Genomic DNA, 142,008 nt, shown 5'->3' on the forward strand with positions numbered 1-142,008 from the left:
TCTGGAGCCCCATCTGACAAGGGAGGTCGCTGAGCTGAGAATGAAGGCCCTCTCCCCTCTCCCCAGACCACCCAGCCAGTGGGCACCTGGTACACAGCCCGAGACCCCAGGTCTGCGCCCCTGGCTGCACGCAGTGGCAGGATCGTGCAGGGCAGGGGGAGAAACTCTAGTAGGAGGCAGCAGGCAGCCCTCTCTGGGGCTGACAAGTGGTCTGGCCTTCCCTCCTGGCAGGCAGGGTTTAGGGGGTAGATGACTCATCCAGATCCAGCCTCCATTTTTCATTCTGGAGGAAACCCTTGATGGGCCCTGGAGGCTAATTGCACGGCACTGGGAGTAATGCAGCTGCTGTCATCCTTGTCACCTCCAACAACGCAGTGGGAGCTTCTGCTGGATCACACGGGGCGTCTGGGGGCTCTGTACATCTGTGGCGGGTGTCACTGTCAGAGGTCGGGCAGGGCACCGGGGCAGCCAGGGAAGCAGCGCCACCTCACATGTCTTTAATTAAAGGAGGCCCTCCGTGACCACTGCCCAGCCTAATAAGTCATTTCCAGTCGCGGAGAAAGTTGCTGTTAAAGACCTTGATGAGAAGTGGCAACTCAGAACAGCCCAGCTGATCTCAGGAGGAGACCGCCTTTCCTTACAGTTTCTGGGGAAGAAATCGCTACCTGGCCTGGATATTCCAGCTTTGGGGGTCTCCCTGCGGCCCCCTCTTGGGAATCTGGGGGCAGGTCTGCATTCACCCCTTACTTGGGAAGTGTAACCCTTAGAGATCAGAAGGAACCTGAGAATAAGACAATTCAATAAAGTCACAATAAAACATCCAAAGCCTTTCATACTTTTTCACTTTCTTTAACTCAATTTATTTTTCATTTTGTGGACAGAGATTTAGTCTGGGTATTAGTTTATGATTTTTTTGCTGAAGGAATTACTCAACACACACACATATAAAAAGGAAATATTATTTTTATCATTTATTTTGTGCCATGTATACCATAGGAGAAAAAAAAAAAAACTGAGTGAAATCACTTCAGTACCGCTGTGTTTTTCATTACAAAGTTATTACATATAGAAATTACTCCAAATTATCTGAAATGAATGGAAATTATGAGGTTTAAATTCCCCAGGTTACTGCAGGCACAGCTCTGGAAATTTATTTTGTCATCTTGCTGAACATAATTGCTACAACAAAATTTCTTCCATTTTACAACTGCAGCATAACTTATTTATACCGGTGTAGCTGTAATTTTACATCAATAAGTTGCATGGGAAGGAATACACAGGTGGTAATTGAAAACAATAATTTGTGCTGAGGTCCATGTGGAATGGTTGGCTGAAGGAAAAGACTTCAGTTACCATCGGCAACGGCTTCGTGTCACTGTGGCCTCTTCCCATCCCGTTAGCTGACACCCGTCAAACCATCCAAAGATCCTCCATCTTGTCTTCCATGGCCACCGCGGTGAGAGTCAGGGTTGTTGCAACTTCGCACCATGGCCCGTGCATCCTGGTCCTGAAACTGAGGCCAGAGGACCCTGGGGGGAACTCAGGGAGGCCCCGGCCACCCTCGTGCAGCTCCTGCCCTTGTCTTCTCCTGCTTTCCAACTTGCCTCTGGGTTGGGTGCCTTTAGGTACCCAGAGCTAATTAAGGTGTTTGATAGATTTCAATTGGAGTATGAGTTCTTGCCAGAAACATCAACAATTCAATTCCCCAAACACGATGCAGAGCGTTAAATCCACTAATGCTTACATTACTGTGTTCCTTCCCAGCTGGAATGTGTGGTCTGGGTACAATACCGAGACGGTCCCCAAACAGGCGTCCTCACTCTTCAGTTCTCTAATTGTTCCTGTTAATCAGATACAAACAATGAAACTGCAGATGCCTGTGCTAAATCTCAACAGTTGATGAATCTATGGGTTGGAATCTGGAAGTCCAAATTCAAATGTGAAAAAATCGACCATAGATCTGCCCTGTGGAGATGGTGGACCATCAGAGACAGGTCAAAGATGGGTGTCTTTGCTCCTGTGCAGTGTTCCATTGCAGGACACATATGGGAGAGAAAGAGAGAGAGAGAGAGAGAGAGAGAGAGAGGGGCAGAGAGAGAAGCAGAGTGGCTTTGTTGCAAGTTCAAATTGGAAACATTATTGCCACATCCATATTTTAGAAGCCATTGTTGTTTTGATTCCAAAGGCTTAAAATCACACTGAAATCATTTTTTTTAAAGGACCCAGCTTAAACTAATACCAGAATGCACAGCAATCCAGCGTCTCAGTTTTCCCTCTACAGCATTAATTATCTTTTGTTGTAGCAAATTGTCTGCCTTGTAAGTTGAGCCTTGTAAATTGTGTCTTCAAGCAGATGCAACGTGTTAGAATGCGCACAATGGAAGAACTTTGATAACTTCCACGTACTGTAGATATATTATTCCACCTCCAATAATGCACCTGCAGTTCAAACTTTGTGTTGTAGAGGCTTGTTTATTTGTCAGCTTGCAACCTTAACCCTCCGCTATTGAACAGAGGGAATGGCCCTTAAGTGTTTTCTAGGATACAAAATACCTTTGTTGAATTCACTTGAAAGCATACTGTGGGTCTTTCTAAAACTATGAAACAGCCGATGAGCTCTCCCAGATTCCCTTGTCTTTTCCAGCTCTGGAAGACATATCTGAAAACAAGGTGTTGGCCGGTTTTTAGGTTTATTTTTTTGGTAAGTGCCCCCTTGCAGCATCCTCATTAACGGTGCCTTTGCCTTTCAGAGGGATGCTCGCCTGACTCACGCCTCTCTCTCCTGTGCTCCTTCCTAACTGAGTGCTTCCCCCTCACTTCCCTTTTTCACCACTTCCTTTGTAGAGCATCACAGCACAGACAGGAGCATTCAGAGCCTACGATTGTTGGGGGGGGGGGCGGGGGGGAGGGGCGCAGAGCTCACAACTGAGTCAGAGGTGTCTACAACTCCAGCTTAGCATTTACTGAAACTTCCTCTTTCTCAAACTGCTTAAGGATACAAACTAATTAATCCTCACAGCCTCATAAAACCCTTGTTAAGAAGGTGATCATTATTGCCTCCCTCCTCGGCGCCTCCCCGTTTCCTATCACCAAGACACCTCATTGTAGCACCAGGTCTGACGACAGCCGCTGACAGCCAGAGTTGGAACTGAAAATTCCCTTCTGAATCCCAGTTCTTTCCCCAAATGAACCATTTTAACTCTCTTTCTCTTCCCTGTCTGTGCTCTAAATAGGGTAGACTGATGGTCACTAGCCCACTGAATTCAAACTGGTGTCTGTGTGTGCGTTTTGCATTTTCAGATATACAATTTGGAGACTTGGTGACAAGACGGAAAGCAGCAGAGAGACCTTTTTTGGACAGCACACACACACACACACACACTCACACACCACACTCCCCACAACCACTCTGATCTCTGTGTATGTGGGGGGGGGGTGGGATTTGGTGGAGTCTGAACATCTTCGTGAACAATATTTCTACCAAGTCGACCAACTGGGTGATGCCAATCCCTACCAAATTTGAATTGATGACTCAACTAAAGAATTAAAATTAGCAAGGCAAGAAAATTCCAAATGAGGTGAGAAAGCTGTAGAAATAGTTCCAGATCCCCTAGTACTGAGCCATTCAATATCATTTCTGATGACAGGGACAGAGCTAGGAACATTCAATGTGGGCGTAAGTCTTTTTCATATACGGAGAGCTGGGTAAGTATTTTTTAAGGAAAATAATACATGAATCAGGAACAGTGACTTTGGTTTAACCCCTTGCAGGCTGCAGCTATAAAGCCAGCAGGCAGGGATGTCTCAATTTCCTAGAGCTTCCATGCTTCTGGTAGTCAGAAATCTACCACTGTATCAAGCCCAGGTATTACCGCAGAAACAAATAAGGTGCAAATGAAGCCATGTTTTAACAAAAGCAATGTTGCTAAATTCAGTGCATGGAAAGGATCAACCTAACACTTGTTGGAAGGCAAGTTTTGTGGTCCTGTCTCTGCTATAAGGTGACAATGCAAAAAACTTCTCCAAATCTAGCAAAGCCTTAATTGAGAGCTATGGCTCTTAGAAATTTGCTGTAATTTTCAGAAATGACATAAAATAATTCTACAAGATATGCCAGGAAGCTTAAAATGCCTCTTTTGTCTTTTTAGGCTTCTGGATTTGATAGCTCCTAGAGATTCTGGAACAGTAAAGAAGGAGATAAAGGCCATCTTGGGAACCTTATTAATATGTACATAAATATGATTTGCTTAGGACTTCCATTGCAGTTTCTTCGAAAGTTAAAACAAGTCAATCCACTGATCAGATCGATGTGTTTTACTTATCCTCATCTTCGCAGTCAATAGCGTTTATAGACTCCAAGGAATAGAAATCAGCAGACACAGTTTGCCTCTGAGTTTGCCCTACACCTGTGAATACGAAAAGATTTGCCTTCTCTTTGACTGGATTTTTTTTTTTTTTAAAGCATCAGAAATGAAGCCCAAGGTAATTTGATAAGATGTGTTGTTGAGTTTTTATATTGCTACAAAGTTATCTGACTACATTTTAGAGGGTGGATCCGTGTTTAAAAACCAAACAAACAAATGAAACGACGATTTTCTTTCTGCAGAAATATTGAGTTCCCATTTTTACTGACACTACACATCTCGATTCGTTCCAATTTTTTGTAAAGACATAATATAAAATATAACAGCTCAGAAGGCAACGATAACATTGCAGAATCTCGAATAGAGCCCCACCTTAGCTAAGAGTTACGCACTGAGAATTGTTCAAAGAATTTTAGACAAGAAGCTTGGCTAGGGGGTCACGTGACTGTTTAATCTGCCCCCATTGCATGGCGTGGTCCGCGCAGCACACACTGGGACTCAGAGCTCCACACAAGGTTAACAAAAAGACACTCTGATTTGATAATTGATTTATGATTTCCGAACTAGTCCCCAATAAAGAAATTTAAAGAAACTAAAAAATTTTAAGGATTATCTGCTGGAACGCACTGTGAAGCTAGAAATATTTGTGAGTTCAAAAAGCTTTCTGACCTCTCCTTTTTTTTGAAAGATGGTGCAGAAAATGTGGCATTTCTTTCTGTCTGATTGCAGTCTGCACAAAGCCCCAGCTCTGGGCGGAGCACACAGTAGGTCTACAGCAGGTTCTGAAGAAAAGAGTCGGAAGTATTGTGGTATTACTTTAGGACCACATTTGTACTTGCACTTTTCCCATTTATATTTTCATATGTTAAGCCCCTGCCCCCCGCCCCCCACCCTATTTTGGGGATGGGAGTGACTTTTATTCTAAACAAAGGCTTGATAGGTCAGGGAGTGGTGTGTGTGTGTCTGTGTGTGTGTGCAGTAACCTTCTCAGAAGGGTCTTGGATCCCCTGCCTGCCAGGGGTCCTGAGGAGGGGGTAGGGACGGGGCTGTGACCCGAGCTACGCCACCCCACTCCCGCTCCGCCTGCCTGTTGTCTGGGCATCGGGAGAGTGGGGAAACTGGGGGCCAGATGCCCAAGCCGGGCGGGGTCGAGGGAGAGGTCAAGGTCGGCGGAGAGGCAGCTATTGATCCGACTTGGAACGCGAGACAGGGAGCATAGCAAGACTAAAGGGGGAGCTGTGAGACCAGACATTAACAGCTTTCAGCGCTAATGATGCCCGTGCCAGACGGGCAGAGGGAAAAAAAGGAGACTGGAGCGGCAGCTGGGATCGCTCGCTGCCTGCACCCGGCCGCCTCTCCCGAGAGGAGGAGGAGGAGGAGGAGGGGGAGGAGGGCGAAGGGGCCAGCACAGGGCTGGGCAGGGGCAGGGCAGCCTCTCCCTGGCCGCCGCGAGGTGGAGCGCGCCGGCGGGCGGCGGCGTGTCCAGCCCTGCGCCGGCCCGCCCCGCGCGTCCCTCTTCCCGCCGTCGGGGCAGCGTGGGGCCAATGAGGAAGTGCTCCCCGGGTCAGTCGCGGCCCGCGCCGCCCCCTGCCCGCTACTTCCTGCTGGGGGTGGGGCGGGGGTGGGGCGGGGGTGCCCCCTCCCCGGACCCAGGCGCCCGAGCGCGCGCGACTAGGCAGCTGCAGCCGGGGCCCCAGGCATCCTGCACAGGCCGCGGAGGGGCCCCCTTCCTAGGAGGGGGCTGCCCCATTCCCCCAGGCCACAGACCGGGTGCCCCCATCCTTGTAATCGGCCCCGGAAGGGTGAGGGTCGCGTGCTGAGATTTCGGGCGCCGGAGCGCCGGCGGCGCGGGGAGGCAGGCCAGCCGCGGCGATTTGAGTCCAGACCTGCCCCCGTGCGCTGTGTGACCTTGGGCAAAGCGCTATCCCTCTCTGGACTTCGCACCACCAGTGCTCAGAAAGAGAGCTCTCCCAAATTTAAGAATGTGGGCAAGTTGGGATGGCCGGTTTATGGCTTTCTTAAGAAGTTTATTTAAGGTGCGTGTGGGCATTTTTTCTTACTTAGGCCACTTTCCTGGAAAGATTTTCGTGGTAGAGCTGCATGGGAGGAGGTGCTTCCAGACTTTGGACCACGTGGAGGTGGGGTGTAGGTGGTGGGTGATGGGCTGCAGCGTGCAGCCCCGGGTGGGTAGCTAGTGCGGACTGGCTCGCCACCCGCGCCCCTTCGCCCCCCATGCCGCCCCCTCCGCCCAGTCTCCACCCGCTCGTCCGCCGACCCTGCCGCCCGGTCCGCAGAGCTGCATGCTAGGGCACATTTTATTGTTATTATTTTTTAGGGGGGGTGGCTTGGGCTGGGAGGTCTCTCTGTCCTCGCTAATGGGCGCTGCGCTCTGTGAAGTTGTCGGTGCAGTCGCCCGACCCACGACCTTGGGGGCGAACGCCCCCACCCCCGTATCCTCCCCCGAGGAAAAGGCCCTGAGGGAGGCGGCGCGCCCGGAGGCGTCACGGCCCAGCCTTTCGCTCCGGTGAGGCCGCCAGGGCCCGGCCTGGGGGCGGGGTGGGGTGGGTGCAGCTGGGCTCGCCCGCGAAGCCCAGTCCCGAGCCAGGCCCGGACCCGCCCTCGCCGCCTCCCGGCCCAGACCCGAGAAGCCCTGGGAAGGGTGAGGGGGCCGGCCGCGTGGCGCGCCCAGCCGGGAGGGCAAGTCGCGAAATAGATGAAGTTGGCTGCGGCCTGGGGAGGGACGAGGAGGTTGGAGGTGGGGGGGGGGGGGGTGGAGGTCCACGCGGGCTGTGGCCTGGCCTTGTCCCCCGGCCACGGACAGGCGCCCACAACTCCTCTTGTCCTCGCCGGCTGCAGATCAAACGGCTGACAAGGCAGCTGTGTCCTTCCCAGTCTGACGGGCGATTTCCAGTCCTGCCCTGGGCGGAGGAGCCCTGGGGGAGGGGGGCGTTACTTCCAGGCTGCAGTAATTGTCAGGGGGTGGGAGGGAACTGGGGGACCTGAGGGGGTCACCCACACGAGTGGGTCCAGAGATCCGGCCACACCTACTTCTGGGTCAGCAGGTACGAGAACCTCTCCCACGTGGAGCAGCCCTGCCCCTCACCCCCACACTTCCCACAGATCTCGACGTTGGGGCCGGGGTGTCCGTGTACACCCCAAGGAGTTAATGGGATGAGGCGGAGGGAGCGCACAGATTCGGGTGAACATTCCTTCCGGAATGCGACTTAGGCAAGGTCTCACGTTTCCCCTCCCCCAAATGTGCTCTTCATTCTCTCCTCTTAGCATCTTTTATTTTGTCCGCTTCGCTCTCGCCGAGTTTGGAATATCAGGATTTATATGGAGACACTTTTTGGAAGTTTAACCCCGACCCCTCAATAAAACAAAAGTGAAAACAACCAAGCTACTTTTCGAGGGAGATGAAACAATTGACCATCTGCCCCCAGTCCCCGTGTCGACCCGAACCCTCTTTCACAGCCATCCCCACGCCCCCCCCACCCCCAAAGAGCTTTCGGATGAGTGGGTGGGGACTTGCGTTGATTCAACTTACTTCCACGCACAGCGCACTCCGCCCCTCTTCTCTCGGGGTCCAGCTCCCTGGAGGGGAGGAGGGATGGAGGATTTTCTTTTATTTAAAAATATCCTGCCCAGCGTCCTCCCTCCCCCCACCCCCACCGGGCGTTTTGCGCTGGCAGTGTACGGGGAGGAGAGGAGCGCACTAAAACGCTGCACGTGTGGCCGGCCTGGACTGCGGGTGTGCGCACGGGTGAATGTGTGTGTGAGTGTGTGTGTGTGTCCGCGCGCGCGCGCGCGAGTGTGTGTATGTGTGTGCTTTCTTGTTCTCTTACAGGGTACAATGTTAAAAAGCCACCGCTAGTCGCCCCCACTGCTCCGACTCTCTGGGTCTTTTTGTCTCTAGTGCAGATTAAACGTCACGTCCGCACTTGAACTTGAATTTTATCCCATTGTACAGAGGCAGCCCCAGCCATAGAGAGACCGAGAGCTCCCAGAGAACCCGGACTCCGCCATCTTCACGTTGCAATCTATAGCTCCCAGTCCGCGCCCGCACCGACCCAGGCGCACTGGGCGAGCCGCCCCTCAGCCCAGCTCCCCTCGGGCCCGCGGCGCCAGGGGAGCGCTGGGGAGCGCTCGCGGGGACCCGGCAGCCTCTCCGGCCGGCGCCAGCCTGCCAGGGGAACTGGGAAGGAGCCGCTCCTGGAGTCCCCCCAGAGCCTCGGAAGGGTCAGTCTCCGAGAAAAAAACAGGCAGCCCGCAGAAAACCCAGAAACAACCGAACCGGGGCAGTTTTACATTGCTTTGGGTTTTTGGAGGGGGCGGGGTGAGGGGGTACGAGACAAGTCCCCAAGTTTTCTTTGCTTTTTTTTCTTTTCTTTTTCTTCTATTTTTTATTTGCATTTTTTTTTTTCCTTTTCCCCCTCCTGGTAGAAGTGCGCTTTCCACCTACCAGACCCTGAAAGAAAGTGTCAGGAGCCGGTGCAAAATCCGGTTTAAGTTCAAGAAGACATTTGCAAGTCCAGGAGGCCAAGCAGTTTGAAGAAGTGTAAGCAATTTTTTTTTCCTTGAAAAGAATATATTATTGAAGAAACCAGCCAGTCCGCGGCAAGCAAGAGCAGATTTTTTTTTTTTTTGCCTTTCTCCTATTTTAGATCGAGAGGTTTTTCTTTTTCCTTCTCTTTTTCTTTTTTTGCAAACAAAACAAAAAACAGCATAGAAGAAAGCGCAAAATAAAGAAGAAGAAGAGGAGGAAGAGAGGGCAAGAGGGGAAGGAAAAAAAAAAAAAACCAAAACACCAACCCGGGCAGAGGAGGAGGCGCGGCGGCGGCGGCAGCGGCGGCAGCGGCGCGGCGCGGCGGCAGCGGCGGCGGCTCGGACCCCTCCCCCGGCTCCCCCCATCGGTGCAGCTCTCCGGGCGATGCCAGAATAGATGCCGGGGCAATGTCCCGCCGCAAACAGGGCAACCCGCAGCACTTGTCCCAGAGGGAGCTCATCACCCGTAAGTGCCTGCGGAGTGCGCGCGAGGGGCCGGAGGATGGGGCTCCGGGCGCCCGGGGCTGGGGACACCGAGCCAGGCGCAGCCGGGCCGGGCGCCGGGGAGGCCCGCGGGCTCGCAGAGGCAGCGGCGTCGGCCCAGAGCATGGTAGGGGGCGGGGGGCCTTGGGAAAGTTTCTTTGCAGCCCGGAGAGTCCGGGCTCTGCGCAGTCAGACGCGCCTCGGGCTCGGGGGCCTGCGGAGCGGGCTCCGGGCCGGGGAGGGGGCGCGCGGGCTGGAGGAGGTGTGTGTGTGCGCGCGGATCCCGGCTGGACGCTCGCCCCTCCGAGCGGCGTGTGTGGTGGCGGCGGCGCTGGTGGCGGGGTTTGGAGAGGAGGGGGAGGGGGCTGGGGGAGCGGAGGGGGAGGGGGGAGCCGGGAAGTGGGGAAAAGTTGGCTAGCGCGTGGGTCCGCGCTGACGGCGCGGGCGGAGGAGAGCGGGGTGCGCTCGGGCCTGGGGGAGATGCGAGGCGAGGGGCGGCCGCCGGCTCCGAGTCCCCCAGGCGCTGCACCCGGCCGGGCAGGGCGCCGGCCACGCCGGTCCTAGGATTCCGCAGCCGCCTTTCTCTCCCCTCCTCTTGCTATTTGCAAAAGAATCCAGCTGCGTGGCTGTTTGCCGGGCTCCTGCACCCCAACCCCCATTTCCCCACCTCCGTCTGTCTCCTGGGATGATCTTGTCTTCTTTCCCCCACTCCAAAAAAAGGTGGGGGCGTCGGGGGCTGGTGAAAAATCCCCGCCACGGGGGAAAAAAAAAGCGTTGTTAGCTAGGAGTGGGAAGAGAGGGATGTGCCTGTAAAATAGTGGGGGGGGGGGGGAGGGAAGAAAGAAAAAAAGAAAAAAGGAAAGAGATCTATCAATCTCTCACCCATCTTCCTATCTCGGATCTTTCATCTCCCCTATCTAAATAAACAAGGCAGGTCGCAGTGGAAATCCTCCGGCTGAAATCGTGTGGATTTCAAGCAAGTGGCGGGGCGGGCAAAGTCAGGCAGCGGGGCAGAGACGCAGCAGCTTCCAGCGCCCCAGTCGGGTTTGTTTAGCAAAGGGAAGAAGCGTGCGGGAGCGGGCCAGGTACGGGGTTTGCAGGGGAGCTCGCCCGGCTGCCTGCACGCTTGCACCCGGAAGGTCGGCTCGCAGCACTCCCCGCCCGCCGCAGCCCGCGGGGCCGCTGCTCCGCCGCGCGCAAACCTTTCCCCGCGGTCCTTTCTCTCGCGGTGCCTGGGTCGCCTTTGCTTTTTTTTTTTTTTGAAAACTGCAATAGAAATAAAACGTCCTCTGGGTGCCATCGAAACAGCGGGCAGGTTGTGTTCCTGCAATCCTTGGAGCACCTCGTCAGGCTGGGGCCGGGCTGCCGGCGCGGAGCTGGAGAGGGCTGCGCGCCCAGCCGCCGCCGAGGACTGGCTGCGGGGCGGCCGAGAGCCGAATATTTATGTTATATTTTTAAAAATTTAAATAAGTAAATAAATATATAAAGGGGTTCTCCCCTCCCCTGAAAACCCAGCATAGGCGCCATCAGCTTGGAGCATTTGCTGCTGCCATCTCTCCTTTGTTACAGCAGATACATTAGTAAGAATTTGTGGATTTATTATTATTTTGGGGGGAAGGGAATAGATATTAAAGTGGGCTTGCTTTGGGAGAGGGATACCTTTCTGGAGGGAGGGAAGGGGACTTCTATTTTTCATCATTGTAACATCAAAGAAGACTCGCTGGTTGCATTTAAAACAAAATGTTTTGCAACCATATTTGAGCCTGGTTTGATCAAGGTCCTCATCGCCAGTTGACATTTCGTCCTTTACCAATCCTTTAGCAATCGCTTATTCTACCCCCCTCCCCCGTTTAGATGGTGGAGTGGCTGTTAGAATGTCTGTACTTGCAGACGCCTAATTTCTCCAGGAGGCAATTTGCCCCACAGAGCCTCTGTATAATTGCAAGGGTTGTTTTTGAGGAGGGGGAAGTTTGGGGAGGGGGGTCCGGGAAGGGGGAGTTGTCTGGGGTGCATTGCCAAGCTGGCAGCAGCGAAGGAGCCAGGAGTGTTTGCAGTTGTGTGTAAAGGGGGAAAGAAGCAGGTAGGTTCGCTTTGCTTTTGCTCTCTCCTCTCTGGTGTTCCTGGGACCTCAGGAGAAAGCCCTGGCCAGGAGGACTGGCGGCAGCTGGGCATGGGGGGCGAGGGGTGCCTAGTGCAACATCCTTCCATCCTTCATTTGTTTCACGGCTGTATCAGTCTTGCTCAGAGCAGTGCTGGGGGAAGCCGGCTGACACTGAAGCAGTGGCAGGGAAGGAGAGGTGGGGAGAAGGAGACCAGGGGCCAAAGGATATCCCACCTGCCTTTCTGGGGCGCACAGAGCCCAGGGCATATGCAGGGGTTTAAGCAGGGAGAGTGGTCCAACCAGTTTTCAGACAAGGCTATTTATTATCCAAAAGCAGCTGGCTTTTCTGTCTGTCCTATGTCACCCGGGAGGTGGGAGTGCAGGCAGGGGAAAGGCAAGAATTGGATGCAGTTTAGGCTGTAGGGCCTGTGCAAGTGTGCCTCTCCACAGTGACGCAGGAGTCGTGGGTCTCGGGTGCTCTGGAGCCCTGGCCAGCAAAATGGGTGCTGTCACAGCCCCGATCCGGGGTCCACATTTTAGATTTTAAATGTGAAAGAAAACAGCCTAAAACGTGGTGCATTTTCAGTTGGGTGGCAGCCCGCCGGCCTCAGGTTCTTTAGAGATGATGCAACTTAGGATAACTGATGGTTTGAGAAACAGAAGAGCACACAAACAGCATCGATCATCTTGCAGGGGGGCTGGCAAGTGGGAGAAGGGCTCCATAATGAGCTAGTTAAATTTACAGACAGGGCCAGTGAGAAGAGGGGTGAGGTAGAAAAGAGAGAGTGGGAGACAGCTGGGGATGAAGACTTAGGCTTCTGGTTTGTTTCAAAATGTTTGACCCAGATGGATATGGCTTTTAAAACTGGAGGACAGACAGAGCTTTTAATAAAAACAAACACAAAACAACACAGTGACAGGAGAAAGGGACAGTGGAAAGGAGAGGATGAGAAGCAGTGACTGACCAGGCAGAGGGAAGGGCCGTGAGCCCGCTGGGCCAGGACGGGTGAGTGGGGAGGCAAATGAACCCCAGGCCGTGCAGGAGCTCTGAGGCTTCCCGAAGGAAATAAGAAGGCCAGGGTAGATCACACAGCCCCAGCGAAGGTGATTTTTTTCAACAACCCACCAACAGGTTTCCTTGGAGGATTAGTAATTTTCCGTATGAATTCACGATTTTGCAGAACAACTAGAGACCCAAGATTTGACGCGGAAGTTAGGCTGTGTTAATTCCATGCTTGCCTTTTAAATTAGGTTTTGCTGTGGCTGTGTGTTTTGAAGGCCGCTGTGCTTACAATTATCTTAACTCCCCAGGGTAGAGTATATCTCCAGGTGTCCACATATCTTTCAAAATTGGGCCTCTGATAAATTTCATAAGACCTGGGTCCCTCTTTTTATTTGGTAGTTGGTGGGGGGAGTGAAGTTTGTCTCCCTTCTGCACAGAAGGGAACCCCATATCATTAGAAGTGTGATACAAGTCAGCTGCTCTGATTCTAAGGGAGAATAGAAATGTGTTCATCCAAGGTGTTATGCCAGGCGGATTTTATTCATTTGTAATTCACACCTGAGAGAAAATAGCCATGAGCATATTTTAACAACCCATAATATTTTTAAAGGGTAGTCTTTCCCTCCCTGCAAATTATGTACGGGGGCATATTTCCTTTTTTTTTGAGGGTGGGAGGTGGCTCTCTGTCTGTGCTTTGGCCTTGGCGATTTTTGTCTGGCCTTCAAAATATTTCGTAACAGAAAAAAGAGTCATTTCTCAAGTGCTGGAGTGAATGCAGTTGCTTTGGTGAAGGCGGCCTTAGGAACATGGAGGGAGGCTGAGTCAGATGGCGGGGTGTGATGCTTTGCTGGCCACTGTGCAGGGCTAGATGGGTCTTATTGACCAAAGGGAAGGCCGATTTTGGGTGCACTGGACAGTAATTAGCATCTGTCTCAGGTGAGATGGAAGCACGCAAAGCAATCGATCAGTTTCCCACTGTAGAGGGCACCGGTTTCTAGCGCCTTATCAGAATCGAGCTCTTGGCACTGTCTTTGGGCTTAGAACACGGCTTGCACCCGCCTTCTCTTTTTCCTTTTCATCTCCTTTCTCCGATCGCTTTGCATTCTCTGTTGCTTGTTGTGATAAAATACTTTCCAAAATAAACTTTCAGTTGAATTGGCTTTTAGTTGATGGCAAGGCTGCAACGCCCAGCGGCGTCTGGCGCTTCTTGGCAGCTAGGGGGAGCTCGGTGCCCGTGTCATGCGTGGAGCCGTCGCTGCGAGGGGCCGGGACCCGGCTTCCATCAGCCGCGAAAGCAGTTTACGTTGCTGCAAAATGTCCTAAGTGTGAAGTTGTAATATTGATTTTCCTGCAGAGAGTCGAGCAGGACAAAATGAGAATATAAGTTTGAGAAATCTATTTTCAAGCCATCGGCATTGATTTACAAGCCCTCACTAGGCAGATGGGGGCAATTTTCTTTTCTTTTTAATTTAAAAAAAAAAAAAAAACCAGTTACAATTGTTAGCTTTGAACGGGCGTGTTTCCTCCGGTTAGTCTGTGGTCTTGACTTTCTGAATTGCATTAGGTCGTTGAGGCATGCCTGATGGGGTGAGGGGGTCTGGGAAGAGTGAACCTCGTTTTGTCCATTCCTGTGTTGCATGTCACAGACCTGGGGATCTGCCACTGCTCTGGGGAGTCATGCGTCTAAAACAGCTTGATGAGTGGAAATCCTTTCAGCTCAGATTTTATAACACTTGGATTCTCAATTCCATTTATTAGGTAATGTTCCCACTGTACTAAAGGAAATAGCACCATTCCCCAAAGAGATAAAATGCCAACTCAAATAATGTGTAAAACTTTGTTTGGAAGCAGTATGTGCTTGCTAGACCCAGCGTTGCTAATACCTTTCACCCCAAACGGTGCCCTTAATGGATGGCTTTTAATGAGACGATTTCTCCCCTAACCGTGTAATTTCGTGCTGGGGAGGGAATATGTGTGCTTTTGATCACGGAATTTGTGAATCTATAATGTCTTCTTCTCCAAGTTCAAGAAATCTGCAGACAGCACAGTTAACCCAGAGTCTTCTGCTTGAGTTCAGTATATGGGCAGAAGAGGTTACGTGGCGACAGGAAAGGAGTGCTTTATTCTAACCTGAAAGAGAAATAAATTAGGTCAGACAAAAGCCTAGCGCTGTCATCAGCCAGAGCAAGAGCCTTCACTCTCCAGTACAGAGGGCCAGCAATTTATCTGATGATTTCTCTACTTCATTTAATGTTTGAATCAAGCCTGCTGTAAGCATATTGTGGCAGCGAGCTCGTTTGACAACTCAGAGATGAGGCTTCACTTGTCACCTCGAAGCCTTGGGCTGGGGCAGTTGCCTCTGGCCTGCAGAAAACCGTTCAAAAAATTCATTTCAGAAATCCCCAATCCTTTGCCTTGGAACTTGGGGGAGTTTCACAAGCTGTAACTAAACATAGACTACAGATACCACAATGTGTGAAGAGAAATATTATATGGGGGAGGGTAAAGATGGGGTCCTTGACCTTTGGGGACTATCTCCTGCATCTCTTATGGCTTAAGGAAGGACCTTCTGGCTGTCCAGTTAGGTCCTACCTTTAGCTGAAACTCTCCAGGGACTTTGGACTAAGTTTAATGCTGTTGTCACATCTGGGAGGACAGGGGAAAGTAAATGCTCCTTGGGGACCATGCCCACGGTCAAGTTGTTGATGCCGGCCAAGCTTCTGCAGGTGGTGTTAGCTGTGGGCCCACTGGTGTATTTTTTTCATGAGGAGAGGGCACATCAGAAGACCAGGGATGAATGTCTGTGTCACCCGGCTGCTCTGAGCGTGGCTTTGTCACTTCCCAGCTCTCTTTATTTACTCACACGATTGGGCCTGGGGGCCTGTGTGTTCTGTTCCCCACCGCCTGCTCCCCATCCCACAAATCTTCCTTCCTTCCCAGAGAGCCAAACCTCAGTGAGATCTACCCGAGCTCTCGTCCCCTCCCCAAGAAAAGCCGTTTGTTGACTGCCTCCCTGGAGCAGTAGTTTTCCCCAGGCGTGTATAAAAAGTGCCGAGAGCAGGCTATTTGGAGACACATGAAAGCAGAGGGACGCACTTCGTGTGTCTTCTGCACGAGCCTACGAGCGGGGTGAGGGGAACGGCATCGTTTTTACTGGCAAAAGTGACACCAGATCGCGCTTTGATTAATGGTGCTACATTCACGGGGACTCTCGTCCGGCATTTTGACATATGCAAGTCTTTTGTGTAGTTGCTGAAATTCAAGAAATTCATTCTTTATTTCTTTTTCCGAGGCAGCTGATAATCTGCTTGGGTGTTGAATCAGCCAGCCTGAGCTCTGGTACTATAATGAAATCCCAGACCACACAAAATTAGGTAACTTCAAAGTAAAAAAAAAAAAAAAAAATCCTCTGTTTTACACAACTTTTTTATGACCCCCTTCAACTGAACTGCTGAAATGCAAATACACTTGAGAATGTTCTAACAACTTCTGCGCTAAAACAACACACAAAAATGACTCAAGAAAGGTGAATGCCAATGCTACTGTGATGAACGTGTACCTCAGAAATGGATGCCCTGCTAAGAATTAAAGAAGGGTTGGAGGATCATGTTTAAATTTCTACCTTGGAAACGAGATGCTGAAAGCAGCTTCCACTCTTGCTATTTTGCTGTCAGCCTCAGAGAATCTCCTCCAGTTAAGGGCTTGTAGTTCAGCGTCCTGTATGGACGGGCCTTCTTTTCTTCTGTTTAGCACCTTTGAAAAAGCACAGCGTTAAATAAAACAAATCTCTTCGTTGGGCCCCCAAGAATGCTTTTATATCGCATCGTTATGAGCTCTGTTGTGTCTCTGAAGATTTAAGGCGTTTGCAATGTTATGGAATCTTCTGAATGTGTTTAGAAGTATTTCTGTACCTTTCCTTTTTTTTTTTTTTTCTTTAAAGAACTATTTTATTTCTTAAAACATAGGTCACTCCATTCTTTGGTATCATGGACTTGACTTTTTGCTTAGTAACCTTTTAGTAGTGGACGGGCTCTGTGAATACACCTGAACGCTGCTTTCCTTAATGGGCTCTTTTTCCTGCTTTTGACTATGTGAGACCCGGCCTCTGGAGCTCAGTTTTGGGGGATCTGGAGAGGTGGATGCAGTGGGGGAGGGGGGAGAGGTTGGACTGAGCCCATGGAGGCAAGTTAGGGTGTGTTTCAGCGAGCTGATTTTAACATGCTCAAGTATTCTGAGACCAGGCAGGGGGCATGGAGGACAATGTGTGTATGTATATGGGGGTGCTCCTTATACCCTCAGAACCGCCCACCTGGAGTCTACTTCCTGCACCCCAAACCTCTCCTGGGATCAGGAATCCCCGCCTTCCTGAAATGCAGGCCAAGCCCCGGCCTTCCCCATGATGGGCCCAGTCAGCCAGACCCTGGGTCATTTTCACGGGAAGGGAAATCCACGTTACAGATAAGGTTGTGCCCTGGCATCCTTCTCTCTGCCCAGATGTCAGAAATCTTGAACATTTCATTCTGAGGCGTGTGCTGTGTCTGGCATGGAGCAGACGGGGCCTTGTGGGGTGGTGGCCGGCCCTGGTGTGTGCCCGTCCCTGCAGCTGATTTGAGGGCGCTGGGGAGGCGGCCTTTGAGGGTCTCAAGGAGGCTCGGGGTCTGGGTGACACCTGGAACAGGCTGGAGTCCTCAGCCCTTCTCCCTGGAGGGCAGGTGGTCCGGGAAGAGAGAGCTCATCTCTCGGTGGAACCTGTCTCCGACCAGCCTGGCTGCACCCTCCCCGGTCCTTGCTTGGAGGCAGGAGTTTGGTGGGCAGATGGGGGGCAGGGACCCGGCTGCGTCCTGACCGTCCGTGGCCCCTCGAGGAACGTCCTTGGAACACGTGCCTGGCTCGGCTGAGGCTCCCCGCTTATCTGTGACTCCTCTGCCGGGCACTGCGCGATTCCCTCTGTGCGGAGAACTTCATAAATGTCTTGTCGAGCCTTTAAGCGTCATCTAGTCATAGATTATTTTCTCCACCAAGAATTGATTCCTTCTCTCTCCCATCCACCCCTCCCCCCACCACACACGGTTGTTATTTTCTCTTGGAGCCAATAAATTAAACATTGATGGAAGCTCAGAAAGTGTCGCGCTCCGTCGAGTGCGCATTTTAGTGGCGGTTAGGTGTCGCCTGGGGTCTCGGCCCCTCCCTGAATGTTCGTGGGGAGGAGAGTGAAAAGATCCTTTTGCAGATTACTGGTGAGCACGGGCTGGCTGGCAAAGGCTCCGTCTTCGTAGGAAGCAGGTGTAACGTCTCCAGTCAGAGGCAGGGCTCTGGCGGGCGGATGGATGCTCAACATTTCTTGTAAACACTCGTGCAAATAGGATGGCGGCTGTGACGTTGGTGGCACAAGATTTTGAGAGCCTGGCACCCCTCCTCCCCACATCCTTCCCCTATCCACCCACCACCCCCCCCCATCACTGAATCGATAATTCTATGTAGGCTTCTCCTGGTCTGTGGCTTAGCCATTAAAGATAGCGATTTGGATTTGAATCAGTGCAGGGGTAAGGGGACACGGGCCTGTGCGCTCTGTGTGCAGCAGGGCACACACGCTGTGCTCTGGGGACAGCAGGAGGCCGGCCCCTTGGCTGGAATTCCCCGAAGGGCAGGTGCAGGGGCAGTTGTTAGAGGAGACCCAGGGTGGGCGGGGCCCTTGGAGCCCAGCGTGTGTGTAGGGCAGTCCCTGACCAGGTAAGGCCCGCTAAGCCTTTGCAGCTGCCGGGGGCCTGTGGGCTGCTTGGCCGGGCCGGTGTTAATGATGTCTTTCCATCTGTCCTCTGCCCAAATTCCTTTCCAGCCAAGCATGGGGGAGCGAGTCTTAGGACCAAGTGCTTCCCCATCCACTTAACAACAACGTCCATTATTATCTGGGAACCCTGATTTCATTGCTTCTGAATGCATTTATCAGCTGGGAGGAGGCCTCGCCTTGTGAATTAAATGTGGTTTTGTTGTAAAGGAAAATTACAACAAATGTGTAAGTGTGTGTGTGTAAATACACGTTTGTCCATGTGCTTTCGGACGTCACATTTCAGAACCCACCCCAGTCTGATACCTGACGTTTAAACGGGTTGTCTGCTGCATTCATTCATTTTTCCTCCTAATGAGTCAAACATTTTAGCGATCCCTCTACTTTATTCAGCTCGTACTAGTGAGGGCAGCAGTGTTTTCCAGGGCTGCCTGACACTCGGGGAGCTTTGCATGAAAGCAGAAATCCTCTCAGGGGAAAAGACCTCATCTTTGCCTTCTTTTTTTGAAGAAGTTTGCCGGACCAGGGCAGCCTGAGGGGCTGGTTTTGTAGGGTCTGGGAATTTGAAAGGCTGTTTCGTTTGTATGTGGCTTTTCACTTTCCTGGTGCTTTCTCATCTCAGGGTGCCTGTCCCAGCAGAGGCCTGGTTCTCTGAGGCTGTGTGGGCTCCATCCAGGTGCCCACAGGTCAGAGGAAGGAAGGTTCTGGGGTGGGGGCCAGGCCCGTCTCACTTTGCCCTCCTCTGAGCTTGGGCAAGTGGTTCTTTCTCCTTTTATTTCTTCTGTGAGGGACAGGGTTCTAAGAAGGGACACACACACAGACACACACACGCACACACATGCACCCCACACGCCCAGCTCGGTATCCGCCTGCCAGCGGAAGTGAAACCACAGCCCGTCTTTGGGGGTGTCTCCGAAGGCCTTGAACATGAGATTCAGCAAGCTGTCTTGGTCCACCTGCTCTGGCCTAGAAATTTGACAGTTTTGGGGTTCGGGGTGACGTCGCTGCCTTCCTGGGAAGTGCCTCCTGCAGAGTCAAAGCCCAGAGCTCCACGTGCCAGGGGCTGGGCAGAGGGAACCCCATTCTTGGAGTTGGGTGAAAACCCCTGTCATCCTAAGGAGTTTTACTTTCAGCACTGCAAGTGGGGCGGGGGGAAGGGGATTTTTTTTGTGTTTCTTTTTCTCCTGCACGCCCTTGGAGGAGGCAGTGAGCTGGACCCGGGGTCTGGAGACCCGAGTTCAGAGCCGTCTGCGGGATGGGACGCCAGCAGCGCCTGGCTGCTCAGGCTGGTTGGCTGGAGGGAGAAATTAGACCTGCAGCCCAGTGAACGGCTTCGGATATTTTCAAACTCAATTACTGGGGCTCACAAGGGCTTGCTGCATGAGGAAAGTGAAAAGGCAGAGGCCGCCAAATAAAGGAAAGAATACCAGATGTTACCAAAACAACAAAACCAAAAAAAAAGGAGAAAAAGGAAAAAGTACTGGTACAGAGTCCTTAGCAAAAGATGGAGGGGTGAGGGAGGGATACTTATGAACAGGTGACCTTTGCTTATTTTAAAATTAGTCTGTGTTTCTTTTAAAGGAGAAAAGAAATTTGAAATTATGTAGCTTAAAACCTCCCAACAGAGAGGAGATATTCATGCTTCTTCCCAAAACTCCCACCGGGAGTACGGATGGACGGACTCGGCTGAAAAAGTTAAAGAAAAGCAAAACCAAGCAAAACCAAAACAAGGAAACCAAAGATGAAATTAGACGGCAGAAAACACCTCCCTGTCCTCAGAAAGGATGATCAAGCTGGGATTTGGATGGATGAGCTCTGGTCTTTGTTTATTTTTTATCAAATGCCCTTATGGATGCAGCCGGCTGCCAGGCCTGCTCAGGAGGGCCCGGGTACCTCCGCAGAACTCACCCCTGTTTCATTTGAATTCTCAATTTCATTTTGTCCTTTTTTTTTTTTTTTTTTTTTGCATTTTAGCGCATTTCCTTTGTGCCTCTCTCTCTCTTTTTAACAAAACAATATTTTGACATCCTCCCCCCCATTTATTAGAGTTCCTTCTCTAGAAATGGCCTACAATACATCCTTATATTTCTAAAGAACTGTTTTCACAGCCCTCTCCTTTGGCTCTGAAATTATGTATATGTAATTGGTAATTAAAGGTGCGAGCTTTTCAATATAAACAGTATTGCTCAATGTTAGATCATTAAAGGGAAAAGAGGCACCGATAATTACCTTTTACATTCTGGCAAACCGTTCACAGGAACCTGGAACCCAGCCCCCCCCTAGAACCACTGTTCGGCGTGAGGGTTGTGATTACATTTTAACCATAGCAAAGCGTCTTTTCATAAAATAAATTGGTAAATTAATTATGTAGCATTGTCTTCCAACTCTTTTTAAAATAAACTCCGATTTCTTTTTGAAGTGTAATTAATGGTTTCTGGGGCTGCCTTTGTGCACGCTGTTTCTCTTACCTTATAGGTTCTTTTTGTTAGAGGTATGCAGACGAGAGATTTCGGATTTCCTCATCTGCGGGGTGTTTTTGTGCGGTCACATTTCCAGTGCGTTTCTACGTGTAATTCATCGAGGGTTCTGTCTGCTTTTCTATAAGCACAGGCGGGATCTCACATTGTCACTTCCCTTCTCAGCAATACCTGTGCACTGACCCGTGCATGCCTAGTTCATACATGTTACATGTGCCGTCTATTCGGTCTTACACATGGACTCTCACAGGCCCTGAAGTAGCTTGTGTTCAGAAAATACAGAACAGTGATTTATATGTAGGATGGAAGATGCCACAGAATTTTTTCCTTAAATTATCTGTTCTTTGGCTCTGGCCCGTCAATAACTTCACTGCCACGGAATGTGTTTTCCCCCATTCCATTTCTTCCCTCTGTTCTTCTGTGGTTTTCATTATCCTTTCCTAAATACCATACAACTTAAAATGTACCTGCCTCCTCGGGTTTCAGACCTCTGGCTGCCCTCTTGCTTCTCTGAAGACCCTGCCGCTTGTGCTATCTACATGACGACTGACATTTGCTCTCGAAAAATTCCACCCCGAATTTGCTCAGACCCCGAGGAAGGATGCAACCTCACCGTCCGCTTCCCTTATTTATGACAGTTTCGGCTGCCGTGTCTCCCAGTTTTCCCTGAGGGGGTTGCTGCTTTTTGAGGCATTTATTAGCTTCAAAATATTTGGGTCCCGTGCCCCCTACAAAAAAGAATGAAAGGAGATATATCGGCTGCTAAAGAAATATGAAAATGTACAGCCCGTTGAAAGTGTGGTTTGTCATCTGCCAAGAAATGCTTTTGTAGTCTGAAGAGTTATTTTTTTTTTTTCTTTTCTTTTTTCTGGGAGTGACAATAAAACCAACAAACAAAAAAGGACAGTGGGGAGTTGGTGAGTGTCGGGAAATCTGCAAAGCGATGGAAGGCTGACCAGGAGCAGAGAGTTTGGCAGGAAAGCCGGCTCCCTCTTTCAGCCAGCCAACTCGCAGCGTCTCTTCCCTGCATTTTTTTTTTTTTTTCTTTCAATATTTCTTTTTGAACCAACGCTCACTTGTTGCTTTCTGAGCCCGTGGGTTCCTTTCTCTCGTAAGGACTGGCCCTGGGACGCCCGTCTGGGTTTCTGTTTTCTTGTCTGGTGTGCAGCCAGGTCTCAGGTAGAGGAATGCAAGCAGGACTCTTATGAATGGGGAGGACGTGAATGAAAGGTGGGAGGGAAGGGAGGGGGCAGCTTGAGCCTAAGCAGGGAGAGACAGCTCTGGTTCACGGTTCTCAGCCTTGGCCGCCCATCGGACTCACCTGGGAATCTTACAAAATAAAAAAACAACAACACAGCCTGATGTTTGGCTCTCAGTGTAATTGGTCTGGGGTGCAGCCTGGGTGTCGGGGGTTTTCAAAGCTCCCAGGTGATTCTTAGATGTTGCAAAGCTTGAGAGACGCCTCTCTAGACGGCCCAGTCTCTGGTGAAACCACGATGTGTGTGGATGTGCGGGTGGTCATGTGTGTGTCCCTATGCTGAGTTGGGGGTGGGGGGGAAACTGGCAGGAAATAAACTAGAAAGCAGTAAGATCAGTACCACTTAAGCAACAACCTCTGGGAGCTGCAGTGCTGCTCCCGGAGCCTCAGTTTGCCCATCTGTTGCACGCAGGATGGTGAACCCCCTGCCTCCAGGAGTTGTAGGGAGGACGTGGTGACGTCTAGCATCCTGCAGCGGAGGGGCCTGCCTCTTGGTGGGGAAGGGTTGGAATGAGCGATGGGTGCCTGTGATTGCCTAAGCCCATCTTGTCTTCTCTGCCCCCCCCCCCCCTTCTCCTTTCTCTCTCCAGCAGAGCCTGAGCATGTGGAGGCCACCATCCTCGAGGAAGATGAGGGTCTGGAGATAGAGGAGCCCAGCAGCCTGGGGCTGATGGTGGGTGGCCCCGACCCTGACCTGCTCACCTGTGGACAGTGTCAGATGAACTTCCCCCTGGGGGACATCCTGGTTTTTATAGAGCACAAGAAGAAGCAGTGTGGCGGCAGCCTGGGTGGCTGCTATGACAAAGGCCTGGACAAGGGCAGCCCGCCGCCCTCCTCACGCTCTGAGCTCAGGAAAGTGTCCGAGCCGGTGGAGATCGGGATCCAGGTCACCCCCGACGAAGATGACCACCTGCTCTCACCCACGAAAGGCATCTGCCCCAAGCAGGAGAACATTGCAGGTATGGAACGTTGCACTTGTCTGGCCGCTGCCGAAGCCACCTCTCGGGTCCCAGGCCTGCCCTCGCCCCTCGCTCTGCGGGAGGCTCGCCCCCGGTCTGAGGGTGCTGGTGCTGGGAGGGCCCGGGGGCTACCAGGATGGGGCCACAGGTGGGCTCGCCCTTGCCGAGGGGCCACTGTCCAGTCACCCTCAGGAGGAGACGGGCCTGGAGCTCCGAGAGGCCCAGTGGGCTGATGATGGCTGCTTTGCTTTTGGCAACAGGCTCCATTGTGGGGCCTGATCCGTGGGTGGCCAGGAGGACAAGACGGAAGGCTAGCTGGCCCTCCCTTTGCAGGCGTTCTTGGCTTAGTCTCTGGTTTTGGAACCAGATAGTCTTGGGTGGAATTCGTTCTTCACAACTTGGACAAGTCAGTTTCCCCATCTGTGCAGTGGAGCGAATGAGACCCATCTCGTCGGGGTGGTCGTGAGGCTTAATGAGATGTTGCATGTGGGCAGGGCCCTCATTTCTCCTCTGCTCTCTGGCCTCAGTTTCCCATCTGTCAAAAGAGGCCCCTTCTGATGTTGCCTGATCCTAGGCGTAGGTCTGGGGAGGGGCCTGTGAGAAGTTGCTGGAGCATGTGCCCCTTGGGGGAGGTTGGCCGTACCTTCTGGCATGCCCACTTGGCCGGTCACCTGGACGGCTGGCTTTTAGCACCTGAAGAACAGGTGTAGAGGCTTGCGTCCTCTGGCAGGTCTGCTTACCACAGGGAGTTTGCATCAGGTCCTCTCCAGGTCAAGGTCACGGCGCACCAGAGCCTCTTCCAGGGAGCCCGTGCTCCGTGCAGCCCAGAGTGTTTGCTTCCGGTTCGTACTTCTGAGCTCAGGGCCCTGGTTGGCCTGTGTTTCCTAGAAACAGCAGTCTGTCCTGCAGCAAGACGCTATCAGAGTTCGTGCAGGTGAGGGTTTAGACCCTGCCGATAGACTTTGGACTACCTTCAGGGTCAGAGCCTCAGTTTCTCCACGTGTCACCAGGAGGGACAATCCCGGCAGGCCTGGTGTGCGGGTTAAAGGAGCAGAGGCTCCACAAATGCTTTGCTAGTGGAACTTTTCTCCTGGGGGTCCCTTCTGGTGTGGCAGCGCACAAGCAGGTGCCTGGCTGGGAAGTTTGTGTATCCATCTCCACCGTGTCTTGGTCCAAAACGGACTGGAGGGACTGAGGCTTTGGGTGGTCCTTGCGGGGTGAGCCTGATGGAAGTGGGACACTCTGCTCCCACGGGCGAGATGGAGGGGCATGCCCAGGAACCCCCCATCACCCAGCAGGCAGTCAGGGTGACGCAGCAAGCCCAGCTGCTCTGTGGCAGCCATCTGGCAGCTCTGTGACCTTGGGCCTCCCTTTGCCCATCTGTACAGTGGGATTAATGAACTCTCTCTCCTGTGAAGAGACTGCGGTGATGTGCAGATTCCTGCAGGCACCGGCTGGGCCCTGGGGAGACCCCGTCTAACCAGACTGGCCTGTGCGGCTGGCCTTCTTGTGGGTGTCCTAGCACGAAGTCTCCCACACTCTTAAGTTGCCAAGGGCATTGAGAAAAGTGTCTGACATGTTCAGGCCAAAGTCCTGTTCTCAGAGCACCGTGTAGATCTGAGTGATCCTTCCTTCCTTAGGGCCGGAGCCATGATCCACAAAGGTGTTGGGCCCGTTTTCTCTGTGTTTCTTTTCTTTGTCTGACGCTAGAGGGATAGTTTTCACCAGTGGTATAAACACCTGGCATCAGTGCACACAGACCTTTCAGGGTGGCTTCTGCCGATGAGACGGTCCCCTATTCATGTTTCAATGGAAGGGCTTTCTTCCTGCTTTCGCCAGAACCCATCCGAATCCTTATTTCACATTGAAAGTATTTTCCAATGAGAGGCGGCAGATCCTTGTGGGTAGGTTTGTTTAAGAAAGCGGCTAAATATGATTTCATAAAAGGCAAAGTTAATCTCCGAGGCAGCTTTGTCCTCACCCCACTGTCTCCCCTGTCCCCCGCCATCCCCCCCTTTTTTGGGTTGTAATACTGCAGTGGCCTACAGTATTTTTCTTCTGTGTGTGACGAAAGATATTCTTGGCCCTTTCTGTTCAGCAACAGGACGAATGGATTTCTTCATTCTTGAAGAAATATGTAAAATAATCCCTTAGAAGTCTAAAGAGATATGTTTGTTCAAAGCATTTAAAATGTTATTTTAATCGAAAGCACAAGACAGTCTCCATGCTGTGTCAGCTGAAGACGACCATTCCATTTTAACAGCCCGTCATGCTCTTTCCTTCCCAGTTTCCCTTTTTGCTTTTTCCCCTCCCACTTTGGCACCAACTTTTCTTTTCTTTTTTTTAATAAAAAGGAAAGATTAAAGAACAAAACTGCAGTAGCTCAAATGTATAGTCATTTAATATGGTGGGAGTATTAATTATTTTAACTTAATTGAATTCTGAGGACTGCAGTAGTTGCATTTTTGTGGACAAGCCCTGTTTATTATTTCTCTGTGTAGATTAACAGTAAAGGAAACACAGATAACTTTCAGTTATTTATTGTAAAATAAATGTGTCAATTCATGTGTAAAGCAAGCTGCTCAAAGATAATTGAGTCTTTATATTTTAAGAGGGGGACTAGGAATCACAGGCGCTTCTCCACCCGGGCTTCCGGAAATCCACACAGCTGCTGCCCCAGCCGCGGGCACCGCTGGCCTCGCCCAGGCCTCTCCTGTGCCTGCTCCCCGGCCGTGGCAGGGGGATGCTCTGGCCAGTCCGTGCTCCGCTGTTGTCCCCTGAGCTGGCCCCGGTCGGTAGCTGGTCGGGGCGGGGAGTGCTGATCCTTGGGACGCCGCCTCTGGCTTGGCTGTCTGAGGCGAGGTGCCCAGGTGGTCGTGAGGGTCCCGCTTTTCCTGGAGCCCACAGTCTGAGTGTGGTCCAGACGGGCCGGTCCCAACTCTCCTCCTGCCATGTGCTTCTAGAGGCAGGGCTCCAGAGGTGGATGGGCAGGCCTGGCCTGTAAATACGTGGGATCCCTTCCACCGTTAAGGGCATCCCTAGGGCGAGAACTGTGTTGGGATTCTGTAGGTCATTACACCAGGGTTGGACCCTTTCTTTGAGATGGTATTCTGGAGACGGGTATAAAAGAAATAGTTAACTCTTCCTTTTTTATTTATTTTTGAATGATAGAGAAGTAGGAGAGTAGAAGGAGGACGTTTCTGAAGCCTTGTCTCCTGGAGGATATTCATTCATTCATTCATTCATTCATTCAACCAACAACTGAGCACCTACTGCCATTCCCCTGCCCCGGCCATCCCCACCTGAGAGAACATCCAGGGGGTGGGAGCATGTGGGAGGATGGCCATCTGGGCCGCTGCTCTGTCCTGCTTCGGGGACACGGCCTGGGAGCAGCCCTGCCCTTGATGTGTGCGGTCGAGGTCCGGGGCGCTGCTCCTTGACCATGAGCTGTGGGTGGAGGAGGTCCCTGGAGCTTGTGTCCAAGGCGCATCTGCAGACAGAGGGCTGGCATTGGTCAGAAGTAAGGCCTTTGGCTGGAGATCTGACTCAGGGGCAGGCATCTGATACATGTCTGCCTGTATAGGAGTTCTTTACGTTTCTCAAGATCCCTTCATGCTGCATTCTCCCTGCCTCTGTGGAGGGTTCTGATGGAGCTGGGGGACCCATCCATCAAGGGGAGCACGGGTAGTAAAGCCTGGGAGGGGAGATGAGTGGGGTGTAGGCTTTGCAAAGTGCATGAGTCTCTGAGCTGTTATCTGGGATGGGCATCCTGAGAAGGGGTGAGGAGAAGCCGGGGGGGATAGGGGTGTCTGGGTTTGCGGCCTACACTGGAGAGCCCAAGTCGGCGCCCCACCCTGCTGCTTGCCGGCCCCTCGCATTGTGACTTGACCTTCTGAGCTGCAGCTTCCTCATCTGGGAACCTACCTAACAATACTCATGACGTTTAAATGACATGTGCCTGGTGCACGGTGCACGTACTACAAATATGAGCACCCTCCGCCTTCCCTTACGGATGCTCTGCTCTCTCCCTGGCTCCGTCATCTCCTGGTGTCAGTGACTGTAGGTCTCCTTGGGATCGGGGAGAAATTTCCATGGGGTTCTGAGGATGCCATCGTCAGAAACAACCTCAGGACAACCCTCACATGTCCCGTCCGGTGTGTCACCCCTCCTTCCCCTGTCTTCAGTCACATTACTGTCATATGGTGACAGCTCTGAGGGCAGGTCGCCCTGGGGGTGGGGTCCGGGGGGTTGACGGAGCACAGGCTCTGCTGCCAGTCGGCCAGGGTGGGATTTACGCACCCACCCAGGCAAGTCGCTTTACTTTTCTGGGCCTCAGTTTCCTTGTCTGCACTTACTTTTTTGGCTTCATGCTCAGAATTCAATGAGGTGAGGGTGTTAAGTGCCCACCTAGCACAGGGTCTGGCCTTGGGTAGACCACTGAGAAGTGGAAGCATCTAGAAATCTTTTAAAAGAGCGTGGACCCTGCCTGGTGGCATGAGGTGCTTGCTTTTCTAAGTCAGAATCTTGAAAACTTACTTTGGAGATCTCTCTCAGCCATTCTCTCTAGATTCCTCCTTAGAATTCCTATTTTATAGCCCCTGATCACAGGTATTTCATTTTTGCGTGTTATCACCCCTTCCGTAACCAGAAGAAGCTATCACGGAAGGAATGAGCTATCAGCTGTCAGAAATAGGTTTGCCTTTTGCCTTTTTTTTTTTTTTTTTTTTTTTTTGCTCCTCCTCCCAAACCCCAAATGTCAGATTTCTGGAGAAATGCAGGAGACAGGCAGTGGGTGACAGGAGGTGGCAGGTCCCCCTGGGCTGGAGTTGGCGGGCAGGTCCTTGCTGTGATGGCTCCACCCGCTCTGTATGTCTCTGTTGGGAACCCGGGAAGGGCCAGGGGTGTGTCTGCGGGTAGGGGGTGGGGTTCACGTAGCAGGCAGGGCACAGACCAGGGCTTTGGTTTGGGGTCCCAGTGACAAAATGCGTTGCAGAAAAGGGCTTCTGCTCAGCTGGAGGATTTACATGCTGCTCTGAGAATGTTCGTATCAGACTGTAAAAAATAAATAAGTGTGAAAAAAAGAATATTAGCTTGGCCAGTGGGAGAAACTAAATAACTTGCTTGTGCTGGAAACTGGAGATAAACCCCACTTGCAGGTTGTCTTAAAAAACTTGCATTTGATATATTTAGAGTTGTTATTTTCCCTTCAAATTAAGATTAGTTAAATCCATGTGTGTTGTGGCATGGATTATCTTTTTTTATTATTAAATCGTGACAGCTAATTACTAGTTCTGTCTGCACCAAGGAGTCATGGAGTGTTCTGTCTGAGGGACAGGGCCCTGGGCTCTGGCTGGGGTGCTGGGCATTGCAGGGCTGACCTCAGAGCTTGGGCAGGGCCTGTGGGTGGTGGGGAAGAGGGGGCCAACTTGGTCACCCACACCGTGCCAGGTGCTTTTTTCTGGGTTTTCTCACCTTGAAATAGATGTCAGTCTTGAAACAGATACCATTAACCCCACTCTGAAATATAGATATTTCTAATCCCACTTTGAGCTGGGGCTCAGAGAGGTTAAGGGACTTTCCCGAGGTCACACAGCAAAGTGGAATCAGATTCGGGTCTGCCTGGCTTCCTCGGATAGCACAGGGTGTGGAGGCCTTTAGGGAGAAGAGGTATTCTAATTCTGCCTGGCTGGTGGAGACATTGGTGGCAGGCACTATCTCTAGACCCCATTCAAGGTGGTCTTTGAAGACTGTCCCGGGTATGACACTTGGAGATACTGCCAGGAGGCCTCAGGCCCCCAAAACCCTTGATGCACAGTCCCAGGCATCCTCATACAGTTGCCCATACTTCCTGGTGAAGGTGGCAGAAAAGCAAGCAATAAAATGTGAATTCAGATGGACCAGGGCTGGAATTTGGGTTTTGCCAGTGGCTTGTATGACCTACAGCCATATGTTCACTTCTCCAAATCTCTGTTTGCTGTACAATGGAGATAATCTTTCTTACCATTCAGGCTTGTTATAAGGTTTGGTTTAGACAGTGTATGCATATAGTAGGTCCCTGTGGATTCTTAACTGTTAATAATAGAGCCGCCAGTGGGGTGCATGGGGCTTCTGGCCTCCTGGCCTGAGCTGGAAGGATCTCTTTGCTGATTCCCCATTCTTGCCTACTACGAGACTTGTCTGAGCTTGTGTAACTGGTTGCCGGCAGGGCTGAGTCCAGACCCCGTTTATCTTGAATAGGGACAGGTGACCTTTGGCCACACCAGGCTGCCCAGCCCTGCGGCTTGAGGCAAGCCATTTCCCGTCACGAGTCCTGGTTTCCTCACCTGTAAACGGGGGTGAGTGGTCCCTGTCCTGCTGGCCTCCCAGGGAGGCAGGACATGGCAGGTACCTTGGTAAACTGTCCAAACCATGGCAAAGAGTGTCAGCAGCTACGCAACGTGACTGTAGCACTGAGTCGTAGTTGGAAGTTGTATTGAATTAAGAAGACACGAAATACCAGTCAGCTAAAGGGTCATTTTTTTCTCCCCTTTTTAGGTCTTGGACCTTATTATCTGTGATTTATATAGGTGGATCCCTGCTTCCGGCAGTAGGGCAGGAAGGGGGAAGGAAAGTAAAGGAAGAGAGTGAGAGAAAAAGGCACTGGGCTCCCAAGCGGAGAACCTAACCAGCATTCAGCCTCAATTATTATTATTATTATTAGGGTTTTTATTTGACAGTAAATAGTAGTTGACTTAAGTTTTTTATTAGGCATTTGACAGCTTTCCCCCCCCCCCCTAATTTTCCTGCCTGACTAATGCATAACCAGCAGCTGTAGAATCTCTTCGGAGTGGGCTCTACGTCAGTAAGTTATATAAATAAGGCAGCCGGGCTGTCACCCCCTGTGCCCTTGGATTCCTCTTTTCACCGAGGAGACAAAAAGACTGAGTTTTTCATATTTGGATTTTTACTTTAACACATCCTTATTAGAACTTACAACGTGCCAGTCACTGTTTGAAGGGTTTTACACATATTAACTGATTTAATTCTCCTAGCAACCTCACTTTACAGAAGAGGAAACTGAAGCACAGAGACATTAAGTCAGTTGCCCAAGGTCACACAGCCAGTGAACAGGGGCCCATGGTGTAAACTCCGGCAGTCATGCTCTTTCCTGTGGTGAGGCATGGGCTGCCGGTGGTCATATTTCATCCCACGTTCCCATCCGCTGTCTCTGCCCCACCAAGGCGGTAAATCAGATATTACTTTCATTTTGTAGACGAGGAAACTGAGTCCTAGAGACTTTAGGCGCCTTGCACAGCCACCCTGTGAGTCAGTGGCACGGTTGTGCCTAGAAACTAGGCTCCTGACTTCCAGCCAGTGGCCTTCGCAGGGTGGCATGGGGTCCTCACCGGGTCATCTCCAGGGAGCCCAGGCCGCCCGGGGTTCATGTGGGTCTTTGTGGCTGGCACAGACCCCTTCTGCTCCCGATTTCCACCCTAAGGGTGAAGCTCTGTGATGGCACTTGGGGTCTAGTGTGGGGTGAAGGAATCAGGACAGTGGACCCCCCAGCCCTGTCTTAGGCATGTCTGTGGATTTTGTGCCTACTGCCGTCTGTGCAAAACTGTCTTGTTAGGAGCTGACCCCCACCCAGGGTAGGGTTAGTAACAGGCAGGTGAGCTTATTGGATGCAGTGTGGGGAGGGGCAGGTCCCAAACCTGTGGCCCGCATGCTGTGTGACCTTGAGCAGACCCTACCCCTCTCTGGGCCTGAACTTCCTTAGCCAAAATATGAGAAGGAGCCACCAGTGGTTTCTAACAGCTGCCGGAGCCTGGCAGCAGGGTAGGGGGTAGACTCCAACTTTCCACCTAAATTCCCTTCCTTTTTTTTAAGAAGCCAGAAAGTTTAATTTTATTGAATAAAGCAAGTTCATTCAGGGACTTTCCTCATTTGTTACATATTGGGCTTAGGAAGTAGGTTTTCTTTGAAGAAATTGGTGGCTGAAAATGAAAACTATTACACTAAAGGATAAACAGGGTTTCTTTCCGCTCCAAGCTGTGAAGATTCTTCTGGGAGGATTTGGTGCATGCCCTGTGAGACTGATGGAATTTAGGCTAGGGGTCCCTTGAGTGCCCAGGCCCCTTCTGGGCACTGTCCCCAGTGTTGTAGATATGGCTTGGTATTTTGTTTTCTTGTTAAGAGGACCGCCCCGCATTGTATAAAGCTCAGGTCCCACAGAATCTGGACCCATCCTGGCCCAGGCACTGCTAGGTGGCAGCCAGTGACCTAAGGGGGCAGGAATGTCAGCTTTGCTGGAATTGAGCCCAGGGAGGAGCTCCAGGTGGCAGGGTGGGGGTGGATCAGGACTTGGAGGCCCTTAGCTGGACTCAGGGGTAGGGAGGCCTTTCTGGAGAAGGCAGGGCTTCGTTTTATTTTGTTTTTAAGTGGGTGTCCTTAGGGCTGTCTTCCTGGTCTGCTGGTTTTGCTCTGGAGGCCCCCTGCGTGGGGGGCGCTCAGGAAGGAGAAGTCTCTGCTGAGGCTAGGTGGGTGTGGGAGGGGAGGCCTGGGAGGGAGAGGTGGGACCACTTGAATGAGAGACAGGTCTGGGAGAAGGGCTGCCTGCCGCTGCTCAGACAGCATGGAAACTGGGACCCCAGGCTCCTTTGGGTGGCAGAATAGCAACAAAAGGGCATTTCGTTGGACGTGAGAAGTCAGAATCCCCCCGTCCTGGTGTGGAGAGGAGAAGGCAGTTATTTGGATGTACCACCAAGGGCGGGGTGCATCCCCCAGCCTGAGACAGAAAGCTGGTTCTCTAAGCCAAGGCAGTATTTGATCAGGGCTGCTGACCCTGGCTGAATACCCTGGGCAGCTTCCACCGCCTTCACGTTCCAAGTGTGGACACAGCCTTAGGTGTAGGCAGATGAATCCAGACTCAAAGGTGCCAACAGGTGTGTGGGTCCTCGCCCACCCAAGAAGAACCCGCATGTGCAGAGCCCCGCGGCCTGACAGCCTCGGTGCCTGGGCTGTGATGGAGCACGAGGGAGGATGCCTGTCTAACCCAGCAGTGTCCAGAAAACACGCTTGTTCTCCTGACATCAGGTACCAAGGGGATCCTTGAAAGTAGTGGAGGAAACGCTGGCTTTATTTCAAAGGCTTTTCTGGGCCAGAGCATGGCATCTGGAGAGCATGGCCCCCAGCTGGGTTCTAGGGGTCCTCCCCTGGGGCTGGGGGCCAGGGACTGCCCGTCCTGGGCTCAGTGTGACCACAGTCGTCTAGGGTTTTTCCTCTCCCTTAAGGAGAAACAGGACAGACCTTTGATGACCCCCTCCCACCCCAGCAACTGGCTAAAACGTTTGAGGTTGGTAGACCCCACAAAACTAAGTTCTCCAAGGGAGCCAGAGTGGATTCTTTCCCCCTCCCACCCCGAGTTCAAAGCCAGACAATTAAGAAATCTAAGCAGTGTGGTCTTCTCCCTGCATCACTGACATCACTGGCTTGTAAAACTTTCCCTGCGAAGGAGGCGAGGCGACTTTATTGGCTGGGAAAAAGAAGTATGTAATTTTCCTGACCTGGCCTTTGCTTCGGAGGGAAGGGGAGAGGAAACAAATGGGGCCTAAGACAGCAAACAAGGTCCACACTCTGGCGTCGGGGTCGTGCTGCCCGCCCGGAGCACAGCGGTTCCAGACACCGAAAGCAGCCAGCTGTGGGGAATGCCTGACTCCCAGGGGTTACGAGGCTGCCCTGCGCTTTGGGGCCTGGGTCGTTGGCGCGTTACGGGGGAGGGTGGGAAGATGGACACCTAAATCCTCCCAACTCTGAGACTGAACCCCTTTCTCCCGCTCCCATGAAACCAGCCGCCACCTGCCTCACCACGAACGCAATTTCCCGTGTGTCCTGACGGTTACAAAGTGTAAGACTCCTCTGGCCGCCTCTCCGGATCTCCTGCGACTCCCACACCCCCAGCCTAGTCCCCTCCCCTACCCCCCACGGTGCCCACCACCTGCAAGTCATCCCCTCCCCCGTGGGAGGGGGCGGGGACGGAGCGCCTCCTGCCACACCGGCGGGGGACTTTAGGCCCCGCCCCCCGGGGCGGCCTCCAAGGTTGGGGTCCATTAGTCTCCCTTCCCTGCCAAGACCGGGCACACAATGGCCTTTTGCGCGGCGGGTGGTGCCGAGCTCAGGCAGGGGCGAGGGGGCGGCCGGAACCCTCCCCTCCCCCCCCCCCACCTCGTACGGGAAATGGGCGGACACTCTGGCAACTTCGTGACCGCTCCGGGGGCCTCCCCTGCGGTCGGTGCCCCTCTCCCGGCCGGTCCTGGTCCCGCCGGGGGTGCAGAGGCTCTGCTCGAGGGCTTCTGGGCGCGTCTGGCCCCCGCGGGGCAGCCGGGCTCGCCGACTCTCCAGCGGCCTCTCCGGTCTGCGCCCGGGGCGCGCGGCTGTGCGACCATCAGCCACTCCTTCCTGCCCACCCGGCCCCCGGCCGCCGCCCACGTAGATTGCGTCTTCCAGGGGCGGGAGGGCCGAGGGGGCTTCAGGCCCATGCATAATTCGGGGGCTTAATGGGCCAGCTGCCCGAGCTGGGCGGCGAGGGGCGGGCGGAGGCGCAGCTGACCCTGCCCGCGTCTGGCCTGGCCGGGAAGGCGCGCTCCTTTCTTCCTCCCGTGACAGCTCCCCTCCCCCTCTCGGCCCGGGTCCGTGGAAGGCGGGGGGCGGGCGAGTCGTAGGGTTAGCCCAGGGGAGGGGGCTTCCTTCGCGCATCCGTGCAACTTTTCCTTGGGGGTGGAGGCGTGCTGTGAATCGGAGACGCCCCAAGACCCGGCACGGCTCCCGAAGGAGCCGGGGGAGTTGGAATGCAGGTTTCTTCGGAGCACTTCGCTGCCCTTGAGTCTTTCTTTCCGATATCCTCCCCCCTGGTCCCCGGCTCCGAAGCCGCCCGGCGAGCTCGCCCCTGGCCCCGGGCCAGCCCTCTTCCCTGGCAGCGCGCGGAGATGGATGGAGGCGGAGACCCAAGGTCAAGGGCGGGGAGGCCGCGGGCCCGGGGCCCCTTTGTGCGCGCAGGGCCGCCTCTCCTCCACCCGCCGCCGCCGCCGCCGCCCCCTCCCCAGACCCCCGGCGTGCGCCCGCGCTGGCGACCTTTCCGTGAGTGGGGAATTGCATTTCAGGACTCCTGAAAACTCCTGCCAGTGGACCCCCCCTTTCCCACCCGCCGCGCGCGAGGGGCGGGCCTCCTAGGCTGGGGTGGCACTCCTTCCCTGGCGTTGGTCCCAGGTCTTGGGGGCGCCTGGGGATCCCCTCTCCTCCTGCCGCCTATGCTCTAGAGGGTCCTGCCGCCCTCATCAACCCGCCTTGGCCCGGCCCGGCAGAGTCCCACAGTTCCCTAGATCCAGGTGAGGCCCGGTTGGAAGGTGCCTCAAAGAGTTCCCCTGTGCCTTTTATGTCCATCCCGGGCCAAAAGCCCTGTCCCAAAGTGGTTTTCTTTGGAGTTTTGTTTTGTTTTTGCGGGGGAGGAGAGGGAGTCTGCTTTTCTAGAGGGAATTCCTGGGGCTGGGATTTTAAAGCACCCAGGAACAAAAGTGTTTTCCCAATTGTGTGGGAATGGAACCCTTCACTAGAATGGGGCACAAAGCCTCCTGGAATTACAGGGAATTAATGTCAGTCCTTCTTCCAGCCTGACCTCTTACAATAACCCCCCCAAAGAGAATTCGAATGCACATGGTCACCGTACTAGGAGTCGCTCTTTATTTTTGCTTCCTAAAAATTGGCCTCCAATTGTTTAAAGCACTCCAACAGGCCCTTAAAGACCCAGAAAAGCATTGGTTGGACGCCCAATGTATTTACCACAAAGCTCTTAAGAGAATGTTCAAACATTTCTCCAAAAGCTGTTGCTCTGGAAATAAAAATGTATGCTGTTTGCCTATAGAAGATTAAAAGTTTACCTTCACCAGGACAGCTTTTCTAGCTAGAATTGGAACCATGTCTCTATTTTCCATTATTCAGAAGTAGGTCTGAACCAAGCAGAATATATTTGCTGTAACAAGAGTCAAGGTAATTAAAAAAAAAAGTATATACATATATATTTATGATGTGGGCTGACCCCAATCATAACAGAATATTAATATGGCACTTTCTGTGCTCTCAAAGGCTAAAGTATTTTGTAAACAATGCTTTCATGGCATTTTGAGTAAGAGTTGATCTTAAAAAAATCTCAGATTTAGCTTACCCGAACTTTGAGCAGCTAGCTTTTCTGCTGAAGGCATTTGTCAATGTTTTTTTTTTTTTTTGAAAGGCCTACGGAAAAGGTAACAAATTCAACACTTGGGAACTCAAAGCTGCTGCCAGTCCGGGACAGGAAGGTTTTCATATCTGCCTGAACTTGCTCGTTGATTTCTCAGACGTCCATTTATAACAGTTCTAACAAGATAGAATCTGCCTTTGAATATCTGTAAATACGGGTAAAGATCACAATCCGACACTCATAATGGTCCAAGACTGAAGAGGCAGATTCTCATGTTTGATTAATATTTATGTTACCGGATTCCTTTACAGAAAGAAACATGAAACACTAATTATGGGTGTGTATTCGAGGGGCCTCCTCCTGGGTCTCTGCAGTTCCTTTAGAGGGATGTCCATTTCAGGATTTTTGGAGACCAGGTGTGTGTGTGTGTGCGCGGGTGTGATCATGTTTGGCTTGCAAGACAGGTAAACGTGTGATTGGCTGATTTAATGGCTATCGCGGGGAGGAGGAGGCCACCTTATTTCTGTTTTCTTTATTTTGACGGTTCAACAATGATAAAACTTATGAGTGATTTCTCCCGCTAGTTTTTGGTTAAGGCTTGGGGCAGAGTGGTGGAAGGTTCTTGTTCAGAATCCTCGAAGAGAGCTCGCAGCCCCTCTGGGTCCTCTCCCTCCTCTGGAGGACACACACCTTTCAGTGTCCGAGTGGCAGGTGGGCTGCTTTTGCGGCATGTTGTTTTGAGCCGTGGGACAGGTCTGCAGGGCACAGGTGACTAGCCTTGCTTTGATCGGGAGCCATGTTTTGGAGATTTGCTTGAGAACGGGGGATTTTGTCGGCTGGATCGTGTAGAAATACCCATGGAACTGGTAGCCACAGGGATCCCGGGGAGGCCTCCTCCAGAGGTGCAGTTAAGCATCTTCAATGTTATTGCTGTGAGCAATCTCGATTTTCTTAGAGGATTTTCTATGAGCATGGCCTCCAGGCAGCACCTGAGTCTGGGTTAGACTTGTGATCGGTATCAGCTGTTGCTCTTGTGCTGGGGGCCGTGTTGAAGTATCCTAGATGTAAGCAAGGACCTGCAAGCCTGAAATGGGTTTGCTCCTAAAAAGCGTAGGGCAAACCAGTTCATCTCTTCCTTTCTTCATCTGTAAAATGGGGCTATCCAAGTGTTTATGCTCCTGCTGCCATCCAGATCTGAAAACAAATCATTCTGGAGGAGTGAAGTAATTGCTGATTGCAAAGACATCATAAAAGTGTAAACTGTTCTTGTTTATTAGTCCATGGGGGCAGGGTGACTAATTTGCAAAGGAAAGGAATCAAACAGCTACTTGTGTAGCTTGTCATTTTCAACGGCAGGGGGAAGAATTGGGAGATTTAGGAGGGGTGTGAGGGGCAGGACTTGAATTTCCAATTTAGGAACCTAATACCAATAGGAAACACCTCTCCCCATCCCCATTCATTTTAGGGAGCTGCCCCCTCTCCCTCAGCTCCTTGTTATTGTTGGGGACTGTCATGTGATTCAGAATCCTAATATAGAGTTGTTGTCCTTGACCTGAGTGCTCCAGAAAAGGTATCTTTCCTGACATTTGGTGTCTGGCCCCAGGAGAGGAGTGGAGCAAAGGGAGTGTAGATTTGTGTTGGGGAGGAGTGCATACAGCAGGCAGCCTTTAAGTGCACAGTCTTGCTAAGTGCAGGTGAGGAAGGAACTCAGTGCAGACTGGTGAGGAAATTCTCGGTTTGCTATACCACCGCGTCACAAAGCTAACAAAAATTGGCATTTATGCCCACTGAACACACAGCTGGCTGCACTGAAATGGTACCTTCACGAGGGAAATGGGAGGCCCCAAGTGTCCTGTTGGGGCTTCGTCTTACATTTTTGTTGCCGTTTTTCTTTTGAAGAGGCTTGGATTCTTTTTCCAGCAAATGCTGAATGACTTGAATTCGACTTTTAATAGGAATCACTTCTGGCAAGGCCCCAAACCTCTGGCTTAGTTTTGCTAGTTGGAAAATACGGATGCTTTCTTTACGTATGCGGTCGGTTCACCCCAGGAGGGCCGAGACCCCAGGCTTGAGGGTTGGGGTCGGGGTGGGGGAGTGTGGCACTCCGCCTTCTCCACGGGGGGCGCGATGGAGCCCTGGTTCCCTGGCATCGGCGTGGGAGCTGGAGGGGGTGGAGGAGGCACGGCAGATCCCGTAGCCTGCGTTGGTGCAGGCTTGGAGCCAGAAGCTGTCTGGTGCTCCTTAATTGAATACAGATCTCAGTCAATTCCACGTGGGCATGCAAGGGTGGGCAGGGAAGGCAGTGAGATTTCCCCCTGGACTTGGAACCTCGGAACCCCCCCAACCCGGAGGGCCTCCTCGCCGTTCCCTGCACCCAGCCCACGTGGTTTGCAAAAGAGGAAGGCAACTGTGGGGGGCTGGGGACAGGATCTCGCAGCTCCCATGTAAATATTGTTTGTATGAACTGGGTTTTCCATCTTTTGTTAGTGGCAGCTCGTTAATTAACCAGCAGATTACTGCTGCCTTCTTTTGACACATGCATGTATTTTGGGGCTAAAGATTCTTGTTCTCCTAAAACTCTGAACGGAGCCGTTCAGAAAGTCCTCATCCAGGGCCGCCCCCCACTCCACGGTCTCCTGCTGTCCCCCCAGCTCCACCGCCCCCCCCCCACTCTGTCCCCTCCTCCCCACCCTTCCTTCAACCCAAGTGGTCTCGTAGCTGTGTGGAGGACAGACGTTAAACACAGCTAAATAAATCATGTTTACGCTTGGCGCTCTTGGTAGTGAAAAATCTGTTGGCTGTTTTTACTTCCTTATTTCTCAGCATTTGCTTCCTACCTGTTTTTGAGCACATGCCCAGAAATAGTAGTTTTGTCAAATGAGGGGATAATGCCAGCCAGCCTCTCTTGCTGCCAAGGAAGCTGCTGGATTTTGCAAAACAGAGTGACGTTTTTTAAGTGACACTAATTTTTTTTTTTCTTTCTCCCCAAAGAAATTAGGACGTATTGTAGAATAAGGGTATTAAAATGCACTTAGGGAAGGGGAAAAAAAACCCACTCAGTCACCTGCACAGCACAGGGACCTGCAGCAAGCAGGCTTAGAAACCGTCTCACTTTTGTTTGCTCGGCCCGGAGAGCTGAGTCGGGTTCATTTCTGCCCCAAGACTTAATTTTCTCTGCCATTTTGGATGATGTAGTACAAAGATTTTTTTTTCCTGTTTTCAGGTTGGTGTTGTGTCTGTTTAGTTTCGGAGGCCTCCTGAGCAAGTGCTTTTGCTGTGATCATCCTCTGAGGTGATAGCTCAATTCTTGTCCAGGTTCGGGGTTTGGAGCTTGTTGGGATTCTAGCTACACTATCGTTGTTTATATATAAGAACAGCTAGGGAGGCCTCCCTTCCTTTGGGTTCTTATCCATAATCTTGCTTGGGGGTATCTGAAAAGTCATTTTCACGACGTGATGCTGTTTGCTGGGCAGAGAATTACAGCCAAATATAGACTAGAGATTAAAAAAAATTTTTTTTAACAGTTTCAAAATCAAAACAATGGCACATAAATGTTGGGTGCTGCTTCCAGGAGGCTAGGCGGGTCTTATCAGGGAATCTTTGCAGTGCATTCAGTCTGAGGTCCAGGACATCAGCTCTGTTTCAGAGAGAGCCAAGGGAAAAGAAAATTACAACAAAATCAAAGTTAGCGTGCTCTGATTTCCCCCAATTTCTAATGGGAATACTCCGCAATAGAAATGATATTTCCATTGAGGACTGCACTTTCGGTTTCTTTAATTACATTAAATGGCGGTGTAAACCTCAGCTGAACGTAAACCCCTGTTACAGCGACACCGGGAACGCGGCTAGATTGAATCGCAAGGAGCAATGTTATTGGTGTTAATGTGCTAACAATCTTTATTAAATTAATCCGGCGAAGTGTTAATTTTTACAAATTTTGTTGTGCACACACTGTACGTCACTGTTGGTGTGTTAGGAAAGGAAAATGATTTCACGTCGAAGAAGAAGTAAGAAGGTGGCTGTCAGACGGCCCCCTGAGAAGAAACATTGGTGATTTTCGCCATCAAGTGCTACCTGCGCTGAAAGGAAGGCTCACAATATGTATGTGAAATGCCATCTACCTACAGAAAACTCAGTTAAAGGAACTATTTTGTTGAAAGTAATTATAGGCCTGTTCAGTGTGTTTTAGTCAGTGACATTTCAGACTTGGCTTAGAAACATAAAGAGGCCATAGAAAGATTTTGTTCTTACGTGATGCAAAGCATTGAACCTCAGTGTTTTATATGTCCATTAGCAAAAGGTAAAAAGAAATGAAAGGAGAAGAAGACTCAATCAACAACAAAATGCAGGGGAGAGCTGGGTTTTTTATTACAATAGTAGAGATCAATTGCATGTAACTCTAATAAATGCAACTAAAACCAAAAAATGCATTTACACTGTAGCAGGGTTTTATTTTTTTTTTAATACAATTGGATTTTTTTCTTCTTTTTCTTTGTCTTTCTCCCTCCCTCCCTCCCTCCCTCTCTACCTCCCTCCCTCTCTCTCTCCCTTCCTTCCTGTCTTCCTTTATTATTTATGATTTTTTAAAACATCCTTGTAATCGAGTTAAATTTCTAGTCCATCTAAAACAAGGAACTCCACTGGCCCTTGTGGTTGCATGTTCCCTGATTGCCCAGGTAGAATTTTATGGCCTGATCTTAAAAAAGGTCGATGGTGCCTGCATTGCTCAAATCCACAACTCCATCAACACCTGGAATTGTAATCCCTTTTCCTGCCTGCTCCTCTCAGACTGAGTCATCAGAGTAACCTCCTTGCTGGGCACCTTGCTGGGCATTCCAATGGCTTGATGTTCTTTTCATTGCCTGTGCTGCCTTATTTTCGTTCTTAATTCTCTGGGATTCTCATAGTTCAGACTTTGTCCTGTGGTTCCATTGTGCGCTCTGCACGTGGCAAAGCCAGTGTTGGAGTTGGTGGGACCTGCAAACCACGACAACTTGTGAACTCACCGGTTTGTAAACAAATGTCAGGATTCGGTGTTCCCAGGCATCCCTCGGATACCAGGCCCAGTGGATGCTGACGCGAAACAAAAATACGCCCTTAGTTTAAAACTCACTGTAGGCACCAAATCTGAAGAATCACCTCCTGGCTTATTTCCCTTCATGTGACACGTGCCTTCTGTCTTGACTGTGGATTTCCCCCTCCCCCCTCCCCCCAGGCTGAAATGAATGGGGACATGTCTAAGGCCTGCCTGGCCAAGCTGGTCATTGGAGCTTGGCCATCTGGGAAAGGGCCGCAGGGTCCTGACCCCAAGTCCCAAAGTCTTCCTGCTTGAAATCCAAACGATTTAACCAGCTTCTGACTTCCACGTATAGACTGAGCTTTTTGCCCAGGGATGCTTCGTGAGGGTACGTGCTTATACTGTTTGTGGCTCCTGATGCAGCCCAAGAGAAGATTCCTTGAGGATCTTGCATACATTGTGTTTTAGGGCAGAAACTGCTGAAGATTGAAGCCGCTACCCAGCTTCTGACCAGAAGGCCCAAATCAGGGGAAAAGGGGAAATTCCTCTGCTAGGTATTGGTCGGCTGTTTTTGCTGGTGAGATTCACAGAATCTGTCAACTCTGGTTTGTCCTTGACCTCTATAGATTGCGTGGAATGCATGCAGACATTTTAACATGCCCACATTGCTGATGGATGCGTGAGTGTGTGTGTATGCATATATGTACAATCTCTCTATAATAGATGTTCATGCATACATTTTTCTAGCTAGTGAGACACATGGTTTCACCTTCTGTTGTCCCCAGGCCTGCCCATTCCAGGATCGTGGGCCCCAATTTGGCCGACCCTTCCTGCTGAGGTCATCCCAGAGGACTCATACCTGTTTATCTGTGTGTGTCTCGAAGCCACGGTGCCTAGGCCTCACCTCCCGGCTGGAGAACAAGTGATTGTGTTTACTGGCATCCCAGCAGTTCAGAGAGCTCCAGGGATTTCCCCGAAAGACAGCAAAAGGAGAGTTGAAGCTGTGTACTTCCTCCTGCAGGTGCCCACTAGGGGTTGGCATGGTCAGCCCGAGTACTTGCTCAGCTGCCTCCATCTTACCCCGAAATGGTTCACAGAATATGGTTCAGCCACACCCTGCCTCCCCAGCAGTGCCTGAAATTTCCTCTGCTCCCTTATTGGACCTTTTGGAAGGGCCAGGGAAGGTTTTGGAATCTGTGATGTAGTCTCACTGATCCTTGGCTCAGGGCGCAGGAAAGGGGATCTGCTGCCCTGGAGGATTTCAGCTGCTTGCATCTTGAGGAAGTTGTGGTTGGTAGTCATTGGAACAGGTGCTTTTGGACCTGGCCAGGGGGTGTGCGTGTGTGCCTGCTTCTAATTGCAAGATGCAGCTGCCCGGGAGGGTGTTCCCTTTTCGAGCCCTGGTGGAAGGAGGAAAGCGGGTGTGGTGGTGTTTTTGGGGGGCAAGGTTGTTCCTGTGCCTCGCCTCTCCCTTTTCTGGGATGCATTAAATGTGCCGCGTACTGCAGAGCAAAAATAGTTGAAGCGGTGATTCACCGTGACAGATCTCAGGAGCACAGGAGGTGGGAGGCAGACAAGGGGGAGGTGGCCTGGCTCGGGGTGTCGGGAGGGCTGTGCTTCTGGCCTCCTCTCGGTGGCCAAGCCTTCTTGAGAATGTGGGTGCAGGAAGATGCCCTGGTGTTAACCCAGGGCTCTGGGCGGTCTCTGGATGGGCACTGGGGGAGTGGCAGTGGACCTGGCCTTAAGCCCAGAGATGTTCTCGCAGGCCTCCCTCCTGCCGCCCGGCACTGGGTACCCACGGTGTTCTTAAGCCCGGCCAGGCCCAGGCTGCAGTGAGGGAAGCCAAGCAGCCCCTTCCACCTGCATCGGAATCTCCACCCTCCCAGGCAGGCGAGAGGGCTGCTGTTTGCAGCGTGCAGCCTCAGGAAAGGCACGGATTGGAGCTGTGTTTTGTCTCTCCTGTAATGACCGTAAACGAAGGCTTGAAACGCAGCTGTGCAAACCCCGTGAGACCTCATTTCTCCTTTTCCTTGCTTCTCTTCTAAAGGACCTTACACAGGCACCCCCAAACCCAAACCTGCTGCAGCCAGGGACACCTTGGTGGGTGCTCAGACTTGCCTGACTAAATGTGAATCCAGTAGTGGGAAGTGGGACTTGGGGAGCCGCAGCGCCCCATAGGGGATTTTTAGGTCCCCCAAACGCTCTGGTGCAGTGACCAAGCCATGTCCCCACACCCACGCATCCTCGGGGCCTGCCTTGGGGACCTGACCTTGGGCTTGCAGGTTCTCACGGCGACTCACTGCGTTCACTTAAAGCCTTGGATTCCCCTTCTGCTTTGTCTTATATATATATATATATATATATATATATATATATATATATATATATATATATAGTGAAATGAAAAACAAGTTCAAGTCTTCGCTGGTTCCCAGAGCTTGGTTATGAAAAACTAAGAAAAAGACATGAAATAATACCTGTGGAGTGAAGGAGTTTGTTTTTTGAGTACCCCTCCCCCAGGACCCTTGTAGCTCGGAAATTGAGTAACAAAGAAGACTCCTTAGAATCTTTCTTTATTCCCACTGTCTCAGCCACTCCCCACTCTCTACCCACCCCTCCCCAGTCCCCCCAAAAAAGGGAGAGAGAGAAAGAGACAGATGATGGAAAGGCCTGGGTTTATTGGGTAAGTATCCACTGCCTGTCTCTAAGGTAGCGCTCTGCTTCTTTCAAATAGGAAATTGCCAAAATGGATGTCACCGGCTGCTAATTAGATGTATTTTAACCGCAGGATCGTTTTACTAGCTAATACTGTTATTATGTGCTTCACCGTGAACCCGTGGTGGAGCTGTTAAAATAGGAGGCCTAGCAGACAGCTCATGGAGGCTGTTGGATTGATGGAGCCCTTTCCCTCGATGGCCCTGCAGAGGCCCAGGCCAGACCGCGTGCTAGAGTCTGAGTCTGCTCACCTTCTCGAGATGGACCTGTTATTCCCTATGACTACTTTCCTTAGGTGTTTTGACCAGGGTCTGAGTCCAGAGGAGGCCCTGAGCTCTCCAGGTTGGAGACCCCAAGAATCACACCCCCTCCGCCTCTAGATGTCATGGTCCCCTGCCTTTGGGCCTCTGGACCAGCCTCGAAGCAACAAATGACCACTTGCTGCGGACATGCCAACCCCAGGCCATATCCCCACTACGCAGTGCCCCAAACAGGCAGGCCAGAACCTCCATCACTGGGTTTTCAGGTCTAAGCTGGCTTCCCTCCATCTTCTCTCTCTAGCAAACCAGAAAGAGTCCCAATTTCCCATCGGGGTGCGGGGAGGTGGGCTAGGGTCAGGATCAGGATTCTTCAGTGTGAGCAGAGCATTTGACTTCATGCGATTTCTCTCTCTTTCTCCCTCCCTGCTACCCCCTCCCGCTTAATACATAATATTTTTATCATCCTTAAGACAAAGTAGCTGGCAAAATATTTAAGCGATCGAAAGAAATGTTTTTATTTGCCCGCGTGCGAACTGGGTTATCTGCCTATCTTGTTTATGAAATTTGGGGCTGCCTTTCCTGCAGTCTGTTCGCCTCTCAAATCTTTCCCGGCTCCCATTTCCATATTTCTGCGTGCATGTTCTTTGTTAATCACTTGGCAAGTGCTTATTTGAATATTAAAAATTTCTTTAATCATCAAAGGCAGGAGCACAGTCTCATGAATATTCATATTTCCCCCCTCCTCAGACTGGAGTCTAGTTCATTACCCTGCAGTAAAAGCCAAACAGCCATCAATCGCCCTCATTACAGGCTCTGGCGTTTTGATTGGCTGCCTGCTGCCCAGAGCTTTTTTCTAATTTTTTTACTTTTTCCTCTTCTCCTATGAGCTGTCTTGTACCTGCCAGCAGCACTCCCCCGCAAAAAAAAAATCAACAATGCAAGAATAAATTTCTCTGGTTGAAAAACAACTCTGCAGACTTGTCAAACAGACCTCGTGGTTTGCTGCCACCGAAGTGGCCACCAGCACTACCTGCCCCCAACCTGCAAAAAAAAAAAAAAAAAAAAAAAAAATCGAAAAACCAAATCAAACCACCAGGAAAAAAAAGGTGGGGGAGGGGGAGAGAAATTAAATAAATAAATAAAAAGGAAGAAACTTGAGCCTCAGAGATGAATATTTGTCAAGAGAGTTGATGTAAGTCTCATTTGCATAATGACTTTGTACTTCTGCATTAATAAAATTTGCATATGAAGCCATGTTAATTACTCCTGATCATGCTTTTTGCATTCATGCATAGTAATTTTCTCCGACTTGTGAGAATTAATGTCTTGGCATGGGGGGAGGGGGCGCGGGGACTGTCAGGTTTCCTTGCCAGTGGCCCTCACTCACAGGCACTCGCTCCCTGTCTGTCTCCCTCCTTGATCTATGACTCATTTTTGCACCATCAGTAGGAGTTCTTGGCTTAAAAAATGTATCCATTGAAAGGCAGCAGTAGGGAGAAAAATATACATCTCCTGCACAGTGTATTCTAGAACTCCTCTTGCTAGCTGGGAATCTGTAACCCTCCCATGTGGGAGGGGACACCGAGGATGCAGCGTTGGGAAAGGCTCGCCTTCCCCTCGAAACCAGGCTGGGGCTTTTCCAGGGAGTTTTTTGTGTCTGCATCAGTCCGTGTGGGCGTGTTTGCTGGGTAGTGCGCATGTGTGCAGAGTGAGACAGGACCATCTGCAGGGCCCCTCTAGAAGGGAGATGGCTGGTTACAGACTCCCGCAGAATGGAGGCATTCAAAATCACCCGGATTTGGAGATTAGGAAGCATTTTAGGGGTCTTAATTTTGGTCATTTTGTACCTTTCTGTACGGATTGCATAGAGCGAGAGTCTCAGGCCTCTGAGCCTTGTGGTGTTGGACACCCAGCCTCAGTTTCCTTGTTTGTGAGAGGAGGGTCCTAATAGCTATCTGATAGGAAGGCTGCTGGGCTTAAATGAGATGACATATGTAGCCATTGTTTATTTCTTTTTTCCTTTAACCAAAGTGAACTTCCATGATAAGGAATCGAGCCAGCCGGGATTTTATCTTTAAGCCACCTGGATCCCACGTAAAGCTGAGGTGGCGTCTTGGCGTCCCTCTGCCACATACCTCGGTGCACGTGTGTCTGTTCCAGTTCCAGAGGGGAGCCGGCCTAGATCTCAAAAGAAAGTGCCTTTTTAAAGGAGTGCCTTTCAGGGCTTTGTGGGGACGGGTGGTGGTGGCCTTTGCTGCCGTGCTGTGGGGAGGAACCATAGGGAGTTAGGGAAAGTTCCAGAATGGAAAATAAATGAAGGATAGTGACGGTTATTGGGTGTTTACTAGAAGCCTGGCTCTGGCCAGGCGTGTCCTGACCTTCCTTTAAAGGCGAGGCTCTGAGACAGTGACTCAGCCCGGGTCACGCGGCCAGGAGATGGCAGAGGAGGAGACGGACGTGGGCCTCTCTCCGAGGCAGCGTGGCCTCTGTGCTCTGGGCTTCCTCCGCCTGTGTTTAGGTGCACAGTCTCGTCACAGGGTCTCAAGTCCTCTGTCAAGTGTGTTCTGGATTCCCTGGCTGCGCTTTTCAAGGCAGCCACACCCAGGGCTGGGAGGTGGCCTGGGACAGGTGCTGCAGCCAGAGACAGTCTTCACGTTGGGCTTTAAAAAAAATTGAGATAAGAGTCACATAATGTAAAATTCACCAGTTTAAGGTGTGCAGTCAGTGGTTTTGAGTATGTTCACAATGTTGTGCAGCCGTCACACTGTCTGACGCCAGAGCATTTCCATCGTCCCCCAAAAGAAACCCTCTACCCTTTAGCCCTTACTCCCCCGGCCCCCCTCCCCGGCCCCTGGCGGCCACTTCTCTGCTTTCCGTCTCAGTCTCTGTGGATTTGCTCTTCTGGACACTTCCTGTCATCATACAATAGGTGGCTCCTGGCATCACCTTGGGCTTTTGCAGCTTCAGAAGAGTGTTTTTGGAGTTCCACCTTTGGGCAGGGCTCTGGTTTAAGCTGCTCCGGCTGGGATGAGGGGACCTCCCCCAGGGCAGAGGGTCCTCTGAGAGCACCCTGAGGGTCCTCTGGGGGCAGCTTAGGATTGGAAGCCCCTGACCCTTGCTGCCCTCTCCCCTGCGTCCACTGAGCCAGTCCCTGGAGCAGGTGGGCTTCATGGAGGCCGGAAGTCTAATGAGGCCACTCAGAAGCCCCTCCAGGGGGCGGCCCAGCCCCCCACCCCTACCTGAGTTGGAGGATGACTTTTTGCCTTTACAGACTCTGGCCTAACTCAGCCCGACCCTTCCAGAAGGAGAGGGGTGCGGCCAGACACGCCCTTTGGTCCTTCCTCCCAACCATGGACACACAGGTTCTGCACCCTTCCGGCCGGGGATGGCAGTTACCTGGGCATCCTGCTGGTTTTCTCAGCCATGGTAAATGGTGGTGGTTGTGCTGTGGCCTCACCCAGAACCTGGGGGCCCGGAGTTGTTTTTTGTAACCTCCAGCGGCCCGACTCAGCCCAAGGACCCTCAGGCTCCCTCCCACTCTTCCTCTCAAGATTCTGGGGGGCCCTGGTTACTCCACCCCAGCTGCAGCCCCAGGCGGAGGCAGGGCACATCCAGGCTTTGGAGACACACTGGGTTCGAGTCCAGACCTCCCCGAGCCTCAGTTTCCCCCCTGTGGAATGGGGGGTGGTCTTCCCTGCCGAGTGGGGTGTTTGTGGTGAGGTGAGCCCAGCTCCTTGTGGTAGGGGCCCAGCACAAAGCCGCTGTCACAGTTACGATGACCCGGAGCCTTCCATGGTGTGAAGCGGGGCTGACGTGGTTGACAGGACGAACATGCTGTGTCCACTGCTGGGGAGTTTCAGGCAAGGACCAGCCAGGGCAGGCTTCCGGGAGGAGGTGGCCGACATTGGTCTCAGGTGCTGACCTTTCCTGAGGGCCTGCACCAAATCTGGGGCACGGCCTTGCGCTCAGTGTCTGTGGCTGGAACAGCGCATGAGGTCTTGGCCACACCTTCCAGGGCTGTGTCATGGGCTCAGAAATGGCCTGAGCCCCGAGCCTAGCCTAGCACGAGGTCTTCATTGGCCCAGAGGGGCCAGGTGCTGGTGGTGGTGTTGGCGTTGGCCTCTTGGCAGGACATGTGCAAGTGGTCCTCAAATGCTCTAATGCCCCCGGTCCTGGATAATACCCATTTTGGAGAGACAGGGGTCACAGAGAAAGAGCCCTGGTTCTGGAGCCAGTCAGCCAGCCGGGATTTTGGTGGGGCTGGCTGCTGGTGTCTGCAGTTTTCTGCAGTCATGTGGTCAGTTTCCTGGTCTGTGCAGTGGGTCTCTGAGCCCTGCCCCCAGGGGCATGCTGGGAAGCTCACTCACGATCAAGATTGGTAGGCTGCTGGCTCAACGGTGGGCTTGCAGGGCCCTGTGGCTCTTCCGGAGGGGGTACTCCCTCATGGGGGCCGTAGAGTGGGCAGATCCCCACCCCTGTAGACCTGTGCGGGGCACTGACAGCATGGGGGTGCGGGGTGGCATCCCTGGCAGAGCCGGCCCGGGGCCCAGCTGCCCGTCATCTTGTTGATGTTTTCCTTTTGTCTGATGCTTCTCCGCTCAATTATTTACCCAGGGAATTTGGGCTTCTTCACTTGTGGTTTTGGCAAGGGCTTCACACAAATGTTTTGCCCTGGTGGTCTCTTAGCCATTTAAGATAAACGGCCAAATCAAACGCAGGCCTTGCCGGGGAGCCCGGGCGAGCTGTAGGGCTGGTGGAGACAGGCAGGCCCCTGGCCCTGCGCTGTGGCTGTCAGACCCGGGAGGTGTGAAGAGGGGTGCTGGGCGGTGCCAGGGCTTTCTCGGTAGGGGGGGGGGTTCAGAGCCGTCCCACAGGCCTTGGGGCTTGGGTGCTGCGTGTAGGTGTCGGTTGCTGAGGACTGTGGGCCGGAGGGGGCACCGGCTGGCGGTCCTCCGGACTGGAGGCTCAGCAGTGCCCAGGCGCTGGGAGGTGGCCTGGAGGTGTCCGAGGCCTGCACCAGCAGCCCATCCTGATAGAGCGAACAGTGGTGGCCTGGAACTTCCTGGGTCTTCCAGAGGGGGGTGGCCCAGATTTGGGGAAACAAATCCCCAAATGGAGTCTGCTCCAGAACACTCCAGAAGTCCCCACCTGGGGAGACCTTCCTGGGATCAGGGGCCCCCAACAGCTCCTATCTGTCCCAGCCCCGGCATTAGGCCTCCTGGGATGGAAGTCTGGTCCCAAGACAGCCCAACCTGGCAGCTGAGGACGTAGGAGCCCCTCAGGCCCCACCCGCTTCCCTGACCCCTGCCCCTGCCCGAGTCCCGGCTGCATCCCCCCTCCCCGCCCCCGCCAAGACCCCGACAGGGGCTGGCACCCTGAGCCTCCCACCCTGGAAGGGCAGCCTGCAGCCCTCTGCCCCGGGCCCCATTCCACACCCTGAAGCCCTTGCCCAGTCCAGGGTCCGACTGACCAGCCTTTTCTATTGTTTTTTCTCCAGGGCCGTGCAGGCCTGCCCAGCTGCCAGCGATGGCCCCCATAGCTGCTTCCTCCTCCCACCCTCACACATCTGTGATTACTTCACCTCTGCGTGCCCTGGGCGCTCTACCGCCCTGCTTCCCCCTGCCGTGCTGCAGCGCGCGCCCTGTCTCGGGTGACGGGACTCAGGGTGAGGGTCAGACGGAGGCTCCCTTTGGATGCCAGTGTCAGTTGTCAGGTAACCGACGGCCGCGGTGGGGGCGGGCTCCCGGGGATGGCGGGTGTGCCCTGGGCAGGGCTGGCGGCTGCCTCTCCCAGGTGGGCTGGGGCAAGGTGGGGACCCAGGGGAGACGTGCAACCTGCACCCCGAAAGGCACTTTTGGGGAGGCGCCGGGGAAGTGGCGAAGGATGTGGACAGAACTGTACCCGGGTGCCCTGGTCCCCATTGGTCAGGAGGTCCCCCCGTGCCCCCACCCATTCTGAGGTCTCACTCCCAGAACGCCTTCCCCCAGCCTCCAAATTTCATCTCTTTGGGCTGTTTAGCTAAAGTTTAATTGGATAACGTTTAACATCTGAGGTTTTCTTCTGCCCTCGCCACTGCCGCCCCCTCTCCCCAACCCCAGCCAGTACCCTCACCCCCAGCTCACGGCTAGGAGAAGATTCTTTGGTTGTCTGTGTACATCCCTGGAGCCGTCCAAAATGCTGAGTTTCTCTTTGCGAGAATGTGTTGCCCATTAACTTTTAGAAAAAAGTTTTCTCTGAAGGGGCCTGTTAGCTTCGGCTCTGGGAGGGAGTGAAACATTGTGGGGTGTGTGTGGGGAGTAGGGGTAGGGGGCGGGGCTGAGCGCCCAGCTCCGGGTCGGCGTGGCTGCCCATTATACAGATGGGCAGACAGGGCAGTGCGGCGACCCGACCTGCTCTCTGTTACATCCCTTCTCCCTCCCCAGACAAAACGCAAACTCCTGCTCTGGCCTGGGGTCCCTGGAATTTGCAGGCAGGGACCTCTCATTGCAGCCTCTCCTGCCCAGTATCTTCGCGGAGCCTGATGTGAAAAGCACTGAGGCCAGGGGAGCCGGGACGCCGACACAGACACTGGTGGTGGCACGTGTCCTGCAGGGGCCAGGACAGGAGAGGGATGGTGCCGAGCCGGGGCAGATTCCGTGTCCCTGCTTTCTCACCGGGCACGTGGCAGGCTTTCTCTTGACTCGGGTGGTAAAAGGAAAGCTATGTTTATTGGGCAGGTTTTGCTTTTAATTGAAGCCGTCCCAAGGGATGGTCCCTGTCAGAGCCACAGATCTGCAGAGGGCCACAGGCGGCCCAGCTCCAGGGTCAAGAGCTCCCTGGGCCTTCCTGCTGGTGGGGTTGGCCTACAGCCTTCAGCACCCCTTGCTGTGCCAGATCGTGACGTCATAGGTACTGGGCTTGTGTCTTGAAAGCACAAAGCAAAGACTGAATCACCTGGGAAGGAGTCTGCACAGCTTACAAAGAAGCCGGCTCCCTGCCCCGGGCTGCCCGGGTGCCCACGGTGACTGGGGCTCCGGTCCCAGCCCCGTAGGTCTGTGCTGTGATCCCTGCTTGCTGGGTGTGGGATGCCGGCTCCGTCTGCATGGCTGCCCCGCCCTAACGGCTTCCTGTAGTTAGTGCTGCAGCCCTGCAACCACTCGGGGGGCCGTACTGTCACAGATCAGCCTGAGTGTTCGTGACTGGACTCGGTTAAGTGCTGTGGTGCGGGAACGCGCTTTCCCTGGCAGTGGAGTGCCTGGGGCTTTGCTTAACTTTCCGCTTTGCTTAACCTCTGGCTCTGCTTAGAAGCTGTGGTCCCGAGCGGGAGCTGTTACACCCCTGTTTTACAGATGGGGAAGCAGAGGCTCGGGGAGAGTGAGTGGCTGGGCCCAGGTTGCAGAACTGGGATTTGTTGTCAGGATGCCTCCCGACAAGGCCACGCCTCTTCCCGCTGAGCCACCTGCCTCTGCCTACATCCTGGGGACATTCTCACCCAGTCACTCTCTCAGCCACAGTGCCACCCGCTTCCTTGTGGGGACCGTGAATCGAGGGCCTGCTGTGTGCTGCCTTGTGCTAGGCATTTTGTGTGCGTTCTTGAATTTATTCCTCACGGTCACCTTAGGAGGTGGGTTTACTGTCCCCACTTTACAGATGAGAAAATGAAGCTCGCCTTCATTCGTTCACTCACTCATTCATTCATTCATCCATTCATTTTTTTTTTTTTGGCCGTGCTGCGCGTCTTGTGGGATCTTAGTTTCCCGACCAGGGATCGGACCTTGGCCCCCAGCACTGGAAGTGCGGAGTCCTAACCACTGGACCGCCGGGGAATTCCCCATTCATTCATTCTTGTGCAAACCACAGTGCGGTCCATCATGGCAGGTCCCAGACCTCCTGCAGCTTGCAGTCTGGTGGGCCGGGTGGTGGAGTGGGAATGGGGACCTGTAGGGAGGGGGTGCAAGAGCAGAAGTGGGGTTTGATCCTGGGTCGCTCATCCTGCACCTGCTTCACCTTTGGTGTTGACTCACCTGGCTTAGAGGCCTTCCTTGATTTTAGAATTTGATGCCGTGAGGGCTCAGAGCCCGTGAGCAGCCGCTATGCTTGCTGGCAGTGCTGGGGAGGGGAGTGAGGTGGGGCTGTGTCTATTCCTGGGGTCCCTGGGACCTCTCCTCCTGACCTGCTAAGGGGCAGACTCTCAGCTTCCGACGCTCTACCCTGATCGCCGGCACTGATCTTTCATCGATGGGTCTGCGGTAATTAGCCTGCACCAGGTTGTGCCATCGTATTTTCAGATCAGTTTCGGTACCTGAAAATATCCTATTCCAGTGGTTTTGGTCCCTTTGTGGCTTCTGTCCCTGGCACTGGGCTGTTTGCTAAAGTGTTTTTAGTGCCTGTTTAATTAGTAGTTTGAATGGAGTCATTAAATTCCCAGTAACCTGTTAGGAAGAAGCGGTCCTCTGTCAAGATGGGAAGGGGCCGCCGTCCTTACTTTGTTCTGTCCCTTTTCGGATCAGGACGCACTGAACCTATCTCTTCAAATTAATACGGAAAACCCTGGTGTAACCGTGTTTCACACAGGTTAATTGCATGCCCGTGAATGCATTTGAGGTTATTTATAGAAGGATGTGATTTTATGGGGGAGAAAACCACACAGGTATGTGTGTTTGTGTACCTTTCCGGCTGGCGGCATCCCAAACAGCCCCGCCTCCCAGGACCCCAACCCCAGATCTCCTTCTGATGGTCACAGTGGGAAGGCGGGGTCCCCTTTGCTTTTTGACTCTGTTGAGTTGGGGTGTTCCTGGAAACTGAAACTTCTTCCCTGAGAAATTCCACGTAGGAACTTCTCCAAGGTGCCCGGGGAATCAAAAGTCTAAGGCTGTGGTCTTGGCCTTTACTCCACCTGCCCGGTGACCTTGAATAAGTCATTTCCCCTCTCTGGGCCTCAGTTTCCCCTTGTGTAAATATATATATATATATATATATATATATATATATATATACACACACACACACACACGTACACACGTGTGTGTGGTACATATGTAGCATTTAAAAACGAGGCTCCTCATGTTGATCTCTGAAGCAGAACATATTGATCAGTTTCAATTACTGAGATGCTAGGGATGCCTGGGTATGGGACTCGGCTGGGGTTCCCAAGGCAGGGGTGGGGTGTTCAGAGAACCACTCGGCTTTGGACCCCTGAACCCTTCCCTATTCTGAGGTTTCTACCATTGGGTGGCAGTCGTCAGAGTATCAGACTGCAGGGTGAAGGCTGCTCAGTCCTGTATGGCTCTGTGACCTCGGACAAGTCATTTCCACCCTCTGCCTCAGTTTCCCCACCTGTAAAATGGGGGTCATTGAAGACTTGTTCTGAGGACTGGCTGAGGTCATACACGCCAGGTGCTGAGAACAATGCCTCTTGCTGAGCGAGCCCTCCAGACATTCTGACTCATGCATGAGCAGGATGGGTTGCACATCATTATATCATTACCTGCTTGGCTCTGTTTGGAATCAAGCTGGATCCCTAGTTTCCATTCTTAAAGGCATTTAGCCTCTTGGCTGGCTCAGGTCATGTACCAGCATTGGGAAGTGGAAAAGGAACCGAGAAGCTTCATTGCATATTTAAAAGCCACAAATGGTCATCAGCCATAATGATTAATACATGCGCTTGGTGAAGTTCAAGGTCTTCAGCAAGAACGCACAGGATCCCGGCTCGGGGAAGTGAAGTGTTTGGATTTAATAGAAGGAGTCAGTTGCAGTCATTAGTATATGCTGAAATCACAGGGCAATCTTGTAAAGTTAAATTCAATTTACTTTTCTACTGAAATTGTGCTTGCTGTGTTATTTAACTAGTCTGGGGTTTCTTGGCATGGGTTAAAGGGACAATAAAGATAAAAGAATACCTGTAAGTAAATAGTAGGGTTTCACAGTAGAATCTGTCGTCTTCTCCTCTTTCAATTATATCCCAGTGTTCATTTTGCGTTGGTTTTTATAACCGAATCCTTCCAATGGGATGCCGTAGCTTAGACCACCCTAGCTGTGGAAGCTTGATGCAATTAATACAGTCTGTCTGGAAAGTGGTCTTATTTCTGGAAGTTTTATGTTAATGATATGGTCTGTGCTTTGCACATTTCATACCAGAACAAGAAGCAAGCCGTAGTTTCATTTCGGTCTGGGTTTGATTGACACTGGAGGATCAGTGGGCAGCCGCAGGGCGGTGTGGACCAAGATGGCAACGCTCTCCAGACCCCTGCTGGTGCATGCCTCCAGTCTGGGGCAGGGGGTGCAGAGGCGCTCCGGTGGGGCGTGGGCGCCTCCATGGAGACCTTGGAGGGAGGGGTGAGTATGGGGTGAAGAAGAGAAGTGAGTGTGGGTGAGTGTGGGTGGACAGAAGCACTCTCTTGGGGAAGGTTCCAGACACGCCCTTGCCTTTCTCCTGATTCTGCAAAGTCGCATTCCTTGTGGGGTCTTTCTGGGCTCACCAGGTCCCAGGGGCCATGGTGGTTGGATCGCTGTGGAGGAAAGGCTTTCAGCGGAGTTATTACAAATTTAAAGAGTCATCTGTACGCCCTGCGCCGGTGTCTACATCGTGCAAGGGGCTGGTGGTCCAGCTTATCAGTGGTTCCTGGAGTCTGCTCTGGTGTCTGCTGGCTTCTTGGGATCACGCTGCTGCAGAGGCTGCCCTTGACCACCTGCCTTTAGAACCCAGGCACCTCCTTCAGTAATTGGAGGAAGTGCCGGGAGAGGCCATGGAGAGCTGCAGGGCTCCCGGGACGGAGGGTGGCAGGGCTCGGGTGGACTCCAGGAAAGTCCCCTGTCCGCCAGAACTGCAGACTCACATCTCCTCCAGCACCACCGGGCGCCAGACGGGGATTGGGGGCCAGAAGGAGTACGAGGCTGCCTAGTTGGGGGAGCAGGGACACCTACCCGCGTGACTGTCCTTAGATAAAAGGGGGGTCCCAGCAACATCCCGGAGTGGAGACCGGTGCAGCCTCACTAGATTTCGTTTCCCTCTCCAAGCCGGCCCTTCAGACGTTCTGAAGGCAGAGCTAAATCAAAGAGTTCTGTTCAAATCCGCACAAGATGTTGCTGTTTTTCTGCTCTGACAGGAGAGGCATTTGGAAGTGCAGTTTCTTTCTTTCTTTCTTTTTTTTTATAGCTGTCTTAAAAAGGAGTTTGGCTGTTTAGCACAGCTGGTGCTCATTACATTATGCACTGGCAATAAAATAGCATGTGTAATTAATTTTTAATGCAGCGCTGGGTGCAGCGCTTTAAAGCAGTTAGTGGATGTGAAGAACCAGCACTGACCACCGACATCAGAGATCTCAGAGCAAGGCGGCCACGTTCTGCAGCTTGAAAGGGAATCCGAAAGGGGCAGAGGAGGCTGTGCGCCCTCTGCTTGGATGGAATGCTCCAGAAATGGGTCCGCCTCTTGAGTTAATTTTAAACGATCTAGGCTCATGGGTCCCGAGAGATCATCTCACCCAACCCCTTCATTGTCTAGATGGGGACACCGAGGCAGAGAGTGGGGAAGAGACCACAAGATGTGTGTGGCAGAGCCGGCTTGGACCGAGTCCCCCAGGCTCTGCCCACTAGGCTATTCTGCCCCTCTTGAGTTCATATTGAAAACTGGAGAAGGAAATTCATTGTCTAGCTGAAGCCACGTGAAACGTGCAGTTAGATTTGGCAACGGATAGAAATTTTGCTTTGGGGAGCCCTGTACCTAGCCTCTCGGACCCCCAGTTTTGCCATCTGCAGTGGGGACCTGCCTCTGTGCGTCCCAGGTTTGAGACGTTCCGTGGTTGTGCTTTGATCGCTGGCAGCTCCATCTGTTCTTGGGCATCTCTTCTGTGGCATGGATTTATGCTTGAACTTAAATGCCACAGTGGTCACATATTGGCGGAAGAGCTGCAGGCATTGTGGGAAGCTCCAGAGATGGGACCGTGCTTAGTCCTTGTTCTCAAGGTGCACGGGTGTGAATATGTGACCCTGGGCCAGCCACTTCCTTTCTCCAAGCCTCAGTTTCCCCATCTGGGAAATGGGGACACTAGAAGTATCTGCTCTTGATCCCTGCCTTGGAGGGTCCCCTGATGGGCCTCCACTCTGGGGTGGCCACTGCTGATCGCCAGCACGTGGGGAAGCAGAGGCAAAGGAAAGTGTGGGGGGCAGGAAGGAGAAGACTGGGCTGTTGAAAAGCCTTGGGTACCCCGTACCTCGATGATGACTTGGTTGCCATCTCTTTGAAAGTCCTGCCTGGGAGGTTTTCTTAGCATGAATGAAAGAGGAGGAAGGCCCACCGCCATCACTGCTGCTAAGACTTGCCGCTGTGTCTGAAGGGCCTGCTAGTTCCCAGCACTGTCCTGGGCACTTTGCATACCTCACTCAGTCACCCGTCGTCATAACACCTGTAAGGAAAGGCAGCTCCATCCTTTTGCTCATGAGGATACTGGGGCTCAGAGAGGCCAAGCAATGCCCCGGGGGTCACACAGCACACAAACAGCAGAACTGAGATCGGAACTCAGGTCTGGCCAGCTGTGAAGTCGTGTTCTCGGCTCTCCCTTCCGGCTTCACGTTGGGCTGCTTGGTGGCTCAGACGTGGGCAACAGGAAAGCAGCTCACCCGTGAGGGACCAGACCACACTCGGACACGATCCTGGGAGAGTCCCCTGCGTCTTCCGTCCTTCACCGATCATGCTGGTGCCTGATCTGGGCTGGACGCAGGGATCCAGGAACGAGCTCCCTGGCGTCTCTGCCCTCGAGGAGCTCACGGCAGTGGGGGAGCACAGAGTGCGAGGTACACGCTCCGTGATGCCTTTCTCTGCTTAAAGGAAGTTAAACAACTGGGCTTGTGGGAGCTGGGAGGGCCCCCGAGGACCACTGGGGTTTTCCTGTTGGAGAAGGTGAGGCTGGCGGAGGGGACAGGCTTCTTCCAAGGCGTGGGTCAGTGACAGATGTGGGTGTGGGTACCTGCCAAGAGGGGTCCTGCTGACCCAGTGAGCCTTCTGTAGCCCCGGCTGGCCCCTATGGGGTCTGAGTTGTTAGTGACTTGCGGGGACACAGAGTTTTTCTGGACCCTCAGACCACCAGAGGGAGGTTTTGACATTGAAGAAGAGGCCTGGAGCATGGGAAAAGCTTTTCTCATCAAATCAACCTCAAATTCCTTCACATACCAGGTTGACTTATATCCCTATCTTGGTCTTCCCAGTGCTTGGGCTGGCCGAGCCCTCTGGGTGCTGGTGAATGATGAAGACCCAGAAAAGGTGTGTTCATGTTTGTGAGAGCAAGCCGAAGAAATACAGGGAATGCTGTTCCCACCTCATTTTCATACACAGTTCCCTAGAAGCAATTTCTCCTCCTTCAGGAGAAACCAACTTTTCATCGTCCTTACAGCTGGAGGTGTTTTGTTGCTTTTTTGGTGGGAGGAACAAGATGTACTTGACTTTTCAAACCCCAGGGCCGGTCAGGGCAGAGGGGCTGTGTACTGTACATATTTCACAATCAAACCCAAATAGTCTAAACCATGAAATAAAGTTTATCCAAACATAATCAAGGCTGGCCAAGTTAATCCAAAAAGCGATGGGAAGACACCCTTGGCGGGCAAGGGTCCCTCTGTGTGGGGTTTAGCTGCCCGGAGCTGCCCGGCGTTATACCTGCGGGGAATCACAGCCTGCCCGTCACTCCCACCCCCTCTTTGGGTGTTATTTAATGATAACTGAGAGCCCGGGGTGGGGGTGGGGTGTGACCACGGTGTGTGGTCAGGGTGGGTGATGCATCCACCGTGATTTCCTCTCCTCTCCCATCAGCGTCTTTACACTCAGCAGGGGGCCACCGGGTCATGGCCTGGTCATCATTTTTGTGTCCCCACTGTGCATCAGGCTCTCTGCAGGGGCCTTCCCACACGTGTAAGCTTCTCCCTTAGGAAGGCAACCTATTCTGTAGTTCACAGGTGACGAGACTGACCAGAGAGGTGATGCGACTTGCCCGGAATTGCACACCTGGTAGACGGCAGAGGTGGGATTTGAACCCAGGTCTCCTTGGGTCTGGGAACCACAGCCTGCTCCTTTTCTTGCTTTCTGGCTCCCAGACTGCCCACCTGCTGGCCTTCTACCTGGCAGGTGTGAGGGAGAGGAGCAAGTTATGAATCACAGAGCAGCTCGGGGAGATAAGAATGCCTGTGTTTTATGATTTCAGCGGAAGGGATCAGAGAGCTCGGAACTTCTCCAGGGAGGTTAATGCAAAAACGGAGTCACTGCCTGCAGAGACGGGGCAGTTGGAGTCTCTTCATAAGCCCAGACATTTTTAATGATTGCCTTTGTTCATAAGAGGTGAGGAGTGGCTGGTGGGACCAGGCCCCCGGGTGCCTGAGTCGCCCTTGGAGCTGTATGTAAGCAGTGCTTTCTGACGCAGGTGCCTTCGTCTTGAATTTCCTTGTGCTTTATTAACCAGCGCCTTGTTTTATTCTTGCTTTACTAGTAAAGGGAACCACTGCTTGAGGGCCCACTGTGTGCACGGGCTGCATACGATCATCTGCACCGATTCTTTCTTGCAACGGTTTGAGCCTATGTGTGCTGGAATTTTTTTTTTTTTTTTAATCATGGTAAACTATGCAAAACATGAAATGTACCATTTTAACCCTTTTTAGTCAAGTTGCATTAAGTACAGTCACATTGTTCTGCTACCATCACCACCATCCATCGCCAGCACTTTTTCGTCATCCCAAATGGAAGCTCTGTCCCCATTAAACACTCATCCCCCCCCGGCCCCCCACCGCTCCAGCCCACAACCATCATTCCGCTTCCTGTCTCTATGAGTCTGACCCCTCGGGTGCTCTCCTATGAGTGGAATCACGGTCTTTTTGGTGTCTGGCTTGTGTCACTCAGTACTAGGTCCTCAAGGTTACAGCATGTGTCGGAATCACCTTCCTTTTTATTTCTTTCTTTCTTTAAATATAATTTTTATTTTTTGTTGGAGTAGAGTTGATTTACAATGTTGTGCTAGTTTCAGGTATACAGCTAAGTGATGCAGTTCATATACATATATTCATTCTTTTTCAGATTCTTTTCCCATAGAGGTTACACCTTCCTTTTGAAGGTTGAGTAATATTCGTTGTGTGGCTGGACCAGAGTTGATCCATTTGTCCTGTGATGGACACTGGTTATTTCCACCTTCTGGCTACTGTTAATAGTGCTGCTGGGAGTGTGGGTGTACGCATAATAGTGGGAGACCCTGCCTTCAGTTCTTTGGGTGGATACCCAGAGTGGAATTGCTGGATCATATGGTAATTCAAGTTTAACTCAATGAGGAACCGCCCACATGTGTCCCACAGTGTCTGCACCGTTTCACATTCCTTGCCAGCAGGGCTCAAGGGGCCCAGTCTCCTCACCTGACGGTTGGAGTTTATACTTGAGGACCCCGAGTCTCAGGGATGTGGACGCCAGCTGGCCCAGGTTATGTGGTTAATAGGCCTGAGCGTCCGGGATGGAACCGGCCCCCCCTGACTCAGGCTTGGTGCTTGTGGCCCTGGTCACGGGCCAGTGTCTTCAGTTCCTTTCAGGGTCTCTAACATCAATCTCTCTTGTAAACGCTTCCCCACCATGGCCCCGTCTCCCAGATGCTGGTTTTTGGCTGTCAGCTAAACATTTCACTAGCTTGAGAGTTGAGGGGAAGAAAGTTTTGCAGATGGACAGTTTTCACTTTCCTTCCTGCTGTGTCCTCAGGGCGTTGATTTGGGTTCAGTTCAGCAGAAAGTGTATTTAGAGTGGGGACACCTATGGGCAAGGCTAGAGCTGGCTGGTGTCCCGGGGCCTGTGCTGCCCCTCTCTGAGCCTCTCCTATCTGCCTCTGCTTGGGGGTCATCATGCCAACCTTGCTAAGATGTCAGTGGGGCTGTGCGCCCTCTGAAGGGGAGAATCTGCTCTTGGCCTCTTCCAACTTCTGGTGGCTCCGGGCATTCCTTGGCTTGTGGCCGCATCCTTCCCGTCCCTGCCTCCCTGGTCACGTGGCCTCCTCCTTGGGGGTCTGTCTTCTCTCCTGGATAATTAAAAGGACAATTGTCATTGGATTTAGAGCCCACCCGGGTAATCTAGGGCGACATCTCAGATTGTGAACTTAATTATGTCTGCAATGACCCTTTTTCCAAATAAGGTCATAGTCACGATTCTAAGGATTTGGTTATGGGTGTTTCATTTCGGGGGGCCGCCATTCAACCCACGACATACCCCTTCCGGGATTGTGAGCCCCTCCAGGCCAGGAACCCCAGTTCGGTGCCCTCTGTGAACTCCTGAGTTCTGGGACAGATTCAGGCGCATGCAGGGAGTCCCCCAAATGTGTGGTGGGTTGAACTTGGAGCTGGTCTCCGGTGGAATGGCCACATGTTCCTTTCCCCAGGAATTCGGTGATTCTCAGACGCTGTCACCTCTGGGCAGCACTCAGACCTGCATGGTTTACGGAAGGCTGTGTGCCCCCCTCCCAGTCCCCTGTGCCAAGTCAGAACACAATTATTAACAGAGAGGCGGGTGGCTTAAAAAAAAAAAAGTCTGCAATGATTATTATGAGAAAAAATTAGTAGAGTTGAATAGAAGCTAAAAATAGCCGGACACATACTTGCCTATAATCTGCTTTTTTTAAAGAAAATATAATTATTTTTGTAAACCGGCTCTGAGAAGCCAGGGGTATTTTTAGTCTGCATTTTCTAAGACGTCGAGCATCTTTTCAGGAAGATGCACATGTGTGATGTCACCACGTCAGGGTGCGGCAGCCTGTGGAGCAGGGTGGGGACGGGGGTGGGTCAGAGGGTCAGGAACCCCCATTTGGCCGTGCATATCTTTGCTGGGAGGATAGTCCCTGAGCGGCCTGACTGTGGCCACACCTGGTCCACTGGGAGGACTGAAGCTGGTTTAACTCCGGGACCAGGAGGGTCAGGGCTTCCCTCTGGGTGAGGCTGTGATGAGCCGGGTCTGAGTGGACCTGCAAGAAATAACCAAGACTTGAGGGAAAACATTCCATGGCTTTTTCGTTTGGAGCAAAACATCGCCTCATGTAATATTCTCCCTGGTTTTTCCCATTGCCTCTGCCAGGTCCTTGGGCCTGGCACAGACCCCATAATAGGAGGCCCTGTGTGTTTGTGTGTTAATATCTGAGTGTATATTTGTGTGTATGTGTATATGAATGTGTGTATTTGTGCATGCATGTGTATGTATACGCATGTGCATGTATTTTGTATGTATATGTGAGTGTGAATGTGAGTGCATGTGTTTATATGTCTGTACATGCATACGTGTGTATGTATATGTGAGTGTGTATGTATGCATGTGCGTGTATGTGTATATGAATGTGTGTATTTGTGCATGCATGTGTATGTACACGCATGTGTGTGTATTTTGTACGTATATGTGAGTGTGAGTGTATATGTGAGTGCATGTGTTTATATGTCTGTACATGCATACGTGTGTGTGTATATGTGAGTGTGTGTATGTATGCATGTGCGTGTGTGTGTATGTATACGCATGTGCGTGTATTTTGTACGTATATGTGAGTGTGAGTATCTATGTGAGTGCATGTGTTTATATGTCTGTACATGCATACGTGTGTGTATATGTGAGCGTGTGTATGTATGCATGTGCGTGTGTGTATGTATACGCATGTGTGTGTATTTTGTATGTATATGTGAGTGTGAGTGTATATGTGAGTGCATGTGTTTATATGTCTGTGCATGCATACATGTGTGTATATGTGAGTGTGTGTATATATGCGTGTGTGTGTGTGTGGTGGTGTGGAAGCACTCTCAGCACAGAACAGGGCCCTTCCCCGCCCGCACCTCCGCCCAGGGCCGGGTGTTTATGGTGGAGACACTTTTGATTATTTTTCTTCCCTGAACTTTGCAGTTCTTCCTGGATTGCGGTGCGTGCGATCGTGTTTCAGCGCTGAGGTCCGCTGAAGCCTTTGAGGGCAAGTCTCTCTCTGGGGATGAACTGGCCTTCTCAGTACCTTCTGGGGGAGACTGCGGCTCCTGCCCCACCCCAATCTCAGAGGGAGCCCACAGTTCCCAGTCCGGAAAATCTGGCCAGTCCCGTGGGTGCCCTGCCCAGGAGAGTGTGGCGGTGGGGGGTGCCAGCTTTGCCTTTGGATGGCTGAGTTCAAGTCCCGACTCTGACAGGGGTGCTTTGCTAAATGCTTACTGTGGGGTTCCATCCTCAGCATCCCTCGCCCCAGCTCTGTGAGGAAGGTACTGTTATCCCCATTTTACACATTTGGAAACTGAGGCAAGTCTGACTTCAGAGCCCTTAACCACTTGATTAGACTTTAGAACTGTCCCTGTTACACTATACCACCTTCAGCCGCAGCTGGAAAAGAAAGGTGGTGAACAGTAGCAGGTATGACTACACTATTTTTATTGTTGCTATAATTATTATCAAAATCCTTACCATTGCAGTCTCCCTGGGTGGGGGTATTCCAGCATCCACATGGCTTTCCCCCTGTGGCCGAGTCCCACCCCCTGATGTTTCTGGTTTCCCGGGGGGGGGGGGACCGTTTTCATCTTTGCAATGCGATGGGCTTTCTTACCTTGCATCCCTCGGGCCACCCCCCTCACCTTCCCCTCCCTTCTGGGTTTGTGTGTATTTGAGGTCTGATAGTCTCTCTCCTCTAACTGAGATAATGAACACAGTATTTCCAGAACGGCTGCGCTAAAAGTCAAGTGCAAAGTGATGGTTTTCATTTCTCCTTCTCTCTTTCTCTCTCTCCTAATATGCATCTCTTTAAGAGGGATTGGCTGAAAGCAAACAGCTAATAACCTATGGATTTATGGAGCCAGTGTGAGCCGGCTTAATAAGCTTTTATACCTGGAACCAGCGTTCTGTCCCTTTAAGTTGAAACTCCAACTTGCTTGGTATTTTACAGTGCCTGGTTTCATTTATGCTGGAGCCAGACTTACTATGTGAGAGCCGTCCGCATGCTGGAATTAGTCTTAAGCTTGCTTCTGTGGCGTTGCCAAATTCCATGTTTGTGTTTTATTTAGAATTCTTTTCACGGCCAGCCGATTCTGTTCCGGCACACACAGGCGCTGTCGCGCCCCACAGAGAAAATAAGCAAGCTTGCGTTTTCTTTGGCAGAGGCCATGGCCACAATAGACTGCGGTCTCCGAAACATTTTTTAAAAGCTATTTTAACCCATAACAGATGCATAAAGTCGGCACAGGCATGCCAGTTTTCTTAGTTTTAATTGAAAAATAATTACTGTCTAATGGGATGTAAGTGACACATTTGGATGAATGGTGGGTGACATTATCTGCAACTTATAAATGAGCGCCTCTCCCTTGGCCGGAGCAGAGGTGGGGAAGAGTTGGGGAGGGGATCTGGATATCTGTTCTCCATTGCAGGGTTGGGGTAGGGGTGGCAGGCGCCATCCTGGTCACTGTCGGGTCCTGCAGAAGCCTCGGTGAATGGTGCGCAGCACAGAGGAGGGACTCCTGCTGCGGCCCGTCAGGTAACAGAGCTGCCAGGATGCGGTGATGAGCACCTGAGGATTGGTGGTGTCTCGGAACATCCTCTGTCCAGGCATGCTTGATGGGAAATTCTCACCTGTGGGGCTCTTCCGTGGTGTGACGATGGTACTCGCGTGCTGCAGCCTCAAGCCGGCCCCCATGATCCCTACTCCCCTTCAGGAACTATCCATCAGCTAGATGCTGTGGGCGCTAGGGACCTGCTGGGGGCAATGTAAATACGAAAATACAGCTGGGAAGGTAAAGAGGCAGAAAAGCAGAGGCTTGCCAGGTACTGCTGGTTGCAAGAAATCTGCACCCCAGATGCTCATCGTGGGTTCAGTTTTTAGGTAAAACTCAACACTTGTTGGAATCCAGAGTGGGGTGGGGTGTCTGGAGGGTCCCCGGGGGGCAGGGTCTCTGTGGGGCTCAGGGCAAGGACACGGATGTGGGCACACGGGTGGTGCGAGGAGGGCGGGGTCTGGGAAGGGATGGGCGTTTCTGGAGCTTCTGTGATGTCTCATCACGGAGGTAGGGAATCTTGCCTCCACTAATCAGGCAGCTGGTGGGTGGTGACAGGTTGTCCTGACCTCTGAGCCCTGGTTCCATCGGCCCCTGCTGGGCATGAGGACCGGGCTCAGGCAGAGGCAGGAGTCAGGGTCCTGGGGCTCAGTCTCCTGGGAGCCAGTGCTGCTGGGCGGAGGATGCCATAGGGTCGGGGTATGGAGACCGTCCCTCTTCAGGAGCCTCACATCCTGCCCACACAGTGTACCGTGCCAGGGGCTGCTATGCAGTGTTGCCAGGTGCCTCTGGGTAGGCCCGGCCTGAGCAGTGCCTCCGAGACGGGAAGGGCCACCACGCCAAGTTAGGACCTGCCTGGTTGACCTCAGACCCCACCCTTTCCCCTGAGACCTCGGGCTCTGTCCCAGCGTATGGAGGCCCCACCCGATGGATGACAGTGGATTCTGGGAGACAGGGGACAGGCTGGGGGACCTTTATTTTTACTTTCGGGGTGGCGGTACTTCTTGTCGGTGCAGCAAAACGAGTGTTTCTTAGACGATGTTTCCCGGAGCCCAAATTCCTCAGAAGTGAAAATTAAGTTCCTCTATTAAAACATGAGTCATAGCAGACCAGATGAGAGTCGTTTTGGCGTTCCTCGAATTTTTGGAAGGGAAACATCGCCTTCATGTTAATCCTTTCAATTATACCTTACTACAGAATAATCCACCGAGCGTTCTGCAGCGCAGCCCTCTACCATCTGATCACAGTTGGGGCTTTGCACGCGGCAGGTGAGAGGGAGCGACCCGGGGCCTTTGTCTCCCTTGGTGTCGGCACACTTAGGTTGGCACAGCCATGCTGCTTAGCGCTTCGGGGCTTCCTTCCTTCCTGGGCTCGTCGCACTCCCTCTGCGAGGTCTCGGGGATCTAATTGCTGTGAATGATTAATGTCCAGTTGAAAAAGTTCCATATCTGTCTGCTCATGTGAATTGGAAGCAGATGGGCGTGGGGTACAGTGAGCTCTCCACTCCGTGCCCGGCCCTGGCACAGAATCCCAGGGTCCCCTCTGCTGGTGGGTTTCCTGCTCAGGTGAGGGTGCAGAAGACAGACTAGGTTTTGTGCCCTCAAAGAAACTGGTCTTGAGAATTCCCTGGTGGTCCTGTGGTTAGGACTCGGGGCTTTCACTGCCCGGCCCCGAGTCCGATCCCTGGTTATGGAACTAAGATCCTGTAAGCTGTGCAGCACAGAGAAAAAGAAAGGAAGGGAGGGAGGGAGGGAGGGGCGAGGGAGGAAGGAAGGAAGGAAGAAGAAGAAAAACTGGTCTCTAGATTTGGGATATCTTTCCCAGGAGCCTCCGATGTCCAAGTCCTAAACCAAGGCAGGGAGGTGTCACTGGAGGGGAGGGGCCAGACCCAGAGACTTCTTGTCTGAAGGCCGTGCATCCTGCTTTGGGGGAAAGCAACCAAGGCAGGCGGGGAGGTTGAAGAGCTCAGTGAGGCTGGGGTCAGCCCCCGGGCTGTTGTCTCCTGTGCCTCCCACCCTCTCACCCTCTCACCATGGGCCTGGGCAACAGGTAAGCTGACCTTCGGCCCCAGATGCAGCTTGCGGGGGGCGGGGGGGGGGGCAGGGAGGGAGGGAGTGTCGTCTGGGAAGTCTCTGCTGGGCCAGGGGAAACAGCAGCTTTGCATATTGAAGAAATACGAGACTTGAGCTCTGTAAGATGTGGCTGTCAGGCCGACCTGGAGTTGCGTCTCTCTGGCTTTGGGTGTGCCACTTGATTTTTGGAAATTTAGCCTTTTTTGGGGGGGTCCATTTTGATTTGCTTCTCTTTATTCCACAAGATGCTCCAGCCCGCCCACCGCTCAGGTGAATCCTCAGGTAGGAGGACAGTGCTTAGGGACACATCTGAGAAAGACAGAGACGGAAGGCGTGTGGGGAGGATGGACCCGTGAAGTCAGCAGTCACGATAGGGGAAGGCTCTTGGTTTGGAATGGGATACAGAGTTTGGTTTCTTGAGTTTGGCACCATCACATCTTTTGGGGGATGCGTGTGGGGCAGTAGGAGTGGGTAGGGGTTCAAGTTCACTTACCTTTATTAAGTTGAAGTTTCCTCTTTTTTTTTTATTTTTTAATATTTTATTTATTTTACTTATTTACTTTTGGCTGTGTTGGGTCTTCGTTTCTGTGCGAGGGCTTTCTCTAGTTGCGGCGAGCGGGGGCCACTCTTCATCGCGGTGCGCGGGCCTCTCACTGCCGCGGCCTCTCTTGTTGCGGAGCACAGGCTCCAGACGCGCAGGCTCAGTAGTTGTGGCTCACGGGCCCAGTTGCTCCGCGGCATGTGGGATCTTCCCAGACCAGGGCTCGAACCCGTGTCCCCTGCATTGGCAGGCGGATTCTCAACCGCTGCGCCACCAGGGAAGCCCCCTCTTTTTATGAGTAAGAAGAACAAGCCCGTGTAGACCATGAGAAGCGCAGGCTGGAAAAGCAGTTTGTTTACCCATTAAATTTCCCAGAAAATAAACAAAGGTTTAGATCGGAGGAACCCGTGATGGAGGACTCCGAAGGGTGGGTAAACATTTCAAGTGAACCTCTGGGTGAGAGGTGGGCCAGCATGTCAGAGCCTTCGGACCCTACAGCAGCAGGTTCATTTACGTTAAGGAGGTCACCCTGGGGAGTAAGGCCAATGGACCAGAGTATCCAGAAGGAGGCATGTGTGTGTGCATGCATGCATGTACATGTACATGTATGTGTATCCACATGTGTGCATGCCTACGTGTGTATGCGCGCGTGTGTTTGCGTGCATGGACGCACGTGCATGTGTGTGCATGAACGGTGCTTCCGCCCTCCATCCTGAAGACCAGGCTCCATGGTCAGCTGCTCTGTTGCTTTGTGAAGGGCCAGGGAGCAGTGAGACACGCACAGGACCAAGAGGGAGTGAGACCCAAATGATGCCCTGGTGTGCGAATGCAGGCTTTCTCGGGGACCCCGGCTCTTACTCTCCTGGTGCATATTGGCCACCGTGCTGGTGCTTTCAGGGGCAGAGATGGGCGGGCAGAGAACCCTGCCGGGGAGTTGCCAGGCCTGGGCTTGCCCTGGCTCTGCCCCTTCCTAACTGGGTGACCGTGGCCTTTCACTTCCATCTCGGAGCCTGGCTTTCCTCACTTACTAAGAGGAGGTAACGGTGTTTCCTAGTTTCCAGTGTGTGCACGGCGCTAAGCACGGGGCCTGGCACGCGCAAGGCCCCAGCAAGGGCACCTTTACTGACCATCCTGTGATGACCATTGTCATTGTCGGTAGAGAGGAAGGTGTCTTCTCCATGATGACCCAAGCTGGGGCCAGCTGAGCAGAGGGGGTGATGATGAGGGCTGGGCCCCTGCCGCAGGGTCCTCTCGTATCCTATGTGTGGAGGCCCCCGGCTTTGGAGTACCCAAGTGTCCCCTGCTAGACCAGTGTGACCTGCTCTTTGGGGCTCGCCTGGACCTCCTTGTCCCCTGTGGGAAGCCGTGCCCTCAGTTCCCTGCCTGGGAACCCCTGGCCTGTGCTGGCTTTCCGATTTTGCTGCCTGTGTCTCCTCTTTGAATGGCCCTCTGCACCTCGCCACGAACCCAAACCTCAGGATGGCGGTTTCCTGGTCCTTGGGCATGAGCTGCTTGGGTGCCTTTGGGAGCCTGTTCCAGACCCAGAGCAAAGGGGCCAGAGCCAAGGAGGTGGCTAGCTGAGCAGAGAAATCTATTCTCAGTTATTTCTCCCTGGAGAAAACCTTCTCAGTAAACACCTCTGCGGGCAAGATGGACTAGAAAACCCATGGCCTTGTGTTTATCGTTGCTGGTAAAATTCAGAGATTTATGGAAATCCTAGGCAACTCTTCTTCCTCCTTTCCCTGGTCTTGGCCATTCTTTTGGACCAGCTGTCCCAGTTTTCCTATTTTCTACAGTCCGTGTTCTGCCTGTGTTTGTTTGTTTCTTCCTGAAGGAATGGCATGCTGTGGTCCAGAGATGTGTTGGGGTCAGGTGTGTATATAGCACGTGTGCCTCCGTTGCCCCCTCCTGTACCTATGGCAGCTATTACTAGTCAATCACGGCACCTCTGTCCTTTGGGCCTGGGCACCTTAAGTGGCTAGGCGAGGCTGCCACTACTAATTGATCACACCAGCCCAGAAGTTGAAATTTCATTTCCATCCTGGCATGACTTTGCTGTGAGGGAATTGATAGGAGAGGAGACACCACCTTGCACTGTGTCCTCAGCCCTTGAGGGGAATGTCTGGGTCTTGTGGGTCTTTCCAAGTCATTGGACAATTGGGGGGAGGTAGTTGGGAGGCCTCGGCTTAAGTGTAGCCGTTGTAAAAATGATGTTGTCTCGCTGAGGGCTGGTGTGTGCCGGGGCCAGTCTGACCCTCTGGAGCAGACCGCATTGCCCAGTGTTGCAGTGAAGATGCAGAGAAGGAAAGGCCTGGCGTGAGGTCACAGACTTAGAGGCAGAGAGGATGGTTGACCCGGCCGGTTCAACCCCAGGCCTCTCACCTCTCACCTGAGCTACGGGTGAGCTCTTTGGGATCCTGCCCCTGCCCCACCCTCCCAGATCTTGCTCTGGCCTGGCTGCCTGGAGTAGTGGGCGCTGGCCCACCTGAGGCTGAGGTTTCCCCGCCCGGCCGCCGGGGACCCGTGTTCTCTGGTACCTGGTTGAGATCACTGTGAGCCCTAGAGGGCGGGTGCGGGACTGTGGCCGCCGGTTCTCTTCTCTGCTTGTCCCAGCTGCCACGGGCTGGGGAGGCCCTTGTGCTGACCTGGTCCTGGCTCGGAACTCGGCTTGTTCCGTCACATGGTCTCCGTGGTCTCTAGGGGTTTGCACCCCAGAGACGAGCCTGCCCTTCAGTCACCTGAGAATTCCCGGCTGATGTCAGCTGAGGCTGTATGTTTTGATCAACAAAAAGAGTTTTGGGGTCCAGTAGGAATGTGAGCTGAGAGAGACTGGGGACCCATGGGCCCCGTCTTTCCAATCCTTTGCCTCCTGAATCCTCATCACAGTGGCCACTCCCATCTTCCAGATGCGGAAACTGAGGCTTGTACAGGTCAAGGCTCTCCTACAGAACCGCACGGCTATGAAGCAGCAGAGGGAAGCTCATCCCAGGTCTCCGAGGCCACAGCCCTTCTTTTCCTCCCTCTAGATGTGGTTTGAATTTGCCTTCCTCCTGTGCAGCCGTCTCTGTGCTCCGCCCCCGGGACGTGCTTCCTGCAGGGAGCCTTCCCTCCCTCCTCTTGGGTGCCCTGGCCTGGCTGCAGTGTAGGTGTCTGCCTGCATGTCTCCGTCTCTAGACTGAGGCAGGGACCGTGTCTAGTGACTTCTGTATCTCTGGTGTGAGCATCCTGCCTGGCTCACTGAAGGGGCCTGCTGATGTCTGGGGGATGGGTGGATGGACAGCCAGAGTGGTCCTTCCTGCAAATACACCTTCACGCTACCCCACTGCGCCCTGGGTCAGGAATGCTTCAAGCAAGTCTGGCTGAATTCTGGGCAGAGGCTCTGTCCCCAGCCTCCCTGGACAGGATGGAGGCAGCTGGGCGTGTCACCACCCAAGGGAGGGTTGGTAGCCGGAATCCTGAAGTGGTGCCAGAGGGAGCCCGGAAGCCCCTTTCCTCTCGTTAAACGCAGCCCCGCGCTTGGTTTTGCTTGGGTTACCCTCCCCGCCAGCGGCGCGAAGGCACGGCCCTTTTATTACTTCCGCACTTCGGGAGACCTCGAGAAAGCTAGGTGTAAATATGAGAGGCTGCCGGCAACCAGTGGCAGCAACTGCCTAATAAACTCCAAGCAAATAGTGTGGTGATTAGCGGCACAGCGGCCCTGGAGACGCTGGCCTCTGCGGGGGCAGGTCCCTGTGCACACCTGGGATCCAGGGCTCAGGGAAGTCCCAGGGCCTGTGGCTGGCGCCCCGGTGACACCTGGGCTTTTCCGTAGGGGGGAAGGGGTGGCAGGCCTGGCTGAGCTCAAGTTCAAACTGTGCTGCTCAGGAGGACGAGGGATTGCATCCTGAGCTCTTGCTTTTAAGTGTCAGGACCCTTGGGGATGCCCATTGCGGCCTTCACGGCCTCCGGGACCTCTGGACTCACCACCCCAGGCAGGCCGTGCATCACAGCTTCGATTGATCAACTCCTCGCGTCTTCCTAAGGCCGCTGCTGCCGCGACGTTGGTGTGAGGACGGGGAGCGCCTGTAGCTGGCTCGGGGTCACCCAGCCCGCACACCTGGTTTCCAGCTGGAGCCGTGGGACACTGCTTGGCCAGAACCCCGTTGGTGGTGGTGGGCCGGTGGCTGAGCTCGGCCTCCAGGGCTCCTTGCTGGGCCCTGGGCACCTCTGCCCTTTGGCCTGGCTGCACTCTGCCCGGCAAGCCCCTCAGGCACTCTGGGTAGCCTGTTGACTCCCAAAGAGCCAGCTGTCTTCCGCATCTCCGGGACCAGCTCCCCTGGGCGGCACTTAGTACACACCTCTGGACTGAGTCCATCACCGTCTTGTGTGGAATGGGGGGCTCCCAGGGCACGGACTGTGCTTTGAGCTTTGTGTTTCTGTCTCTGAGTCTTAGCATGTAAGTGGGCCTTACTGTCCAGGAGGGTCTGAGTGAATGAGTGTCTTGCCCATCAGAAGCAGGTAGGGCACTGGAAGTGACCAGAGTGAGTGCCTGAAGCTCACCTAGCTTCATGCAGGAATTCCTGGTCCAGAGGACTCAACTGGAAGGAGTTGAGATTGGAAGGGAAGGAATGGGGGGGTGTCCCTTGCCTGGGTGAATTCTGAGAGTGGGGTCTGCAAAGACTTATCATGATTCAGAGGGACCCCTGAGCTGGAGTGTCATCCTGTCCTCATGCTCTTTTTCTCTTTATTATTTATACCGTAGCCGCATCGATAATAAAGGGATGTAAAGCCTCTTACTTTATGTAAACCAGTAACAGAAGCATTAAAGCAATGCTGAAACAGTGGGACTCATACATTCAAGCGATTGGAAAGGTTATCCCAGTAAACTACACAGCAGAGGAGTACAGAATTTAGCTGTGAGCTTCCTGGCAGCCTTGGCAAAAAGGGAAACATGGTGAGTTCCGATTTGCTTATGAAACAAAGCATAATGTTTCGAGACAGAGAGATTTTTGCATCAATTTCAAGTCTGGGAGACTTCATCCCAGGGTTTTTTAGCTAAGACAGGACTTTATCTAAGATAAAGGTCCAGGTAGTAACTATGTTATGCTCTGTGGGCCCCAACCATCTCTGTTGCAACTACTCAACTCTGCCATTACAGGGCAAGAGCATCCACGGACAGTGTGTACTGAATGGGTGTGGCTGTTTCAATAAAACTTTATTTACAAAAACAGGTAGCCAGGCCATGGCTTGTAGTTTGAGGATCCCTGAGATAAGGAAGAGTGACTGTCACACTGCAGATCACCATGGCACTTAGCACACAGAAATGGAGACAGGTTCTCATACTGACCCTGGTAGAAGTTGAGACAAAACATAAAGTGGAGGGTCTGGTCCTTTTATTCTGCATCCCCAGACCTCATTCGGCATCTTTGTCCCTAGAGAGAGAGAATTGGGTCAAGGAGGCCACTGGCTCCAGCCCCGGGCAGATAAAGCTCGCTGGCTTAGACGTTCCCTTCCCAAAGCCCTGGCCTCAGGTGTTCAGGCAGCCCTGGCCTTGCGGGCTCCCTTCCTGTGAGACCTCACTGTAAAGGGCGGCCCCTTACGGGGTGACCTTGACCTTCCTTCAGCAACTTGTTCTGCAAAGGAAAGGTGTTTGAAGGAAGGCCTTGGGGCTGGCTTTGTGGCTTCACAGTGGTTGAGAGGTAGTTGGGCTGGTATTTTTTTTGATTGTTGGAGGCGCTATATGGGAATAGAAGATTGTGCATTCTGCTCATGACCTGTTACTCTCAGTTTGTTTACTTATTCCTGACCTCATTCCCCAAAGGCTGGGAGCGGGGAGAGGACTGCTAAGATATGCTTACGTTTGAGCTGCTTTGCCTTCTCTGGAGAGTGGAGGTTTGTAAAGCTCCCAGGGCGGGACCTGGCACACAGGAGGTGCGGGGAATTGACTTTCCCCTTTCCTTAGATGCCAGTGTAGCCGACACCTGGCAGTGTGGCTGCTTTTAACTAACTATTGTCAGAAGTGGGCAGTGCAGCCTTTGGGAAAATCCTTGAATTTCCCCAAACTGTATAAAACCTGGATGGGACACCCAGAGTAGATGGGAGTTCTCCATGGGCCCAGCTGGCCCTGGATTCTGAGTTAGGGATGTCGCCGGACGCTCATTTTTAGGGTCTGGAGAACCACTGGCCACACCACCCTGGAGTAATGGCCGAGGATAAAGCCGCATCGGAGTTACCAGCCCCAGAATTCTCCCTCGTCTTCCCAGGACAGCCCTACCCTCCTTCAAGGAACTGTTTTAATTCCCCCTTCCCACTGCTGTGAAAAATCACGTTTCATTAAGTAACGATCGTTTCAGCCTCCCTTTAAAAGTGACTTAATGGAGGTGCATCTTCCGAACACCTGCCCACCGGTCCCGTTCCAGGTACCTTTGATAAGAGGTGTTGTCACACCAGGTGGGCTTAAATTAGGAACCAAGCCAAGCAACTGTGTTCACATTGCCCACGTGACCTTACTGTGGGTGAGTTCATGAGTTTCTTTCGGTTTTTAGCGCCTTCAACGTTTTTGAGCAAGGAATGCCTTTCATGACCACCTTCAGGGACCCGAGGGTGGAACTAAGATATTGGCGCTCGGCTTAGTCTGAAACATTCCTTCCCCAACTTGGGCTCAAGCTCCCCCTCTGCCTGGGTGCAGGGAAGGAGGGAAGTCACCTTTCAGGGAGAAGGTTCTGGACTCTTGTCGGACGCATGTCAATGCCCAGCTCCCGGCTGCCCAGCGGTGGCCCCATCACTGAGGATGTGCCGAGTGAGCAGCTGAGGGGTCACGGTGGGCAGCTGGCAGGACATCTGTGGAGCAGGGCCTGGGGGGAGGGGTCGCCATGCACCCCCGACCTGTGCGCTGGTGGGGTGAAATGCCAGGGAGGAGGGAGCAAAGTTCTGGGTCCCCCACCTGCCTCCCTGCGCCTGCGCCTCCGTCCCCCCTGCATTGTAGGGCGAGATGCCCTCAGTCGCTGCAGACGAGAGGAGCTCAGGGCTCTCGGTACAGGCTAGCTGGGGCTTCATAGGAGCCTCAGCCTCTGCCTTCACCCCAGACCCCCGGGGAAATAGCCGGTCTCCAAAGTTCACCAGGCGCCACCACGCAGCTGGGGCATTGGTCTTAACTGCAGCAGCTGCCCAGGATGGGGACTGTCCCCCTTCAGCTGCACACCCCATCATCATGCCCAGTGCGGCCTTTTCCGTTCCAAGGTCAGCTCTGACTGAGCAGGATCCCAGCGTGCCCACACTCTGGGGGCTGGGAAGAGCCTGGAAGTCCGGGGCAGGGGCAGTGGCCCAAACCATGAGGTAGAAGCCTTTCCATCTGCAGCGGCCTGGGAGGACAGGACCACATGGTACCCCGTACCTTTCTGCGATGCCTGTTGGCTCGAAGGTCGGGGTGAGAGGGGCTGGGGTAGGGGTGCTGCAAAAGGATTTATCTGGCCCCAAGAGGTAGAGGTGGTTGCTTGCTGCTGTGCTGTAATGATGCCTTCAGGTGTGTGTGTTGGGGGGTCGCTTTATAACTGCATGCCCCACCCCCGGCTCAGAGCCTGGGGATGCCTGCACCGTTTCCGCCCGTGACGGTGGGATTTGCAGGTGCAGACCTGAGACGAGTGTGGGCCCTCTGGTGGGCCCGTGCTCATGTGGCCATCGAGGCCTGTTCTGCCTGCTGAGGCGGCAGGGACGAGAACGGGGCTGGTGGGCAGCGGAGCAGCCGCTGCCTTCCTGCTCGGTGGCTGGGAGCCTCCTTCCCATGTTCGAACCTCAATTTCCTCCTCCGGGAAGTGGGGAGTTCATTGAGATGACGTGTGGAAGGGCCCAGCCTGGTGCCTGGGCGTGCTGGAGGCTTGGAAGAGGCAGCTGCCGTTTGTCCTGTCCAAGTGGGCTGTGGTATTGGACGGCCGAGGGCAGGGACCAGGGAGCCCCACACGATTCTCCGTGGACATAGCTTTTCAGTGGCCACCCCTGCCCCAGAGCTCTCGGACTCTGCGGCCCTGGATTCTTGGTGGAGGGTGGGGAGTTGTCTGGCCTGACTCCCTCCCCAGCCAGAGACCCAGGCCCAGAGCGGGGAAGGGTCTTGCTCAGGCCACTCACTGTTCTAGGCACTGGGATCCAGGGACAAGGGAGGCAACCCCTGGAGGACACTGGGTAAATGGCCAGGGAACAGTGCGATGCATCCAGGGACCATCACGGGAGGCCAAGACTTTCCCCAGTCTGCACGGAGGATGGGAGGCCACTGGAGGCAAAGGGAGTGGCAGCGCACAGGGTGTGAGGGAAGAGACACTTCTGGGCCCTACGAGTAGCCAGCTTGATGTCGTCGGGGGCCTCGGACAAAGTGCAGAGGGGGTGGAGCAGGCTGCTGGCGGCAGATCAAGAGGTACTCAGGTGCCAGGTTTGGGGGTCTGCTGTTTCTCTAGGGGACAGCCCTCTAATGGGAGACCCAAGGCTCCCAGCTGTGTGACCTTGGATAAGTCACTTCACCTCTCTGAATCTTAGGTTGTCATCTGTAAACTGGAGGAAGCACCCCAGCGGAATAATGATGATGATGATGGTGATGTCTCATCAGATTGTTGCAAGGCTCAAATAGGGATCCAGATGTGCGCATGCCTAGTACTTGGGAGGGCTGGTGTCACCATTTGTGTCCTCCTCCCTCCCCCCCCCCAAAAAACCCCCCAGTATTTGATGTGTTAATTGTGTGTGACAGCTTTTCAACTACTGATCCATTTTAAGCAGTGGATGGTCAATTTGTTTTTCAGGCATTCTTTAAAATGAGTCTTGGTTTGGCTTCCAGGGGTAGAAATCCCTGGCTAGAGTTGCGTTTTCCTCTGTAGAAATATTTGCATGGGCCACTGGCCACTTCTCCTGGGAAATTGGATGCTCTGTGGTGTTAATCCGGTCCTTAGGAGAATGCTGGGGGCCTGGAAAGTTGGGGCCACGTCTGTCCACTCTCTGACCTGCCTCAGCGCCCAGGCGTCCCCTCACCACGCCGGGCCTGGCTGTCCCCATGTCAGCAAAGCGTGGTGTAGGAGGAGAGCGGCCCGAGGGCCTCCCCGAGACCCCTGGCTGTGGACAGGGAGCCCTGGCTCCCTCTGGCCGGCCCGTGGACAGCTGGGAGACTGTTGCCCATTCAGTCTGGATCAGCAGACATGGACGGAGGGCCGGCTGCTCTGTGCCAGGCCCGGGGGAGGGCCCAACAGGTGACCCGCATGCAGGCCCTGCCCTCGGGGAGCTCCCTGTCGGGACCCCTGCTTCTGATTCCGTTCTGGGTTGACCTGGAAGTGGCCGTGCCAGCCTCTTGCCCTGTGCCGGGGGCACGTGGCCCTAGTGGGCTGTGGCCCAGGCCTGGAACAGGCGTTTGCCCTGGCCATGGTCCTGGCTGGAGTGGTGGGCCTCACGGTGTGAACACAGATGCCCCCCCCACCCCAGCGTCACGGGCAAGGTGGCTTCCCTGGGCCCTGGGCAGAGAATCCTCCACCTTTGCGGGGGGGCAAAGTGCCCAGGCCTCCAGAGGAGGTCTGTCGTGGTTGGAGGGCTTCCAGATGTGGGTTCCTGAGCCACGGGTGGGGAGTAGACCCCTGGCCCTGATAGCCGATGTGCCCAGGGTCTCAGCCGCCGCCCACATACACGGGCTCTGGCGGTGCGACCAGCCTTTCAGTGCTTGGCACGCGCTCAGCTGTGGGCTTTCGGAACACGGATGGCAAAGCTCCAAATGGGATTTCAGCCGGGCCCCTACCTCCCCGCCCACCGGGGTGGAATCGGCCCTCCCTTCAAGCCTGACCAGGCCTGGGCTCGGGGGCCAGGGAAGTGGCTGGGCTCTCTTCTCCCTGATGTGGACCCCTGCAGCATCCCAGATTTCTAAACACTCATGGGTGGGCCTAGAGGGGTTTTATCGCTCACCCGTGCTGTGTGTCAATAAGATTGTTAAAAAAAAAAAACAAAAAAAAACAAACCACAACAAGACAAGAGTCCCTGTCCGTGGTGGAATTTGGTGCCTTTAGAAGCAGAGGGATGGAGAAGTAAGGGGGAGCTCTTTCACAAGAAATAGACTCTCATATCTTGGGATTTGGGAAAACAGAACTGGTGAGGGTTTTTTTTTTTTTCCTTCCCAAGCACTCCGTATTATTAAGACACTCTGTCTTATAAGGGATGTTGGATAATTAATCCTGTGGTGAGACAATAGCAACAAGCGTTCGAATATATTTAAATAATGAGGAGCCTCTTTAATGTGGACCTGTAAAATCATTGTGGGCCAGTGGCATGAAGGGGGGGGGGGATTTGGATTTATTGAAATGTTACTTTTCCCCTTCAGAAGATGGGGCTTTCTTTTGTGTACGCACACACACATACACACACATACACAACGCACACACGCATGCACGGAACATTTAGCCAGAACCCTGCTAAGTCTTTTCCCTTTTCAGTCGAAAAGAATCAATTATGCCTTGTGGTCTCTTTCCAAAAACCACTTTTGATGGTGTGATTTTGTTTCAGTCGAGAGCAGTCCAATCAGCCCCTCAGAAACAAGCGGGGGGAAAAAAAGCCCTCTCGCCAAATTTCTGGGCGTCTGCGCAGATTCTCAGCAATTGAGAATATTGACAGCAGTCAGAATTCCGCGGCTGTTGAAACTTCGCCTCTAATTGAACTGGGAAAGGTAAACCCAGATTCAGGGCTCTGCACGCTGTAATTGCAATAATTTAATTTAGCTATTTAACCTGTAATTCAGTGGTATTTATTAAGGAGCATGGGAGAAAATGAGGCCATTAGGAGCCAGAGATGAATACATTGAAATGAAAATGAACACTTCTAACTGCCAGTTGACCTTCGGTTTGTAGCAGTTTTTATTAGGCTGGTCACGGTAATTACCAGGATGTGAATCGGGGAGGAAAGTGAATAATTCCGTAATGAACATTTTTATTCATTATCTCGCATTTTCAGGAAGCGGACAAGTTATCTCGCTAAAGTATTGGCCTACACGCCCTTTCTGTTTGTTTTTTAAAAAATGATTGTTTGTGGACAATAGCATCATTCCATGTGGAGGGAGGTGGCGTCCAGGGTGTCCAGAGAGGCACGCTGGTGGGTCATCGGGGCTGGGTGTACTTCTGGGGTGCACGGGGGAGACAGCTGTACCGTACAATAGGTATTGTCAGCCTGGCAGGGACCAGGAGAGTGCATGCCTGCCAGCCCCTCTGGGGAATGTTTTTCCACAATTATCGATCAGGTGGAAAGCTTTCTTGACTTGAGAATATGTAGGTATTCTTGTGTCCTTTTAGGGTGAGTTGTAAAGCAGTTCAGTATTTAGAGGGCTGGAGGCATAGCTGGGAAACATGTAGAGAGATCCCTCATGCCCTTGGATCCAGGAATTCTACTTCTGGGTCACCATCCTGAAGATTAACTAGGTATACGCCTGAAAACATGGGCACGCACCTGCAGTGTCCTTGTCATAGTGGAAAGTTTTGGAAGCAAGTCGATTCCAATAGGAGGAGAATGACTACATGAACGGTGTCCCAGCCGTATGATGGGACACGTCACATAGCAATTGAAAATAAGGATTTCACGGTGTTTCTGCCCATGTGGGAAAATGCTCCCAATGTAATATCAAGAGAGAAAAGCACAAACCAAAACTGTATACCAGTAATAGCTCAATCAGTAGATGTCTGTTTGTACAAGTCCACTGAAAAGGGACCGGAAGGGAGCACAGAAATGTTAATGGAAGTTACTTTGGTGGTTTCTATTTTCCTTCCGTATCCTGGTCTGTATCTGTAAAATTTTCTACAAGAAGAAAGTGTTCCTTTAAAAATCAGAAGACGCAGTAACATTGATTTAAAGTTGTGGTGACTTTGGCTGATTGGAAAGAGAAGTTTCTAGCCGGACACCCTGCCTCGGGCTCTGCCAAGCTTGTGGTTTCATTAGCTCCTCCCACTTCCCAGAAAACCATTCAGCCCTTAGATGTAACGGGGGGATACGAGCTGAAAACACTTGTGTCAGCAGCCCAGCACTGATGGATAGCTTCCCATCACGGAAGGCTTGGATCCCTGTGCGTTTGGGAGGCCTCTTCTTTGTATTGGCATTATTTCCATTCCCTTCTTGTGGCCCCAAATTGGGAGTCAGAGGCCCTCCTCCTCTGGGTCTGGGGCTGCACGGTCCAGAAGTGGGGGCATATGGTGAGGACATCTGTTGAGTTGATGGACCCCAGTCTCTGCATCTTCTTCGCTCCAGCGTCTGCCCAGTCTCTGGCCGTGGTCGTTTCCATTCTGATAGAGATGTTAGAAAGAATCATATCTGTTCATGCAGCTAGGAAGAGGGAGTGTGCGGTTTGTGTGTGTATCTTAGCGTTGTCAGAAGAACCTTATTAGATACTTGGATGATATCCACCCCCCCCAAACAGGGTCTTCATTTCCTCCCTGAGTGCCCCTTACCCTCTGATACCCACAGGAAACTCCTGGAGGCTTGCCTTCCGGAAAAAAAATTATTCTCTTTCCAATTTTCAATTTTCCAACTTCACTCCTTTTCTTTATTAAGTGCACTATGGTTACTGGAGAGAAAGAAAGAAAATGACAGCTCTGCCCTGAATTCAGAGTGTCTGGACCCTGCTTTGCATTCCGACTTCAGCCGGCTGGCTGGAAGGGGCCAGGGGGTTCTTTAGACCCAGGGTGGCGCCTGGCAGGCTCTGGGCCCTCTGCAGATGTGCCCGTCTGCCCGTGGTCCTCTTCTCACTTATCTGCTCCATGCCACCAACCGTAATCCTACACAGTGCCCTAAGATGAGATGACTGCTGGCAAAGGCTCTGTCATGAACCCTGGGAAGGGCACAGGCGAGGGAGGCAGGAAGCCACACGGTTGCCCCCCTGGCTGTGCATCTTGGGTCTCCTCCCAGGCTGAGAAGAAAGTTCACGAGCTTATGTATACACATCCTCCCGGCCAAGTTCCTAGCAAGTTCCTAGCTCGTGGTACATGTTCCCGCTCCCGCCTCTAGCCCTGAGCCTCGATGTTACCATGATCAGCATGATAATCATGATACCCACCTAACTGGTGTGGACCCAGTATCACCTTGGATGTGAGGACACCTGGCTTATGGCAAGCGCCCAGTGAAAGAGCTCTCGAGGTGTCTAATACAGCTTGAAAGCATTTTGACTTGTCAGAGTGGATGGTACACGTGCTCCCCGCACACAGAGCTTCCATTTTGTCGGTTGAGAACCCCAACATCCTTTTTCCGTCGCCTCCCCTCCGCCATGGATACAGGGCATTCTCTTTGTAGGCACATAATTGCCCAAAGTGCAGCTGACCCGGTTGAACCTCTGAGGCTCCCTGGAATCTTGGGAGCATTTGTTAAGACAGCTACAGGTGGCAGATAGGCAAGGAGGATGGCCGCCGCAGAGCGAGAGCTTTTCTGGAAAGACTGTGGCCCCGAGACCTTCCGTTACAGGTCCGTCCGTAGCCATGGTTGTCACTGGGGGAGACATGGAAACCTGTCTCCCTGAAAAGCTGGCCGCTGGCCTGGCTTGGGAGGGGGAGGGAGGACGCCAGAGCACTTAAGTTTTCACGGTGGGGGGGATAGCTCGTGCACCTGCCCCCTCCCCCAATTTTTTAAGGTCCGGAAGAGGGTGTCACGGCGCTGCATCCCGGGAGCCACCCTCAGCAGAACGCAGCCGTCCGCGCTCCAGTGGAGGAACTCTGGAACCTTTCCTCCGCCTGGTTGCCTGGTTACAAGATTATCTGTCACCAGTTCCCTGAGGAGGGGGCTTGGCTGGGGAGACACGAGAGGGGGAGTTGGGAGATAGTGTCTGCTGTTGGGAATGCAATGAGTACACTCGATCATATCTAATTCCCATTTATATTACGCCGGACAGCCCCACTGCCCAGCTGCCCTCTTGAAGCCTCGGACCGCTGGGGTTTTTTGATGCATGAATGAAGACTGGGAAGTGGGCCAGGACTTGGCTCATGGGCTTCTCCATCATTTATTAGCTTCTAGTTTTAATTGTTTCCCGACTTCTTTCCAGATATTTATCTAGGAAGAATTGTCAGTTCTTGCTGCGCCGTGCAGATGCGCGGGGCAGGCGCCGGCTGCAGAATTTTAACGGCTTTTCTGGACGGCAGGCAGGATTCAGTTCAGCAGGTGTTGGTAGAGCACCTACTATGTGTCAAGACGGTGCCAAGTGATGAAGGGATTCCGGGATGGATGGAGAGAGGCTCCCACTCCGGAGGGATCTGCTGTCCCTTGGGAGCGGAGTCGGGGTGCTTTACTGGGAAATGTATTTACATTTAGTTTGAGCGCCGCCGTGGCTGCCGGCCCCTTGATGGGTTTGAGCTGTGTGACCTCAGGCAGATTGCTTTATGTCTCTGAGCCTTGGATCCTCCATCTGAACCCGAGGCAATGACCCTAGTAGGAGTTATCAAACAAATGCTGAGATATGCAGGCCGTTGTATTTGGGGTCCCAGGGAAGGGTCCTGGGTCTCAGGGGTTGTGGGGTGGGGTGATGACAGGATGCTGGGTGGTGAAGTGTAGGCCGTGGGCCTGCTGTTCGCCTTCTGCATTCTGGTCTCATCTGTGAAATGGGGGTGCTGGGGGAAACCCCACGAAGGAGGCGTGGGGAATATCGGGGGAGCCATTGGTGGCTTCTCTTTCTTTTCTTCAGAAGAAGCCCTGGGTCAGAGCGGACCAGCCTGTTGGTGCCTGGGGTGGATTTGTCGAGGGGACTCAGAAGGCCAGGTTAGGAACCAGGGCTTGACTCACCGAACACACGTGTGACTTGGGAAGTCTTTTTTCCACTGGGCAGCCTCAGTTTCCCCATCCGGTACGTGGGGAGGGCTGGATGACCTTGCTGTTGCCTGCCTTAATTTCACACTTTGGGTGGCCTCAGACAGACATGAGTAAATCCTCAGCCACTGGCTCCTCATCCACCGCGGTGAAAGCACGTAACTTGTGGGATGAAACGAGGTCCTGCTGACCTGGGGCCCGTGGGTGCCCAGTGCCCCTCAGGGTCTGTCGGCTCCTGGGGGCTGCTGTCCCCGAGGGCAGTCGGACCCCTGGTTGAGAAGACTGGCTCTTGGGCCATAGCGCCCAGGCCCGTGGTCTCTGCTCCCTCACTTCCTACAGGACCTCGGGCCAGACACCTAAACTCTTTGAATCTCACTTTTCTTCCTGTAAGACACAGACATTTGCTTCCTCTTGGGGCCATTTCACAGATGAGGAATGTCACACTGGAGATGGATCCAGAGGAGTCGAGCACCTTGCCCAGGGTCACCCAGCTAACAACCGCCGAGTCGGGAATAGAACCGTGGTGCCTCGTGCATGGTTCAAGGTGCAGGGGCAGCGCTGGATGGCGTCCTGAGTGGCCCAGGGGGATGCCTCCACGGTGGGATGTTTGTCCAGAAGCCCCAGCTTCTTGGCCGGCCAGGTGGAAGTGTGGGCCGTTCACTGACTGCTCCCTCAGCGGCTGGGGACAGTCTGGGGCTGGGAGCGTTTGCTCTGTGCTCGGGTTCAAAGGATGGAAGACAGGTGACTGGTGTGGTGGCCCTGCCACCAGCCCTGAGCTTTCCGATGTTGCTTCTTCTCCATCATTTTGGGAGATGGTTCGTGTGCGGGGGACACACACGTTTCTCACACGGTTCCCAAGGAAATGGGAACTCCTTGAATTTCCAGTTTGCTGTGGCACCATATTGGTTGGCAGAAACCATCAACATCGGGCCCATAGAATGGCTGGATTTCATCGGGGTGGCTGCAGGAAAAGGTGGGAGAAAAAATCCTTCGATTTGTCAGATTGCTTCTTGAACGTGAGGTTAAAAATCCATTTTCGATTTGGGGGTTTTTAAGAGAGATCCCTTCTGAAATTTGGCCAGAATGATCTGAAACAAAATGATCCCGGACTTGATTAAAAAGTGGTGATATCAAACTCTTTTCGTGGTCTGGACTAGAACTTCTGTTAATGGTGGAGTTTGTAAATATGTGTGTTTGGCTCTTGTTTCTTCACTCTGTTTCACTTATTATGTTAGAGGTGGGTTTAATCATTTATTTTATTTTTTAGAAGAGAAGCGTTTTTACAGAAAAGGGTGGTGAGAGGACTGGGGGGAGGTCAGCCCTCTGCAGCCGGAATCTGAGTTCTCCAGCATGTTGTACCAAGTTGATGGTTATTATTCCCCCCCGAAAATAATGTCCTTTTTTACTTGTTTTTAACATTCTGCCCTTGGCATCTGTTCCAGGCATTGTGGATGAACGTAGACTGTGTTCTGACAGTGGGTTAAAGCAAGCACTTATTGAAAAGCATTCTCTACTTAATTACATTTCCTTCTTCTGGAAGCTATTTTAATTTTTTTTTATAATCACATGTTAATTGTGTATTAGCGGGGCCTTTCTGATTAGTTGAAAACAGAGTGAAACCTTTGTAAACAACACAGAGAGGAAGAAAGGGGAATGTGTGAAGCAAGACAGTGGTGATGAGCCAGATCCAAGAGGCCGAAATAACTACATTTCTTGACGCCAGGGAGGGGAGGAAATGGTACCTGGAAGTCCTTTTTTTGAGTGACAGCTCCCCTGATGGGGAGGGCGGGACCGCGGCTACTGATCAGTGATGGTGAAGGGCGGGCTCATGAGTGCTCCCTCTCCTCCTCCTCCCTCCTAGCCCCATCCTGCTGTCATTCATTCATTCATTCACTCACTCATTCATTCATTCACTCATTCACTTACCCACTCAGTTCACTCACTCACCCACTCATTCATTCATTCACTCATTTATTCATTCACTCATTCGCTTACCCACTCAATTCACTCACTCACCTACTCATTTATTCACCCACTCATTTGTTCATTCTCTCAATTAATCATTCACTCATTTATTCACTCATTCACTTACCCACTCAATTCACTCACTCACCCACCCACTCATTCATTCACTCACTCATTTATTCATTCTCTCATTTAATCATTCACTCATTCATTCACTGACTCACTCACTCATTCATTCACTCATTCACATTCTTACCCATGAATAGCTTCCTCTGTTGGGTGCCGGCCAGATGTAAGATTCTTTACATGCGTGCCCTAGATCCTCAATACAGGTATTAACCTCATTCGTGGAGAAGGAAACTGTAGCTCAGAGTTGAGTTCACGCATTCACGTTCAGCCAAAGCTACCAAGCAGGAGAATCAGATCTGTCAGGCCCAAGGGACTCAACCCCAGTGAGGTTCTGAAGTGGCCGTGTCCTTTCCCATCCAGACTTCAGAAGGTCCAGAGATAAGCTGGTACCTGTGTGTGCAGTGGGAGGGAAGGAGGAGCCATCAGGGCTGGGTGTGTGTGAGCGTGAGTGTGTGTGTGCGTGTGTGTGTGGTGGGGGTGAGGTGAAAGGTCGCCAGAACTCGCTGGCATTGTTTTATTTTCCACCTTTTAACAGCTTTATTGAAAGCACCAGCCCCAGTTTACAATCCCTCTTGTGGCGAGAGGGGCCCCCCCGAAAGCCCGTCTCTGTTCCCCATGTAAAGGGCTGGGCTTGCAGGGGTTTTGCAGTTCCCAGGCTGTTATTAGGGAAGCGTGGCCCGGGCGCTTCAGATGAAAGTGCTACTGTGTGAGCGCCAGGTTCACCGTGCGCGCTCCAAGGAAACGCTGCCAAGACAGCGTTGTGAACAGGCGCCAAGCTAAACACACGCATTCCGTCCCGTGGAGCCAGCTCACTTCTGCAAATAGAGGAAAAATTGACTTTCTGATTGGGAGTGTTTCTACAACTCAGAAGAATCACTCCAGTGATTGTTCTAAAAATATTCCGGAGGCAGCACGTTCTCCAAGGCCTCGGGATTCTGAGCGGTCCTTAATTGTACTTTTTATGTAATCTCTCCGGATCGTGTTTTTTTTTTTTTTTTTTTTTTTTTTTAATGGGCTTAAGCTTGCGTGGTCATCCTCTCTGCTCCCTCCTCCCCCTCCCCCAACGCGTCAGGATTGCTGCCTTGTTAAAGAGTGGTGTACGCAGCAGAAACTGTATTTTTATCTCTTTGACTTCAGGAAGTGTATTTGGGTTTTCATCTCCTGCAGCCGCTGTTGCAAGGCTCACGTCTGAGCAGCTGAATCTAGGGCAGCCCCTGACGTCCTGGCGTTGGTGGCCGAGCCCAGTTCTGGAGGGAGGCGTCCGTCAGGCGGACGGGTTTTTGGTGGCAGGCTGGGGGGAGGGGGTGCTGGCACATCGAATGCCCCCTGCTCCCTCTGCCTGTTGAGGCTGGCATTCCCCTTTACGAGGCACAGAGCTCCCTAGGAGCCCCGGATATTTGCAGCTCCAGGCCGTTCTGGAATTCATATGATTCCTATAATGACGAAATTGACTGGGATTCCACAAGTCCGCTTACTGCCAAAAGTCAATGATGTGGGCCCCTCCTCCTTCTCTTCTCTGGTCTCAGAGTTTCTCTCCACCCTCTTTCTCCCCTCTTTCTCCTCCCCTTCCCACTCCCCGCCTTACCCGCGATTCGCACTTTCCCCTTGTGGTCGGCTTTGCCAGGTGCAGCTTCAATGCTGCTGGGGAAGCCGGGGTGGGTCTAGCTTAGGATTGGCAGCCCCAGAACTGCTGACCTTTGTAGGATGTTCGCCAGCATCCCTGCCTCTACCCACTAGATGCCAGTAACACCGCCACCCTCCTAATCGTGGCCATCAAAAATATCTCCAGACATGGCCAAAATCCCCGAGAGGGGCGAAATAGTCCTCAGTTGAGAACCACTGTTCGAGCTCTTTTTTCCGAACTGGCACTCGCCACAGCCAGGAAAAGGACTGGGGAATATTAGTATCTATTTTTAGGTTCACGAATCACCAAAAATAATAGGGTGGAATCAAAGGCCTTGGAAATGGAGAATGAATTCCCACTGTTGAATTTTCCCCCCAAAGTGTATTTTAAGAAGAAGTCCTGATGCTGGTTTGAGGGGCGACTCTGGTGGGTGGTGGGTGCTGGGTGGTGAGCTCATTGTCGCAGTGATACCTGCAGGATTTGGAATAGCCAGAGTCTGTACCTTCCAATAATCAAGCAGTTTTCCTGTAAAAAAAATTTCCCAGACTGAGCTTATGAGACAAATCTGCTAGAATTAGGTAACTGATAGTCTTATTGGTAAGTGGACAATTCTGAGGAATTTGCTAGTGTTTCTGGCAACGTACGCTAGGACTTTCTCAGTTTTATCGCCTCTCTTTCCTTCCTCTCTCCCTGCCTCCTCTGCCTCCCTCTCTACCCGCCTGCCTCCTTGCTTCCCTTAGAGGTTGTTTCCCCCATGTTAGGAGGGGGACCTGGCCCGCTCACGGGCAGCGGCAGCCTCATTTGGATGGCATATGCTGTACCCATGTACAGGAATCCTGTTCTGTGGCCTTAAATGTTGACTAGTTAGTGGGGCATCCAATAGGGTCAGGTGCCAGGTGCCAGGTTTCATTTCACCCATCAGCAGCCCATCTTTGAGAAATCTAGAATTGGGTGGTCAGCGGGTTTCGTGCTGGGCTTGTCTGGAACGCCATGTGGCCAAGTATGCATGTGACAGCGTTAGAGTGGTTTCCTGGGCTCAGCCAAAACCCATGCTTCCGCTGGCTTCTTCCCGCCAGCTGGCGGCCCGAGCCAGCCTTGAGGTGCTCCGGCCATTTGGAATTCACGGGACTCCACCTCCCCTGGGGCCTGAGCTCCTCAGCTTGAGATTCTCCAGTGCAAACCCGACAGGACATCCTGGGGGCCTCCTGGCTCCAGATGTACAGTCGGTTTGGGCTGCAGCTCCTCTGCCCCTCCCACCCCACCTCACGCTCTCCCCACCTCTGTCGCCAGCCAGCCTCCACTTGCCCCTGCACATTTCCTCCCGCCCTTGGCGTTGCTACCGCCTTCCTCTGCCCTTGTGGGGTGGGGGCGTGGGGCAGTGCTGTGACCACCACGTGCAGGAGGCGCGTCTGGTCCAGCCCAGTGCCTTGGTTGGGTCTAGCCACTGGGCCACTCAGCCACATTGCTGGGGTTATTGGTGTTTCGAGAGAGGCTGAGTGGTGAGCCCTCACCCGTGTGTGTGTGTGTGTGTGTGTGTGTGTGTGTGTGAACCTGTGTGCAGCCAGTGTGGGGGCTGCTAGGTTTCTCTTTCCCATAACCTCCCCTGGCATTTGGTGCATCTCCGAACCCCCTGATTTTCTGGTCATGCCGGGCAGCTCCGTTGTGCAGAGGGGCATCTGGGAACTTCGGCACTGTGAGCCGTGCCTGGCGAGGATGACCATCTCCCCACCGCCCGCGGGCTGCAGGAAGCTGGCACCGTGGCAGAGGCAAAGCACCGCAGAAGTGCCGCAGGTTTTTCATATGGAAATGTGAAATAATGGGGTGATTAAATAGAGCTGTATATTAAAGTACATCTGACATTAGAATTACCATAATGTGCTGTAGCCTTAGGCTGAGTACTTTATTTGCCATCTGCGTCGGCCCAAACTCCCCCGGGGAAGCGCTAAAATATTCTGAATAAACTCAGCTCGAGTTCTTATTGAGAGTAAAATACCATTTGTGGCCCGTCGTATTGATTCGTCTTAATTGTGGTGCAGAAAAGAACATTCACTCGCTGGTGACTTTTGTGCTCGGTGACAGGCTGTCTGGAGTTACTGTAACATTGCGGTTGGTTAACCTGGATGGGGCCAGGCGGGCACCTCGGCTCCAGCCGGGATGCCAAGGTGCCAACCCCGGGCGCGCGGCACAGCTGGTGCTTCCTGCCAGGCCCCCTGCTCGCCTCCAGGGAGGGCGCTGGGGAGCAGGGCGCCCACACGGGGGCAGAGGCCCCTCCCTACGCCTGGCCTCGGCTCCCCGCAACCCGGTGACCAGCCGGGAAAGATGGCGTACTGGAGGAGGTGGTCCTGCAGGGGCGTGACTTCAGTCTCGGCTCTTGGTTGGAGGGAGGTACTAGACATATTTAAGAAAACAAAACTAAAAAAAGAAAAGAAAAAAGAAAAGAATCCACCCCCCCCCCCCCCCCCCACGCAGAGTCAAGCTTGGGTGGTTACCGGTTAGTGGCGGTGGGGTCTCTACCAGTCCTTGCAGCTCTTTTGTGGGGGGGGGGGCATGTGACGTGGAAGTGCTTCTGCGTTAAAGAGACATGACTCAGCGGTGGGAAGCACTTGGTGAGACAGACAGCGCTCCCCCGTTCATAAGGTCCAGTTTTTATCCTATCATCGTCTATCATTATACACAACTTATTCAGATATTCTCCACAAACCTTGGGCTAGCATGTTTTTCTCACAAATTCCGAACAAGGGAATAACCTTTCACTTCAGAGACAAATGAGACAGATTTACAGGTGCGCATCTGCTGTTTCCTTGTGTTTTATCAATCCCAGCGGACCCGCACACTTTTGCTCTAACGCACGCTGCTCAGGACAATCTACGTAATATATTACCGCTTGTTTGTGGTGTGTGGCTATGGGTCCCCTCTGCGTTAGCTAACCCGTGTAACTCGGCATCGAGGCTCTCCGTAACGTCAGTTACCTCCTCCGAGCTAAACGTACGCTCCATTAAAACGAGGTTTACTGCCCCTGCAGTACTTCTTGGGGTGGAATGTGGAGACTTCTGTGGATTTAAGGAAAGGAAGGATGGAGGCCTGCCTCGTGAAGGAAGTCGTGAATTACAGAGAAGGGAGACTTCCTGTGTCAGCCAGAATGTGTGTGTGAGATGTGCTTGGCGTGTGTACACGTGTGCACACGTGTGTACACACCGGCGCTGAAGCACCCAAGCAGCTCACTGCGTGATGGGTTTTGCCTGTTTATTTCTTAATTCACTCTTTATTTTTCCATTAAGTGATAAGGATGGTTTGCTCTATGCCTCCTCTTCACGTTCTCTGCTAAATTCCCGTCCCCAGAATTCTAGAATCCTCTCAGAAAACCCTATACTGCGGGGGAGAGGGTTGGGGGAGTACATTCATCTCTCAGTCCACCAACACCCACTGGAAGAGTGTGGGTCCTTTTCAGAGAAGTCTACAGAAAGCAGATTTCAAGGGAGTCTGACGATGCAGTCATCTATCTCGGGGAAGACATTATCTCCATCGCATGTGGGAGCCTGGTGTAAAGGGGGGCAACTGTATAAAGATGATCTTGAGGAGTGCACTGTAGTTTTCCAAGAATGCTGTAAATGAGTTGCCACGTATAAAATCACTCTGTGTGTCTTGCCTCCGGCTCTTCCATCTGACTAGCACACACCACGGTTCTCACCCTGCCCCGAGATGCCCCCTCCACAGTTAGCGGTGTTGCTTTGTTTCAGGGCTGGGTGGCTGTTTCCTGAGCCTGAACTGCACACCTGGTGTGACCACAGAATCGAGCAGTTGAAGTCAAGACTGTTTGGGGGAAATCTGGGGTGTATGGGGCCTGCAGCCGTAGTTCAGTTTTCATACTTCCCTGTTCCCCCAAGAGTCTGGACCACCCCATTCCTGGAGGTGGGCTTCTCAGCCGTGGGTGTTCAGATAAGAGCCTTGCTGGAATAATAGAACTTCTGCTGGAGAGGGTGATTTAGAAGCCACCTCGCTTCCTAGGCTAGTGATCCTCATAGATTGGACTTGAAGTTCCCTCTTTGTGTTTTCCACCCCCCAGTTTCATTTCTTTATACACTAGGGTTTCTTAGTTTGGGAAGGGCAGGTCTGGTCTGCAACCAAACTCTCCGAGGGGTTTACCTCCATCCTTTCGTTGTACTGAGATTTTGTTGTACTGAACAGTTCGTGATTCAAATAGACCTTGAGTGTGGGCTTGAAAATCTTCATTTAAAAAAAAAAAAAATCAAAGTTTTCATTGTGATGGAATTTGCAGCAATGGAATTTGGTCTCTCTCCAGCTCAGTTTCTTTGCGTGTTTTCAGAGCCTACTCAGATGGATCCCGCCTCGCCTCTTCAGTTCCACATCCAGGTCCTCCCCTCCGTGAATCTTAAGATCCCACCTCCATGCTTTTGTGCCTGCAGTTTCCTCCACTGGGCACACACTTTCTGTCCTTTCTCTGCACAACGGACTCATTTTTCCTTCTGAGCTGAGTTCCAGGGTCTCCTCCTGCGAGAAGTACCCCCCCGATCCTCCCAGGCTGTCAGTCTCTCCTCCTCTGGGCCCTGCACCGTGTGGCACACCCTTTCTTAGTGAACTAGTGGCCTGAGCCCTTCCTGCATGTTTGTGGAGTCAAGAGCCTCTTGCCCTGGACTGCAGGCTCCGCGTGGGCATCCCTCCTGAGCTCAGTGCGGGCCTGGCAGACGACACACACTGCCTGCACGTGTAGAGTAAAGGTAGGAAGGGAGGAAGGAGCAAAGGAACAGACGTGTGGAGAAGAGCCTCTCAGCTTTTGCTCCAGTGGTACGGTTTCTGGGTGCAGATGTAGTGTTGTGCAGACCTTGGGTGTTGTCCTTAGGGGCTTCCTGGCTTTTTAGGAGGAGAATGAGAACACCGAGAGCGGGGCATCTTCTTCACGTTTACGATTTAGCCCTGGGTTTGGAGGGTGAGTGTGGGTGAGTGAGGACAGCCCTGCACGGGGAACCCTGCAGAACGAGCAGGGGATGCCTCGGATGGAAACACTCTTGCACAATTCTCCGCAGGTCCTTGCCTTTCTCATCGCCTCTCCTATCTCCCCACCCCTGCCTGCTTCTGCAGCCAACAGAGCTGCTTTTTCTTTGGTGCACCCCGAGGGTGTTCACGCAGGGCTCTCCGCCCCGAGTGCCTTCCCTGCTGGTTCTGGGCAGGTGCCACTTTCCCTGTGTCTGGCTTGAACTCACCTCCACGCGGTGTTTCCTGCCTGCCTCTTCCCTGGATGCTCTGAGGTCACTCGGCAGATCCTGCTCTGCCTCAGAATCCTTTGTGTCCACAGCTTAACCCACCCCTGCTCCCCCCGACCCCCACCTGTGGCTGATCCCTCCAAGTAAGTAGGTCCTGTTGTGGGTCCTAGCACTTAGCACATGGTGACCGGATGGATGAGTGAATGAATGAATGAATGAATGGGAAAGGGATGTCCCTAGACCATTTGGGACAAGATCAGATTTCCTTGGGTTTAGTAACTTCCCAGGATGCTGCTTTTACTCTGCTGGGGTTCTTGTGCCCCTGGCTGTCTAGGGGGATGCTGGGGCCTCGGTTTCAGGCTGTGATGAAGCCTGAAGGCCCAGTCCTCCAGCCCGAGGTAACTCCGGGCATCGGAAGCACAAAGCTGACCTCTGCCGCAGGGACGCTCTCAGGGTGAGTGGACCGCAGCGGGGTGAGGTTTCTTACTTGTGGGGCCTCTCGATTCTCAGCCAAGCTCCACGTGGCATTTCCTGCAAAGAGCCTCCAGCTTGCGGCACCGGCCAGCTCGCTGGTGTGCTCGGGGGCAGGTGGAATGGTGTGCTGTGGCTGGTTCAGGGCCGGTTACGGCAGAGTTTGCAGGCCCGTTGGAGGGGCAGCCAGGTGTGTGTCAGACACGACCCAGGCCCTGGGCTCAGACCCAGCCGTGAATCTGGGCTCTGCGACCCACAGGCTGTCTGACCCGGGGCCCCTCACTTAACTGTGATGAGACTGAGTTTCTCTTTTACATAAGATCTGGATTAGAGCCCACTTTCCAGAGTGGCTGTGAGCGCCCACAGGTCCACCTCTGGCACACGCAGTGGTACGTGAGTCAAGCCCACTAGAGTCAAAGGCAGGTGACGACAGCTTGGTGATCAGTGTCGAGCAGCATTCCCCCAAGGCTGTGGGGATTCAGAGGGGGCTACGCTTGGGCTGTGTCTAAGAAGATGTTTTGCAGGAAGAGGAGGAAAGGCAGGTATTCCAGGCAGCTGAAACGGCAGGTGCAAGGAGGTGTGAGATGCACGGGCAAGGAGAGGACCAGGAGGGTGGGGGGCCAGCGCGTGAGTGGGCAGTGAGTCCGGCCGGATCCTGAAGGCTGAGAGCCTGGTGCTTCCTCCGGGCAGCAGGGGCCGTCAGGGCTGTGATTTGGGAGGGTCGCTGGCCCGCTCGCCCACTCTGCCAGGGCGGCTTAGAGGTGGATGGGGGCGGTGGCGGAGCGTCTGGGTTCTTTGGAGTCACCTGGATCCCAGCATCCTCTGGTGGTTGGAACACAGCCAGCGGAGAGGCGTGGGCATGCTGGGCAGAGTCCTGCCCAGCGAGCCCGGGAAGCGGGGTCGTGTTGAGTGCTGAGCTGGGCCCTGCTCCAGAGGCGGCCTCGCCTGGAGGGCAGACGTCCTTGTTCTGCCTGTGATGACTTTAGCCACGCTGACCATGGGGGAGCAAACAGACAGAACACAGCTAACACAGGCACCGGCAATTCTGAAGCACATGTGCGTTCGTCACCCTGCTGGTGGCCGGAGTTGCGGCAGTAGGCAAGATCAGCTCAGCCCCGGTCCTCAGGGAGCTTGGAATCCAGACCAGATGATGAATTTTAAATAAATAACCCAAGGCCAGTCACGTGGCCTCCGGCAACTTACTTGTGGTCTCTGAGCCTTTTATTGCTCCTGTAAGTGGTCACGGGCAGAGAGTTATCCTGAGACTACATGGGGTGAGGCAGGTTCTAAACCCCAAAGTCAGCCAAGCCCTTGCATGCTTTTCTCTCCCAGCACCTTGAACTTGGCCCTAGCAGCATTCAGACTTTTCATGAAATAATTGAGAGGGTTATTAGGTGCTCTCGTCTCCCCCTGGAATTCGAGAGCTGCATCCCTCGATACGAGCAGAATACCTAGTGGATAAAGGGTGCCCAGCTCCTACTTCTTCAATGAATGAATGAAAGGCAAGTGCAGGCATTGCTCTCAGCAGGACACACCCTGCTACCCAGTCCACTCAGCCCTATCTATCTTGGTCCCCCCCACTTAGTGGGCTTATGTGAGCTGGGATCCAGGGATGGCAAAGAGGCAGACGCACACTCTATGTGGTGGTAATGGCTGTCTGGAGCTCTGGGTTAAAGAGGATTCCGAGGCCTGGTGGGGGAGTGTGGGGATGGATTGGCAATGTCTGCCACGGGCATTGGCGGAGGGGCAATGGCTGTGTTAGACTGAGGCTGCCTCAGCACTTCATCACCAGGGAGACCATTTAATAGTAGTAGTAGTGCTACTGTTGTCACCACCAGAACCAACACCCAACAAAGGGCATCTATTACCTTTCCATGAGATAATTGGCCTGATTTCACCAAGTTCTTGCAATTCTAGCCGAGAACAACACACCTCCACATTTCACTAGCATGTGGCTGGAACGAAAGGTAAGATCCCGAGGCACACACAACTGCCCTGTCTCCTACCCTAGGGTCCCTTGACTTGGGAGGGGCCCAGGTCTGCACTCTTTCCTCTGTTGACTAAGCTTTTATCTAGAGCACAGCTGGCTGTGTGGCTCTGGGCTGATCACCTTATCTCTTCCAGTCTTCAGTTTCCTCATCTGTGAAATGGTGCTGATGACAGTTCTTGACCTTGGGAGTTGTGAGGACAGTTCTCCTTAGCTACAGGCAGCTCGTGTAAGGGTTTAATGATGGTTTCTTGTTACGGCTGTTATTATCGCCTTAGCTCCACCTTCTCTCTTGGAGAGGCTGAGGTTTTGTTTGATAGGATGCTTTCAGAACAAGCGGGGATGCTTATAGATTTCATAGGTGACTGTGCTCAGAAATGATATGAACACGAAACTAACAGAGTTCCCCAAGGAAACCAACTGACATTTTCTTTCTGGGATCATGAAAGGGAAGACAGTCTTTAAACTAATAAGGGGCCTACACATCTAGAGATAATAGTGACAATAATGATTAACATTTTGGCACTGAGGAGATGGCATTGCTAGTGGGCATAGATTCTGGAGGAGGATTGGGTGGTTGGCCAATGAATCCAGCCCTCTCCTTGGGCACTGGGTACCCTAAAATCCAGAGAGGGGAAGGGGCCTGCCACAGGGAGACCCTGGATCTAACAGCCTGCCCCAGAATCCGGCTGCCGGTGTCTCATGACCCCTTCACCAGGTCCTGAGTGGCACGTTGCACTGTAGGCTCACCTGCTCTCTTAAACATCTCCACTCCAGGGACGAGGCCCGTGGTGGACCCGACTGGGCTCCATGAAAGGGTAATCGATGCCCTTCACTGGGAAGACACACACAGTGTGACAGGAGGACCTTTTCACTGTGCAACAGGCCCTGACAAGTGTAAAGGGAACGATCTCAGGTGGTGCTGTGGGGGGCGGGGCAGCTGGGATGGAGCCAGGGCTCGGGAAGCCTGAGCGGGGACATGGCCCTCCCCTTGCTGGCTGGGGGACTCTGCTTCTCTGAGCTGCAGCACCATCACGTGCCAGCAGGGAGGTGGTCCTTGCCTGGCCTCCCTCAGCGGTCGTGTGAGTGACGCTGAAATGCGCTAATGGCTGTGAAAATGCCAAACCAACTGTCAAGTGCTTTGCAAACTGTAGAGGGCCACGTGAAGCCAAGACCCAGTTCTTTCTTCAGTGTCCAAGTGTCAGGACTCTCATTTTTGCCTCCAGCTTTGGGAGGAGAAAGGCCCTGGCTGGTGATCACCCAGGCCCTGCTTGAGCTGGGAGGTGGTGTCTGCTTGTGGCTTCTGAGTAGCCGTGAACCACTAAATCCCCTGCAGGCAGGAATACCCTTCTACTGGGTATCACTTGGCCTTAGGAGAGCCCTCTTAAATTATTGCTCTCAATTATGGCCTTTTTATTGAATAATAACTCAACGAAAGGTGTGCTTTTTATTGAACATCCCTGATACCTTTATTGGTATTATTAGAGTAACCAGCATAATGAGGAAGAACAATTATTTAAATGCTCATTAAAAAAAGAAAAAAAAAACTACTACCAGCAGAGGGGGGGGCGGTAGCACTTCATTGCAGGAGCCCAGTTGCGTGTTTGTTCCCAAGAGTCACGATAAAAAATTATGTTTCCTCAACGTTTGCAAGTTTCTACTTCCCTGGAACCTCTAATGCATTAGGCAGGCTGCATTAAAATTCCTCCAGGGGAGAGGGTGTGGAGAAAAGGGAACCCTCTTGCACTGCTGGTGGGAATGTAAATTGATACCGCCACTATGGAGAAGAGTATGGTGGTTCCTTAAAAAACTAAAAACAGAACTACCATATGACCCAGCAATCCCACTCCTGGGCATATACCCTGAGAAAACCATAATTCAAAAAGAGGCATGTACCACAATGTTCATTGCAGCTCTATTTACAATAGCCAGGACATGGAAGCAACCTAAGTGTCCCTCGACAGATGAATGGATAAAGAAGATGTGGCACATATATACAATGGAATATTACTCAGCCATAAAAAGAAACAAAATTGAGTTATTTGTAGTGAGGTGGATGGACCTAGAGTCTGTCACACAGAGTGAAGTTAAGTCAGAAAGAGAAAAACAAATACCGTATGCTAACACATATATATGGAATCTTAAAAAAAAAAAAAAAAAAAAGGTTCTGAAGAACCTAGGGGCAGGAGAGGAGTAAAGATGCAGATGTAGAGAATGGACTTGAGGACACAGGGGGAAGGGTAAGATGGGACGAAGTGAGAGAGTGGCATGGACATATATACACTACCAAATGTAAAACAGATAGCTAGTGGGAAGCAGCTGCATAGCACAGGGAGATCAGCTTGGTGCTTTGTGACCACCTAGAGGGGTGGGATAGAGAGGTTGGGGGGAAGACACAAGAGGGAGGAGATATGGGGATATATGTATATGTATAGCTGATTCACTTTGTTATACAGCAGAAACTAACACACCATTGTAAAGCAATTATACTCCAATAAAGATGTTAAAAAATAAAAAGAAAAGAAGATTCCTCCAGGGTTTTATTACTGCCAGAGTTGCACTGAAAGGCATCCCTGAAACATCCACTGCCAGGTGCAAGATGGATAATAAAAAACAAAACATGCAAAGCCCAACCATAACATGTGCGTAGTGATGTGTGAATTTTATAGGGTGTGTCCACATACGCGATCTCATTTGCTCCCCCAGCCCTCTTTGGAAGCAGATATGTTATTCCCACTCTACTGATGAGGAAACAGAGGCTCAGAGAGGTTAAGTGACTTGATCAACATCACTGTGCTGGGAATGTCAAGGTGGAGGTATGAAGTCACGCTGCCGTCCAGGGTTCTCTTTAACAGAGATCACAGGGAGCGTTTCGAATTTGAGAAAAACACAGGGCCTCCCTTGAAAGCCAGGAGAGCAAAAGAAGACCCAGTGTGGGTTTCTGCCAATGGATACCAAAAATGTCTGAGAAAGGAAAAAGGAAGGAAGCAAGCAAACAAGACACGGGCCCTGGGTTCTGAGTCGCCAAGCCCGATGTAGTGATCCAAGTGCAGCTGACGTTTCTAGGCCTCTAAGCCAGGTTTGGCGTTGTTGGGTAAGTCGCTTCAAAATAACCTAGGTGTCGACCTCTCAGTTGGAATGTCGGCAGCCACAGGGGCAGCGTGTCGGGACACGGATCCTGTCTGGGCCACCAGCAAAGTCGGCACGTGGTAGAGCTTCCAGCTCACCTCTGGGCAGGTGGCCCTGAGCTCCAGGAGGGGGGACAGCCCTGAGTCCGAAGCAGCCCTCTCACCGAGGGTCTTCCGCTGCATTTAAAAATGAGCCATGGGTGACTGTGTGTGTTGGGGCTTTAAAATATTTAGTGAGTTTTTGAACAGAAAAATGTTCCGAGCGGCTCTTCAAAGGCTTCCTGACATTGTTCTCAAAAGTGAGCAGCCCCAGTGCTCAAGGCTACTTCTAGGTAAGAGATAACCATGAAGTGGTAACATGGAAATGAACATTTTATTTAAAAAAGAAAGTTACGAAGGAGAGCGGAAAGTGCGTTGTCTAGGGAGGGCCTTTGAGGGCTGGGAGATTTTAAAAACATCGGAAGCTGTCAGATCCTGGGAAGACAGGCACCTGTGGTGAATCTTGCCATGGCATGGAGAGAAGTGTGGGAGCCAGATGGGTTCAGGCGTGCGGGAAAAGAGCTTACCCCGGCTTGGCGAGGGACCCTGGAATCCTATTCAAGGGATACACACAGAGCTTTTCTCCCCCTGATGGTGAATTCCGGGCAGTTAACTTCCTCCCGGTTGCTCCAAGTTAAGAGTTTTAGCAGTGTCTTTTGCTCTTGTTTTTTTTTTTTTTAAACAAAAAGTGGAAACATCTGGACTCTTCAGGACATGCAGGTACATGCTTCTCAGCAGCTGCCGTTTGAGTTAAAAAACATATATATTTTAATTGGCCATTTCATTCCTGGCCTGCCTGAGAGTTTTGCATTGTCTTCTGATACCCACATTCCTCACGGGCAGTAGAACTTTCTAGAAAATGTGTAGCCATCAGAAGAAGAAACAGGAAGTGCTCTGGAGAGACCCAAGGAAATGAAGATGATGAAAAAAGAGACTGGGGGAAGGGAGGCGGCCCGTCTTAAAACCCCGAGGAACCAAAGCAGCTGTGTGCAGTAACTCGGTCAACGAGAGTGGCTGGAGCCGAGGTGAAGGGTACAGCGTGCTACTTAATTGCAAGATCTATGACCTTGTGGGAGGTGGTGCTTCATTTGTGTTATTAGCTCCTGTGTCAGAAAGGGACTTTCCCTTTATCTTCTTATTTATTACTTATTCTGCCTTGCTCCAGAAAAGGATTTGAGGAGGACTCTAACTATTGTGGCTTCTGGCCAGCTTTCCCATGAGGCTGTCTGAGGGGAAGAGTTCTGTCCCCCACACGCGTTAACTAATAAGCCAGGACAGGAGATGGTGCCTCCGAGAAGCTGGCGCTCTCTGCCATAGCGGGGTGGCACGGAGGACGGGAAGACTGCGGTGTCCGTGTGGCCTTACCGCTCCCGCAGTGAGGACCACGGCCGCCCAGGGCCTTGGGAAGGAAAGGCCCCGTTTCCAGGTGGGGAAATTCTCCCCAGGGGCTCCAGCATGGGGAACTGAGTTACACAGACATACTGGGAGGAGGAAGTTACCCGGACACCCTGGAGAAAGAAAATTGCCTCAGAAGTTCTCCTGGAGCTGTGTTTAAAAGTGAGGTGAAGCTGACCTTCGGAATTCTTTTTTCCTTTTTGTCCTCCCCGCCTCCCCCCACCCCTCCTGGTCTCCTCACTACCAAACACACAGACACATGTCCTATTGCACACGAGCGTGCAGTGATGCCCAGAGACCACCAGACCTGGAAGGCAGGTCTTGGTTTCCAGTGGTGGGTGATCTGGCCCAGTTGCTTCTGCGTCTGGGAGAATCTCCACCCTGCCCCCCTGCCCCCTGGACAGCCCGCACACACTGCATGTCTCAGGGAGGTCCAGGCCCCTTGGACCTTGGACCTTGGGAGAGGTCAAGTTTAACCTGTATGGAACTCGGGGCGTTTGGTCCCAGAGCCACTTGGATTTTACTGCTAAGGGTGAAGCCCCCAAGAGACATAATTCGTGGCTGGAAAACCAAAAAAATTCGTCTCTGTACGGGATTTCAGAAGTCCTTAATCTTCCAGGGAGTGGCTGAGATGGGGATTGTCTGCTCCAGCCCGCCCCGCTGTACGCCCCCCTCCCCTTACTGATACGGGGTATGAAAAGTAACATGCACATTTGGCTCCACCAGGGAGTTTGCGGCTACCGTGCTTTATCAGCGTTAAAATCTTCCAGGTACAAGAAAGTTTGAAAAAACAAAAAGGGGTATTTCAAGATCTCAGCCGTGATGTTGTGTTCCCTTTTCCTTCCCCGGCCAGTGAGCAAATCTGATGGTGGAAGGCAGGACCTGCCCACACCTGTCCTGTTCACATGAAGCATTAGGAGAAGAGGTTCGGGCTGGAGAAGCAGCCAGTTTCACCCGCAGGTTGAGGACATTGGCCAAAAAAGAGGTTCTGGTTGGAAGGTCTGGGCTCCATTTTGTGATGACCCTAATGATGGACGAAGACAGGGACGCTTTGGCTCCATGCCACCAGCGTCCCCTAAGACTGGCTCCCGATGTCACCAGAGCCAGTTTGTAACAAATCCACACTTGCCACCATTAATCCTGACCGTCCTGTCAGATGTGACATTCTTTCACTCAGTGTTTCTGGCAAAGGACCTCACCCCTCCCCCTCCCCAGGGGTCTCTGGAGGCCAGATTCCACACTGTGGTTAGGGGTGTGTGTGTGTGTGTGTGTGTGTGAGGCCAGGAGGGCAATGGTGGGGGGCAGCTGTCACCCAGTAGTGATGTTCATGACATGCCGAATGCCTTCTGTTCCTACGCATCCGTGTTTAAATTTGACAGCGCTTTCTGCACGGACCCTGGTGTATGAAACCCCGGGATTTCCTGTACTTAAAATCCCAAATGATGCAGAGGTATCAGCCGTTTCTTTTAAAATGTTTGCAAGGCGATTTGGTTTGATTTGTGCTTCTTAGAACTTCCTTGGATCAAAGATTGCCTAGTCAGTGACTGGGGCGGGGCGAGGGGAGGGGGCAGTTTTGCCCCCCAGGGAGGTTTGGCAGTGCCTGGAGAGATTTTTGATCCTCATGATTGGGAGGGGAGGGAGTGCTACTGGCTTCTAGTGGGTAGAGGCCAGGGCTGCTGCTGAACATCCTACAAAGCACAGGGTGGCCCCCGGCCCCCAGGCGGAGAATCATCAGGGTCTACATGTCAGTAGTGCCTTGCTTGACGATCTCTGGTCTAGACCGTGGCCAGTGTGAAGGTAGCCCTGAACGGCTGAAATCTGCCCTGCTATCTTTTATGCAGTCCAGCCTTTCCATACTTCCTATTACTGGTATCAGGCATTCTCACAAACACATCTCCTTTGGCTTCTGAGGCGATGGGCTTAAGGACACCGTATTTTAGGGGCACAGAGGGATGTCTACCGAATTGGAGTAACTTGCTGAGGTCACACGCCTGGTCCGGGCTTTGCCGGGGCCGCCAGCCCACAGAGCAGGCTTCTTCAGCCCCTCTGCCGGGGATCTGCCAGGGGGTCGCAGGCCTGGGCCTGCTCAGAAGCCGTCCCGCTGCTGCCGCCCTCAAGAGCCGCGGATCCCGGGACGCACTCGGCCCCGGCTCGCCTCCAGGTCAGTGGCCCCGTGGTGCGCGAGCCCCCGTCCTCCGCTTCTCACGCTCTCTCTGCCTTTCCGTCCGTGTGTCTCCCCAGGTAAAGATGAGCCTTCCAGCTACATTTGCACAACATGCAAGCAGCCCTTCAACAGCGCGTGGTTCCTGCTGCAGCACGCGCAGAACACGCACGGCTTCCGCATCTACCTGGAGCCCGGGCCGGCCAGCAGCTCGCTCACGCCGCGGCTCACCATCCCGCCGCCGCTCGGGCCCGAGGCCGTGGCCCAGTCCCCGCTCATGAATTTCCTGGGCGACAGCAACCCCTTCAACCTGCTGCGCATGACGGGCCCCATCCTGCGGGACCACCCGGGCTTCGGCGAGGGCCGCCTGCCCGGCACGCCGCCGCTCTTCAGCCCGCCGCCGCGCCACCACCTGGACCCGCACCGCCTCAGCGCCGAGGAGATGGGGCTCGTCGCCCAGCACCCCAGTGCCTTCGACCGAGTCATGCGCCTGAACCCCATGGCCATCGACTCGCCCGCCATGGACTTCTCGCGGCGGCTCCGCGAGCTGGCGGGCAACAGCTCCACGCCGCCGCCCGTGTCCCCGGGCCGCGGCAACCCTATGCACCGGCTCCTGAACCCCTTCCAGCCCAGCCCCAAGTCCCCGTTCCTGAGCACCCCGCCGCTGCCGCCCATGCCCCCCGGCGGCACGCCGCCGCCCCAGCCGCCGGCCAAGAGCAAGTCGTGCGAGTTCTGCGGCAAGACCTTCAAGTTCCAGAGCAATCTCATCGTGCACCGGCGCAGCCACACGGGCGAGAAGCCCTACAAGTGCCAGCTGTGCGACCACGCGTGCTCGCAGGCGAGCAAGCTCAAGCGCCACATGAAGACGCACATGCACAAGGCCGGCTCGCTGGCCGGCCGCTCCGACGACGGGCTCTCGGCCGCCAGCTCCCCGGAGCCCGGCACCAGCGAGCTGGCCGGCGAGGGCCTCAAGGCGGCCGACGGCGACTTCCGCCACCACGAGAGCGACCCGTCGCTGGGCCACGAGCCTGAGGAGGAGGACGAGGAGGAGGAGGAGGAGGAGGAGGAGCTGCTGCTGGAGAACGAGAGCCGGCCCGAGTCGAGCTTCAGCATGGACTCGGAGCTGAGCCGCAACCGGGAGAACGGCGGCGGCGGCGGTGGCGGCGGGGTGGCCGGGGTGCCGGGCGCGGGCGGCGGCGTGGGCGGCGCGGCCAAGGCGCTGGCCGACGAGAAGGCGCTGGTGCTGGGCAAGGTCATGGAGAACGTGGGCCTGGGCGCGCTGCCGCCCTACGGCGAGCTGCTGGCTGACAAGCAGAAGCGCGGCGCCTTCCTGAAGCGCTCGGCGGGCGGCGGGGACCCGGGCGACGACGACGACGCGGGCGGCTGCGGCGACGCGGGCCCGGGCGGCGCGGTCAACGGGCGCGGCGGCGGCTTCGCGCCGGGCGCCGAGCCCTTCCCGGGCCTCTTCCCGCGCAAGCCGGCGCCGCTGCCCAGCCCCGGGCTCAACAGCGCGGCCAAGCGCATCAAGGTGGAGAAGGACCTGGAGCTGCCGCCCGCCGCGCTCATCCCGTCCGAGAACGTGTACTCGCAGTGGCTCGTGGGCTACGCGGCGTCGCGGCACTTCATGAAGGACCCCTTCCTGGGCTTCACGGACGCGCGCCAGTCGCCCTTCGCCACGTCGTCCGAGCACTCGTCCGAGAACGGCAGCCTGCGCTTCTCCACGCCGCCCGGGGACCTGCTGGACGGCGGGCTGTCGGGCCGCAGCGGCACGGCCAGCGGGGGCAGCACGCCGCACCTGGGCGGCCCGGGGCCCGGGAGGCCGAGCTCCAAGGAGGGCCGGCGCAGCGACACGTGCGAGTACTGCGGCAAGGTGTTCAAGAACTGCAGCAACCTGACGGTGCACCGGCGGAGCCACACCGGCGAGCGGCCTTACAAGTGCGAGCTGTGCAACTACGCGTGCGCGCAGAGCAGCAAGCTCACGCGCCACATGAAGACGCACGGGCAGATCGGCAAGGAGGTGTACCGCTGCGACATCTGCCAGATGCCCTTCAGCGTCTACAGCACCCTGGAGAAACACATGAAAAAGTGGCACGGCGAGCACTTGCTGACTAACGACGTCAAAATCGAGCAGGCCGAGAGGAGCTAAGCGCGCGCGGGCCACCCCCCCACCCCCACCCCGCGCACCTGTACAGTAGCCCCGTCGCCAAGCGAGAGAATGCTGACCTGACACTTGCCTCCGTGTCGCCGCCGCCGCTCGGCACCCCCTGCGAGCCCCCGGGGTCCCAGGGGAGGCGGCCCTCCAACCTAACCTGTGTCTGCGAAGTCCTATGGAAACCCGAGGGTTGATTAAGGCAGTAAAAATTGTGGAGCCTTTTAACTGTGCAATAATTTCTGTATTTATTGGGTTTTGTAATTTTTTTGGCATGTGCAGGTACTTTTTATTATTATTCTTTCTGTTGAAATTCCTTTAAGAGATTTTGTTGGGTATCCATCCCTTCTTCAGTTTTCTTGTGTTTTTTGGTTTTTTTTTTTTTTTGGTTTTTTAAAAACTCAGTAGTAGCCTGAGCGATGACTCCCGAGCTATGTAGAGGGGAAGCATATATTTTAAATTATAATTTGGGGGGGGGAGGGCGCTGCTTTTTTGAAATCTAAGCTAAGCATGTGTAATTTCTTGTGAAGAAGCCAACACTTAAATGACTTTTAAAGTTGTTTACTTTTTTATTCCTTTTTTTTTTTTTGTCCTGAAATAAAAAGTGGCATGCGTTTTTGCTTTTGTTTTTGTTTTGGGGGAGGGGGTGGATGAACAGCGGATAACAATCTTTAAAGTTGTAGCACTTTGTTTCAGAATCGGAAAGGAGATGTAGCACTGATGATGTCCCGAGTAACAGAGGCCTTTTCTGTGTTGATTTCAGCTTTGCAATCCATAAGGAAACCTTTGAGTGGTGGGGGGGGAGAGGCCTTCAGAAAACTCAGCACTGCCAGAGAAACAGGAGTTTTTGAGGGCTGCCCCTGGGAAATGGCCCAAGAGCATTCTAAAATTGTGCATTCCCAGCAGATCCCGTACTTTTCTCGGAATGTCGGTGGGCCCTGGGATGCCATCTCTGCTATTTGCCGTAGATTCGACTAAATAAAATGGGCTGAGGGTACTTTTGGGGGTAGACGGTGGTGGCCTGCAGTGACACAGAAAGGAGAGAAACCAACGGTGTTCTTTCAGGTTTCTTCTGGCTTGACAGCTTCTCTCTCTCTCTCTATCACCCCCACCACAGAAATCCGAAGTCATACATTGCTGCCAGTGACAACTGATCGTTTCCCAAGCAGACAAGTGTACTGATGGTGAATTGAGGGAAATTACTATTCTCTCATGTAATGCACACTGATGACATTGTACGGACGGGGGTTGGGGGGGGGGGAGTGGGGGGAGGATCTTGCCAATTTCAGTTCCCTTTTACTGGAAAACGGGAAGAGTTCCATCCGAAGGTGCCCAGCGCTACTTCCCAGGTTTTTTTTGTTTTTTGTTTTTTCTATCCCATTAGGTTGGAAGGTACTAAACATTGGACTGTTAAGATTAGACATTTGAATTCTGTTGACCCGCACTTTAAAGCTTTTGTTTGCATTTAAATTAAATGGCTTCTAAACAAGAAATTGCAGCATCTTCTTCTTTTTGGCCCAGAGGTGGGTTAAACTGTAAGGGATGGCTGAGACTGAGTGTCAGTATTGCTAAGCGTGGCATTCACAATACTGGCACTATAAAGAACAAAATAAAATAATTTATTGGACAGTTTTTCTACTGCCATTCAATTTGATGTGAGTGCCTTGAAAACTGATCTTCCTATTTGAGTCTCTTGAGACAAATGCAAAACTTTTTTTTTTTTTTTTGAAATGAAAAGACTTTTTTTAAAAAAATGTAAAACGAGAAAAGTACATTTCTTTAGAAACAAACAAAGCCACATTTACTTTAAATAAATTTTCAAAAATCCTGGTTGAAGACATGAAAATGCCATAAGACCCAATCAAATGAAGAAATAAACCCAGCACAACCTTGGATATCCATTAGCTGAATTATCCTCAGCCCCTTTTGTCTGTGGGACAACGCTGCTTAGATGTGGAGTGGAGGTGATTTACTGCTGAATTAAAACTCAAGTGACACAAGGTACAAGTTGATATCGTTGAATGAAAAACAGAACAAAAACAATTCAGGAACAACGGCTAATTTTTTTCTAAAGTTAAATTTAGTGCACTCTGTCTTAAAAATACGTTTACAGTATTGGATACATACAAGGGTAAAAAAAAAAATTGTGTGTATGTGTGTTGGAGCGATCGTTTTTTTCAGAGTTTGCTTAATAGGTTATAAAAAGATGCCACAGTGGCTGCGTGTATATTGTTTTCTTTTGGTGACGGGGTTTTAGTATATATTATATATATGAAAATTTCTTGATTACTGTAAAAGTGGACCAGTATTTGTAATAATCGAGAATGCCTGGGCATTTGACAAAACAAGAAAAAAAAAAAAACCCTTTTCTTTTCCTTGAAAATGTTGCAGTAAAATTTAAATGGTGGGGTCTATAATAATTTGTTCTTGTCACAGTAACTGTAAAGTCGGAGTTTTAGTAAATTTTTTTCTGCCTTGGGTGTTGAATTTTTATTTAAAAAAAAAAATGTATAGAAACTTGTATTTGGGGATTAAAAGGGGATTGCTACACCATGTAGAAAAAGTATGTAGAAAAAAAAGTGCTTAATATTGTTATTGCTTTGCAGAAAAAAAAAATCCACATTTCTGATCTGTACTTATTTTTCTCCTCCCACCTCTCTCTGGAATGGATATATTGGTTGGTTCATATGATGTAGGCACTTGCTGTATTTTTACTGGAGCTTGTAATTTTTTAACTGTAAGCTTGTCCTTTTAAAAGGATTTAATGTACCTTTTTGTTAGTGAATTTGGAAATAAAAAGAAAAAAAAAAACAAAAACAAGCAGGCTGCCATAATATATTTTTTTAATTTGGCAGGATAAAATATTGCAAAAAAAATTTGTATGTTAAGTCCTATTGTACAGGAGAAAAAAGGGTTGTTTGACAACCTTTGAGGAAAAGAAACAAAAGGAAGTAGCTAAATGCTTTGGTTCACAAATCATTTTAGTTGTATATATTTTTGTCGGAATTGGCCTCTACAAAGGACTGTTCGAGTAGGGCTTCACTCTGAATGCCCTGAACCTTGCATCAAGGCTCCCTGGTGTGGCCACAGCAGACCAGATGGGAAATTCTTTATTCGTGTTGAGTGGAAAAATCAGTTTTTGTCAAGGTATAGGTACCATTTCACAGAGCCCTCCCTTTCTTTAAGAGGCATCTATAAAGATGTCAGATGTAGAGGAGAGCCCAAAGCATCTTCCTTCTCTGCCGTCACCCTGCCCTTCAGAGCAGAAAGAAATGCAAGCTGAGCTTTCTTTAGTCCTTGAGAAAGCATTAAACAAGCAAGCAAACAAACAAAAATTGTAATAAAGGGAGCTGGCGTATCAGCTAGGCGCAGGTGACGTGATCTGTGGCTGGGACCAGCGCAAATCGGATTTCAGGAAGGAGTCCCCATCACAACCAGGACCTTTTATCCCTTGGAGAGTGTTGGCCTGTTGTCTTTCTTACCTGCTTTGCTGCTTTTCTCTCCGAAACCTACATTCCGTCAGTTTCCGAATGCCTAGGGCCTGGGACAAATTTGGTGCCTTTCCATAGCTCTTTCTCTTTCCTTCCTCTGTGTTTCCTCTCCATCCTTAACGCCTCTGTCAGTCCTTTATTTGTTCTTTTCGTTTTTATTTGATTTATTTCTCCCTCTCTGTTCCCCCACTCTTTTTTTTTTTTTTGTAAAGCCAAGTAGCTTTAAGATAATAAAATGGCGGTTTTTTGGATGAGGGAATAATACGTTTTAAAAAAATACCTATATCAGGAAGCCATTTTTTATTTCAGGAACTCTAAGAAACCATTTCAGGTTACGAAAGTATAACCAAGCATCCTGTCGGGCAATTCTTTACCAAATGCAGAAATCTTCTGGGCGCTTTTCTGTTTAGTATGCCCTTTGCTCCTTGCCATTTACCTTTGCAAAGTAGAAAGAAAGGGAGAGGAAGTGGAAGATAAAGCTGAGATGTCCGTTTCCTACCTGCTTGATCCGAAGACCTAGGGGCCGCCCTTTCCTCTGGATGCCCTGGGAAGGTCCTTTAGAGCCTCCAAGGCGATCCTCCTGTAGTTAACAAAAGCTAGCCAGCTCTCACCAGCTTCCGCAAAGTCACCACGATTCCAGGACTAAGCCATCCTAAAGCACAAAGATTTTTGTCTCTGTCGACTGCAGAGAAATGAGCATTTTGCTTCTCTTTCATGTTTAAAAAGCCAACACTGAAGCAGATGACCCAGTGAGAGAGGCCCCGAGCCTGGGGGACCCAGCTGACCCCGCCGGTTTCCACACTGCCACAACTTGGTTCAAAGTTGCCCCAAATTGGAACCTGCCACTTGCCATTTGAGGGTCTTTCACGGGGGGGGGGGGGGGGGGGGGGAGGGGGGAGGAGGAAGCTGAATTCCTCTAAGCAAAAATGTGAAAAGTAGGGAAGTCAGCCTTTCGTCCCTGTCCTAAGTGACAGTCAAAGATTTTGGGGAACACAGGCAAACCCATGATTTTGGTGCTCTTTGTATCAGCTCTGTGAAGCAAAGTTACATTGAGTTAAGTTGTTTGCATTTGTACTGGCAAGGCGAAATATTTTTATTACCTTTTCTATTACTTATTGTATGAGATTTTGTTGTTTACTTGGAGGTTCTGTCTTTTACTACAAGTTTGGAACTATTTATTATTGCTTGGTATTTGTGCTCTGTTTAAGAAACAGGCACTTTTTTTTTTTTATTATGGATAAAATGTTGAGATGACAGGAGGTCATTTCAATATGGCTTAGTAAAATATTTATTGTTCCTTTTATTCTCTGTACAAGATTTTGGGCCTCTTTTTTTCCCTTAATGTCACAATGTTCAGTTCAGCATGTGTCTGCCATTTCATTTGTACGCTTGTTCAAAACCAAGTTTGTTCTGGTTTCAAGTTATAAAAATAAATTGGACATTTAACTTGATCTCCAAACCTTGTCCTTTTCTGTGTCTTTCAAGGGTAGGGGATGGACAGCTTATTTCCAAGGGTGACTTAAAGGTCTTTCTCCATTTTCCTCCTGACTCAACCCCTTACTCCCGTATTTGGGAGGACAGAAAATAATGCCATGAGAGCCCAAGAGTGCTTTTGTTTACCCCCGTGAAGCCCTGTGATGTGGAATAGTGGTTCTCCGTCCTGCCTGCACATTGGAACCACATGGGAATTTTTCAAAATCCCAGGGTCCAGGCCTCACCCCAGACCAATTTCTATCAGAATCTGGAGGTGAGATCCAGGCATCAGTATTTTGGAAAATGACCCAGGTCACTCTTATACAGCCAAGTTTGAGAACAAGTGGTTTAGAACTAAAAGCCCTTGTCTGGGAATGACAAGGCTCGGGTCCGGTATAATTCAGCTAACATTTCCTGAATTCCCAGGGAGAGCCACTGGGTGAGGCACCGAGGGGTCAGAAATGAGTGGGACAGAGGCCCTGGTACTCTGTGTCTGGTCCCCTGGGGTTCCCATCATGAAGGGAGGCTGTTGGACTAGAGAGCATCTCCACCCATCCATGAGTTTTAATAGAATCACACAGGAGGACCACCTTCCCTTCCCCTGTGCGAGAGGTTGACAGATTTGAGGATGCTTTCTTTAGGGATAATCTCAGATCTGGAGGAGAAGGCAATGTCTTTCAGAAGGAAATAGCCTTTAGCTTGGCTTTTCCCGGTGCTGGGCCCAGAGCAACCGACAAGATGGAAGAGGAAGATGGCAGCTTTCCTTTGGGTTTCACCCACTTAGGAAACTGTTGCTTTCCTCCAATGAGTGAGGGTCAGAGCCCAACCCTGTGTGAAAAGGGATCAAAGACCCACTGGGTTCTCAACCACTCTTCTTCTTTTCGGCCGCACCCTGTGGCATTTGGGATCCTAGTTCCCCAACGAGGGATCGAACCCACGCCCCCTGCAGCGGAAATGCAGAGTCTTAACCACCTACCAGGGACGTCCCCCTCGACCACTCTTCTTATGTTTCCTGCTCTTCAAGACACAAAGAACATTCCAGTCAAGTCACTTTTCTGCAAACTCACTGGGCACCATCCACAAACCAGGTACCAAGGTAGGCAGCCTGGGAATCTTCACAAGGAGACTTTGCAAAAAATGAAAACACCGAGCCATGCTTGCAAAGATGCTGTGTGGGTTCTGGCCAGATGTTAGGAAGAATGAGGGAGAGGTGTTCCTCTGTGTGCTGTCTTCAAAAAGTCACCATGCTCCCAAGGCCATATCTAACCACCGGATGAATAGAGGTAGGATTTAAAGTCCAGCACTAAAAATGGAGTGGGTAGCCATTCAGGGCAGGTGGCCTGCCCTGCTTTCTAGGGGTGTAGGGAATAAGAATTCCCCGAGAAGAATTCTCTTCTTTTCTGTAGGTCCTGCCTATCCCCCACTGACTTGTGATTTTTCCCGCCCAGAAAAAGGTGCAAATAGCAGAACTGAAATGGTGAGTTGCTTTCTGATTGGAATACACGGAGATGTGGTCATTTGGGGAAGAACCTCCATCTTAAGGTTGAGGAACAGACACCTAAACTGAGTAAAAAAAAAAAAAATGCTTGGGATGATGTGTGAACATGTGTGAATGCCTGACATTCACACTCATGGCCTGTCCCTTCCCTCAGCCCTTTTAAGAAAGCCCAATTTGGAGATCACCAGCAGGGCAAAGGAAAAGCTCCATTCAATTCTCATGGTCCCATTGGTAGCTCTGTGACCTCAGGCCACTCCTTTCCCTTTTCTGGGCCTCAGTTTTCCCACCTGTAAAATGGAGAGTTAAGGTGATCTGGAAGGACCCATTCTGCCTTCAGATGAGCATGCCGTGTGTGCACAGAGTAACCAAATATGATGGGAAAGTTAAGGTCAGAAATGTGCCCTATTCAGATGACGAAACTCAGGGTGAGAATGGGTTCTCAAGAACAGAAAATCCCATGTTTTTGCTGGTTTTACCTCGGGGTCTTCAGCCACCTTGCAAGTCACAGGGTCTCCCCATTTTCTAAGCGGTCCCGAGCACGTTGGGGACATCAGAGTAGGCTGCTACACAGCTCACTCTTCAACTGTAAGTTCAGCAATTAGAGCTAGAAAACATCTTCTTCTGCTTTGGAGTTAAAACTAGATGAATAGAACTTTAAAAAAAATGTTAATGTGATGAAATATATAATGAAACTCATGTAACTTTCAAGCCAGGGAGGATCAAATTCTGACTTTCTTGTGTGCAGGTGAAATCTTAGTCACTAATTGCCTGCTCTGTCTAGCCTTCCAAACAATTTTATAGCATTCTGGTTAAAGATCATCTAGGATGCGCTAAAGAAGTCAAAGCAGGTTGAGCTCAAAAGTCTATTTAATTCCCAAAGCAAAGACTGAGCTGGAGGTCAGACCTGAGCACACAGGGAGGCCTAGGGCCTGGTCTTTGCTCTCGAGGGACTCCTTGTTTAATGAAAGAAATGCATTATGAAACAAGGCTGCAGGATGGGGCAATGTGGGCAGTGAGAGCAGCCCAGAAGAGGGAGCAACTAATCCGCTGGGGAGAGGGCGGATTAGGGAAATTGTGCTGCTCCTTGAAAGATGAGTAAGAATTCACTGGGAAGTTGAGGACAGGTGAGGGAGAAATGGCATGTCTTTCAGAGGGTATGGCACAGGAAAATGCATGGATGTTGAGAAAGCACAGTGAAGCCCATGGAGAAGCAAAATCTTATAGTTGGCTGGGACCCTTAAAAGTCATCTATTACAAGCCCATCTAATATAGGAATCCTCTCCCAAACCCTAAAGTATAGCACATCCATCCATCCGTCCATCCATCCATCCACCCCTCCATCCTTCTATCTATATATCCATTTATTTATCCATCCATTCGTCCATTCCACCCATCAACCGTTCATCCATCCACCTACCCATTTATCCATTCATCCTTCCATTCCATTCCATTCATCCATCCATCCATCCATCCTTCCATTTATCCATCCAGCCAACCACCCACAAGTTGTTCATTTAATAAACATTTATCAAAGACCTATGCTGTGTCACAGACTCTGCTGGGAAGTTACAGATCAATAAGACTCACCCCTGCCTTCCAGGGGTTTACCTTTCAGTTGGCAGGATGGGACATCCATCCATCTATTCAGTTATTTATTTCCTTAATGATCCTGGAGTTCCTACTGAGTGCCCCATGCTCCTAGACCCTGGAGATGCAGTCCACAGCATGCATGACTCCCAGTTAGCTGGGGAGGCAGTGTGTGAACAGACAAGCAGGGTTCTGTCTTTTGGATGGGAGCTCAGGGTCCAACATGAGGCTGGGGGAGACATTCATGTCTTCATTACAGATTAGAAACCCGGTCCTTGCCCCATTGTGTCCTGCTGCAGTCCAAACTGTCTCGCTTTACTGTGGTTTCTTTCTCACATGCCACGATGAAAATATACTTGTATTTCTGTGACCTTTCGTAATCAAAGATGTAAAAAATAAGAAATGTCTAGTTTGGGACACATCCAGGATGTGAACCCAGGGGTCCGGTCTAGAGGAAGTGGGTGGTCTCCCTCCCAGTCTAAATCCCATGATGTGATAACAATGCTGTCATGTCACTTATGGGACAGGCCATATGAAACTTTTTTGGCACAAAATGCATTGCAGGCTGAAGTTTCCAAAGGGTAGGCAGGTCTTCCAGCAAAGCCAGGAACTACTGAGGATCAGGGATGGTGTCTCCTTCCTCCTTCTTTCTTCATAGCCCTTCTTCCTCCCTTCCACTGACAAGATTGTACAAAGCATCTACTCCATGGCCCAAGGTACAGTGTGGAAACAGACCCAAGGAATTGGTAAGTGAAAGGAAGAAATTAAGAGGTAGATTGCAGGTGACACTCCCAGACGTTCAACCACTTTTGGCACTCAGCCTTTTGGCCTGTGTTTGGTGGTGTAACTGAGGGTTCAGTTTTGTTACCTCTATCGTGTTTCAACCACGTTCCCCTTTTTCCTTCTGAAAACTCTGGGGTAGTACAAATCAAGGGCTTAATGGTATTGTGATTATTTGATTTGGTCATGTTAGTCTCAGCAACTGTACTAAGTATACTAGTCAGCGATTCCTAGAGAGAGGAAGAGTTATATGCCTACAGATGGTCACTTTGACATTTCATTAAATTCTTTTTCAATAATTCCACAAAGCTCTGAGGAGGCCAATAGGAAACATAATAAAATATAAGTAAGCAGTAAAACATCAGGACCAGAGAGAAGAAAAGATAAGAGCAAGGTGTACACACCTGTGTAAAAGTATAGCGTAGAGAAGCAGGCTATACGTTGCTACACTTAAATCATAAATCTGAGTCTAAGCTTCTCAGTAGCCAAAGGGAAAAAAGAAACATAGACACACTGCTTATTATTCATGAAGAGAAATTCCAGCCAATGACATGCATGCCAGCCAAACGTTGGAAGCAGCCTCTGTGTTCAATAAAAAAGAAGTGAATGATTGAAAAAGACTTTGTTCAAATGGAATATTTATATCCATTTAAAATGAGGGGGTTGACTTTGGTAATAGTAGGAAAACTGTATGTGAGATAACGCTAACTTTTAAAAAAATTTTTATTGGAAAATAGTTGATTTACAATGTTGTGTTAGTTTCAGGTGTACAGCAAACTGAATCAGTTATACATATACATATATCCACCCTTTTTTAAGATTCTTTTCCCATATAGGCCATTACAGAGTATTGGGTAGAGTTCCGCATGCTATACGGTAGGTTATTATTAGTTATCTATTTTATATATAGTGGTTTGCATATGTCAATCCCAATCTCCCAATTTATCCCTTCCCTTCCCCCCGTAACCATAAGTTTGTTTTCTACATCTGTAACTCTAATTCTGTTTTGTAGATAAGTTCATTTGTACCCTTTTTTTTAGATTCCACATATAAGCAATATCATATTTGTCTATCTCTGTCTGACTTACTTCACTCAGTATGACAATCTCTCGGTCCATCCATGTTGCTGCAAATGACATTATTTCATTAGTTTTTATGACTGAGTAATATTCCATTGTATATATATACCACATCATCTTTATCCATTCCTCTGTCAATGGACATTTAGGTTGCTTCCATGTCCTGGCTATTGTAAATAGTGCTGCAATGAATATTGGGGTGCATGTATCTTTTCGAATTATGGTTTTCTCTGGATATATGCCCAGGAGTTGGATTGCTGGATCATATGATAGTTCTATGTTTAGTTTTTAAAGGAGCCTCCATACTGTTTTCCATAGTGGCTGTACCAATTTACATTCCCACCAACAGTGTAGGAGGGTTCCCTTTTCTCCACACCCTCTCCAGCATTTATTGTTCATAGATTTTTTTGCTAATGGCCATTCTGACCAGTGTGAGGTGATATCTCACTGTAGTTTTGATTTACATTTCTCTAATAATTAGTGATGATGAGCATCTTTTCACGTGTTTTTGGCCATCTGTCCGTCTTCTTTGGAGAAAAGTCTGTTCAGATCTTCTGCCCTACCTAATGTTAACTCTTAAAAGAATAGAAAATGTTCATATGCTATGATTCCAAATTATCTAGCTAAACGTGTGTGTGGCTATGGAAGTATATCAGATGACGCAGATGCTTCAGGGAGAGCCTCATTTCTCCTACCTTTTCCAGAGTTTCAGGAGGTTAGTGCTATTGTCTTTGCAACTGAAAATATTCAAGTGAATAACGTGTGTCAGAGAGGCTCTAATAAGTGTCTCTCCAGTATTTGCTCTCTCGGAGCCATTTGCTCTAGCAGATGATTTTCTCAGACACGTAAAGGCTCCGTACAGAACTACCATTGGGCAATTTGGAAATGCCTATACATCCCCAGACCTAGCATGGATCACAACACAAGCAAACTTGCCTTTTTTTGATTAATCTCTGACATAATGTCTCTTCTAGAAAGTCATCCTCAAGAAATTATAATTCTGTCACAGATTTAACTAAAAAGATGTTCACTGTACTGGAAATCTAGAAAATGCCCCAAAACACTGGATGAGATAAGGAAGTGATAGAACTTACTTCAGTGATTATCAAAGTGATTATCAAAAATAATGCTATTGGATCAACTTAAATGGCACTGCAGAGGTGTTCGTGATGGAATGTTAGGTTTTAAAATAAACACATTACAGGGTCTGTTATATACTTGTGATTTTATGAAGACACATATGAGTCAAAACAAGTGCCAGGAGGAAATGCGTGGGAAGGATACTGGTGGCTGATTCTGGATTACATTTTAGTGGGACTCTTCTGGCTGCATGTGGAGGGCGGACTGTCATGGACAGGAGGTAAAGGAGGTGATAGAGGACAGAAGATAGTAGTATTTTGTTGTGGCAGCGTGAGCTGATCAAGACACTACGTCATAGAGTTATGATGAGGATTCAATTAATAACTCTTTGTAAACGTGCCTCCATATCCAGTGAGCCAACCGCTTGGAAACCTCGGAGCACCTGTAACTGGGCTTAAGACTGTCCCCTTTCTTAAAGAGGACCAGAACTTAGACTCTCACCAGAGTCTGACCACTTGTATCCTTCAAGATGGCCAGTTCTCTCTGAATTTCACGATCTACCTCATTTCCAGGTACAACATCACAAAACTGCACTAGCAATTAGCTTTATCTCTATGGCTACACCTAAAATGGGGTTCATTATAATGTGATACTTTCATCTGCCATGGATGGTCATTTCCAGGGCTGGCTACAAAAACAATTATTGTCACTTAACAATTCTCTCAACCATGGCCAATGAAAACAAACAAAAAGTTTGTTAAAGACACGTTCTGTTATGTTGTTTGACATCCTTCGAACACAGTAGTTTGATCTCTTGCTCAGCTCTTTGCATCATTCTGAGTTCTCTCTGGTTTGTTTCCCCCAAGGACTCTCATGGATCTGATTCCATGGTGGTTTGTGATTTCGGATTGTGAGTTGATCTTTGTGGGTTCCCCCTCTGGGTGAGTCTGATGACTTCTGCTATAAAAACATCCTTCAGAACACATTAATGGCTGCTTCTGTGGGACCCCAGCAACTTCAGCTGGTCTAGAAAGGGAGTGTAAACCTGGATCCCACACATGCTTGGCCCCAGCACTTTTTTCCACCTAAGACCCAGAGAGGCCACACACTTCTTTACTGCCTTCCAGTGGGTATAGTGTTTCTTGTCCTGTTTTTGCCAACGGAGCAGCTCTTCAGAATCCAGGCTTTATACAGAAGGATCCAGTTTAGGTGCCCAGCATCCCAGGGACTGATGCCAGAACTCCAGTCCCAAGTTCCAGGTTCTGTTTGTGGGTCTGCAACCCATGAGCTGTGGAGTCAGTTCTCACCACTCTGGCTTTGATTCCTTTTTCTTTCCAGGATTTCCTTTTTTTTTTTCTTATTAGGTACATGCAACTTAAATTTTTTTAAAACTTAAAGTATAGTGGACTTCCAATGTTGTGATAGTTTCTGGTGTACAGCATAGTGATTCAGTTATACATATATACATATTCTTTTTCATATTCTTTTCCATTATGGTTTATTACAGGAAGGATTCCCTTTCTTTTGAGTTTAGACACACACACACACACACACACACACACACACAGGCACATGCTATATATAACTGTGTACCATATAACTATATACTATTTAGCTCTACTGCTACAGCTGTATATATAACTATATAGTTACACACTGTATTTACAATCATATATATAAAACTATGAGTATATAGAGTTACATATACAAGTTTTATATACAACTACACAACTATACTTGTATAGTTATATAGTTGTACAACTATGTAACTACACAACTATATTGTTATATATACACATGTTTTATATACGTAGTTATATATGTGTGTGTGTCTGTGTGTATAACAAGATAACAAGTGTTTGTGACATTTTATTCATCTGGAACTCTTATCCCTGATTTCTAGGACTTAGCATTGAGAAATAAACATCTCTCTTGATAAGTCCATATAGTTCATCTTGTATCTGAATCATGTAACTTGTTGCATTTCCCTTTTTGCCACAACTGCCAGGAAGCTCCGTGTAAATTTAGTGTTCAACCACAGCATCCACATTAGTTTGAGATTTTAAAAAAATATTCCTCCTTCGATTGCTGTCGTGATGTCGAAAAAAATATTCCTTCTTCTATATTATTTTTGAGTTTCTATTTTGACAGCTTGATTGTATATGTGATCTTATTGTAACCTCCTCAATACTTTTTAGAAGATGGTGAGATAGAGAATTATAAATAAATAGATAACTCCCTTCACCCCATGGAGCCTTCCCAAGACATTATGCTGAAGCTACTCTTCTTTCCCCCAGACTCCCAAACATCCCTGTCTATGATTGGTCATGACTGCCTTGTGATGGCTCTGGTATTGCCAACTTGCACTGTTTTCAAAATCTCCTGTACTGTTCTTTGTCTTCTTATGAACTTAGAAACTTTTGTGCAGTGGAAAGAATATGGAATTTAGAATTGGATGCACTTGAGACTGATCAGGAATCTCGGCTCTGCTTCTTAACAGCTAAATACCTGGGGTCTGTAATCTCTTAGCCTCAGTTTCCTTATCTGTAATATGGGGACAAGACCTCTTCACTGCAGAGTTGTGAGGGTCAAACAGCAAAAGGTAGCCAAGGCCCCTGGTACAAGCAAGGTGCCCGACAAAATTCCATTGCTTTCCCTTTCCTTTTCTGGTTGTGGTTCCATGTTCCCAGCAAGCCCTGGACCTCACGCCTCACCACTCCAGCCTCTTTGCCCCCTGCCTCCCACCTGTGACCCCCCTGCAGTCTGCAGACGACCCGCAGCCTCCTGACCGCCATTGGGATTGGACTCGGGAAGGCTGGCTCCATCACGCACCCCCCCCCCCCCACTATGTGTGCGTCTGGGGGAGCCTTGCCGGGCACAGTCACGGAGACACCCACTTGGCCCAGCCCTGAGTGCCGGACAGCTGGGCAGGGGGTGGCTGGCATGTGGGGTGGGCGCTGCTCCGGAGGTGGGGCGCTGATCCGGCCTGGCCGGCCCTCGCTCGCAGGAGGGGCCAGAGACCCGGCAGATGGGAGCCATCACGTAGCACTGTCTCCTCTGTCTTCTAGTCTTTCGTATGCTCCCTCCCCTCCCTCTCCCTCCACTTTCTCGCTCTGTCTGTCTGTCTGTCTGTCATCACTGAGTCTCACTCGCCTCCGTCTCTCCTTCTGTGCTTTCATCTCTGATCCTTTCCTCCCTCCCCTGCACTGCACACCCAGTGCACACACCCTGGCGAGCATCTTCTGGGCAAAGATGCTGTGTGGCACCCACCCAGGTCATCCTGAGGGCTCTAGGGACCAGTGACCCTGTCCAGAGGCTGCTGCCTCTTGGAGAAAGTCCCACAGGCTCCCTGAAGGTGTGGAGCCCCGAAACCTGATCAGTCTGCTGGTTCTCACACTTTAACTGGTAGAAGCATCATCCATGGAGGTTGTATTTAAAATACAGATTTCCAGCTCGTGCTGCTCGGAGATTCTGAGTCTGCAGGTCTGGGTCCTGGAATATGCATTTTTTAGTTGGAGTAGAGTTGATTTACAATGTTGTGTCAGTTTCAGGTGTACAGCCAAGTGATTCAGTTATACATATACATATATTCATTCTTTTTCAGATTCTTTTCCCATATAGGTTATGATAGAATATTGAGTAGAGTTCCCTGTATACAGCAGGTCCTTTTTGGTTATCATCTATCTTATATATAGTAGTGTGTGTATGTTAATTCCAAGCTTGTGCTTTATTCCTCCCCACCACGTTTCATAAGTTTGTTTTCTAAGTCTGTAAGTCTGTTTCTGTTTTGTAACTAAGTTCATTTGTATCATATTTTAAAAATTAGATTCCACATATGAGTGATATCATAGGATATTTGTCTTTCTCTGTCTGACTTCCTTCACTTAGTATGATCATCTCTAGGTCCATCCATGTTGCTGCTAATGGCGTTATTTCATTCTTTTTTTGTGGCTGAGTAACGTGGAGTATGCATTTTAAACATAAATCCTGAGAGATTCTGATGCCGGGTTTTTTGGGGAGGTTCACATGCGAGAAGTCCCGTGTGGGTTAAATGAGCGCTCATCTCCAGAGCTGGTGCGGTCCATTTCAGGCCGATGGGAAGCGAGGGAGAGTTGGCCTTGCCCCCATCAGCTGGCGCCTCCTGGCTTCACATTTTTTTCTGAGGCCTCACCCCCGACGGGTCCTGTCACTTCTCAGGCTGTTTCCTTCTGTGCGAACCGGGGTGGATGTGCCGTCCTCACAGCACGGTTGGAAGATTGATGAGGTGAGGCGTGAGGAAGGCTCTGAAGAACTTATGCTCCTAGACATATATCAGAAAATGATGGATGTATTAAATAAACAACCAAATGAACGATGGCAACCCCAAGTTCACCTCACCTGCCACAGCACATCCCTCAGAGGAAGCCTCCTGCCCCTGTGAACACTGCAATCTCTTCCCAGACATCTGGCCTTTCTCCACGCTGTCCCCGCCTTCAGGAATATGTGTCCCCTCCCATCCATGTCCTACGGGACGTATGATTGGAGATCCTCTCCTGCCCCACCTCCTGCACCTCCTGCACCCCAGACCATGTGCTGCTTTCTCACCTATGGGCACATAGGCCCTGGCACGGTCCCCTGTGGCTTTTAGCATCCCGGGTCCTGGAGGGCTATGAGTTGAGGAAGGAGGAAGTGTCCCGTTGTGCTCAGTGGGGGGAACATCCACCTGTGTGTGGGGGGGTACAGAACCCTGGGGAATCAGCTACCCTCCCCTCAGAGGCACTGTCAAACCAGCATGGCAAGGAGGAGTTCAAAGCCAGGAACAAGACCACCAGGTACCTGGTGCCTCTTTTGCCATGGGTCCTTCTTCTCTGAGCCCCCTTAGATCATAGAACTCTTTGGGGTTCATCTCCAATGTAGCCACTGCCTTCCTTCTGGGTCCCGACAAGAACATCCCTCATGGGTCCCTTGGTTTTAACCCTGGAGGGGCTCTGAAGCCGGATGTCTTGGGTTGTAATCCCATTCAGCCTCTTTCCATATGCATGACCACCCTACACCTCAGTTTCCTCATCTGTATCATGTGGGTACTAATGCTACCCACCTCCTTCAGTTGTTGGCATGATTGAATAAGATACGGCATGCAGAGCGCTCAGCACGGCGCACTGAGTCAACACCCAATAAGCACCAGTGCGTCAGCCAGGATCCTTCACACTTCTGCTGGCACAACCTCAAAATCCCGATGACTCAATGTAATGAAGGTTGATTTCTTGTTAATGTCACAGTTCCACAAAGTGAATGGTGGGCAGCTTCCTATGGAGAGATTCAGGGATTCCAGCCGCTTCTGTCTTGTTTTGCTGCCATCTTCTAGAACTGTGCTGTCCAATATGGTAGCTACCAGAAACTATTTAAATTCAAGTGAATTTTAAAAATCAATAAAATTAAAAATTCAGGTCCTCAGTTGCACCGGCCACCTTTCAAGGGCTCAGTAGCCACATGTGGCTAGTGGTCATCATATTGGGCAGTACAGACATAGGACATTTCCACCGTCACAGAAAGTTCTATTGGATGGAGCTGAACAGAGTCTCCTCGGGGGTCTCTGCTGGATCCTCTGCGCTGAGCCATCAGTATTGGGAAATATGGAGAGTCACACGCAGGTGTCCTACTGGGTCAGGACAGGGAGTGATGAGTATCACTTCTGTCCCCGTCCCCTTGGCCAGAAAGCAATGACATGGCCCCAACCTAACTTTAAGGGGGGCTGCGGAGGCTTCAGCATGGCGTTCAAATCCTTCACAACTGGGTTCAGTGTACCTTCCCCGTTTCATCTCCTTCTATTCCATTTCCTATCCCCACCTCACGTGGTCCCGAGGAGTGAGGGTACAGGTTTCGAGGGGCTCTCTCAGAAGAGGGAGGAACCCCCTTTCCTAGAATTCCCCAGCCAACTCTCCCTCACTTCTCATTGGCCTGAAATGGACCGCATGGCTATTTCTGAACCAATTCCTTGGCCAGAAGAAAGCCATGTGCCAACTGGCTTAATCCTGTTTTTCTAAACCAATCAGGGTGGCCAGAGGCCTAGGATTGGAATGGCGGGGGCATTTCTACCCTACCCTAGATCTGTAGCTGCTGCCCAATGCAAGAAGGGTGGAAGGCATGCTGGGGAGAGACCACAAAGCCCTCCAGTTTGCCCTGCTCGGTGCTGGGTGCTCTGCTGGGCACTGGAGGGGCCCATCTGACCTGGGCGTGGTCTCTGCCACCAGGGAGTTCAGAGATGTGTAGGGAATAAGGTTGGAGAACGCGGCACAGATGAGGGTCAGAGCTGGGGCCCTCGGGAAGGTTAGAATTGCACAGAATCTCTAAGCACATCTTCTGGGGCCTCAGGAACCTTGCTGGTTAATGTTTAGATGCTCTGCTTTTTGTGATTTTTAGACAATTGGCCATCTCAGATTTTCCCAAGGAGTGATCGTGAGTCAGTCTGGCGGATACTCATTCCTCTTTGCTTTTGGATTCTGAGCTCCCCGAGTCCTTCCTCCTCTGCTTCGCCCAGACTAGCAGCCTCAGCCTCTACCCTCCCTCAGCTAGGTATTAGCATCCCAGGTAGTTTTTCATATTTTTTCCCCCTAATGAATGCAGAGTGCTTTATTTATTTATTAATTTTGTCAGAAGGCGCCCAAGCATTTAGCAGTTACCAATGATCAACAGTACATTTTGCAAACAAGTCATAAATTTTAACAGCAATTTGTCTACGAATTGTGACCTTTTGATGATGTATTTGATTTTTCCCGAGTTGAACTTCTTTGTCATCCAAGTTTGATTCATATTTTAATTTTTTTAAAAGCAAATGGTCTGCATAACACATTGCCACATTGAGCTGATTGCAAATGCTATTTGGGTTGCAGTCAATATTTTTAATTTATGCCATGCAAGATACACCGGGAGCCCCTGGCCCACTTTACCAACAGCTGCAAATCCACACATCTCTGCCCCTGACATTTTATACTCTGTAGTTTTCTTAATGTTATATGGATTTTTTAAAAAAAGGAACGATAATGTATGCCAGTGCCTTTTAATGAGGCACCTTTAACCAGAGATAAAACACTTCCTCATTTCTCCAGATTCCACCCTTTTGGCCTGGGTGTTGCAGATCATTTTCCTATGGAAGATGTTGTCGGCTCTTTGAATCCCCCAACTGGTGCATTACTTTGTGTTAATTACCTCAGGACGAGAGTGGCTCAGAAGCAATCATCTTTGTTTGTTAACACACCCTCAATGTGCCACCACTCCCCATAAATAAAACATAACTGAGATTACAATGTCATGTTCGCCGGGACTCCAGACCCCGGTAACTGCTCTAGCAGAATACACAAGTCATCCCCCGGCAGCCGGCTTCCACTGCGATGCCACGTGACCAGGATTGCTTTTCATTTCTCAGTCGTCTCATGCCCACCAGGCCCTGGCCGCGTCTGCAATTCTGGGATGTTCTTATGCTGGGATGGCTGGCAGGGAGCTGACTTTGTTTCTCCTCTATCTTAAAAGAGTTAAGTACGCAAGGATATTTTTAGCAGCTTGGAAGGGGCCGGAGGGGACTCGCAGAATGCAAAGCTGGGGTCGGAATTTTGCGTTCAAGGATGGTGGGAATATCTGAAGCGACCCACAGAGAGTCATGCATTTATTTATTCATGTCAGTGCTTGGTTCAACACACACACGAATAAGAAAAAAAGATAAAGAGATGGCTGATAAGAGCAATGTTTAATAATTAGAACAATATGAATAATACGATTAGGGCAAATGCTGCTTTAAATAGAAGTGAGAATGAAAACACGCAAGACAATTTGCAAGTTTGGCTCCGAGCTTCCTGGCTGTCAAAGAGAAAAGGGATACAATGAGTATAGTCATCAGTGTGAAAAGAGCCATTGTAGTGCTTCAGGGGAAGCAGAGTGTTTTCTGGTACCTTAATCTGAAAGCAGTTTCTCTAATGAATCCTTGCATGGAGTTGTGGTTCTCAATGTGTGGTCCACCACACACTGGTGGGAAGTAAGGGACTCCTGGAAAGTCACAAACTAATTAGAAATGTACATTCTGAGTCCAGTTCTTAGTTGTGAATGATGCATAAGCTCATTTATTTTTGTTGTTATGCATGGCTGATGTTTACTTAGCAGTAACTCATTGAGTTATTCAAAGTTAACAAATATAGTTCTCATAAATTAAATTTAGTGCATTACCGGAGTTTACTAAGAACTTTATTTTAGCACTCCATCAAGGAACCTGACTTCCTGACAATGATGTAAAATTACAGCAGATCAAATACATAGGTAAAGAGTTGAAATTTCCTTAGTTTTGGGTAAGGACACTTTGTTATTAGTGAATTTTCAGTGTGGTCTTGAATTCAAGTGGTTTTCAATGGTTTCTAGTCTCACATTGGTAAATGTACTGGTAGAATATCTTCTAGGTTTTCATTTTGTTAATCTTTTTTTTTTTCTTGGTAATTACTTTGGAAAATGGGAATGGGCAGGGTAATGAACTTCAGGATCATTTGCTCCAACTAAGTGGGCCTCAGACAAAAAAAGTTGAGCATCATTTATAAAAGGGACCATGATAACCCTCAACAGTGTACCTGTAGTAATTTATGAAGAGGGTATAATAATCCTAAATGCATATGTATATAATAATAGAACTTTAAACTATGTGCAGAGAACCTGGAAAAATTAAAAAGAGAAATAGACAAAACTACAATTACTATTGGAGATTTCATGCTCCTCTCTTGATACTTGATAGAACAAATAGATAGAAAATGAAAAAGGATGTAGAAGACATTACTACCAACCAACACTATCACCTCGACCTAATTGACATTTATAGAACACTTCAACAACAAAAGCAAAGTACACATTTTTTTAAAGAACATAAGGAACACTCACTAAGACAGATAATATCCTGGGCTATAAAAACAAGTCTTAATAAATTTTAGTGGTTAGAAATCATACTAATGCTCTCTGATCACAATAGTATTAAACTGGAAGTCAATAACAAAAAGAGATCTGGAAAATTCCCAAAATATTTGGAAAGTAAATATCACACTTAATGACTCATGCATCAAACAAGAAATCACAAGAAAATTTAAAAAATATTTTAAACTGAATAAAAATGTAAACAAAACGTAAAAATTTGTGAGACACAGCTAAAGTAGTGCTTAAAGAGAAATTTACAGCATTAAATATTTATATAAGAAAATAAGTTATCAAATCAGTGACTTAATCTTCCAATTTAAGAAACTAAAAAAATAGAGCAAACTAAAACTCAAATAATCAGAAAAAAGGAATAAAGATAAGAGCAGAAAGCACTGAAATAGAACAAAGAAAAACAATAGAGAAAATCAATAAAAACAAAATCTAGTTCTTTGTGAGATCAATAAAATTGATAAGTCTCTAGCTAGACCAATCAGGAAAAAGGGAGATGACACAAATTATCAATATCAAGAACGAGAGAGTAGGCATCACTACATGTCCTACAGATATTAAAATAATAATAAGAGAATACTATGAACACCTTAATGCCAATATATTCCACAACTTATATGAAATGGACAAGTTCTCTAAAATACATTAGCTACAAAAGCTCAGTCAAGAAGAAATAGACAACCTGAATAGCTCTATATCTAGCAAATAAATTGAATTTGTAGTTTAAATCTTTCCCACGAAAGTAAACCAACAAAAATCCCTCCAGGTTCAGCTGGCTTCACTGGTGAATTCTATCTACCATTTAAGAAGGAAATAATATTAATTGCATACCGATTCTTGCTGTAAATAGAAGAAGAGGGGGTAATACAACTTATTTTATGAGGCTAGCACTACCCTGATACTCAAACCATATAAAGATATTACAAGAAAGAAGACTACAGACTAATATCCTTCTTGCATATAAATATTTAAAATTTTAGCCAACTGATTCCAGTAATATATAAAATGACAATACATCGTGATCAAATGGGTTTTATGCCAGGAATTAAAATATCAATTAATGTAATTCACCACGTTAGCAGACTAGAAAGTAAATCATATGATCATCTCAATGTATGCAGAAAATGTATTTGACAAAATTCAGTACCTAGTAATGATTAAAAACTCTTAGCTAAGTACTTACAGAAAGAAACTTTCTAAGTCAGCTTATAGCTAACATCCTACTTAATGGTGAAAAACTGAATGCTTTTCCCTCAGATCATGAACAAGGCAATGATGTCTGCATTTACCACTTCTGTTCATCATTATATGTGAGATTCTAGACAATGCCATAAGGTAAGAAAAAGAAGTAAAAGCCACATGAACTAGAAAGGAAGGAGTAAAGCTGTTTCTTCCCAGATGACATTATCTTCCACATAGAAAATCCCAAAGAATCTACAAAAAAACTACTAGAACAGATAAGTGAATTTGATAAGGTTGCAGAATACAAGGTCAATATGCAAAAGTTGATGGTATTTCTATAAATACCAATGAATAATTGTCATATAAATTTTAAAAAGCAATACAAGCATAACTTGTTTTATTGTGCTTCACTTTATTGCACTTCACAGATATTGCATTTTTCACAAATTGAAGGTTTGTGGCAATCCTGCACTGAGCAAGTCAACAGGCACCATTTTTCCAATGGCATTTGCTCACTTCCAGTCTCTGTGTCACATTCTGGTACTTCTCACAATATTTCAAACTTTTTCATTATTATTAAATTTGTTATGGTGATTTGTGATCAGTGATCTTTGATGTTACTACTAAGACTTATTGATGGTTCAGATGACGGTTAGCATTTTTTAGCAATAAACTATTCTTTAAAGTATGTACTTTTTTTAGACATAATGCTATTACACACTTACTACAGTATAGTGTAAACACAACTTTTATATGCATTGGGAAACCAAAAAATTCACATGACTCACTTTATTGCAATGTTTGCTTTATTGTGGCAGTCTGAAGCCAAACCTGCAATATCTCTGAGGTATGCCTGTACAATTCACAATCATATAAAAAAAGATATTTCAAGGAATAAATTTAACAAAAAATGCATGTGTGTACACTGAACACTACAAAACACTGCTTAGAGAAATTAAAGAAATGAAGAGATATACTATGTTCATAGATGGCAAGACTCAATATTAATTCTCCCTATATTTATCTATGTATTCAAAACAATCCTAATTGAAATTCCATCAGGATTTCTAAAATAGAAATTGACAAGCTGATTCTAAAATTTATGTAGAAATATTAAGGATTCAGAATAGCCTAAATAATTAAAAAAATTGGAGCACTCACATCACTTGATTTCAAAACTTACTGTAAAGTTATAATAATCAAGACTTGGTATTGCCATAAAGGTGGATTTATAGATCAATGGGATAGAATATAGAGTCCAGGAATAGAACCATACATACCTATTGGTTTTTGACTATTGTCCCAAGGTAATATCCATATACCAAAAAATGAACCTCAACCCTTACTTCCCACCTCAAAATTAACATAAAATGTATCACAGGCTTAAATGTAAGAGCTAAAATTATAAAACTAAAAAAAAAGAACAAGAGAAAATCTCCATGATCTTGTATTAATTAGGTAAAGATTAAAAAATAAAACACAAAGCAGGTGAACTAAAAAACAAACAAACAAACAAATCAGTGGATTTCAAACTTAAAACATTTGCTCTTCAAAAGACCCCATTAAGGAAATGAAAAGGCGAGACATAAATTGGGAAATAATATTTGCAAAACAGCTATCTAATAAAGAACTAGTATCCAGAATATAAAAAGAACTTTCACAACTCAATAATAAAAAGACAAACAATAGGATAAAAACAACAGGCAAAATATCTGAACAGACACTATTCCAAAGAAGATACATGAATGTCAAACAAGCACATGAAAACGTGCACAACATCATCAGTCAATTGCTAAAATTAAAAAAGACAGAGACAGAGACTAACAAAAGCCAACAAGAATGAAGAGCAACTGGAATGCTCATATATTGCTAATGGGGATGCAAAATAATACACATCTTTGGAAAAGAGCTTGGCAGTTTCTAAAAAGTTAGGTACACCCTTACTGTATGACCCACAATTGCATTCCTAGATATTTACCTAAGAGAAATAAAAACATGGGTTCACATAAAGGTTTTGCCTAACTTTATTTATAATAGCCAACAACCCTGGGAAAACTTTGATGTTCATCAGTGTTTGAATGGATAAACAATGGAATAGTAGTCAGCAATAAAATGTATTGAATTATTCATATGTGCAAGAACATGGATGAATCTCAAATGCATTATGTTAAATGAGAGAAACCAAATGAAAGAAGCCAAAGATTCTATATGAATTCTTTTCATTTATGTAAAATTCTAGAAAAGGCAAAGCTTCAGTGATAGACAGCAGACTAGTGAGTAGGAGGGGCCACTGGGTGGGAGGAGGGGCTTGACTTCCAAAGGGCACAAGGGAACTTTCAGGGTGATGGAAACGTCCTATATCATGAATATAGTGGTGGTTACATGACTGTGTACATTTGTGGAAACTTACCAAATTGTACACTTATGATTGGTGAATTCTATCGTATATAAATTATACTTCACTAAAGCTAATTTAAAAGAAAAAAAGAATGCCTAAACTAAACTTCAGATGTGCCCAGGAGAGCAGGAAATGTGGAGAGTTGGTGAGCAGCATGCCACCTCGCAATATTTCAGACAATTTTAAATATCTTGAGGAATTAATATAACAAAAGTTTTGATCAAGTTGCTTGAATCTGAGGACTTGGAATCAGGTGAGAGATTTTATTGCTCCAACATCTCCTCTCACAACTGTGCAGACCTGACTAATCAATCATTGCTCTTTTCCCCATGAACCCAACTGTAACATCAAATCCTTCCAGTTTACGCCTGGCAGTCACCAACTTTTTATTGGGTTTAGCCTGGGAGATGGGATCATCTCTAGGTGACATCTACATCAGCTAATACACAGAATCTTGACACTTGGGGTAGATGGGACCTTGGACATCACCTTCTCTGGTAGGTCGCAAATATATTCTGGAAGGAGCACCCACATCTGGATGTCACGGGGCTCCTTGTGACACACTAGGAACTACAGATTCTCCTAATTCCTGAAATATGAACCAGAAACACTTTCACTGACAAGATATATGACTCTGGCATGTGATATAAGCAAATTTCTATGTCACAAAATTACTAATTCACAAATATTTTTGTGAAATTACTTTGGAGTAGGATGAAAATACACACTTTCAGCCCAGGTACCCATTTTAATGTGAGGGGTGGCCTCAGTGAGCTGAGCCAGTGTCTGATATCAGGGTGATGTTGGGATTACACCCTCCTTTCTGGCCCTGCAGTCATGACAGAGGAATGCACAAAATGTTCCCCACGACTGACTATTTCCTATGCCCCAGTTTCTATTTTTTAGAATAATTATCATTGTTCTTTTATAAAATGATGGCTGTTCATTATTTTGAAAATTTAAGCAATATATAAAAGTACAAAGGTAAAAGGAAAACAATCTCATACACCACAAATCCTGTCACTCGCCCCACCCCCCAATAAGCATCACTAACCTTAAGTGGCCATCATTCAAGATCCTCCGTATACATAAATCTGGGAGAAGCAAGAGTGGTCCTTCATCATGTCCCTTCACAGCGAGGGAGAGATGTTTAGAAAAGATGCTTCTAGGATTAAAAGAAAAAAGCCTGTTATTTTAGACCAGTCACTTCACCTTTGTACGCCTCTGTCTCCTCCTCTCTTAAAGGGACCGATGACACTCGTATCACAGAATTGTTTATGAGGATCAAATGAGATGACACAGGCAAAGTGCCTGTCCTGATGTGGGTACTCTACAAATTCCAGATTTGCATCCTTTTCTTCTCCATGGTTGAGTAGATGAATCAAGACTGTGGGCGATGTAGGTCTGGGTCCTGGTGGGGAGCAGTTGACATGCTCAGAAGGGGTGACTGGAGAGTTTGAGAGGACATTTACAAAGTTGTGGGCAGAACTAAATGAAACCAACAAGGGCTGGTGAGTGCCCCCCCCCGCCTGCCGCCAGTGGGGAGCTGCCCCTGCCAGGCCTGAGAGGGCAAAGGGGCATGGACCCGGAGAGAGGGGCAGATAGACAGAGGCTGTGGCCTTTGGCAGATGAATGTGTCAAAGTCAGGGCCTTCGTACATACTGTACCCCCTGCTCGAAATGCCCTTCCCGGTTTCCCCCAGGCTAGCCCTACTTAACGCTGTCCCGTCTGGGAGGTGCTCTGCTCTGTAGTCTCCGACAGCTTGGTTCACAGCTATTCTCCACCCATTCCCAGGAACCAGTGTCAAACTCATAGCATAATTTTTTTTAAAGCACAAAACAAGTTTATTATTTTTTTAAAAAAGAAATCGGATATGGAACCCAAACAGCTAAAACAGATAAAAAGTGTGACTTAGTAGTAGTTGCTTGCTGTACATGACTGTACGTCTGGTATTTACCAACCATAACTGTGGTGTGAGTGGGAATGAGAGGGTTCTGGACACCATGCCACATGGCCTCCTTCTACGGCTTGAGGTTGGAATTGACTTTTCTTGCCGTCAGCTTGATAGATACAGGAGGAGGAACTGGGTAATGATGGGTGATTGGAGTGAGGCTGTTGGAGGAGTTAATGGTTCTTGCAGGATGAGCGGGAGTTTGTCAAGAGAAGGTGGGGGATGGGCAGCATGGATAAAGGCGCAGAGACGTCAAGGACATGGTACCTTTGGAGCATGGCCCGGTGCTTGTGTGGGGCTGGAGTGTAGGTGTAGGTGGAACAAGATGGCTGATGAGGGAGCCCTCGGGTCATGGAAGACCCTGAGTGCTTCTCCTGGGAGATGGGGTTCAAGCTCTGGTTAGGGAGCCATTGACAGGCTCTTGGAGGCACAAGGAACTAGGGTCTGGTGTCCCTGTATTGCCACGAGAACAGGATTTCCTCGGGAATCTCAGTGTGTGCTCCTTTGATGGCACCCCCGAGAACCTCTTTGCCATGTGGGTGACCCCAGGTGAAGGTTAATTAAACTGCATCAGGCCGCCTGGTGGTGTGATGTTTGGGAATATGGGGAGCATTTTATAGACATGGTCCTGAGGCTCTGAGTCTGTGAGCTACTGAGTTGTCTTGAAAGACGCGAGGAAAGGCAGAACCTGGAGGTGCCGAGGGAGGACCAGGACCTCTGAGCTGAGTTAATTACTGACTTGTAATGTGGTGGGAAATAGGGCCCTGAGGTCCAATTCCACCCTCGGTAACATTTGGACATTTTATGGAAGATGCCATAGTTTACGACAATGCACAAAACAGGTAATTGTTTAGCAAAATGTGCCTGTCAGAACTCAGTGACCTCTGTGAATCATATTCTGTTCTTGGTGTCTTCTTATGGTAATGAAATTCACTTCTGTTCTTTCCCCTGAACTCTTCTTGTTCTCCCAGAATAACTGGCAAAATGAATGGCTGGGGAGGTTTTGATTTTTGTGTGCTGTGTGCTGCGAAAATGTTTAATCGGGTTTTCAGAGAAACTTCCAAAGTTTGGGATAAATAAAATGAGGATGGTGAGATCTTTGAAAGTTCTCCTGGGTTTGGTCGGAAGATCTCCACAACTGTAAGCTCCTTGAGGGCAAGGGATGTTCAGAGATGCTGAGGAGTGCCAGGGTGGGGGTCCAGAGGGCTGGCTCTGATTCCAGTCTTGCCATGTGTGCTACATCACTATTCAAGTATTTATATCTTGTTCCTAGAGGTGTGCAACAAACAGTACAAGAGGAAAGAATTCGTAAGGGAGGAAACCAGGGCAGGAGGATAAGAAAAAAGAGAAATGCCAGTCCATGAGATGCCAGCCTGTATCCATTATGTTGTTAGCAATTTGGCTCTGAGCTTGCTAACTGCCAAAGCAAAGAGGGTAAAACAAGCAAGCCATCCTTAGTTTACAGTGTCCTCCAAGTTAAAATCAAAAGAAAGAAGAGTTGCTCAGAGACCCAACACTAAAACGCCATTTCAGCAAATACCATTCCATAGGGACAGCCTGGGAAAGCCAGAAAAGCCTGAGCTCTCTGGACTCAGATGTGAGTTTGATTCCCTGCTGTGATACTTTCTTGCTGGGTGGCCTTAGACCAGTCCCCTCACTTCTCTGAGCTTCTGTGGCCTCATCTCTATGATGAAGGTGTTAGATTTTGCTCTTTTCTTGCTCTAAAAGCTAAAACTCCCTGTCTTACAACTTTGGACACTCTGTTCTCTCCAAATCAACAGATACTGGGTCCCCACCACAGGTCAGGCAGTGCGTTAGGCAGCAGAGGTGGATAAGAGCCACCCTTGCCTTCCAGCTCCTCACCTTTCTGTGCAAGTTCTCAGTAGCACATGGGCCAGGAAGCATGGGGGACAGAATGGCTAACTCTGATGGTGTGTGGAGCAAGAAGTTTCTCAAGGAGGTGAAATCTGACAGTAAAAGTAAAGAGAGAAGGGGGTGAAGGAGAGAGAGAGGGGAAGGGAGAAAGAGAGAGAGAGAGGCTGGTAGCCTGGCATTGCAGAGGAATTGAAAGTGTTTTGTTCTGGCTAAAGAAGTTGGTAGGAGTGGAGGAGTAGAGATGAGGTCTGGGGGCGGGTGGGGAGACCTGGAGAGCTTGTCAGCCCTCGCTCAGAGTATTGGATAGGAAATGGTCAAGCTGTTTCCAGGGGAAGGTTCATGACGTTACACAGGAAGTGTCCCAGGAAGCTGCTGTGCCACGTCCTGTTTGGACTCCAATAAGGAAGTGATTTTCCCTACCTCACGTGCCCAAGTATGTCCCTCCTATCACCACAGTGGGTGGGGCACCAGGGGCACAGATGAAGCTGGCACGTGGGATGTTAGGAACATTCAAGTTTGTGGGGCTGAACTGAAAGATCACGTGGCCAAGGACACAGCCAGCCGCTTGTTAGAAATAAAAATTCTTGGGCTCCAGCTGGACCTACAGAATCCGGGTCTGGGATTTCCGGTGATGTCCCAGGTGATCTGTTGCTGCAATTGAGAAGCACTGGTGTAGAGCATATCAGGGGGGAATGAAACTCCTGTAGAAACCAAGTGAAGATGGGAATCCTGAAGAAGTGCCTTAAACAAGCACGAGAAAAAGGCTCCTGACACTACTGGTGGCCGGGCCACTCAGACCTGGGGCTGCGGGAAGCCTGGGCATCTTGGAAGAAGGCTAAGAGAAGAGTGATCCCCTGGTTTCCCAGTGCAGGGACCTGGAGCCTGAGATGGGCAACCTCTCCCTGGAGGACTTGGGAGACTCGGGTTCTGGCTGATTGGGAGATGGCCAGGAGACGCTGAGACTTCCCGCCTAAGTCCACACGACCTGCCAGCAAGCATCTCTCAGGACTGATAATAATGAATAGTCTACCATACGTGTGTGTGATTTTCTCTGATGTATGCAGATACCCGATATAGAAAAAAACACACATTCATTTAGAGAGTTTACCGAATTCTTTGTGTGTTTTTGCAATCATACCAGGGATAGTAACGGTGCAGGTATTATTCTGTGAGGCTTTGTGAGGTTTTTTGGACATTGTAAAGGAGTCCTCATCCTTAGCAAGGTTGGGAACCAGTGACCCTGGAGTTCACTGTGAGGGTCGTGATGTTGGGTGGTTTTAAGTCCAGCATTTGCTCACACATTTTGTGACACTTCATGACATTTTCATCAGGATCAGGTTAGAAGTCCTTTGATAGTGACAAAACCCAACTCAAAGGGGTTTGAACAAAAAGGGGAATTTATTGTCCCTGTAACTGAGATATCCCATTTGGACCTTCAGGTCAGCTGGATCCAGGACCTCAAGCAACACTGCCAAGTTCCCCACTCCCTCATGCATCTCACGGTTCTGCTGGCCACTTCTTGACTTCATCTGGCAGGTAAGATGGTGCTCACCTGGGCAACATCCTCCGAGCTTAGCGATCTTGGCAGAAGCCTGTGACTGGCCTCATCTGGCTCATATATCTGTCCCAGAAAAAACTGCTGTGGCCAGGGGTGAGGTACACTGGCAGCCTGGCTCCTTTGATGGATGGGGGACAGGACCTATGATTAGTTGTCCTACAGTATGTATGGAGTTGGGGAGGCTTCCCAGGGAATGCCAAGGAGGGGGTGGGTCATGTGGACACAGAGCTAACTAACCCTTTACTCCACAGGGTCAGGTGGGCCCCCTGACTGTCAGAGGCAAGAATCAGAGATCCTGAGGGGGGCTAGGTAAGCAGGACAACTAGCAGAATCCTGGCTTGGGAGACCCAAAGTGCTTACACAGGCCAAGTCCGGCCCCAGGAGGTTCCCCATGGAGGTGAGGGCAGTGAGCCCGGGACTGCGGCCGGGCAGGGACTCAGGCCCCTAGAGGATGGGTCGCCTTGCTAGAGCCAGAGCCGAGGGCATGCTTGGTCACAAAGGTCTCTGGTAAAAGAGTAGATGACTCAGGTCCAACCCACTCACGTCTCATGGAAAGATGCTGAGCTGCATCCTGTGTATGGGAATGCTCAAGGCTGGGGTGGAAGCGAGAGATGGCAGCACTTCGACTGGACATTGGCCTTGAGATACAGAGGCCGGGTCCAGTTACCGGCAGTCACCAGATCCCCGGCTCTCCACCTCCCAGCTGCTTGCAGACTCCCCCAGGGAGGCCCTCCTGTCACCTCCAGGCCCTGGGATACTCATTCATCCATCCTTCACCCTGGGGCTACAGAGACAGCAACACCCAACCCCGGGCTCTTATGGAGCCCAGGTGGGGACAGCTCCCACCTCCTGGTGGCCACCCCAGCCAGGCCTCATCAGGGAGCCTCTGTGGGACCACACAAGGAAACCCACACCACAGCCAGCCCCAGACCGCGGCCTGCCTGGGAGCTCACCATCCCCACAACTGGTCTTATCTTCCTCAGCCACTGAGCAGAGAAAAGGGGGGCCTGGGCAGGACCCTGAGTCCCTGGGTGGGAAATTATGCTGTCTTCTGTCTGCCTAATCAAAAGCACAGCTCTTTGGAAGGGAGAAGAATGCAATTCCATGATTGGTTTCAATTAAAGATTTGCTACTATTTGATTAAGATGTATTATTGATTTGGGATTGTTCCAAGCAGCCCAGGCTCGCTTCCTGAGGGGGAGGGGTTTGGGGATTGATCGGTGCCAGGAGGGTTAGGAGCTCTGGGGACAGCTGCTCCCCGGCCTGTTCTCCTCCACAAAGTCGGTGGTGACCGAGTTGCTGCTCTGGATAAAGCCATGTTGCGGGTCTGAGAGGGGGGACACTGGCCAGAGTCCCTTCCTGATCGGGGGCTGCTGATGCCTCTAGGCCCGGCCTCCTGGGCTTCAGCCTCGCCAGGCCCCAGGGCTTCTTTGCTCCGACACTTGGACTCCTGCACCCTGCCTCTTCTCCGAGATCCCTTCATCCTGTCATCCTGATTCTTCCATCTAGAACTCTTTCCTGTCTCTCTCTCTCCTCAGGTTAAAAGCTTTCTGGTAGAGCTTAACTCCCACTCCACCGCAAGGCCAACTCCCCTCCCATGTGATCTCTCCTCTCTCTGGTCCCAGGATGCTGCTGAAGTCTGTGGTTCAGGGAGCAGGGAGGAGATACAGCTTCAGCCCGCCCTTCTGGAACCGGTGGCAGTTAGTTAGGGAGGATGGACCTTCACCCGCCCAGAGGCCCTGAGACAGAGGCCAGAGGGCTGCCTTGGATGAGAGGGCCTGGGATCCAGGCTCTGTGCTGAGCCCCAAGGTAGTGGTGCTGGGTGAGGGTGCCCTGCCCATGAGTCCTGTGCTCTCACTGCCTAGCACATTGGAGCCACTCAGCAAGTGTGTGTGACGCTGAAGGAGCCCCCTGCCCTCCAGAGCTTCAAATTCCTAATCGGCAAAGGGAAGGCGGTGACTGGACCCTGCTCTAGGCTCGCTGGGAGGTCCCAGCGAAGTGAAGTGTGTTAATGTCCTGTCCACAGCCTGGCCCTGCCAGGAGTGCAAGAAAGCATCACGGGCCATGTCCCGGAGTCCAGCTCCCTCCAGGTCTAAGATCTGCTCGGAGGGGCCACGCCTACTGTCTGAAGGTTCATCGTTGCTCTCCACAGTCAACTGGTGTTTTTATCCTGGCGTCCACAGAGGGATCCCCCTGTGCCGAGGTGTGGAGAGGAGGAGGCCTGTGCATTCGGAGGCCTTCAAGGCTTTCAGCCTCCTGGGGGCACAGGGCAAACGTGTGGGTAGGGCTGAGGCTGAGGAGGTGAGCTACACTGTCCAGGGAACCCCTTATGCCCCCCAAGGACGCTGGACTGGCCTCACTCTGTATGGGGGTGGAGAGGGGGATGGTGTGGCGAGGTGGCTGAGGACCACCAAGAAACTCACCCTTCCTCTCCCACCCTATGGCATTAGGACTCAGGTGAGGCTGTTCATGGAAGAACTACATTTCCCAGAAGCCCTTGCATCCAGGTGTAGCCAGGTGACTGGCTCTCAATCAGTCAGGGGCTGGGATGCTGGAGATAAAGCTGGGTCTCTAAGCTCTTCCATGGAGAGCTCTTCCACTATCTCCAAGCAGAGAGCTCTGAGTCCTGGCGAATGGCAGAGACACAGAATGGAAGGAACGTGGGCCCCTGAGTCACCACCTGCAGAAAAAACACCTGCTGTAACCGGGGGCACTGGCCCTGGCCCCTTAGCTACGTGAGAAATAAAGATCTATCATGCTAGACCTCTGAAATCGTGTTTTTTATTTCTAACAGCAGCTGGCATTGCCTTGAGGAAGAAGTGGGTCAGTCGGGGGCAGGAAGGTCATGTGAGAGCTTATGGGGATGGGGAAAGTGACAGAAGCTGGGCTGCAGGCTGATGGAGAGAGGGTGAGTGTGGGGCAGGAGATCAGGGGGTAAGGCCGCAGGTCCTGACTGCCCACTTGGAGGTGGTCCTGGCTGGCTGGAAGGTGGGACCGTTTACTGAAGCAGGGGAAGAGGGCAATTTGGGGTGGGTGGGGCTGAGGTGACAAGTTTGGTCCTGCCATACTGAGTTCGAGGCACCTGTGGACTGTCCAGTGGAGCTGCCCTAGAAGCAGTAAATTATCTGAAGTTTAGATGAGAGGCTGGTGAGCTGAAAGCAGGTGGGAGGTTGCTGCAATAAGTCCAGTCTTGGGTGAAACGCTGTGGCCTTGATCTTGGAGGCATTGAGGAGGCATTGGTGGGCTTTGCGCTGGGAGTGCTGCAGTTGGATTTGCATGTGTGGTAGCCTGGGGGGAGGTGGGAGTGGAGGGGTGAGCCTAGGGCCAGGGAGGCCTGGAAGGCTGCTGCAACCAGGAGAGAGATGGTGATGTGGAAGGGGGTGGAGGTGGGAGAGATGGAGGGAAAATCCACTCTGAATACCTGGCTTTGTTGGCTGGGGGATGGGCCAGGAAGGGGTCAGGATGGAGAGGAAGATTTCCAGCTCACCTCTGGGCTTTAATCCCTTGGAGGAGGCCTTTTCTCAGAGCCCATCCTAATGCCCTCTAGGTGTTTATTGACTATGGGTTCCTCAGGCATCCTGGCAGAGCCCAGCTGTTTGTACATGTCATACTTAGAGCAGTTTATTCCTTCCTCCAAATCATAAAAGTTTGCTTGTTTCAGGTGGAGAGAGCAGAGCATTGGCATTTTGTGGCTCTAATGGGTAATTACTCTCCAGCAACTGATGGGGGCCATATTTCCTGAACGGAACAAGCAGTGCTTCCAGGCTCTGTTCGTTGAAAACAGCTACGTGAACTTGGCTATGGGTTTTCACCTCCACCTCTTGACTATTGATTTGTTTGGCTCCATATTGATCTTCCAGCCTGTGGTTTTGGGGCTGGGTTTGGTTTGAGATACAGAAGGTGCTCCCTTGTCTCTTGTGTCACCTCCAGACCTCAAGTGAGGAAGGGGGCCTTGGGTATCATTGATGGGACCACATCCACCCTCTTTTTGATGATTAATTTCATCATCCAGGCAACTCTCCATGGCCTACCACGTGCCTAACACTCTGCTCAGCAAGCCCCGCCTCCAGGGAGCTTACAGACCCAACATTTGGCTGGAGGAGCAGGTTTTGAGGGTGGGTGATGAGTATCTTAGATGGCTGGGGTTTCCCCCAGGCCCTGCTATGGGGTGCCTGGAAGTTGGAGGCCCCTGGGAGGTGGCAACAGGACCCCATGTGACCTTTTCCAGTTGCCTAAACTCTCCATGCCTGTGTTCTCATCTGTCAAATGAGCCACTCATCCCTACCCCCATAGGGTAATGTGCCGTGGCCTTCCAGCTGGTTCTCTGCCAGCGCTCTCCTTATACCAAGCCATCTGAAGGCCAGGCTCTGAGCTGGCTACTCTAGGTCCTTTCGGATTTGGCATCAGCCTATCAGTTCTCTGTCTTCAAGTCCCTGAATCTGTACCTCCGTCATAGCAGGCTTCTCTCTACTTCCTGGGCTCCTCCGTGGACCTCTTCTTGGCAGAGTTGCCATTTTACATTTATTTGTGTACTTTTGATTAACACGTGTCCCCATAGGCAACTGTAAGCACCACAAGGACAGTTTTTAATCTCCACTGATACTAAATTGGGTATGTCCAGTGCCCAGCACAGATCCTGGCACTCAGCAGGCCCTCCACAGGTAATACTGAATGACTGACCAACTAATGGATGAACAAACACTCTCAACTTTCTCCGTCTCCTTTCTTTTGCTTTGATTTTGTGGTTTTCTGGGTCACAGAACACTTTCAGAACTTGACTCCAGCCCTCCAGGAAGATGCATGGGGGCGTAATCACACACAGGGACTTTTGTCCCTCCCGAAGCCATCCACAATCCCCAGGTCAAGGGCTCTGGTCTGAAAGATCCAGGCTCCATCTGACCCCTGTTGACATCCTCCGACAACCTTTGAGTTCCTGCTCATTTTGGAGGGGAGGGAACACTATCAGAGCCATGCAGGAGGCTGCTGTAATGGAGGAGGGGCAGGCAGAGGGAGGAGCAGACAGGGGAGGGGACAGGAGATCATGAGAAAGCAGAAAACGGGTGCTCCTCCCAGCGTGGAAGGCTTGAGGTGGAAAATAAGGGAGGCTTCCTGGGAGATCTGGGCTGTGCCTTTGCTTGGAGATAAAGGACTGAATCCATCTTTCCCTGAACTTGCCTTGTCCCCGGGTTTCACTCTGAGCCTGAGGTTTAAAACCATCTCCTCTTGAAGCTGAATTCAGAGGGCAGAGTCCTGGAGGTTTTCCATTAGAAAGGAGCCTCAGACATCATTTGGCCCAGGTGCTCTGGACCAGGCATAGACAGTGTGGTCTATGGATGGGATGGGGCCCACAAAGGATAGACAGTGAGGCAGAGAAAGGACACAGCCCAGGCTCCCTCCAGCAGGAGAACCTTCTCTTAGCAGCAGTGTCCGAGTGGTCAAATAGAATGGTGGATGCCAAGGTGTATCACGGAGGCCATTCAGCTGGAATTCTCTGAGGGGCCTGCCCATCTGGACAATAATACTGGGTGGGCTCTCAATCTGGGGGTTTAGCAAGAATGTCTCAAGGGTGGGTGGACCATGACCAAACCCACAGTCCAGAATGAGAACTTCCTGCAGTTCTGACAGGCTCTAAAGGGGTTGAGGGCACTCCACGGGGGGCTCCTGTCTGTCCTCACTGAGACCTGCTAACCTGGGGCTGGGGAAACGGCTCTGGGCCCATCAGGATCAGCTCTGTGGCTTTGGCCTTGAGCCAGTGGCCTGGGTCTGCCCTTGGACCTCAGCTTTGCATCACCTGCCCCCTTGCACACAGCAGTACCTCAGCATGGAGTCTGGAGGGGCTGGGTGCTGCTGTAGCTCCCTAGCTCTCAGAGCTGAGGGCCCTGGCCCCTAAACCAGTGGGCTTTCCTCCCGCTGTGCTGGTGGCTGTGGCTTCTAAACCCTTCCTTTGACTGGGAGGGGCATTTATTTCATTTCCTGCTGGGAGTTCCATCTGGAAACACGTCCCCCACTGAGTACAAATGGGGCCACCATGCCACTTCCTGTGTAACACCCTGAAATGTCCCCCCAGGAGCAGCAGCCGAGGAGCAGCTCAGGGCCTATGCTGTTTCATCACTTCATGGGCAATGCTGTGAAAGCTATAAAATACCCCGTAAACTACAACCCTGTGTGAGAGCTCTGAGCAATTACGACCGACCTTGGAGAGCAGTGAGGGCTGGAGTGCATTTCAGGTGTGCCCCGGCAGCGGCAAGGCAAGGCCAGCGGTGGAAAGAGGCAGACACCTGGGGGAGACAGGATGTAATGCAGACATCTGGATGTGTCTGGTTCTGGTTGGGAGGTGGAGTGGCTAACAGCCGGGTATCCTTCCCTGATTGAAATCATGTGGAGTCTTGCTTGGCTCCTCTTGGGAAACGCTGTCCTAGTTTGACTGTGGGTCTCCCTCCCCACCCCCGCCGGCTTCCTTCCAAGAAGCCTGTTTTGTAACAGTTGGCCCCGGCTCTCCTGTTCTCACCCGGAGAGGAGACTGTCATCCTTGAAACAGGGCCTCATAAACCTGTAGCAGAGACAGGACATGATTTTAACTGGAGCGCTGAGCATGGAGGGTGGGCAGGGAGGCTGCGCTGGTGACAGTGAGATCCACTTTCCCCAGAGAGAAGTCAGTTCACAGGGAGACAGGGGAAAACACGCCTAGAGGAAGAAATTCTTCAACTCAGCTGCCACTTCTGGTGACGGCGAAGGCCACTCTTGGCATCTCCCTTGTTCTTGGTGTGAACACAGTCTTGTGGGAGAACCGCGACGAGTCCTTTCTGTCTCCCAAGAACTTATGCAAATGGAGCCATGATCATAGTCAAAAGCTTCCCAAATAAGGAACTGCTTTGGGAGGAGACAGAAGGTGGCTTCACAGCGCTCACATCTTTGATACCCTCCCCTCCACCCCCCGAGAAAACAGGCTGCTGCCCACCCCCCATCCAGCTGTGACTCCCGGCCTTGGCTTGTCTTACAAAAATGAGTAAGGACTTTTATTTCTGACTGTGGGCAAGGGAGGGAGGGCTCCGATGTTACAGGAGCTCTGTCTTCCTCTGTCACGCTCAGAAACACCCAGAGTGGAGTGAGGGCTGTGGCCACAGGACTACTGGGATAAGGTTACAGAGCTGAGCTGACAAATTCGAGAGGTAGTGGGACCCTGCCCTGTGGCCGGGGATGAGAGAGGTGTCTGAATCACGGCTTTACGATGATGATTTTATTTTCTCTCTCTGGGGAAAAGAAGAAGGGGGTTGGGGAATGCACCGAAATGGGGGCCAAGAGAAGGGAGTTCCCAACCACCTGGAGTGATGCGGTCTCCCTGGGCCTCTGCTTCCCCGTCTTTAATGGGATAGGCCCCATGCCCCCTTGCCTCTCAGAATTGCTATCAGGTCAGGATAAAAGAAAAAGATCATTATGCAGGGTATCACCTCATGCAGTGGGTCTCAGCTATCGCTGGGAGTCAGCTCCCCTGTACTGCTTTTTAAGCACTGATTCCAAAGATTTCTTCTTTCACCGTAGGCTCCTTCTCATGGGGCGGTCCGTGGAAAGCTCTGAGGTCTAAGTCTCAGAGGGGAAGCGAAGCCCAGAGAGGTGAAGGGCCTTGATAGAAGTGACTCAACTCCATGAGGCAGACAGAGGTGGGCCTAGGATCAGAAACACAACTGATTCTAGTCCGTACGGGGACCACCATATAGGCATCTCATACCTCTTCACGGGCTCACACAGGAGCTGGGGAAGGAAGCTCAGGTCTGCTGGGCACCCGCAGTGTCGGGCTCTGAGGGGGCCGTTTTCTAATCGGCATTTCCTTGGACGTTCTCAACGACCCCCCGAGGTAGGGCTTAGTGTTATCCCATTTCATAAAGGAGAAAAGTAAGGCTCAGATAGAGCAAGTGGCTTATGCAGACCAATGAGTGCAGGGCTGGGATTTAGAACCAGGTCTTTCCGACTCTGACTCCTTGGGCGGCATAGAGAACCAGGAAGCAGCAGTTCCCAGCATCCTTTCCCACAAGCCCTGGTACCGAGCAGAGCCTGCCCTGTGCTGGTGTCAGTTTCATTTCCGTGACTCCAGTTCCCCCACCGTGCGTTCATCCCCACAGGACCTGTGCAGAAGCAGATCCGGTGGGGATGAACTCGTTCCTTGGTGCTGGTGTGCTGAGCAGGCAGCGTGGCGTGGGGTTGCCCTTGAGGCAGAGCGTTCCTAGCTGGTGTCATGGTCGGCGGTTCCCTCCTCTGCAGGGAGGGTGCTGCAGCAAGGCTGCCCATCTCCACACTGTCCGGGTTGCCACGTGGCCTGAAACCCCCGACTTACAGCTAGAAGTCCCGGCTGGCGGCTCTCGATGCTCCTGACGTTTATTCTTCTCTTCTGTCCGCCCTGGCCTCAGACCCACCCATCGTTCACGGGGACGCTGGAGACAGGCGCCTCCCCAGCGCACCCCAGCAGGCTAACTGCCAAGACTGAGGATCAAGGGTCACTGAGCACACAGTCTCTGCACCTCCCTCCCCACACAAGACTTCCATTTCAAGCAGCTCCAGTGGGCAGCCCTTTAGCCTCTGCCTGCACACTTCCCACGATGGGCAACTCACTACTTTACCAGGTGGTATTTCCGGCCAGTTCATACTGTTATAATGTTCTCACTTGCAAATTTTTGTTTTATATATCTTATATATAAATAGCTATAAATTATACATATAAAACTATATATGTTCATATATAAATGTATATATGTTTATAAATTATATGTAAATTATATAGTGTATATAAAATATCAATTATTAGATATATGCTCTATGTGTTTTTATGTATGTTTATTAGATATGTTAATATGTAAAATTAGATATATGCTTTATATATTTTATATACTGTACTATTATAGTTTTTTTTTTAACATCTTGATTGGAGTATAATTGCTTTACAGTGGTGTGTTAGCTTCTACCCCATAACAAAGTGAATCAGCTATACATATACATATGATCCCATATCTCTTCCCTCTTGCGTCTCCCTCCCTCCCACCCTCCCTATCCCACCCGTCTAGGTGGTCACAAAGCACAGAGCTGATCTCCCTGTGCTATGCGGTTGCTTCCCACTAGCTATTTATTTGACGTTTGGTAGTGTATATATGTCCATGCCACTCTCCCACTTTGTCACATCTTACCCTTCCCCCTCCCCACATCCTCAAGTCCATTCTCTAGTAGGTCTGTGTCTTTATTCCTGTCTTACTATTATAGTTTTATATGCTTGAATCCCAGCTCTGCTCCTTACGAGCTGTGTGTGTCTGGGAGAATTACTTAACCTTTCTGTGCTTAGGGCAGTTACTGACACAGTAAGTATAACACAAGATTTTTAATAAAATTGAAAAAATCTTTTTATAATATTTATTTTGATAAGAATTGAAAAAAGTCTTGTTTTGATACTCCCTTATCAAAATATTATTGTGATATTCATTTGTTGTTATTATGCCATTCACTTACTGATAAGTGCCAGCACAAAGCATACAGTAGTATATAAAACACCATCTCTGCTCTTTTGTCTCACCAGCAACACGGGAGCCTGCACGGTCCCTGCTCCCTTTCTTAGGCTGGGTGCTAACAGTGTCTTCTTTAACTTTGCCAACTTTATAGGTATAAAGAAGCATCTCCTTCCATGGGGCAAAGGAGTTATTTCTAGAACTCTCCACTGGCTTAGCTTTATGCTGAACGGGCTCCAGGCATGGCTCTACTTTGGGGACAGGGGCAATGAGCAAAGGGGCGACAGCCTGGCATCTACGGAGCTCCTCCTGGAGTGAAGACACGGACGGTGAGAGAGAAGCCAGAGGAGACCGGGGGCAGAGCCAGAGATGCGAGGGCAGCGTGCGGGGCTCCAAGCCTAGGGAAGGACCTGTCTCATTCCAGCTCCGGGCCTCCCTCAGCAGCTGTCCTCCCCCGACCCTGTCATAACTGCAACCTGTTTCCTCGGTATTTTACCTCTGTTACCTCTCAAACCCTCCTAAGAATCCAGGGAGACTGATGTTACTGTCTCCATCTTACAGATTAGGACACTGAGGGCCTCAGGGGTAAAATGATTCACCTTCAGTCAAATAGCTAGGAAGGGGTGGAGCCTGGATTTGAACTCAAGCCTGTCCCATGGTGGTAGAAATGAAGAAAGGAGCGAATGAGAGATTATCACGGGGAAGAGAGGCCTAGAGAGGTAAAGATGGAGTTAGATGGAGATGAAGCCAGAGACGGAGTCAGAGAGAAACTGAGGGAAGAGAGAAGACAGACAGCGAGAATGGAGACACAGGGAGAGAGAGAGAGAGAGAGAGAGAGAGAGAGAGAGAGAGAGAGATGCTAAGATAGAGGAAAAGGGGCAAGGAAGGAGAGAGAGAGGCGGGGAGGCCTGAGCAGTGCAGGGCCTGAGAAGGGAGAATGCGGACCAGGGACCATCCCAGCAAAGGGCCTGCACCCTTCGGTCAGCCCTGGCCCACTCCTGTGCAGCCGTCCCTGGTTCTTCGAAGGACCCCAAGCTCCATGCACAGGGACCTCCTGGAGGGGATTTTTCCAGGAATAGGAGCTGGAAGAGCAGCCAGGGAGGTGGGGTCCCGGGGAAGCCGGGCCCAGGGCTGCACATGGGAACGTGCCTCCCCACATGCTACAGCCACTCGGCTTCAGCTGGCCAGGACGTTCAGCCACAGGGCCCTTCGGAGGGAGATGGGACGATGATAGACTTTTGGGCAGTCTTCAGTGCCCAGGGTGAATCTGAACAGACAGCTAACCAGCAATAAGAGCCTCCAAACCAGAAACATTCCCTCTCCCCACCACACCCAAGCCCCAGTCAAAACACCCCACTGTGCCACCAATGGAAGGAAAAGCCAAATCTTGAGCTGCTAGAAGCCGAGTGAGAACAGCAGGGGCCTGGGTGTCAGCAGGCTCTCCTTTCCCCAGCCCAGGCCTCCCAGGCCACGAGGAGCAGTGGACAGATAGGCCTGCGTTCAGAGGACCAGGCTTCGCGCCTGCCACTTCTCGGCTCTGTGACCTTAAAGGCAAGTAAAGTCACTCTTGGAGCCTAGGTTTCCTCCTTTGCACAGTAGACTTTTGTCTTAAAGGTCTGTCACAGGATTCAGGAAGACAGCAGGTGCCAGTGCCCTTGGCAGGTCCCCAGTCTGGGTGGGGTTTCCTTTTCCTCTCTCCCTCAGGGCCCTCATCTGTAACATGGGGCAGCTTGACCGCATGGGCTCCTTCTGGCTCTGAGTGATGTGATTGACCCCAAAGGGTTTGCTGGGCCAATTCAGCCGGTGGGCCTAGGGCATTGTCTTCAATGTCATGCAGAGATTTATTCCCCTGTATCTCTGCCCTTCAAAATTCTACTTTAGCACAAATAAGCTGGGAGGGGCTCAGGATTTTTGGCCCCAAGGGGTTTGGGAATGGATGGAAAGAAGCGAGACGAGGAGAGGGAATTTCCCAGGGAATTTACTCAGACAAGCATTTCTTCAGGGTGTCCGGGTTTACACCTGGGCTCTTGATCCTTCACCGCACCCCGCCCTGCCACTCACATTCTCACGCACACACTCACACCACACACACACACACACACACACAGATAATGCACACTGAGCCACACTCCCGCTCTCACAAATGTACATATACCAACATACACAGACACACTTGCATTCACACACACACCCACGTGCACACACTTACACACACACACGATGCAAAGGAGAAAGCGTGTCTCATTTTCACAGGCCGTGGGAGATGGACAGGCGGAGCTTTCTGTTTGTCTTGGAACCAGCTCGGGTTAGCGAATTCTCCCCTCCTGGAGTGGCCCTGGCGCTGGGAGCCCGCGTGCTGGAAGAAAGGGCGCAGGATGAGTCTCTGATCCTCTAATGGCGTAGACGGGAGGGAAACTGGAGGACAAGTTGCAACAGTGAGCGTGTGCGCTCGCGAGCTGGGTGGCTGCACTTGGCAGGGACCGGGCCGAGGCAGCGCATCACTGGAGGTCTTTGTTGATCATTTCCACTTTGGGAAACAGTGTTCTTAAGGTTGATTTTGTAAGCTCAGCTTACAAGGCAGCGTGCCAGAGAAAGACGCATGGGGAGAGAGCCGAACACCATCAACAAAATCCCACTCAGAATATCTGAGCATGAGCGACAGCTACCATGTCTGCACTGGACCACACTTAGCACACTTAGGAGTAGCGACAGCGGCTGTACACAGGGTCTCTCTCTTCTGGGCCTGCAGCGCCGTGGCTGTGAAGCTGGACCTCAGCACCAGCCCTGATCCTTCACTCGCCAGCTGCAAAATCCTGGGCAAGTTACTGTGCCTCTCAGTTTCCTCCTCTGAAACGTAGGGATAGTGGCATTAGAGCTGTCTACATAAGAAGATGGCCAGGACCATGCAAGAGAAGGACGGACAGTCCTTAGAGAAGCATCTGGTACTCCATCAGCCCTAGAAAGTGATGGCTGTTATCACCACCACATGCCCAGTTCTGTGCGAAACCATTCCCTGGCATTCTCTCTACGAGACGCCGTGGAGGCACTCTCATTACTCCCATGAAGATGATGCGAGTTGGTGACTTGCTCACGGACATCCAGCTAGTTGGCGGAGTTGCAGACACTGGAGTTCACTGAAGCCAGTGGGGTCCCCTGGGGGAGGGGAGCTGGTGTCCCTTCCTGCAGGGTCTGTGGGAGTGCTCACTACCTCCACGTTGCAGCCCAAGGGGACACAGTGCTCAGGGGCTGTGAGGCTCTCTGACTTCATGTGAGTGGAAGGCAGGTGCTGAGGGGCATGCTTCCAGCTGGCAGCGGCGGTAGGGAGCTCCTGGTGGCAGGAGGTAATCAATGAATA

General features: G+C 50.9%; 1 protein-coding gene across 6 annotated transcripts; it reads left to right on the plus strand.

The window, feature by feature from the left end:
* The first annotated feature begins 6,064 nt into the window (after positions 1 to 6,064).
* BCL11B (BCL11 transcription factor B) lies at positions 6,065 to 100,566 on the plus strand. 6 transcript variants are annotated; one of them, XM_068550185.1, is made up of 4 exons: positions 6,065 to 6,400; positions 22,607 to 22,975; positions 48,673 to 48,888; positions 98,220 to 100,566. In XM_068550185.1, the coding sequence occupies exons 2-4, from the start codon at positions 22,687 to 22,689 to the stop codon at positions 100,283 to 100,285; spliced, it is 2,571 nt and encodes an 856-aa protein (XP_068406286.1). In that variant the 5' UTR covers positions 6,065 to 6,400; positions 22,607 to 22,686; the 3' UTR covers positions 100,286 to 100,566. The 6 variants fall into 6 exon arrangements, with proteins under 6 accessions (XP_068406286.1, XP_068406152.1, XP_068406210.1 ...); XM_068550051.1 differs by lacking the exon at positions 6,065 to 6,400 and adding an exon at positions 9,240 to 9,375; XM_068550109.1 differs by lacking the exon at positions 6,065 to 6,400 and adding an exon at positions 9,240 to 9,375 and having other exon boundaries at positions 22,610 to 22,975.
* The last annotated feature ends 41,442 nt before the right edge of the window (positions 100,567 to 142,008 follow it).

The sequence above is a fragment of the Eschrichtius robustus genome, chromosome 1 (assembly GCF_028021215.1).
Source record: "Eschrichtius robustus isolate mEscRob2 chromosome 1, mEscRob2.pri, whole genome shotgun sequence".
Classification (NCBI taxonomy): domain Eukaryota; kingdom Metazoa; phylum Chordata; class Mammalia; order Artiodactyla; family Eschrichtiidae; genus Eschrichtius; species Eschrichtius robustus.

Bases quoted from the DNA above. Each gene is read 5' to 3' on its own strand.
- BCL11B (XM_068550051.1), top strand. From the start codon at position 9,318: ATGTCCCGCCGCAAACAGGGCAACCCGCAGCACTTGTCCCAGAGGGAG. The intron at 9,376-22,606 runs GTAAGTGCCTGC...TTCTCTCTCCAG, and splicing joins CCAGAGGGAGCTCATCACCC to CAGAGCCTGAGCATGTGGAG. The intron at 22,976-48,672 runs GTATGGAACGTT...TTTTTTCTCCAG, and splicing joins CAAGCAGGAGAACATTGCAG to GGCCGTGCAGGCCTGCCCAG.